The sequence below is a fragment of the Nelumbo nucifera genome, chromosome 1 (genome assembly GCF_055504915.1).
Source record: "Nelumbo nucifera cultivar China Antique chromosome 1, China Antique-T2T, whole genome shotgun sequence".
In the NCBI taxonomy this organism is placed as follows: Eukaryota; Viridiplantae; Streptophyta; class Magnoliopsida; order Proteales; family Nelumbonaceae; genus Nelumbo; species Nelumbo nucifera.
The window spans coordinates 146,513,679-146,657,857 of NC_142649.1; the positions used below are offsets into that span (position 1 = coordinate 146,513,679).

Here is a 144,179-nt window from a genome sequence, read left to right on the forward strand (position 1 = left end):
AGTATATATTTATAATTTAGTATATAATATTTTTTATTCTTTTCTTTATACTCTCTCTCTCTCTATTCACCCGCTAACAATATGGGCTAAATTTTGGCCTCAGGCCCAGGCTCGAGCTTCGGGCTTTTTATGAGAGCCAGGCTTGGGGCCAAGTTGTAGCCCCGATGGTCGGACCGGGATTGTGCTCGGGCCTTAGAAAATTCTGTTAATACAGAATAAAAGCCCGCCCCGAGTTCGGCCTAGCCCGACCCATAAACAGGTCTAATCTAAACTGAGCTTCGAGCCTAAGGCTAAGACTCATCCTGTTCCTACCACACGAAAAAACAAGGAGGACTTATTTTGCATTGCCTTTTTGGTTTCTTAGATATTCTGTTAGTTTCTTAAGCTTGCATGCATATATACATAAGTTCATAGGCATGTTCCTCTAGTTTGCTGAATTTAATGAGTCTAAGTAAGATGCCAAATGCTAGGTGGGATGAATTTGCAAGTCATTGAGATTAGTACAACTCAGCTAGAACCTGGTGGTTTCTATGCAGCTAATGTAACTTGTCCTCTGAAAATAGCCATAATCTGATGTTTTTGGAACATGTTTTGATTTTTAAGTGGCAATTCATTTACATGCAGCACAAATGTTGAATTGAAAAGAAAAATAATATTTCTGCATTTTTGTTCTTACTAGTAGTACTTATGGTTGTCAAGGTGTCTAGGCAACACGGAATAAGGTGTTTTTCTTGGGTTTGTTTTATGCCTAATCATGGTGATTTTAGTCTGTATTATTCAAAGCATATCCTGATATGTCTCTTAGAATTGTCTTTTTGATACATTTTGTGTTTTCGATACTTTAAACCTTGATTCCATGAGAAAAGATAATAAAACTCAGAACATCATTTATTGCACAATACATGTAACATTACTTCAATATCAACCTTTTGGTTCAACCATTGTCTTTCCATGACAAAAATAAAATAGTCAAAATTTGATTGGTCCCATACCTCTTAATTTATAACCTACTTGGATCTCACTCAAGGCTTTTTCCTATATGTATGTTGATGTTGTTCAATCCAAGGTATCCCGAACTAAGGTCACAGTCAAATAATCTTGCCAACTGGTGAGGCCAAGGTGGAAGGACGAAGCCATGCAGTAAGATCTGAAACAAGAAGTGATAAGAGGCCCGACTTTTTATTCCCTGGGTAGACACTTTGATGTTCAAGTCAATAAGAAGAATAGGTGGTCGGGTCGAGCAATTAAGAGAAACTTATTGGTCGGAGCAGAGGCAAAGTAACAGTGTGAAGGCTGGAGAGTCCAAAGTCCCTTACCTTGAGCAGAGGTTACCTACTTATAGCTGAAGATCTGTGTTTGATTCGGATGAGCCTTCTAGGGTTGTCGGGATGAGGTTGCCCGCCGAGGTCTTCGGGATCAGACCTAATCCCCGAAAAAGTTGCCCTCCTTATCTATATGGGGTTCTCCTTTCTTGGTCGCACTTATCCATCTTACGTGGTGTCGACATGGCCAAAGAGATAAGACGGCCGCGGAGGTGACACATGGCACCTAGGGCCAATTCAACCATAACCCAAACACCACTCCCCTAGTTCCGAAGGCAAGGAGTGTGGTGATCGGCCATGGTGTGGCATGGAAGAGCTCTAAAGTCTTTGGCTGAGGAACTCCTTAAGTGTATTTCTCTGATCTGAATGACCCGGGGTGCAATCGGTTTTGGGTGAGTTGGGTAGTGCGGAGCTCGTACCGTTTTTGAGACAAGTCAGTGGAAGCGTCATTTCGTCTCCCAAGAGCATGCGCGTGCGTAGGGCGGTGGAGTCGTTTCGTCTTCCTGAGCTATCAGAGGGCGGCGCCTGATCTACGTTATTGGTTTGCCTTGATCTGGATCACTGGGATCGATTGAGTGCACCTCATAAAGCATCGCAACATGTCCATTAACAGGATGCTACTTCAAGACACAACCTCAACATTGTTTAGGTAACTAAGGATCAAAGTATTGGTATCGAGTATCGTATTGGATAAGTTGGATACGGATATGAATACGGATATGGATATGGATATACGCATAGATACGAACAAAAGATATAAAAATTATTGGATACGCTAGCGAAATGCATACAAATCACATAAATACATTAATCATACTAAACCAAAAGTTGAATTATCTATGAATAAGATATAAACACATGAAAAATGCATACTTTAATAGGTTATATGAAGAGAAATATAAAAATAAACAATACCGGGACTCTAGAACATTCAAACATTGTACAATAATTATCACTCTTTCAATTTTATAATTATAATTTTCAATATTTATTAATTTTTGGGAATATTTATTAATTTAGTATTTTACTTAAATAACAACTATTTTTTAAATAATAAATATGCTTTCATTTTTAAAACAAATTATATTTATTTTTTAGTTTTTATTATTTTTTTTGGAAAAATTAAATCTTAAATTATTCATTTCAGTTTTTATAATTATAATTTTTTGTTTTCCATTATTTATCTAGTATCTTTATATAATAACTCTATTTTTTCAAATAATAACTATGTTCTCATTTTTAACATATAATTATGTGTAAAATAAAATATATAAATCAGCTAAGGTAGATGAAATATATTATTTTTATAATATTTAGTTTTTATTAAATTTTTTGGAAAAATTAAATCTTAAATTATTTATTTCAATTTTCACATTACTATTTTTTAACTTGTATTAAAGATAAAAAACAATCCAAAAGTACTCAATGTATAATTTGACCAAATTAGACACAGATTCACCTCCTATCAGTTGCCAATGTTTTCCTTCATGGGTCCCATTCTTATGGTCTTATCTGTTAGGAATTATTTATTAATTTCTTCACTTGCAAAAGTATCCCCATGGGCATGATTGACGTGGTCGGTTGATCCTTGAAAAGGGGATCAACACTCACCACATAACAGACAAGTCTATGTGAACAGAACCAATTGGTTTTCAAACCCATAACCAAAAACTCACAGATACGAAGAATGTAAATATAGGTGTATATATTGCAAGTATGAAAGTTTATTTAAGATTATGTTTCGTTTGAAGGAAAAGGTAGAAAACCACATTTTTTTTACTTTTTTCTATTTTTTCTTAAAACCAAACACAACCTAAATGAAAAACCGCAATTAATGAAAAGATAAAAAGAGAAAGAAAAGAAGTTTAGGCTCAGTTTGGAAGGAATATATATACGAATATGTAGAACGAAAAACCTTAAATTTCGTATTATTTTATAGATATTTGCACTATACAAAGTTGTATTTATACTCATTCCATATTTGCCTTAAGAATAAAACAACATCTAAGTGCCGCCAGTGTAATAATTCAGAATGATAATTGATGAGGGCGGATTTGGCCCTCCAATGACATTATGACACATGGTACCTCATGACAAATAGGTGCAATCCGGCACATCACAGGCAGTTCGCAACCAAGCAGCCCGATATTTCACAGGCAGCCCGGCACCAAGCAGCTCGGCACCTCACAGGCAGCTCGCCACCAAGCAGCCCAGCACCTCACAGGCAGCTCGCCACCAAGCAGCCCAGCACTTCACAGGCAGCTCGCCACTAGGCAGTTCGCCACCAAGCAGCTCGACACTTCACAGGTAGCTCGCCACCAAGCAGCTCGGCACCTCATAAGTAGCTCGCCACTAGGCAGCTCTCCACCATGCAGCCTAGCACCTTACGGGCATGTCTCCACTAGGCAGCTCGCCACCGTGCAGCCTGGCACCTTATAGACAGCTCGCTTCCCAGTCAGACCGACCGTTGCGTGGTAATTCCAAGGATCTCACCATCGTACCCCGCGTCTTACGGGATCGTACCTTGTAATGGCTATATTAGCTCACCCACTCCCCGATTCAGGCGGAAATGGGAAACCTTACCGGTTGGTGGCATTATCCCCAACTAACACGAAAACAGATCCCGTCACAGCGGGGATCCAGGAACTACTCCACCAAACCCGCGAGGAATCTAGTATATAAAGACCTCACCCCCCCAGGGGCAAAGGTATGCGTGATCTTTGTTCTCTAGCTCTCTCACAATCTATTATCATCTTCAAGCTCGCAAGTAAGTGCTAAATTAAGCATTGGAGCGACCCCACTGAATAAACAACCCTGGGTTCTCTGATTCATCTCTTGCAGGTCCATCTAGCCCGTCGTTACTGAAAGCCAAATCATCTCTTAGAGGGAACAACCGGATTGCATTACATCAATAATCACGCAAGCAGGCCAGTTATTCAACTCCCCACAATACAGTAAGAATTCTTCTCTCCCTCTGTTCCAAAATCTTTTTTTCTTTTATTACATGTTGGACGGAGAAGGAAAATAATCAATTGTAAACTAACAAACAGCAGGAGAAGGCAAAGAAAATCCGGAATTGAAACTAGCTCAAATTTCAATCCACATCAATCAAACTCTCCCACCCGTAAACAGAAAACAACAAATAGAATAGCCCTCCTTCCTTCCCTTTCACCCAACTTATATAGGGGGTAGTTGAGTGCAAATGTGCAATATTTACATAAAAAAAAGTGAAAAAAACTGCTAAACGAGACTCATCTCGAGAGGTGTGGTGAGGATCAACACTCACCACAGAAAAATGAAATTTAGAAAAAAGAAAGAGCAGCAATTGAATTGGCTATGTTAGGAGATAGGACCACCGTTCCAAAGTGTGCTTATTTTGGTTGGTGTAGCTTTCTTGCTCCTTGTGTAACTCAATTAGGGTAAAATGTGCCTATGATGGCAAATTTTCAGGCTTGTTTCTAAAAAAAAAAAATAGGGTAATATGGCTCTCCACGGGATATTTTCATTTTTGGAAACCCAAGTTTGTGTTTGTAGCATGGTTTTCAAAATTGGATTGAACTGGACAGTCGGATCTGAAAAACTGAGAACCGATAAAGTGATCGGTTCCGTTTTTCTCTAAAACTGGATTTTTGTCAAAAATATTGATTTGGTCAACAAATCATTGACCCCGAGCGGTTGAACCGTTTGAATCATTCAATAATTTTGACCATTTTTTATTTTTTATTTTTTTATCAAAACGGATCGACCATTCGACTCATGAACTGGACCCTTGACCGGTTCATTGTCCAAATTGATTTTTAAAACCTTGGTTTGTAGTAAAGTGGTAAGTGTTGCCAACTATTTGGAAGAGATTAGAGAGCACTCGATAGAATTCAGGCAAAAATGTTGAAAATCAATCAGATCTAAAAGCCTAACTAAAGAGTGGGTGAGGGAAAGGAGGAAATCAATAAGCCATGGCTGCTGCAAGAGCAACATCCACGAAGACAACTATATATGTATCAACGTTTATGAAACAGTTCTACTTAATACATTTTTATAAAATAATTAAGATAATATTGTGTGTAATGTAATCTTTGAATCATTATTTCATAATGGAGCATGGATTCTCATGTTTCATACTTCACCTGACGTTATCATGGCAGATGACCATGAATTTAACCTTGGTTTTTATCAACTGTTTCTTGGTATCTTTTTTCTTTTGTTATTTACATATAAATGTTGATTTATTTCTGTTTTTATTTACATTTGTGATGCTTAATTTGCTGTCTCTAGCAACTTATATCTTATACTTTTTGCTACATTTAAGTTTTTAATTAAATACCCATTCATGTACAAATATCTTTGTAGTATCTTTTGGTCAAATAGTGGTATTTTAATAATATTCTATTGCTTTTTTATTCTATATCTCCTTGTAAAATCTGAAGTGTAATTCTTTTTCGTTCCTTATTCAGGTCTTTATACTATACTTGTTGGAGGCATTGAACTCTGAACAATTTATCATCTTGTTATTTGGGTATTGGCAAATGTTTGACTTTTAAATCTTTACCATTTTACTTAAACATGTGCTTTGATAGCTTATTTATGCCCTTTTATTGTTAACTTTGATAGCTTTTTTATGGTTTTCTATGTAAATTTATTTATTATTGTTTTCATCTTTTGTGCAGGTATTCATCTTCCTTGGATTTTGGGAGAAGTTTTTGTAAATCAAGTATTTTGAATTTTGAGAATTGATGATGGAATTTGTATTAAAGGGTTTATCAATTTGAAACTAAGATATATTTGTGATTCAAATGTTTTGAATGTAGAATGAACTTTTAAATTTTATTTCTAATTGATGTTTTAATTTTTGTATTTCATTTCAATTTAGATAAATGTAGAGAAAACAAGTTATTTGAAGCAAATTAGAAATAATTGAAAATAATTATAGGTTATATGAAAAAAATATAGAATTAGCGGCAATCACAGCTACCACTATATATAACCTTTGCAAAAAATCAAAGAGAATTTGTGGTAGTCATGACTGTGGTTAAACAAAATATGCCAAGAAAAGCGCACCAAACTTATATAGCGGCAGTCGATTCATCCCTTTACCGGGACTACTTAAAGATAAAATTGTCACTTGGAAGTTGGTCTTTAGTGGAAGTTTACGACTACCGCTAAATGCCCCCTAATTTTAGCGGCAATTTTTTTTACCGACAATGCAAAAACTGACGTTAGATCTACTAGGGGCACCTGTTTTAACGGCATTTTTTAACTGCCAATAAAGCTTCTAGCGGCAGTTTTGGGGACCTTTAGCCGCAATCTTGACTGCGCTAAAAGTCATTTTTTCCTACGGTACCCATTCAAGTGGCCTTTTTGACAATTTTCAAAGTATTAAACTACTTAGTTAATTAATGATAACATAATTAAGCCTTTAATCACATAATTCTTCAATTAGTTCATTGCAAAAATAATTAAGTTTTAATTCAATTTATTGCATTGACTTGCTAAAAGTCATTACGTCAATTGAATTAAATTAAATTAATTATCTAAGATTAATTAATTTGTTAACTTTATATATGCCTAACGTGTACATGGTTATTTAGTCAATTACTTTTATTTAGTTAACTTATTTTTATTAATTAAAGTAGGAAATTTAAAATTAAGTTTTTTATTTACATTAATTAAATTAACAAATTTAGTTAACTTAGAAAATGATTATATAATTAAAAATATTAATTAAATCATAATAATTATATAATTAATTAACTAATTATAACTTAATTACTAAAGCATATTTAATTTGTTAACTAATTAATTAACATAATAAATTAGTTAACTAATTAATTAACATAATAAATTAGTTAACTAATTAAGTTAATAATGTAATAAAAATTGTAGATAAAAAATAATATAAATTAACAAAAAATATTTTAATAATTTGTTTATCAATACAAGTTTTTGTTTAAAAATAAATTATTACAAATTAATACATGTTTATTAACAAAACAACAAAAAAGTAAGAAAATTTTAGTTTCAAAATTAAATCTTGTAATTTGATATCCATTTGAAATTCATTAAGAATAAAACGATACATGTTTATTAACAAAACAACAAAAAAGTAAGAAAATTTTAGTTTCAAAATTAAATCTTGTAATTTGATATCCATTTGAAATTCATTAAGAATAAAACGATACTAAAAATTTGTTGATAAAATTAAAAAGTTAACAATATTATTAGTTTTAAACTTAATTATTATAAATTTAAAATCCCCTAACCCCTTTAAAAGTAACAAAAATAAATACTAAATTAAAATATAATAAAAACTAAAACAATTTATAAAAAATAAAAACTAATACAATTAAGAATGTTACAATGCTCCTTAGGGATGTATCTTGGGTGGGTTGGGTCAGGTTAAAGATTAACCCAAACCCAACCCTAAGTTTCAAACCTCAAGTTCAGGCTTGGCCTGATTCAAGGTTAGCCCCAAGCTTACCAATTTAGGCCTAACCCGAGCTTAATCCAACATTTCAGGCTAGGCTTGGGCTTGAACGTGTTGATCTGTATAGCCCAATTTCTAGGTAGAATAGATTGATAACATGTAAATATGTATTATATCATAAAATGTTGAACAGGCTCAATCCAAGCCCAACCTTTGTTTAAGTTAAGATTGTTTATTTGACCTAAACCAAACTTGAATTTTAAAAACTCAAGTCCAACCTGTGTAAAAACTTTGGTTGAGCTAGATTGTGATCGGGTTAGGTCCACCCGAGTATTTGGCTACTTTTGCCTAGAGATATAAAACGGGTTGTCCCTCCCCTGGGATATTTTGGAGGGTCAGCCTAGCACGACCAATGGCTTGAACCCGCATGGGCCTGTGCCATGGGCTAGACTAGTATGTGGGTTGAGCCTTGAATTAGGCCTGGGCATGAACCGGGCCAAAGCTATGTATAGAATTATTTATATATACAATAATTAAATAAAATAATATATATAACAAAATTAAAAACAATTATTTATTATATATATATAGGTTCCACCCACTGTATCGTACCATACTAACCCACGGACCTAAAACCCCCAACACAGCATGTCGCACATAATCGTGCCGTACCTGATACGGCCCCCGGCACGCCCCGATTTACACAATTACACCTATTCTTTTAACAAAGCCTCGCGAGGAACCTTCATGGCACGCGGTGGGACCCAGTAGTGATGACGATGCTTTACCAACACAATACATGATGACGGACGTGCGGTCTCAAATCTCAATATCATGGTTTTTCCAAATTTCTGCATACTAACTGGCATTATAAGAGTACCACACACAGAAGCCCAAATAATGAGGTCAGCCAAGAGTTAGCTACTCTCTTTTACGGTCATGGCCAATCCCATCTCTCTTCCCCTCCAACAGAGAATCCCTCGCAAGAACATTCTGCAGAGAGTCAAAGATCTCATCATCTTCTTACTCTTGCTTTCCCTCCTCCTATATCGGTTTCTAACGCTCAGAAACCATGGAGTCCCTTGGCTTCTTGCTTTCCTCTGTGAGTCTTGGTTTACCTTCATCTGGGTCCTTAATATGAACATCAAATGGAATCAATTCGAATACAGAACTTATCCTGAGCGCCTCTTACAAAGGTACTAAGTAATATTTCAATAATTTCATTTATATTTATCATTTCATCATTACTAAAGTGTGCAGGCAGGAGCAGGTTAGTACTTAGAACTTAGTAGTATGTTATGTTTTTGCTTTGGCTGAGACCTGAGAGCTAAAGCTAAGCCACTCTTCTTGCTGCAACGAACTAATATCTATGTCATGCCTCAATAGGGGCGTTGAGCTTCTTCCTCCGGTAGATATTTTTGTTACAACAGCAGATCCTGTGCTCGAACCGCCTATCATCACTGTAAACACTGTACTCTCCTTGTTGGCTCTCGATTACCCAGCTAACAAGCTTGCCTGCTATATCTCGGATGATGGTGCGTCTCCACTCACCTTCTTTGCTCTCGTTGAAGCATCTAAGTTTGCCAAGCTCTGGGTTCCTTTCTGTAAGAAGTATGACATTCGAGTACGAGCCCCTTCTGTATATTTTTCCGGCAAGCCTGAGGCATCACCGGTTGATCTTTCATCAGATTTCGGGGGCGACTGGAAGAGGATGAAGGTATGTGTGTATCACCACTTCACACAGCAGCACCATGAATGTTTCGATTAAGTTTTTTTTTTTTTTTTGTGGATTCTGTTTTTATTTGATTTATTTTATTTTATTTTAAAGGATGATTATTATCCTTTTGAGTCGACTGAGGTTGCGTGATCTTCATGGATACTGCTAAGTGCTAACAGTAATCTTTCAATCAAGGTTCTAATGGAACCATTTTAGGTCGGGTTGGGTTGGGTTTTATACTTTTATCAAAAAAAAAAGTTTGGGTTGGGTCAAAAATCTCTCTCGGGTCAAGAATTATAACCACAAGACATTTCTGCCACACATGGCTGTGGTGCCTAGTGGGCGTAGGTGTGGGTAGAGTTCTTGTGTGCAGGAGATCCATTGCTCCAAAATCTGCAGGTTTATACTTTTCTAACTTTGATCCATTAACCCGATTTTCAATCAAATCCGAAACGCTTTCAGGTTTTTGGCAAACCTGGCTAATGATGTTGCACTTGCATCTTTAATTTCAGCAAACGGTGTATAAAGGGGTCAAATGGGATAAGCAAAAGGAAAAAAAAAGGCTGTCTGTTAAGAGAACAAATTAACGTGGTTTTTATCTTCACATGTGTAGATTGAATATGAACAACTTAAGCAAAGAATTGAAGAGGTAGTTGAAAGCCCCATTCCATGCGATCTAGCAGGGGAATTTGCAGCTTTCTCTAAAATAGATCGCAGAAACCATCCAAGCATAGTGAAGGTAAATCTTTTTATGTATGTTCTCCTGTGGTCATCAAATTCTGTAGTAAATTATATATTCTTGAGATATATATATAGGTGGCCCTTACCTGGTAGATCGTTTATAGGTTATATGGGAGAATAAGGGAAATCTTCCGGATGGGTTACCACATCTCGTTTATGTATCCAGAGAGAAGCGGCCAAAGCATCCTCATCACAACAAAGCAGGAGCTATGAATGTATTGGTAAGATGAAATAAGTTGGATCTCCCTCTCAAGATGAATAGCCAAAGGACCTTGACGCACGTTTAAACATAAAATTAATAAGAAATTTATTCATCTGGTGAATTGTTTTGGTTTTATATTTGTTGCCCAATAATTTGGATTTTAAGAAACAGAGCTTGATTAATCCTTAATTGCTAGAAATCTAGCTAGGATGATCCTGAATTCCTGATCGAGGTGCATAAATAATTCTTTCGGATATGGGTTTCTTTAGCCATCTTACTTACATATATATGAGCAGACTAGAGTATCGGGAGTCATGACGAACTCCCCTTTCATGCTGAACGTCGACTGTGACATGTTCGCCAACGACCCCCAGACTGTTCTTCATGCAGTCTGCCTACTGTTCGGTTTCCAACAAGAAAAAGAAAGTGCATACGTTCAGTTTCCGCAGGCGTTCTATGGTACCTTAAAGGATGACCCATTTGGAAATCAACTCGTAGTCTTACAAGAAGTGAGTAACTAAATTTCAACTTCAACCTTCCTAATTACCTGAACTAACATAACAACAAGCTCAGCTGAAAACGCATTTGTTAATTTCTCATTACTTAATTGATCTATCGCTGGAAATTGCTCTAAATACGTACATTGTTATATATGCTTGTGACATGCATGCATGCATGCATGCAGTTTGCTGGGCGTGGAATAGCAGGAATCCAAGGACCACTCTATGCTGGAACAGGATGCTTTCATAGAAGAAAAGTAATATATGGACTATCACCGGATGAAGCAGACATTAACCTAGGAAGAAAGCTTAGTCGTCTATTATTGAATGGTAGAAAAGAAGCCCTCCCATCCCGTTTTCATCTATGAAAACCATTTTCTTTTGTGTCATTATTTGGACATTTCGATCGTTTTGGTAGAGAAATCACTCAAGGCAAACTTTGGGAATTCAGTGGAATTCATGAAGTCGGCATCTGAGATACTGGCGGGGGTCAAAGAAAAGATGGATGATCCTCCAGCACTCGATGATTCGACCACACTTGAGGCAGCAATTCAAGTTGCTAGTTGCGGCTATGAGCGTGACACCTACTGGGGCACAAAGGTGAACCAACGGCACGCCAAAGACATCCTCACTAGACACTAGACAGTATGAAAATTAATGTGAACGGTGGTAGTCCTCTCTTTTGTTTTGTTTTGTTTTATGCAGGTAGGTTGGGTATACGGTTCCACAACTGAAGACGTCCTCACTGGACTCAAAATCCATTCAAAGGGTTGGAACTCCGTCTACATGACGCCGGACCCACCCGCATTCCTGGGCAGCGCACCTTCCGGTGGGCCCGCATGCATGACTCAGCAGAAGAGATGGGCCACCGGTCTTTTCGAGGTTCTCTTCAACAACTATAGTCCCATTCTCCCCTTCAGAACGACAAGACTCATGTTTCGGCAACGTCTAGCCTATCTCTACTTAAACGTGTGGTCTATTCGCTCTGTCCCTGAGCTATGCTACGCACTTCTGCCCTCCTATGCTATCTTCGCCAACAAACAATTCCTGCCCACGGTATACATATATATAGCTCTTTTACTTACTGTCTCAAATTTATATACTACTCAACCAATCAACCATCTCATTTCAACTTTACACTAATTCTATGTTTGGTTTGAAGGAAAAGGTAGAAAAAAAAAAGGAAAAATAGGGTAATCCTTACAAACCTTGTATAAGTTTCCTGTCTTTCTTCTCCTTTTCCTGTTTTTTCCTTCAAATCAAACATAGCCTAATTTCCTAAGATCTAGATTAAAAAATGGATCGGACTTTGGACTAACCCACTCTGGTACCACCCGTCTCATTCTAACAATAACTTGAAGAGGCCATTTGATACTGGCTGAAATGGCTGGACTGAATGATTTATTGCTTTGCTTTTCAGTGGATTACTTATTAATTAGGTTGTTGCAAGCTACTTAATTAATGGCTTAAAGACTTTAAGCTGAAGTTGGGTTGACTATAATGCCTTACAATATTTTGTTAAATAATTATTTTATTTATTAGGTAATTTACTAAAACACCACTATAGGGATTTACTAAAACCTACCTTGTAGTAGTTTGCAATCAATTTACTTAATCAACCTTCCATTAAGTGATTATAGAAAATGATAATTTGCACCCTCATTTCCAATTAAATAAATTTAATTAAAAGAAAATAAAAATACCATTTTGCCCCTAATAAAACACAAGAAACCACTCTATTTGACTCTCTTTGTTTTTTTTTTTTTGTATGAAGAAGTGTTAAGGGTGATTTTGGAATAAACAATCATAGGCTCATGTACATGAGCATTTTTCACTCAGTTACTATTTCTAGATGGCAAAACAAACACCTCTTAGTATAAAGATTGATTAAGTAAATAGGTTACAAACTATAGGGTGTGTTTTAATAAAAATAAAAACTATAGGATGGGTTTAAGTAAATCTATAAAACTATAGCAGGTGTTCTATTAAATGACCCTTATTTATCAAAAGGAAAAACAATAAAACATTTTCACAACTTCAGCCATCATCAAACAGATTCTAACATCTCCAAGAGTAATTGAAATTCCTATACACGTATCATTGAAAACTATTACATGAATGCAGGTCTCTGAAGCAGCATTTTTTCTCCCTGTTGCTCTTTTTATCACCTTCAACCTCTACACTCTATCCGAGTTCCTCCGCTGTGGCCTGACCATCCGTGCTTGGTGGAACAATCAGAGAATGGCGAGGATAATATCTGCAACTGCATGGCTATTTGGTTTATTAGGTGTCATTTTGAAGCTCTTAGGGTTATCAGAGACCACCTTTGAAATTACACGTAAAGACCAGGATACCCCCAACGATAGTGACACAGAGGTCGATGCCGGTGTTTTTACCTTCGACGAGTCACCGATCTTCGTGCCCGGCACGGCCCTTTTGTTGGTGCACATGACTGCACTTGCAGTTGGTTTGCTAAGGGTGCAGTCATGGCTCAATATTAATGGGTCAGCTGGGTATGGGCTAGGAGAGATCATTTGCAGCATATGGGTGGTGCTTTCTTTCTTGCCATTCTTGAAAGGTCTCTTCAGGAAGGGAATCTATGGAATTCCCACCTCTACCATATACAAATCAGCTGCTCTGGCGTTACTGTTCGTGCACTTATCTTTGGGGGCTTCAAAGAACTGAATATTCATACTTTGTGCAATTGCCTACTATTTCTACCCATTATTGAAGCTCCAAGACAACTCAATATATTTGATAAATTATTCATGTATTTCTCAAGGACAATGAAATCAATTATGATATAGTTTAGGAATTTCACGGCAAGGGACCTATTGATTAATCAGAAAATTAAATCATGATTTTGTTTCTTGTTGATACCTACCCATACAGCTCTCTTTCTCCCCGTGGGTTTTGTCAGCTTTCCCATTTTACATCTGATAGGAAGACAATACTTATATATGAACACTTGTGAGTATCCCAACAATAATGTATATGTTTGGCATAGTTATGGTTTATTAAATAAATGTTTGTACTGGATTTGTCTTAAAAAAAATGGTTGGTAAACGTTTTTTTAAATAATTAAGTATCACATAAGTGGAACAGTGAACAAATGCTTAATCGTTGGGAGAAGCATTAAAATGAAACTTCCTCCAACGGTTGGCGTGCATGCACATAAATAAAGATCAACTTTTATCAAAACATATGCCTATAAATGAACATATATGATAGGATAAATGCTGATTTGATGATAACATGACACCATTTATCAAATGAATGGCCATATCAAAAACCACTAATACTTGTTTACATTAGATTTCTGTTTCGGCTACGATCTATTAAACTTCAGTCGGGAATTTCCATCCCGACGAATTCCTTTCCGATGGGTAAATATAAGTTGGTGGGGCCGTGGGGGGAAGCTGGCAGTTGACCTCAAGGCAACGAGTGAAGACATATAAGCTGTTGGTACATCTGATATCTGCATTTGGTAGCTGATGTGTTTATACTAAGTAGATGAAAACAAAGGGCCATCTTTGGAACCAATGCTGTTTCCTTGGAAGTGTTTATTGAGAAAATGGTACTGTTGCATTGGTATGCCATTTAAATCAGAAATTCGTTTTGGGCCTTTATTGCCACATAGGCATTTTTCAGTGCCACATCAACATCCTATCGCTAGCAACAGTAAAAATTTGAGAAAACACCAAATCAGAATGTCATAACACACCTTTTTTTATTTATAAGGTATGGTTTGAGAAAATGTTTTTCTTAAAAATGTGTAACCAGACTTTCTTAGACACTCCGCATTCCCATCCCCATCCCTCCAAAAACCCCTATCCCCATCTTTGTCACCACCCCCACTGGCAGGGATGGGGACCAGAGGGACAAGGGTATCCCCTTCTTTGTCCCAACGGGGATCCCTAGTCATTGTGATTATTTTATGATGTGTTTGATAATGATTCATGAATGTGTTTGATAATTTTCTTTTCTCTTATAGGTTACCCTTTTGGATTTTTTCATGAATGTGTTTGATAATTTTCTTTTCTCTTATAGGTTACCCTCCCGGATTTTTTCTTGGTTGACTAACTAACCAGCCAGGTCTGATATCTAAAATAGTAGTACTATAGCGACATCTTCTAGTTGGCTGGTTAATTAACGAGTGGTATGTACGTTGTTATGCTTATTTTGATAGGTCCAAGCAACCAAAAGCCTAGAGCTGTACACCTGCTACTATGGCTGGGGAAACTACGAAAAGAGAGAACACAAATGCAACGTCAACGGCGTTTACAACACTTTCTATTTCATTGTGGTCGTAATTCCATACTGGTGCCGCTTCTTTCAGGTAGGTTATTGTTATCCCAATATATATTAGTTGAACTTGCAAAATCATCATCATTAGCTTCCTTATATTTTCCGATCACAATATAATTCCAGCGGGCGACGACACTTGACACTTTAAGCTATATATTTAAATTTAATTAGTGTTCTCAATGCTTTTATGAAGAAAAAGACCGAATGCAAGCATACAATGCGCTCAAGTACTTGCCGATGATTGTGGTCGTCATCATGAGAACGACTTACAACCCACAAAATGTAGAGATTTGGAAAATCCTGGCGGTGACGACTTTAGCCATTTCAACTGCGGGAAGCACATACTAGGACCTTGTCATTTATTGGGGGCTTCTATAGCATCACTCTAAGAACCTCTGGAGACGGAGGTGGAGGTGGGCGAAATGGCGGCGTTGGGCAGAGGTGGAGGTGGAGGTAGCGGCGTTGGGTAGAGGTGGAGGCAGTAGAGGTAGGTAAAGGCATTGCCGGAGTTGAACTTGCAGAATCATCATCAGTAACTTCCTTATATTTTCCGATCACAATATAATGTTGACGGGCGGCAACACTTGACATTCTGAAGCTATATATTTAAATTTAATTAGTGCTCTCAATGCTTTTACGAAGAAAATGACCGAATGCAAGCATACAATGCGCTCAAGTACCTACCGACGATTGTGGCCGTCATCATGAGAACGACTTACAACCTGCAAAAGGTAGAGATTTGGAAAATCTTGGCGGTGATGACTTCAGCCATTTCAGCTGCGGGAAGCACATACTGGGACCTTATCATTGATTGGGGACTTCTACAGCGTCACTCTAAGAACCTCTAGAGGCAGAGGTGGAGGTGGGCGGAGGTGGCAACATTGGGCAGATGTGGCAACATTGGGTAGAGGCGAAGGCGGTAGTGGGCGATGGCGCTGATGAATGATTTGCAAGAGGAAGAAGATGACCAATGTTTTTGCCTTTATTTGATATTACTTTTAAAAAGTTAACCTATTTTTGAAATTTTATTAAAAGTAATACTTTTATTGATATTAGGGCCTATTTGCCCTTATCAGCTATAATCCCTTAAAAAAATCCAAATACATTCAAACATATTCACCCATATTATTAAAACTATTAATATACATACACACATATACATATATAAATACATGCATACATACATATATTAATGTACATATATAGGTAGGGTCCCCCACATGGTGGGGATTGGAAGCCTCATGGGGGGTAGGGAGTGCTCTTCTTGTCCTCACGGGAGGAAAATCATCCCCATTCGGGTAGATCCCTATAGGGATCGAGAAAATGGGAAAAGATGACATCCCTATACAAAGCCTAGCCCACAACACATCCTGATCATGCCTTGGGAACATTTCTTGTACTTGTCATAGGGAGATGTTTGAGATGTGTTATGGGGCACGTGGGGTGTGCTCTGCGGGGAGCCAATTTGAACTCGCTTTTGAGACCCCCAATATTTGGTTGCCTTTGTCAATTTGTCTCTTTTAGATTGTGTTTGGTTGTAGTTAGGGGTGTCAATTGGATTGGATTTGGTCCAATCCGATCCAGTCCAATGTGAGTCTATTATAAACGGACCAGGTTCAATCCAATCCAATGAATGTCTTGGACCAATTTGAACCGGTCCAATTTAATGTTTGGACCATTCAGTTTGTTCAAATTCATTTTGATTTGGATTGGTTTCAACCTAAACCCAATCCATTGACACATATATTCTTATCTTATATCAATGGACCAGATATTGGCTTAATCCAATCCAATCCAATATAAATTTGTTATGGGCGGACCAGGTCTAATCCAATGTCTTGTTGGTCCATCTAATCTGTCCAAATTGATTTTGGACTGGACAGGGTCCAATCCAAAACCGGTCCATTGACACCCTTAGTTTTAGTGCAAATCTGAACTACATATAAAATTTGCATCCAATTCACTTTTGAATATGTTTGTTTGCAATTATGATTTACACTTTTACCTTATATAAAATTTGCACTTTTTTGTCTCATTTGCATAACTAGCGGTGCAAGTTTTGCATCTCAAAAACTGATGTAAGATTTCCTTCCTCCTATCTCAATTCTTTGTATAAAATGGAGACCATATCATATTGTCCCGCGGCCCGCCCCTACTTTCATTCTCTCTTATATAAGGTGGGACGACACCATTTTATTTACTAATTCACTTTCCACAAACAAAATAAGACAAGGTAAAATCTGAATCAAAACTCAAAAGTAAGCTAGAATCTATACAGCCAATTTGCATTCGCAAGCATTTACACCGGTGAGAATAATCCCTATTCAAAATACTTACTCAACTGATAACTGCTAAGTAAAACATGAAAAACATAAAAGAATACATTAAGGAGTCATTTATTAACAACTGAATTATTTACTAGTTATTTTTTAGTGGACAAGCAATTGAGGAGGATAGGAGCTCTATAACTGCTCGATGACATTGTTGGGAAAGCTCATTTGATCATATCTACTACCCACGCCATACCCAGAAGACACTACAGGGAAACATCTCCCTATGAACGACAAATACAGAAGATGTTCCTGATATGCGGTTGTAGAGTCTTGTAGGTAGCCGATCCAACTCTTATCTACCCCAAATATTTCACTGCATGATCACTGTTTCCACTAAAATACAACAAACAATTCAATTCAGCCCAATTCAACAGTTAAGACATGGAGTTCGGACATGATCCCAACAAAACGTCCAACAACAAGAACGTCTCCCTGTCCTTTATGGCGGAATATTCCCGATGTACGACTGCAAATCTGCAATGGGGGAGACATGCTCCCACTTCCCAAAAACATAGAAGGAAAATGAAATGCCGGGCGAGTCATGACTCATGAACCAACTCGTTCAGCACTTCAGTCTTCGGGTGTGTTAAGTGTAACTCGTATACAGTATACTCTCGTAGGACTAGGAGAGAGAGGAAGGTGGCCCCCACACTTATCCAAACTCCAAAGTTTCCTCTGTTATGACAGTAAATGCAGGTCACATCATTTAAACGTTTTAACTGATTCCCCGGTCCTCCCATACGTACTACGTAGGCCCCGCCTCCGCCTCGGCGCCTCCCTTGGAAATAATAAACCGGACTCGGGAAGCGAAGGCGGAAGAGATCCTCGGTACTGGTTTTAGGTTCTAACTAACTCCTCATCTTCAAGAATTTTTTTTTTGTTTTTTGGTATTAACATGAGAGGCATAAGAGGAAAAGGAAAAAGTAATAAAGAGCATCGTCATCTCTCGTCTTTCTCCCTCCTCCGGCTCCGAGAAGAAACACAAGTATCAGAAACGATACACGACCGCTGATGGCGAATCTTCCCCCAGCACTTTCGCTCAACCCTCCTTATGGCGGTCCCAGCGCTTCTTCCGTTAACGCAAACGCTGTTCAGGCCAGCAAAGACCGGAAGATGGCCTCGGCCGAGCAGTTGGTGCTTGAGCTCAGTAACCCTGATCTCAGAGAAAATGCTCTTCTTGATCTCTCCAAGGTAAGCTCCGTTTATTGGGTTTGTTCATTTTTGCATCCACTAGTGTTTGCTCTGTTTTGATATAAGAAGAAAAGGATCAGCCTTTATTTTCGGTTGTCGAAATTCCCTTTTTTTTATCTGCCAAGAATGGGATTTTATTTTGAATTTTTATGATGACCGAGTTGCTTCGAGGGAAATTGAATAAAGGATTTACAAAGCTATATTTTATGGCAATAGAAGGTTTACATTTATATTTCATGTCAATTAGTATATACTTAATGCAAACAAAGTAACAAAATATGTCTACAGATCTTATCTTCTTATTGTTAAATTCACGAGATAAAATTTGTTTATTTTTAACATACAAATTGTCATGAATCGCCATAAGGAAATTTGGTTGGGATAGTTTTTCCGATTGCTTTTAGGTTTTATAGCAATAAAACGACCTTATATTGCCAAAATTGGGTAATGAGATGGTTACTAGGTGAAAAAATTAAAAGAAAATCTGTTGGATAAGATCAATAATAATATCCCCTGAGCCATTAAATCACAAAAAGGATTGGCTTCTATTGGATAAGAGAACTGCACTAGTATCACAAGATGCCAGTGCTTACTGCTAGATGCGTGATATGTCTTATTACAAAATCACGCATGCGGGAAATTCCTTTTACATTGTCATTCAGCACAAAATATTGCATTTAGAGTTTCTCCTTTTGAGAACTAGAGGTGCTGTATTTTTTTAGGGGTGCTATATTTTTTGGTGTCAATTCTGTTAGCATTGTTCTTTCATGTTTTTGTACCATTGGAGATGTTTCAAGTCATAAGATTTAGGGAATGTAAATACCAAAAAAAGTCCTAGGATTTATGTGAAACAACTATGAATGTGTTATCTCTCTCTCTCTCTTGATGAGTAACAAGTTTCCTTTTTCAATTTATAGAAGAGGGAAATATTTCAAGATTTAGCACCATTATTATGGAATTCTTTTGGTACCATTGCTGCACTCTTACAGGTAAATATATATCCTTTCACTAATGCTGGTTGTGCCATAGATATTATGTGGATAGCATTTACCCATTGTATTAAAACAAATCTTGTTGAAGCCAGTTTTTGGAGGTTTTCAAGTATTTTTTCCCTTCTCAGTTTATATTACCTTTTCTTTTCTCTTTCATATTGTTTTGTTTGAACATGCTTGTTTCTCCAAAACTGAAAAGGGAAAACAAAACGTTTTTTTTCCCTTCTCAGTTTTATGCTACATCCAGCTTAACACAACTTTTGAATCCCTTTCTATCACTATCTTCATGATGTTTTTTTGTCAATAACAAGAATTTTCATTAATCAATTAGAAAAAATAAGTACAAAGAGGGGGAGATAAACTATCTTAACTCCCCTAGCAGAGGCTAAAGCCGCAAAAAGAAAAGAAAGCAGAATTACAATTGAGCCCAGAACAGAGATTCCCTAATCACCCCTTGCTTGGCTAATCAATTAGCAAATGATTTAGCAAATCTCTTCACCCAACTGTACTTTACTTCCATATCCTTAAGCCACTTGAATTCTTTTTCTTTTCATTGATGTAGCTCCACAACCAGTCTTATCTTCTTTCAATCACCCTACTACCACCTCCGAATCACCTTCAATTACAAGCGTCCTTATGTTCATTTCTTTTGCCCTTTAGACTCCTTCCAAGGCCGCAAGAATCTCAGCCCTGAGGGAATCACATACACCAATTGGGCCTGAGAACATGACTGAAACAGTCCCATTCTCACCCCTGAATACTCCCCCAATGCCAGATTGCCCTGGGTTCCCATTACTACTGCCATCAAAGTTTAGCTTTACAAAACTAGTGGGGGGAGGGATCCAAGAAGGACTTAGGCCCATTTCTCAGCAAATCATCCTAAGTGAAATTCTGTGAATAATTCCAAGGATTTTAACCAATGTGCCACCCTTATATGGATTAGTTCTATTACATTTTCAATGCTCCTCTCCTTTTCCGAGAAGATTCTTGAGTTTCTTTCTTCCCACAAAGACTAGCATACAACAACCCTAAATCTCCTCATAATCCCACCTCCTTTAAAATGCCACCTAAAGAAGGAGAAAGAAAATAAACTTTGCACATTCAATGGGGGATTCCACCTACACCCAGAAAGGGAGAAGAGCCATTCCCAAATAGTTTTAGCAAAATGGCAAGTAACTAATAGGTGAAAACCAGTCTCCCCATCATCTTTGCAAAGAATGCACCTATGTGTGGCTAACTAATTGGTGCAAAGAATGCACCTATGCGTGAATGCACCTAGGAAAGTTTACCAACAAAACTTCCCAACCTTAGGAGGAATTGGCTTACACTAAATCTCTTTAACATGGAAGGAAAATCCAATGGGACCGGGTGGTTGAGTTAAGATTTTAAAGAATGAGGCACAAGAGAATGAGCCCAAGGGGGAGGGAGTCCAAATTCTGGTATCTTCTTTTGTAGGGTCTAAGAACGCATTATCAAGAATACCTAGTGTTTGCTGGAGAGCAGTTGCAAAAGAGGAGAGAACAGATCTGAGAATGGGCGACAATAATGTCTCAGCCAGCCCTAGAAGCTAATATAAATATTTACAATAAGAAGATACATGAAAGGGCTAGAATGCCCTTGATTAGTGATGGGACACCTAGACATAATAAAGATAAATAAAACATAAAACAGGTTTAGGCCCATTAACAAAGGCCCATAAAAGACTAAGAAACTTAAACATAAGAGTTAAACTAAGCCCATTAACACTTAACCACTCGAACCAACACTCCTCCTCAAGCTAAGCATGGATGTCAGTCATGTTTAGCTTGCCAACTAAGCCTAAGAGCTTCACTGAAGATAGTCCTTTTGTCAAGACATCTGCAACGTGCATCTCTGAAGGAGTATAAGTGCAAAGTTCACCTGAGACAATCCTCTCTCTAACAAAGTGTCGGTCAATCTCAATATGCTTAGTCCTATCATGTTGCACTGGGTTATTTGCAATGTTAATGGCAGTCTTGTTGTCACAATACAGCTTGAGAGGACATTCAACCTTTATCCCGAGCTCACCAAGGAGAGTCCTAAGCCACAATAGTTCAGCATCACCATGAGCCATAGCCCAATATTCAGCTTTTGCACTTGATCTAGCTACTACATTCTGTTTTTTACTTCGCCATGTAACTAAATTCCCTTCAACAACTGTGCAATATCCAAAAATAAACTTCCTATCTCCAACAAAACCAGCCCAATCTGCATTAGTAAATGCCTCAATTTCAATTTTATTGTGCTTTTTGAACAAAATTCCTTTTCCCGGGCATGTTTTCAAATATTTGAGGATCCTTTCCACTCCTTTCATATGAGGAATCTTTGGAGAGTGCATGAACTGGCTGACAAAATGGACCGCATAAGCAATGCCAGGTCGAGTAAGAGATAGATAAATCAATTTCCCCACTAGCTTTTGGTATCTTTCTTTACCAGGGTAGTCCTCTCCAATCGATTCCTGTAGACAATGATTATGCTCTATTGGAGTATCAGCATGTTTACTCCCCATCATACCTGTCTCCTCCAGAAGATCAATGACATACTTCCTTTGACATATATAAATGCCCTCTTGTGACCTTGCAACCTCGATTCTAAGGAAGTATCTCAGATGGCCTAAATCTTTGATATCAAATTCAAATGCCAAGAACTTCTTCAATCTTCTTATCTCTTTTGGATCATTTTCGGTAATCACCATGTCATCCACATAGATTCACTTGGGCTGCTAGAAATGTGAGGATCGGGGGAAGAAGATGGAAGACCCGAGACTGAAAGAGGCACAAAAAAGGAGGGAGAAGAGGAATACTCTTCCATCCCATTAGTCTCCCCCTGAAGAGGATCCCTGGAAGAATGAAAATAGGACTGGGACTCAAAAAGCACCACATACTTGGTGACATATTTTTTCTTGTTAATAGGATCATAGCACTTATAACCTTTTTGTGTGGGAGAGTACCCTAGAAAAACCCTTTTTGCTGCCCTTGGATCCAACTTAGTCTTCTTAGGATCCTTGACATGAATGAAACACACACAACCAAAGACCCTAGCAGGTAGAGCAAAATCTGAAAGGTTCAGACAAAGAACAAAGAAAGGAGTTCTCATACCCAACACCCTAAATGGCATCTGATTTATTATATACGATGCTGTAAGGACTGCTTGAGATCAATAGTACTTGGGAACCTTGTGCTGAAATAGTAAGGCTCGAGCTGTCTCCAATAGATATCAGTTCTTGCGCTCAACAACCCGTTCTTTTGAGGGGTACTAGCGCAAGATGACTGATGCAGCATGCTTGCATCCTCCATGAACAGATTCAAGGAGCTTTCAAAGTATTCAACAGCATTATCCGAACAGAATTGCTTAATTTTCTTGCCAAACTGAGTTTCAATCATTTTACAAAATGCAATGGTTATCCGTGGTACTTCATCACGTCCTTTTAACAAGTAGATCCAGGTGCACCATGAATAATGATCAATGAAACTGATGAAGTAACAAAAGCCATCTATAGAAACAATAGGTGAAGGGCCCCAAACATCAGAATGAACCAAATCAAAAGAAGCTTGAATTTCATTAATTGAAACTGAATAAAGAGTTCTACATTGTTTTGACAACTAACACACTTCGCAAACTAAACTTTGACTCAAAACAAACTTGAACAACTCAGGAAACAATCCTTGCATTGACGAAAAAGGTAAATGACCTAGTCTAGCATGCCACAAATGTAACCTAGCTGTTGACTCCTCATTATCTCGACCACTGACAGTAGATGATTGTAAGGTTGAATTGATATCTGCATCAAAATAATAGAGGCCTTCAGACTCATGACCGCTCTCAATCGTTCTCTTCGTCAATCTGTCCTGAAAGACAAAATGAGTAGGAAAGAAAGTTATGCTACAGTTTAAATTATTGGTAAGCTTAGAAACAGATAAGAAGTTGGAAGCAAGATTGGGAACATGTAGAAGAGATTTAAGAGAGAGATATTTACTTAGGTCAACCTCCCCTTTCCTAGAGATGGTGGAGAGGGAACCATCAGCAACTGTCATCTTATCTTGGCCAGACATCAAGTGATAAGAAGAAAATAAAGAAGACATGTGTGTCTTGTGGTCAATAGCACTGGAATCAATAATCCACGAATTAGACTCTATAGGACTAGTTACACTGTGAGCAATGACAGTACCTGATTTGGCAAGAGAGGTGGAAGCAAGGGTGTTGTTCCTTAGACGAGCCATGGCTCGACTAAGGACTTTTACCTCATCAGCAGTGAAATCAAAGGACCTAGATGTGTGAGAATTAGTAGTCAGTCCCATAGGAGGAGGTGCAACTGTAGATGTGTTCTTTGGGGTCTCACTATTGTTGCTTATGACAACATTCCTGCTTGCTGTTTGACTCCTCCGAGGTTTCTTGTCTTTCCTTAATGCAGCTGGTTTCAGATGAGGATAGAGAATCCAGCAAGTCTCTTTCAAATGTCTATCACCTCCACAATGGGAGCACTTATGATGCTTCTTGTCTGAATGCTTGCTCCCTTTTTGGGTTGAAGTAGTCAAGGCTGAATGCTCAATAGGTTGCACTTGTGTGTCAACTTGCATTTCTTTCCTTCTAACCTCTTCCTTCCTTACAAGACAGTAGACATGATGTAAATATGGAATTTCATCCCTTCCCAAGATTTGGGATCTTATGCTCTTATACATCGGGTCTAGGCCAGCCAAGAACTTAAAAGCTCTATCTTCTTCAATTTGTTTATCATGCCTCTCCTTATCTCTAATGTTTTCCTAATCAAGTATAAGATGATGGTCAAGTTCTTCCCACAGTCCTTCTAGAGTTGCAAAATAAGTTGCAACAGACATATCTCATTGTCTCAATGCAACAATATCTTGGTTTAGCCTATAGATTCATGCATTGTTTTTTCTCTGTCCATAGGTTTTAGACACTTTCTCCCAAATCTTAGAGGTAGTAGGGAAGTGCTGAACAGTCCTAGCCACTCTTGGAGTCATTGGTGCAAGCAGCCAGGACATAACAATAGCATTTTCCTTACACCAAACTGAGTATTCAGCATCATCCTCTTTAGGTTCTTTTTTCTGTCCATCTAAATAACCCATAAGTTCCCGGGAAGTAATGAAAAGATTGGCTGAAACAGACCATTCTCTGAAGTTGTATTCGTCTAACAACACACTGGTTATCTGCAAGCTATGCAGATTTGGGTTTTTTAGGTTTGAAGACCTCCCACTAGTCCTATTGTCTTTAGAAGACCCTTCACCTGATATCGAGGACATATTCCTTCTCTTACAGAAATCACAGCTGAAACCTCAACACAAGAAACTAGATTTCACACATACCGGAGCTGTTGCAAGGCAAAAAACGACCCTCTAAGACTGCACTGAAGCTCTTATGGGCTGAAAAACAACACCACTTATGGCTGAGAGCAGATTCTGGACTGAAGAAACAACACTACTTCTGGAGGTCGAACCTGGACTGTGTCCACCAAGTAGAAAGCAGATTCTGGACTGAAGGAAAAAAAGCACCCTTTCTGGAAGTCGAACATGGACTGTGACCACTCCTACGGTCTGTTTAAGCACCTAGAAACCAACTAGGACTGTCTACTCAGTCCTTCAGGCTAGATCTGTTCTACACAGATCTCTCTAGCAGCCGAATGGCTACTCACTGCTGCAGAACCACTAGTAGGTTATAAGCTTCTGAGAAAAAACTCCTCTTGGGCCCTACATCCAAGAGAAACCCCTTGATACAGACCTTGCTGTTGTCTACAGTCAGTCCTAGGGTTTCTACACAGTATCAGAAAAAGAGAATGAAAAGAGAGTAGAAAAGAAGGAAAAAAAGATGAGAGACGCTAGCTGTAACCAGTCAGGCCGAATGGAGCTCTGATACCATGTTTGCTGGAGAGCAGTTGCAAAAGAGGAAGAAGAGGAGAGAACAGATCTGAGAATGGGCGGCAATAATGTCTCATCCGGCCCTAGAAGCTAATATAAATATTTACAATAAGAAGATACATGAAAGGACTAGAATGCCCCTGATTAGTGATGGGACACCTAGACATAATAAAGATAAATAAAACATAAAACAGGTTTAGGCCCATTAACAAAGGCCCATAAAAGACTAAGAAACTTAAACATAAGAGTTAAACTAAGCCCATTAACACTTAATCACTCGAACCGACACCTAGAAGAGTCAAGGTGCTGCTTAGATCTGTATCCCATTTACCAGCACTGAATAGTGACAATTCCTGACACATCTTGATCCATTTACACCATCTTTCCCCAAACCCAAAATTAACCAATATCTTCATGATGTTTAATGACTTGAATAGCCTCAATCCTTGTAGTGCTGCTGATAACTCAGTTCTTAGGGAGTCTCCTTGATCAATTGAGCTAGTGTAAAATGCTATTATACTAGCACTGCCATTTTTTAATAGATAATATTAATAGAATTGCCATCTCTAAGGACTCCGCCATTATGAAAGCCCTTGGATTATCAATGCATCTTCCATCAATGTTTAACACCATTTAGTCGTTGCTTGGTGATATCCTATGCATTTGAGTTGCAAATGTTGTGGTTGATGAATTATCCACCATTCACCATTCTCTGAAAATGTTATCCATGGAATACAGAACACATATATCCATGTTCTTTATCCAATGCATCACATCACTTTCATTGTTATGCTCTATGACTGCCTCTCCTTCCATAGAATTTGTCTGTTGAAAATCCTTGTATTCCTTTTTTCTAATATAGTCAATGGAACTGCTACCCTAGTGCATTTTCACATAATTCTCTCTTTTCCTCCGCATTGTGAAAGTAACTAGGTTGAATAAACTAGCCATATTTGTTGGTGGTGTCGACCTGCATCAAGAGAGAAAGAAAGAGTAGATAGTGATAGGTAGTCTCCTCTTCCCAAATACTAGAAACAAACAAACAAGAGATTAGTAAATGATAAGTAGTCTCTTCACATGCATTGCAAAAAATGCACATGTGAGGGGATGGGCACCAGTTCAGTCTCCTCTTCTGAAGAGTATCAGAAGTGTTAGTTTTCTCATGAACACCCTTTAAGCAAAAAATCCTTATATCTGGGGGCATAGTTCTCCTCCATATTTTATGTAATTGAAATAGGCTGCAAAGAGATAGGGGATGAGGAAAGAGCATGAAGGGAGGAGGCTCAAGGGGAAAATCCTATCTATATATTCTTTATGCTCTGGGTTGTGGTTGTCATGGGAGTTCCATATGTGCTCTTCTACCTCCTTTAAAGTTTAAATTATGTACATCTTGCCATTTTTTTAAAAGGTGCACCATGGGACTATCTAGGGTTACAAGCAGAGCTTATTTTGTGGGATGAATTCACTTGTTACCATGTTCTGATAAATTAACCTTGAATTTGATGGTGATTAGATACTATAGTGTAGTTTGTACCTGTAACTTTTTAAATCTAAACAGTTTAGCACATGTGGGACTTTGACATACAAGTCTACAACCTTCATTTCAATAACACAATGCTTTAACCAATTGAGCCAGAGAGCTTTTTTGAAATATTTTATTTCTTTTAGAATTCAGATTTGCATATTCTCAAAAGTGGCACCTTACTTTGTTTTGGTGCACATTGCACCATGTGACTTGTACCTCAATTCTAGGAACCCCTTGTGTAATAATTGCACTTCATGCTTTTAAAATACTCTCATAGATGTAATTTATGTATTAGTACAATATAAATCTTTTTCTTATTGTTTGTTGTTATTTTGTGCATTTGTATCTTGTTGTCTTGTGGACCACTCTTTAAATTTTTCACCTAGCTTCCATTAATTTTCCTATTCTTAATGGTTATATTACTAAGCAAGAATTGTATATACTCTAACCTGGTTCAGCGACTGATGATTAGTGCTGGAACTTGTCATTATTTGCAGGAAATAGTGTCCATATATCCTGTTTTATCACCACCAACCCTTACTCCAGTTGCATCAAACCGAGTTTGCAATGCACTTGCTCTTCTTCAGGTCAGTGAAGAGTTTGTTAGTCCCTTTTCTTTTTGCATTTATTTGTTGAGGTATAAGAATATCAGAAGGTGGGATAGGAAAACAAAGACAAAGAGACATTTTAAGAGCTTCCATAGGAAGACAGAAAATTTCACAAGAATAAAAGTTTGAAGGTGTGTTCCATTAACCATCCTATAGCCTTTCTTACAGTGCTCCATTTTTTTGAAAAGTAAAAGAAAAAAATTATTAAAAAGGAAAAAAAGGAGCTAATTACAAACAACAAATAGGGTGCTAAGATAGCACCCACGCCAGCAACCAAATAGAGAAACTTCAAAAACACAAAACACAAAGAAACAGATAAACCTCCCCAGCCAAAAGCAACTTAGTCATCTCCTTCAAACACTTCATCTTTCTTGTCTCATTCCTCACCTCACTCCTGTCCATACTCCCCCTACAGTGGTCTTCTTCAAACTCTCTTCCCTCTTGCTCCTTTCAAATGTTTCAAAAGCCCTTCTAGCAAATTTGTCTCCTTCTGACAAAAACAAGCCTAAGCTCCTGCCAATCCTAACATCTTGTTCAGCCAATCTCCACTTTCTCCCCCTTCTCCACACAGACTGACTAAGCCTCAATCATATTCTTGTCAAAATCTCTACCACTGTCCTTTTTTTCCTCTGGCCCTGACCCTGCCTCCAATCCTTTCTCATTAGAAGACAACTGTTGAGTCTCCCCTGCTTTGAAACTCGGGAATTGACTACCTCAACAACCCTCTTCTTTGAGCCTTTGACCTTTGTTCCTCTCTTCTTATAAACCTTCTTAAATTTATTTGTGGGGCCAACACCAATCAGACCATCTTTTAATCTTGAAAAAAAAACTTTAGAAACATGAACAATATGGAGCTTACTTGAATCTTTGACTTTCTTCAACACCTTTGAAATGTCATCATCCCCTTCTTTGCTCACGGAATTTATCTTTGACCTATCTCAACTCTAAGCCTTCCAATTTTAGAAAATCCTCACAAACTCCTTGAAGACCACTGTCCACATTTTTGTCCGCAGCCTCAACAATAGCTCTCTTCCAAACTCTTGTTTTTGCTCTCTTTTAAGTCCTCTCCCTCCTCTCCTTCCTTCACACTTCCTTCCCCCCTTATAATTTCCTCCTCTCATTCCCCAAGCATGCCTCCTTTCCTTCCCTTTCTCCCCTTAACTGATTAAAACCTTGGTCAGACAAAACCAACCTTCTCTCCTGAGCCGATTCCGAAGGAACCTCGACCACGAAAGAACCAAAACAAATCAACTTACCTGCCTGCCGGTTAAGTAGTGTCCTCTCTCTCTCTCTCCAATCTCCCATCTCTCCTATCCCTTTGATTAGACTTAACCTCGTAGATACCAAAGCATCGATGCACTTCAGAACCAACACCAACTATCTCATCCTTCAGGCACACACTCTTCTTTCCATAGCTGTCATATTTGGCAACCCCAAACCCATTCCTCTTCCTTACCTTTTTGAGAATAGAGTATCTCTTTTTCCTTTATGTTTAAATGGCTTAAGCCTGGAACCTCTACCTTTGAAAACCTTTATCTTATTAAACTGAATACCACTTTTAAACACTCCTAAGCCTCTTTATTGGACCATGGTCCCCACTCACACAGCTAGGCACATCTTTAACCGCTTGCGACCCTTTGGTAGCCTCAACTAATTGCCTGCCCTCTAGGACACAATTTCCAAGTTAACATAAATATCCTCAACGTCCATCAAAATTCTTTTAAAATCTATTTTCTCCCAACTCCTATTCCTATCGTCAACTTTCAGAACCTTTTACCACTAGAATCCATGGTCCCTTTAAAAGAGAATAGGCACTATGCATGCAAAGGGATTCCCAAAACCACAATCCACGTTGCTCTCCTCCTTCGGCCTTCTTGAATAAGACCAGCCACGATATCACCAGCTTTACTGTAAGTCGCATCCCCTACTCATCTTACCTTTGAACTGTAGAACCCATTGTGCCTCCTTTTTACACTGAAACATGAACAAAAACAAGTCCCCATTCAGCCTTTTTATTCTGAAGACTCTTTCACCCCATTCAAATGCCACCTAAGCTGTCATTTTCTCCTCCAAATCCAATCCAAGAAACCTTCCAGCCAAACTTGCATTAAAACCTTCATCTTCTCATCAAATTTCCCCGTTTGCCTGGATTCAATCTGAATCTCACTGCTTCGGGCCATGGTGCATTGGGAGGTGCCTGATAAGCTGAAATTGTCCCATGAACACAGCACAATGAGAGAGGGAGACTTATGTGGAAGTGCATAAGAGTAGCTTTGTTGTGGACAGTTTGGGAAGAAAGGAACACCGGAATCTTTTGTGATAAAGAAAGGAGCTTCTTGGAAGTCAAAGAATGTATTTTGACAAGGGCAATTCAGTGGCTGAAAACTCTAAAGATCTTTGATGCATACTCTTTTGATGACCTATGGAGAAGCTGGTTAGCAGTGGCTAATACTTCTACCAGGAAGGACAGAATGGGGTTGAATGGATGCCACCAGGGGAGGAGTTTATCAAGCTGAACGTCAATGGAAGTAGCCGAGGAAATCCAGGACCTTCAGGCATAGGAGGAGTGCTGAGAAACAAAGATAGTAACGTGTTATCTTTGTACTCAGGTCCAGCAGGTGTAAGAGACTCTTTAAGGACCGAATTACTGGCTGCTGTACAAGGAATCCAGCTTGCAAATCAGCTAGGCATAGAGCATATGATTATTGAAGGGGATTCCCAGGTGATAGTGGGTTGGCTGAAGGATCCAAACACTGTGATTTGGGGTTTTAGAGATCTTCTCAAAAAGGTTAAATGGTTAACAAGGAATATGACAATCAGAGTTCAGTGGGTAGGCAGATCAGCAAACTCATTGGCTGATTCACTTGCAAAACAAGGGGTTTCCCGGGATACTTTATTTTGGGCTTCGTAATTTCTTTTGTACTTATGATTCTGTAATTAGCTTTAAAGGAAAGGTCTCACCTTGTGCCTTTCCACGGGTTGCATGTAACTCTTATTTGCTGGTTTAATAAAATTTCACTCATTTATCAAAAAAAAAAACACAGCACAATGAGAGGATCTTCTTACAGTGCTCCATTATAACCATATTACCATAAAGAGGTTAGATAATGAATGCTTATATATTTTATTGCTTATAAAAATGCTTATATCTTTTATTTTTTTCTTGATAAGTGGTGATGCTTTTACAAGTGAGAAACCATTTGATCAATTGTTTCTTTTTTATGTGATATTTGTGTAACTTTAGTACTAATTCTTTTCCAATTTAAATAAATTCTTAGGATTTTAGAAATGGATTTATGAATTCTGCAAATTCTCTATTGATAAAAAAATTGCTGCTGTTGAGAGATATATTGTATTTGGTTGTATTTGTTATATTGATAAGTTATGAGGACCTATATGTATTTAGGTTAGAAAAAGGGGCTTATGTGTAATTATGATGTATTTCGGTCTGCTTTTTTAAGCAAGTGGTTGTGTGAGATTAGGGGGAGATAGAGAGAAAGAGTTGTATCTTTTGTTCTTGTAGTGGATATGCTTCCTCTCCTCCCGTGGATGTATGCTAGCAAGCCGAACCATGTTAAACTTGTGTTTCTCTATTCCTTCTTCTTGTTTCCTCCTTGAGTTCCTATTCTGTTTTATGTTAGTTGACATGGTGTCAGAGCTATTTTATGTTGTTTAATAGTTGCGAATTCTCTATTTTGCTTGTGTTGCTCATTTTTCCTTTATCTATATTTATTTATTTTTGCAGTGTGTGGCTTCTCATCCAGATACCAGAACTCTATTCTTGAATGGTACTTTTCATAATCACCTTTGACATATAAGGGTGCTCCATTTGGAGTTGGATGGAAAGCTTAGTTTATATTTTTATTCAGATTATAGAAAGGAAGATATTCTTATGTTGTGAATTGATGCATCTTAAATACAATTTATGGATTCAATTGATAAAAAAATCATTAATGGATTCTGAGGTAACGTTTTGGAGCTTCTGTTCTTTGTTGCATATTGTATGTTTTATTTTCCTTGGAGTGATTTAATATTCTCTTACATGTATAATTTTCTGATCAATGTAGTTGAGATATATCATACAAGAAAGTGTAATTTATCCATTTTGTAAAGATTTCTTTTGTCTTTAATGCAAGAATCTTTGAAAACAAAGAACAATAATAAACATGTTTTGATTGAGCTTATCATGGTGACTGATGTGACACTATTAGTAGACAAGAAAAAATGGTGGAATGGGTGGCTCCGGACCAAGGTGGGAGGAAATTAATCTTTGATGGTGCAGCCCAAGTAACCCAATTGCATAATGTTTTTGACGGGTGGTAAGAGATGATAAAGAAAATGTTATTCTTAGCTTTTTTGGGCATGTTGGGATTGGAAGTTCTTTGAAAGCAGAATTTTGGCCCTTTCAAAGTGCTGAAGTTAGTCTGGGCAACTGGTTGAGAGATATACAGGTGGAAATGGACTGCTAAATAGTGATAAACTAGATGACATTGGGGGAAGAAGTGCCTTTATTACTAAGATGTTTTGTTAGAGAAGTGAGAACTCTGGCTACTAACCTGAATTGCTCATTCAGGTGGGGGAAATAAGGCTGGGACAGACCTGGGAATCACCACAACATCTCTCAATTCTAGTTTGGATAAAGCTTCTGGGACAGACCTGGGAATCACATGTATAGAAACAGAGGCAAGAAAGGAATAATAGGGAGATCAAGGTCTGAGAAGGTATCAAAAGTGGTGGAGGAGAGCTAACCTGTTACCTCAGTAGTGATGGGAGGAGCAAGAGGCTCAATTGAAGGTGTGGAAACAAATTGCTCATGCACGTGTCTTTGTCTTTGGCACCACCTTTGGACAATTGGATGGGAAACAAATGTGGGAGATGAGTTGGAGGAGGAAGGGGAGTAGGAACACGTGAAGGAGACCCAATAGAAGACTCGATGAGAGGAGACCCAATAGAAGACTCAAGAGGAACCAGAAGAGGAATAATCGGTGACATAGCAAACAACTCCTCTGAATGCTCCCCCTCATGAGAAGTACTAAAGAAAGGAACAAACTTAGTAAAAAGGAGGCTCCCAACAACCTCAACCACATGTCAGTTCTTCCTTTCCGCCACTCCATTTTTTTGTAGAGTGTAGAAACAAGAGCTCTGATGAATAGCCCCAAAAGTATCAAAGTAGGAGGAAATGCTCTTCTTAAAATATTCCTTAGCATTATCAGATCAAAATGTTTTGATCCACATGTTAAAGTAGGTAAGACTAAGTTCATGAAATTTTTGCACAATTGTTGGCACTTCATCCTTGGACCTCATAAGGTAAATCCAAGTAAAACGAGAGATATCATCAATGAAAAGGATAAAATTCTTGTAACCCCCTATAATAGATAAATGATATGGCCCCCACACATTAGAGTGCACAATATGGAAAGGAGAAAATGATCTTCTTTTACTCACTGAAAAAATAGTCTACAATGTTTTGCAAGTTCACATAGCTCACAATGAAGACTCGATAGAGACATTCCCTTAAACATTTCTGGAAACAAATAACTCAATGCAGAAAAAGACAAATGACCAAATCTTAAATGACATAATATGACTCTATCAACTGACTCTGAAATAGACTCCAAAGCAACTCCACTAGGTGGTCCAAAGCTTCAATAAGTGGTATCCAACAAATATATTCCATTCACCTCATGGCCACTCTCAATCGTTCTTTGAGTTTTTAGGTCCTAAAAAACACAATGAGTAGGAAAGAAGGTTACACTACAATTCATTGATTTAATCAAGCTACTAACAAATAAAAGGTTTGTGTTAAGTTTGGGAACATGAAGGACAACGGACAAAACAAAGGAGTCAGAGGCTCTAATATTCCCTTTTCCAGAGATGGGAGCAAGAAACCCATCGGTCTGATGCACCAGAATGGTTACTGTTAAAGTTCGGTCTACCCTAGAAGTCTGTTTTGTTTGTTAGCTGAAAGGTAAAGTAAACAGCAAGAAGGAAGAGAGAAAAGAAGAAGGAAGAAAGAGGAAGGAGAAGAGAAAAAGTCTGGTTCGAAATTAGGAAAAGTCATCCCTAGTTTTGGCCAGACCTATTATTATATTATTAATGTAATTGGAAAAGACATAAGTGCCCTCATTTAAGTAAGAGGCACTCGAACTAACATAATAGTACACATCAGCACTCTCAATAGGTACAAAGACCAAAATACCCCTTCACTAACTCCCCCTCAAGCTGGTGAGTATATATCATATAATCCCAGCTTGTTACATATGTAGTCTACTCTCCCCCGACTCAAACCTTTTGTAAACAAGTCTGCCCACTGATTTCCTGTATTAACATATGCAGTCTCTATCACTCCATTCAGCACCTTCTCTCTCACAAAATGACAGTCAACTTCGATGTGCTTGGTTCTTTCATGAAACACCGGATTGGAAGAGATATGAACCGCTGCCTGATTGTCACAATAGAGCTTCATTGGAGTACTGATGTCATATCCTATCTCCTATAGAAAGTTCCTTAGACACTAATTCACAAGCAGTATGTGCCATGGCCCTATATTCTGTTTCTGCACTGCTTCTCGCCACAACTGTTTGCTTCTTACTTTTCCACGTTACCAGGTTACCCCCAGGAAGGTGCAATAGCCTGTGGTAGACCGTCTATCAGACATAGAACCTGCTCAATCAGCATCGGTGTATCCTTCTACTTCCAGTTTTCCACCACTTTTGTACAACAAACCACGACCAAGAGCTCCTTTCAAGTACCTCACAATCCTTAGCACTGCATTCCAATGTGGGACCAAAGGTTTCTGCATGAACTAACTCACCACACTAACCGCAAATGAAATATCTAGCCGAGTAATGGTTAGGTAGTTTAGTTTGCCTACAAGACGTCAGTATCTGCCAGGGTCTTCAAATACTTCACCTATATCACTGCTCAGCCTCGTATTTGTTTCCATAGGTGTCTCACTCGGTTTAGTACCCAACAAACCTGTTTGTTCCAGTAAATCAAGCACATATTTCCTCTGACACAAATTAATGCCATCCTTAGATCTTGCTACCTCTATGCCCAAAAATTATTTCAATTTGCCAAGGTCCTTTGTCTGAAAGTGTTCTTGTAGGAATGCCTTCAATCTGTCAATGCCCATTTTATCATTCCCAGTCACAACGATATCATCTACATACACCACCAGTAGTATTTTACTTGCCGGAGAGTCATGAATGAAGACAGAGTGATCAACTTGGCACTGTTTCATACCAAACTTCTTGACCACCTCACTAAACCTACCAAACCATGCTCGAGGGGACTGTTTAAGTCCATATATAGCCTTCTTAAGTCTGCTTACCTTACCATCCTCCCCCTGAGCAACAAACCCTGGTGGTTGCTCCATATAGACCTCCTCGAGCAAATCACCATGCAAAAAAGGCATTTTTGATATCTAGTTGATGTAGAGGCCAATCATACATAGCTGCAAGGGAGATGACAACATGAACTGACCCTATCCTAGCAACCGGGGAGAATGTCTCTGTGTAGTCAATGCCATAGGTTTGGGAGTACCCTTTTGCAACCAGTCGCGCCTTCAGGCGCTCAACACGACCATCTGGCAAGTTACTTAACGGTATACACCCACTTACAACCGACAACCTACTTCCCAGGAGGAAGAGCGGTGAGGTCCCAAGTGTGATTATGATGTAGGGCAGAGATCTCTTCTTCCATAGCACGGCACCACTCTGGAGAGGTAAGGGCTTCCTGGACATCCTTAGGAACAACCACTAAGGATAACAAGGAGATGAACTGGCGATGGGAGATGGAGAGGTGAGTAAGGGAAACAAAATTGGAAATAGGGTGAAGGGTGCAGGTGCGTTTACCTTTCCGTAAGGCAATAGGAAGATCAAAGTCGGAGGCTGGTGTCGGATCTGGAGTCGGATCTTTCGACAGTGATGAAGCCGGAGGAGGCACAGCCGGTACACGTGAGCGATGTGTATAATACACATGACGGATAGGTGGACGGTGGCACCGGAGGCAAGGACGTAGGCACAACTGGAACCAGAGGAGGAGGATCAGCTACAGGAAGGGGAAGAGGAGGAGGTGATGTGGAGGAAGTAGCATCACCGGACCCCACGAAGAACGGAGTAGACTCGAAGAAAGTGACATCAGCACATACCAAAGAACGACGAGAACTGGGATGGTAACACTTGTATCCTTTTTGAGTCCAGGAATAGCCAAGGAAGATACACTTAAGGGATCATGCATCTTACTTGTCAGTCCCGGGACCCATAGTATGGACGAAGCAGACACACCCAAATACCCGAGGAGGAAGCGGAAACAGAGACATGTTGGGGAAAAAGACACTAAAAGGAGAACGACTTTCAAGAATAGACGTGGGCATCCGATTAATTAAGAAACAAGAGGTGAGCATTGCATCACTCCAAAAGGGTTTGGGAACATTCATGTGGTGCATGAGTGAGCGTGCCGTTTCTACAAGATGTCGGTTCTTTCTCTCAGCAACCCCATTTTGTTGTGGGGTGTAGGTACATGAAGTTTGGTGTATAATGCCATGTTGGTCCAAGTATTCTTGAAAGGATGAAGACAAGTATTCACGACCATTATCAGAACGGAAAATTTGGATGTGAACGCCAAATTGATTGTGGATCTCAACATAAATTTTTTGGAAGGTGGCAAATAATTCACTTCTTTCTTTAATTAAATAGAGCCACGTCATTCTTGAAAAGTCATCAACAAAAATAACAAAATATCCGTGTCCATTATATGACATCATTTTATAAGGACCCTAAACATTTGAATGAATTAAAGAAAAAGGACTCGACACACGGTTATCAACCCTAGAACTAAAGGGAACACGATGGTGTTTCCCAAATTGACACGACTCACAATCAAGAACAGACAGTTGACTCAATGAAGGGACCAAGGACTTCAGCACTTTCAACGAGGGATGACCAAATCTACAATGCCACTGGAGAGGAGAAATAGAGGACTGAAGGGCCGTTGACGTTCTTCCACCACCATCAAGATAATACAGTCCACCGGCTTCATGCCCTCCACCAATCTTCATCCCCGTCTTGAGATCCTGAAAAACACACATAGAGGGGTAAAATGTAACGAAGCAATTAAGGGACTTGGTCAGCTTACTAACAGACATAAGATTAAATGAAAGCTTAGGTACATTAAAACAGAGGATAGGGACACAAGGTCTAGGTCAACATTACCAACACCACAAATAGATGATGTGGAGCCATTAGCAAGGGTAACGGATTGTGATGTTGAGTAATGAGTGAGAGATGAAAACACACCTGGAGTTCCCGTCATGTGATTGAAGGCTCCAAAGTCAATAATCCAGGGGTTGGGTGTGGATGCCAAACAAGCCAATCCTGAGTGTGCAAAGGTAGTTGTGTTCTGCTTTGACGTGGATTGAACAAACCTTTCATACTCATCACGAGGAACACTCAGCATCTCCTTTCCTGGACCATCTGGAGAGGTAGAAGGCATCTGGTCAGCTGACCGGTTCTCCTGTCTAAAGCTAGAACTGGTGTCACTAGTCATGGCATGGTTGGCCCAAGTCGAGGGTGGACCATGTAAGCCATAGCAGTAGTTAATATTATGTCCATCCAAACCACAATGAGTACACCTTCGTGGACCCGAGCCACGTCCTCTACCACGAGCTCCCCCTGAATCTCTGCCTCCAGTACGACCACCACCACGGATATGTGTAGATCCACCACTACCACTCTGGCCATACACTGGACCACTACTGCCACCATGACCAGGCTGGGCTCCTCGAGCCCCACTTTGCCACCTCGTCCTCTCGACACTGCAAATGCTGATTTATCTGAGATATTAGAGTTTTCCATAGATCCAATGGAAGTCCTCTGAAGACGAGCAAACACCTCCTCTAAAGATGGAAGGGCAGATCCTCCTAGTATCTGGGCTCGTACTGGTTCATACTCAGACTTCAGCCCCACTAGAAACCGAGTCACATCAAGCTCCTCTCACTGTTGTTGTTGAACCTTGACATCAGAAGTGAGAGGGTGATAGACATTTAGCTCATTACAGATTTTTCTCATACTGGCATATTACTCCTCAAGGCTCTGATTTCCCTGTTGCAGATTGAAGAATTCCTGATACAGTTGATATACCCTAGTTGTATTATCCTGACCAGAATACAATTTCTTAGCATGATCCCACACCTCTTTGGCTGTGTCAAGGAACATGAAGTTCACACTGATTCTGGTTCCATACTGTTCCACAACCATGTGATAGTCTTTGCATCTTCCTGTTCCCAGTCTTCATACTACTGAGAATTAGTGGGGGATTTCTCCTCTCTTATGTGCTTTACCTTCTTCTTCGCCTTCAGATAAACCTCTACAGACTTGGCCCAAGGGACATAATTTTCTCCATTCAGTTTAATGGAGGTCATTTGGACATTCAGGTAGTCAGTAGATATCATCACACTAGGTTTACTATCACTGTTATCTGCCATTGCCGAATTCCCTTATCAGTGAACCCTGAGCACTACACACTGCACATTGCACACAGACACTTCACCGAAATTAGCACACTGATTTCAGCAATAACAAAGGCTGAAAGTCGTACTTGTAACACCACAAACCCTACTCTACAGCTACCAGAAGTTTCACCATTAAGTAAACACTACTTCCCTTTGAATCACACACAAACCAGCATAAACCCTAGCATAAACCCTAGCATACTGCAATCTGAAAACCCATCATACGATCTGTACCACACCTCTCATGTGTTCCATAACAGAAAATATGCATAAAAAAACTCCTTACCTCATCGCCTGAAGGCCAACCACACGAAGGAATGAAACACCACTGTACCACACGCACCACACACACCAGCCCTACATTAACTAGGGGAGGGCTTAGAAACCACAGCAACCAATCACCAACGACACCACCGGAGGCATAGAAACCTCCAAGGGAAGAGGGCGATCACTCCTTTTCAGCCCTTTTCTCAGTCTCCAACGAACGGCCGAGAAATCCAAGAGAAACCCTAGTTCGAATGCGCAAAAAACAGAATTCTAGCAGGTCTGATTTGTTTGATGTTGCTCTGATACCATGTTAAAGTTCAGCCTGCTGTAGAAGTCTATTTTGTTTGTTAGCTGAAAGGTAAAGTAAACAGCAAGACGGAAGAGAGAAAAGAAGAAGGAAGAAAGGGGAAGGAGAAGAGAAAAAGTCTGGTTCGAAATTAGGAAAAGTCATCCCTAGTTTTGGCCAGACCTGTTATTATATTATTAATGTAATTGGAAAAGACATAAGTGCCCTTATTTAAGTAAGAGGCACTCGAACTAACATAATAGTACACATCAGCACTCTCAACAGGTACAAAGACCAAAATACCCTTTCACAAACAGTTACATATGTTGGTTATATGGTCTGATGCACCAGAATCAATAATCCAAGGGATTTTATGATTACCTGAAGTCATAGCATGATTTGTAGAAGCACTAGTACCTGAGTGGGCAAATGCGGATGAAGAGGTGCTGCCTGAGGATGAAGTTGCAACAGTAGTCTCCCAATGATTAATTAACCTCCCATATCTCTCAAATTCTGCCTTCACTATTGCCAGTTGCTCTATAGTAGATTTTTCTTCGCTTTCTCTATTTCCTTCTTTAGATGCTGTAGCAACATTTGCATTCTTGGGCTTTCCAAGCTGACCATTTTTGTTAAAGTTGTTCTGAATCCTTTCTAGAAGAATATCTGGATGAAGTTTCCAATAAGTATCCTTAGTATGTTTCGGTTTCTTGTAGTACTCACATATCACCTCTTTCTTCTCAGTCGACACCTTTGGTTTTATTCTAGCATGTGCAAAATGTTTTGAAGTTGGTCCCTGTACCTGTACTTGCCGCCTACTCTCTTCACTGCTCACCATAGAATATGCTTGAACAAGTGTTACTTCATCCTTGGCCAGAATATTTTGTCTCGTAATATCAAACTTAGATTAAGTCCTATAAAAACTCAAACGCCCTATTTCTTTCCACCAATTTTCTAAATGTCTCTGCATCCTTGGTGCTCTTCCATACAACTGTTTGCATAACATCAATCTCCTGCCATAGTGACTTCAACATTGAGTAGTAGACAACTACACTCTTCTCCCCTGTCTCAGTTTGTTCATATCATTAGCTTATAGGCCCTTGCAACATTCAATTTTTGATAATGCGTTTCTGTAGCACTATCCCAAATCTCCTTGGCTGAAGTCATCAAGAGATAATGTTGGCTTATGCGAGGCTGCATAGGGTTGACTAACCATCCAATCACTGTGTAGTTCTCCTATATCCATTTCTCATATGTAGGATCAGTCTCTGCTGGTTTCTCCTTACTGTTTGTGATAAACCCCAATTTACCTCTTCTACAGACATAAATATTTATAGATTGTGCCCAAGCTAGGTAATTTGTTCCATCCAGTTTGATTGTAGTCATTCCAATCAAAATGGAACCTACTGGACCAACCTCGAACACCAGGATCTGCTTCATCTCACTCCCAGATTGCTTCATTGAACGAAAATAAAAAAACAAGGTTTTCAGTCTTTATAGACCTAACTGAGCTCAGTTCACTGCACCCGACTTTTGGGGAGAAAGAGAGAATAAGTAATCACTCCTACCAATGCTTCCCAAACCTCTTCCAACTACAACCACCCACTTTTGGAGATCAAAAGGAACCCCCAAAGCCTTGAGCGCCACACCCAAATAGTCTCTTTAACCTGTAACTACAAACTCTCTACTTGGATAGGGTTTTGGGCAAAAAACAACAGCCCCACTTTCTTGGCAATCTATCTACTGCCATATTTTGACTCTCCAAACCCTTTACCAACTAGGCATAAAAGTCCTTTGAATAAACACCAACTTATCTCCATGCACTCTTCTAATTGAAGGGTGTATGGGAAAAGAAAGGAAAAACAATAAAGGAAGACCCACTTTGATACTAAGATGTGATTCAGTCCAATAAAAAATTGTAAAACATTTCAGGTTATAGCAAAAGAGAAAGAAGAAGAAGAAGAAACAGCAAGAAGAAGAAGAAGAAGAAGAAGAAACAGCAAGAAGAAGAAGAAGAAGAAGAAGAAGAAGAAAATGGAGAAGAAGTGAGAAAGTAGGAGTTCAATGGTCTCGTCTTCCACTTAAGTCTGCCCTTAAGTGGGCATCCAACTCATCAACATACTTAACGAAAGCATAAAAAGAATTGAAGGTCCACAGAGAAACAAAACGGCAAGGAAGAATTAACAATAAGATAGTAATGGACTAGGGCCCATTCGGCCCAGTCTCTCTACAGCTACAAATATTGGACCTATTCAAATCATTCTCCCTTTGATGATGTTTGGAGGAATTGGAGCTTGGTAGCTTTTAGTGCAGTGTAGAGAATTAAAGCAAGGGTGGTTTGGACACCTCCCATTGAAGATTGGCTGAAACTAAACTTTGATGGGAACAGTCAAGGCAACCCAAGTCCATGTAGCATAGGAGCGTCTGTAAGAGACAATGGGAAATGGAGACTCTTTAAAGACAGAACCATATGCAGTCCAACAAGGCACCCAAATCCCAAAAGTGTTAGGTGTGGAGAAATTAGTGATAGAAGGGGACTCCCATTGAGTGATTTGGTGTTACAGAAATGAAATGAAGAAATTCAAATGGCTAACACAACAGATGATTTTAACTATACAATGGGTTGGAAGGGAGGCCAATGCACTGGCTGATTCTCTAGCTAAGCAAGGGGTAACAAGGGATTAGATGCACTGAGCCCATTTTTAAATCTATTGTATTCCTTTGTTAAAGAGTGAGGCTGCACCTCACGCCTCCCATTGGGATGCTTGTAACAGATATTATCCTTTTGTTCTTGTTGTAAGGCTCAAGTGTTCCTTGTAACTGATGTTAGTGGGACAGTTTCAGCTACTAGTCCTTTCTTTCTTTTTTTTCTTATTGTTCTTATCCTAGGATATGCCGCCAGGGGCATACTTGTAATTTTGTCTTTTTTATAAAGATTAATATAAATAGAAGACTGGCGGGTACCAGTACTGAGTTTGCTTTTCTTTCTATCATCCGAACCTCTCTTTCTTTCTCTCTCTCTCTCTCTCTCAATCACCATAAGCAACAACATGGTATCAGAGCGGGATTTATGGGCTGGAGAAGACCTGTGATCCTAGCATCAGCCTTTCTAAAGAGGATTGGACATGGCTACTTTTCTATCAAAAAAAAAAAACCTAGCGGCGATTGGTCTCAGTTCTCTCTGGCGGCTGCACTTACAGAAACCCTAGCGGCGGCTTGTGTTTTCAATCTTCTCTGGCGGCTGTACTTCTGCTGAAACCCTAGTGGCTCCAAGCGACAGTTACTGAAAAACACCTAGTTGTGTCTGGCCGTGGGATGGTGCTGGTCTGCTGAAACCCTAATCGAAGGAGGGTGTTGATGGTGCAATGAAACCCTAGCAGGTTCTGATCTAGTGCTGAACAGGTGTGGTTTTGTTTTAGTTTATCTCAGTATTCTTTATCCAATGGTGCGTAGGGCTTATGCTTTGATTATATGATTATTAGTTTGAATAATTGGATGGTTAGAGTGGGGGAACCACATTCAGACTGACAGTAATGTCTGTATTGGTGGTGCTGAACCAATGACCGGACTATTTATTGTTCTGTTTGGACGTTGTAGTGACTAATCTCTTATTCTCAGCAATAGTTTTTGTGCTCTCAACAATATTCAATAGCTTGTTGCTCACATTCTAGGAGTAAACCCTGAGTTGCCACATTCTAGTTGTGGCAGCTGTGCTGTTTGGTGGCATTTGGACTGGTTGGTTGTAATATTCAATGGCAAGTCATGAACTGACCTCACGGGGAACACCCCAACCCGCAACACAACAGGTATGGGAGGTGAAACCATGGTTTTTTCCATGCCAATTACCCCCTTGAACGGTCTGAACTACCTGGAGTGGGCTAAGAGTGTAAAACTCTATGTAACGGCAAGGGGTAAGGCTGGTTACATCAATGGAAGGGTGAAAGAACCCAAGGGTGAGACGACTGAACATGATAGGTGGGACCAAGAAAACAGTATGGTGATGTCTTGGCTCCTCGCAGCCATGGAACCTGATGTGAAAAAGAATTTTATGTGGGCAGACACCGCCAGTGAGATCTAGGAACAGACCAGAATTACCTATTCTGAGCAAAGGCATTATGCCAAGATTTACCAACTACAAGCTGAGTCCTCAACATGTAAATATGGAAACCGTAGTTTGTCCTCGTATTATTCAGCTCTTACCTCCATATGGAAGGAGTTGGACCATTATCAGGCCATAGAGTGGAAGCACGATGATGATGCTAAGGCCTACAGGAAGCTGATGTTTGCTTTCTTGTTAGGGCTGAACCCTATATATGAACCATTAAGGGTGCAGATCCTAGGAAGCAAAGAATTGCCTACAGTACACGGAGTATACTCCCTTGTCCAATCTGAAGAAAGCAGGCGAAGTGTGATGGTTATAGCTGAGGGGGAGCAACAAGTTGCCTTGGCTGCGGTGAATAACAGCTCAATAGGGAAGAAAAGTGATCCTAAGAAGGCAGCAAAGAATCAAGAATAGGGTAAATGTCACTTGAAAAGAACGAGTGCAGCACATGTGGCAACCCAAGACACTCAGGTTGCCGGTAGTACCCGGGACCCTCCTAATAAGCCTGACCCCAAGGAGGATATAATGAATTCATTCAGAGAGCATATGGAATCTTATGGTAGGGCATTGCGGCAATTGGACAGCTCAGTCACTGGTACTCCCTCTACCTCTTTTGCATCTACTTCAGGTAATGTGGCCTCTGCATTCCATGTCACTCCCACAGATTCCCCTTGGATTATTGACTCAAGGGCCTCACATCACATGACCGGTAAGCCTAACCTATTCCATTCTTATAGCCTTTTGTTAGGAAGGGATAGAGTGAGACTTGCAGATGGTTCCATTTCTTCCATTCCAGGTCAAGGATCGATATCCCTTCCCCATGGCCTTAACCTGAATTGTGTATGGCATGTCCCACAACTTCCCAAAAAATTGCTTTCAATTAGTAGCATTACAAGTTCTTTAAACTGTAGTGTAACCTTTTTTGCTAACTCATGTGTTTTTCAGGACCTAACTTCTAGGAGGACGATTGGTAGAGGAAGCCTGGTGGACGGTCTCTACATTCTCGACAACAAAGCTGGTCTCTCCGTGTCATCCTCAAAGTCACATAGTCAGTCAAATAAGAGTCAAATTTTGTTGTGGCACAGTCGTTTAGGTCATGTTTCCTTCGAAGTAATAAAATGTTTGTTCCCACTTTTATTTAAGTTGTGTTCAGTGTCAGAGTTCATGTGTCAAATGTGTCAGTTGAGTAAACAATGTAGAACAACCTTTCATTCAAGCAATAAAAGATCAAATGTTTCTTTTCATGTTGTGTATTCTGATGTATGGGGGCCTACAAATGTAATCTTTGAGGGTGGATATAAGTTTTTTATTACATTGATTGATGATTACTCTCGCTATACATGGGTAATCCCTATGCGTAGCAGAGACGAGGTTCCAAAGATAGTGAAAGACTTCCAGAGGATGGTGTTTACACAGTTCCATGTTGAAATATAGATCTTCCAATCCGATAATGTGAATGAATACTTCCATGGGGAGTTAAATGAGTTCTTCGCCTCCCATGGGTCTATTCATAGAAGCTCATGCGCCAGAACACCACAGCAAAATGGGGTTGCAGAAAGAAAAAACAAACACCTCCTTGAGGTAGCCCGCATGATGATATTACACATGAATGTCCCAAAAAGGTTTTGGGGGGATGCTATACTTACAACTGCGTATGTCTTCAACCGCATGCCCTCTAGAGTATTGAATTACATGGCCCCTTGTCAGTTACTGTACCCTCAGTCACCTTTATTTTCCATCCCCATGAGAGTCTTTGGTTGTCGGGCCTTTGTCCATGATTTGTCTCCATCTAGAGGTAAGTTAGACCCTCGGTCCATTCCTTGTGTCTTCCTCGGGTACCCATCCTCTCAAAAGGGGTATCGGTGTTTTGACCCAGTTAGTAGTAAATATTTTGTGTCTATGGATGTGTCCTTCTTTGAGTCCGAGCCGTTCTTCCCTCCTTCTCCTTAGGGGGAGAGTCGTAGTGTGGAAGAGGAGAAGCAGGTTTAGGTGTCTCTTCCTTCTATTCTGGACCTCACTCCCTTCCGTGTCTTCCAACGTACTCGTCGGAGAGATCAGCAGTGTGATAGAAATGTGGAGTAGCCAAACACTGAGCAACTGACATCATCAGAATCCCAGGAGGTAAGTCCAACCCCTAACCCTACTCCCACTGTGGACGACCTAGACATCCCTATTGCTCAACGAAAGGGAGTCAGGTCTTGCACTACCAAACACCCCATTATCCACTTTGTTTCCTATGACCACATCTCTCCCTCGTACCGAGCCGTCCTATCGGCAGTTGACTGCATCCCTGTTCCCAAGAATGTTGCAGAAGCCTTAAAATACCCTGAATGGATAGATGCCATGAAGGAGGTGATTGATGCCCTCCACAAAAATCAGACTTGGGAATTGGTGGATGCTCTAGAGGGGAAAGAACCCGTGGGGTGCAAATGGGTGTTCACAGTTAATCACAAGGCAGATGGAACAGTTGAAAGGTACAAAGCAAGACTAGTAGCCAAAGGGTACACAGGTATATGGAGTTGACTATGATGAGACTTTTGCTAGGGTGGCTAAGATGAACTCGATTAGGGTTCTCCTATCCTTAGCTGCTAACTTTGACTGGGAATTGCATCAACTGGACATAAAGAATGCCTTCCTGAATGGTGACTTAGAAGAAGAGGTATACATGGTTCAACCTCCTAGATTCTCTGCCAAGGGAAGTGAAAACAAGGTGTGCAAGCTACGAAAGTCTCTCTACGGCTTAAAAGTCTCCCAGAGCTTGGTTCAGTAAGTTTCACATGGCAGTTCAAGAGATGGGGTTCCAACAGTGACAGTCTGATCATACACTTTTTGTGAAGAGATGTCAGGAGCAGGTTGCCGTATTGATAGTGTATGTAGACAATATCATCGTTACAGGGAGTTGGAGTTCAGAGATACAAAAATTGAAACAATTCCTTGCATCCAAATTTGAAGTGAAAGATCTAGGACTCCTAAAGTATTTCCTTGGATCGAAGTTGCCCGTTCAAAAAGGGTATCTTTGTCTCTTAAAGGAAATACACCCTTGATCTATTACGAGATACAGGTAAATTAGGTGCAAGGCCGACAGACACTCTTATGGATGCAGACCACAAGCTAGGTGACTGTATTGGTGAACCTCTAAAAGATGTAAAGCAGTTCCAAAGGTTAGTGGGAAAGCTGATTTATTTATCCATGACCCGGCCAAATATTGCCTATTCAGTTGGAGTTCTGAGCCAATTTATGCACTCTCCTAAGAAGCCACACATGGAGGCAGCTGAGAGAGTCCTTAGATACCTGAAGAAACATCTAGGAACAGGCCTACTATTCAGTAAACACAATCACCTAAAGGTGGAAGTCTTTACAGATGCTGATTGGGCAGGAGCTATGGATGATAGAAAGTCCACTAGTGGGTATTGCACATTTGTGGGAGGAAATCTGGTGACCTGGAAGAGCAAGAAGCAAAGTGTGGTAGCAAGATCAAGTGCAGAAGCTGAGTATAGAGCTATGGCACATGGGGTGGTCTTTTTTTCTCTTGGATATATCAAGTGATTTTTCTTATTAACTAAGTTATGTTCTTTCCTCTAAGTAACACTAGAGGAAGAACTTTACATGATATGTTTTATGGTTGGAAATTATCAAATTATCAAATTCATTTACTTTTAACTTTAATGGTTTTTATTTTGTTATTATGGTTAATGATATTATGTTACCTATCAATTATTCTTTGAAGTTTGTTCCATGAAGATACATGTATTATAGCTAGTCAGGCTGGGAGTTTATTAATATAGGAAAATTCCATCCTTTTGCAGCACATATTCCTTTATATCTATATCCTTTCCTTAACACTACAAGCAAAACAAGACCTTTTGAATATTTGAGGCTTACCAGTTTGGGTGTTATTGGTGCACTTGTAAAGGTACAGTTTTGCATTTTAAAGTTTCATGCATAGTTAAGGTTTCTGTACATATCTATGTATTTAAATCACATGTAAGCAACTATTTGCATGGAAAATAGTGGTGGTTTTTGGCACTGTAATGTTGCATGTGTTTCTGGTTAGAATGCTGCCAAGGTGGCACAGCCAAAGGGGATTCAAAACTAGTAATTTGTTGGATGAATGAAAACTCTCCAGGGGTTTGGTTGTACAAGAACGTTTAAAGGGAAATTAATTGCCTAGCTAAGGAAACTAATTTTACATCCAAGTGGGTGAGAAGGACCACATATGGATGCCAGGTTCCTTAACAAAGCAAGAGGTTAATAGGGAGCAACTGTCCTGGGCAGAGTCGTAATCGATCTGTTTTATTTTGGTTGTTGGATTCTTCCCAACTTGTATATATAATTCACATGATTTAAGTTTCATTAATAAAGCTTTCCTTTGCTGATCAAAAAATGCTACCAGGTTGGCACCACATTGGCATTCTGAGTTTAATGTCATTTGAACTAGAGACTTATGACATCTGACATGGCCTTCTCAGGAATCTCACTGTTTGAAAGTTAATGGCTAGTGGTGTTTACATAGCTGTTCAGCCCAATGCTGCTCAACTATGCAGCACTACACTGACAAATACTTCTATTGTGTTTTAAGGATGATATTTATGATCAAAGATTGTAGTCAAAATCATACATCAACTAGGGAAGGGTGGGACTTTACAGTTTATCTGATTTGAGTATAGGTTAATGGGTTATCTTGGGTTAATTTGGCTCAAGCAATTTTATCTATTTAATATGCATCATGTTACCTACTCCGAGCTGCTGTTGTGTGGACAATATGGGAAGAAAGAAATAATAGAATCTTCAATGAAAAGAGCAGAAATAATAGAATCTATTTAATATGCATCATGTTACCTACTCCGAGCTGCACACTGGGTAAAAACTTTGGAGACTTTCAGAATCTTTTCATTCAATGATATTATCAGATCCTGGCCTGAAGTTGCACAAACTGGAAACCACCCTGAAAAGGTAAGACAGGATTGGAAGCCACCAACTGAAAGTAAACTAAAACTGAACTTTGATGGTAGCTCTTTGGCTAACTTAGGAAGAGCTTGTATTGAGGGAGTGATTAGAAACCATCAAGGCTTGGTGGTTGTGATGTATTCAGGCTCAGCAGGTATAGGAGATTCAGTCGTGGCAGAAACAATGGCACTGCTACAAGGGTTGATATTAGCACCAGCATGGTCTCAGAAATTTGGAAATTGAAGGTGATTCACAGCTAGTAATTCATTTGGCAAAGCACCATGGAAATTCAGACATGCATTTAGGGAGATTGATGTGATTGCAAAGAATTTGAATGCAAACTTCAGCTGGGTGAGAAGAACTGCAAACGGGGTAGCAGATGCATTCGCTAAACAAGGAGTAAATAGGCAAAGTATTTTCTGGGCATACTTGTAAACGTGTACTGATGAGTGTGAAAATTTGAGGGAAAAAATGAATTGATTGTATTGTCTTGGAAGGAGCATATACACAACTTTATATAGAATTACAGAGCTAATTTACAGGGTGATAAAATAGGAAACCAACTTTTCCTAAAAAACTAATTTCTATATCAGTGGGATTCTCCAATTAATATCCCATGATTCTAGGATATCCCATGATTCTAGGAAATTAAGTTTCCTAAACTGATGGACCTAAAATTATGGAGAATCAATCAGAGAGTCAATCTTCTACTTTCCAACACTCCCCCTCAAGCTGGTGAATATGCATCTTTCATTCCCAGCTTAGAGATAAGTCCTTGGAATGCCACACTGCAAAGCCCTTTTGTCAGCACATCTGCCAGTTGACCATTCATTGAGACGTATGGAGTGCAAATTAATCTGCTATCCAGCTTTTCCTTTATGAAATGCCTATCTATCTCAATGTGCTTTGTCCTGTCATGTTGGACGGGATTGTGAGCAATGTTAATAGCTGACTTGTTGTCATAGAATAATCTCATTGGACCTTCCCATCTGATCTTTAGGTCTTCCAAAATTATCTTGAGCCATAGTAATTCACATACTCCCTAAGCCATTGCCCTGAATTCTGCCTCCGCACTTGATCTAGCTACCACATTCTACTTCTTTACTCCTCCATGTCACAAGATTTCCTCCAAGGAATGTACAGTAACCTGTAGTGGACCGCCTATCCATGGGAGAGCCTGCATAATCTGCATCGGTTTATGCCTCTAGGGTTAATCCAGTATTTCTTTTAAACAAGATTCCTTTGCCAGGATTAGCCTTTAGGTAATGTAGTATCCTATAGACCGCCTGTAGGTGAACCTCTTTCGGGTTGTGCATAAACTGGCTAGCCACGCTCACGGCATATGCTATGTCTGGCCTTGTGTGGGCAAGATATATAAGTTTTCCTACTAAGCTTTGGTACATTTCCCTATTCACGGCTGGATCTTCATTTGCTTCTCCCAATTTGTGATTTGGCTCAATCGGTGTGGAGGATGGTTTGCATGCTAACTTTCCTGTCTCTCTTAAAAGATCTGTTACATATTTCTGTTGTGAGATAAAGATGCCTTCTCTGGAATGAGCTACTTCAATCCCTAGAAAATACTTCAATCTCTCAAGTTCTTTTATTTCGAATTCTTTGACTAGGCATCTTCTCAAGGCTTCCTTCTCCTTTTCATCATTTCCTGTGACAATTATGTCATCGACATATACCAGAAGAGCCGTGACTCCCCCTACATCCGAATGCTTTATAAAGAGTGTATGATCTCCCTGACTTTGTTTGTATCCAATGGCAAGCATAACTTTAGTAAATCTTCCAAACCACGCCCTAGGTGATTGCTTGAGACCATATAGTGCCTTTTTCAACCTGCAAACTTTATATAGCCCGGAGGAATATCCATGTATATCTCCTCCTCTAAATTACCGTGAAGAAAAAGCATTCTTTACATCAAATTGCTCCAAGTACCAGTCGAAGTTAGCTGCTAGTGACAACAAAATTCTTATCGTATTCATCTTAGCCATTGGAGCGAATGTCTCCTGATAGTCAACACCATAGGTTTGTGTATATCCTTTTGCCACGAGTCTTGCCTTGTATCTTTCTAGAGAGCCGTCTGTCTTGTACTTTACTGTGAAAACCCACTTGCAGCCCACGGGTTTCTTTCCTGGTGGTAGGTCAACAATTTCCCATGTTTGATTCTTATCTAGAGCCTGCATCTCTTCTCTCATAGCATCTTTCCATTTCTCATCAGATAATGCCTCAGATAAAGTATTAGGAATATGAATGGTGTTTAGACTAACTAGGAAACTCCTATGTGATGGTGAGAATTTTTTAAAGGACACAAAATTTGCTAAGGGATATAAGGGATGTTTAGTGCATTCTCTTGTGCCTTTCCTAAGGGCAATAGGAAGATCTTGGTCAGATGCTAATTCAGAAGAAATTTCTGGAACTGTATTTACATCATTCTCAGGATTAGGAGTTGAATCTTGAACCTGCACAAGATTAGGATCCTGGTTTCTTCTTCTTGAATATACCTGCAATCTCATAGAGTCACAAAGTTCATCATTCTCTGTCATGGGTCTGGTATGAATGGGTGAAGAAGTTGGTTTGGTTTGAGGTGGTTCGATAGGTGCAGATACGGATTGAACTGGTATAGATGCTGAGTTTGGGTGTTGAGAAACCGTAGGTAGACCAAGAGGGAACAATTCTCTGTCCTTATCTTCAATGAATGACAAAGACTCCCCCTAAAGATAAGGTTGAGTGAAATATGGTGTTTTTTCTTCAAAAGTGACATCAATAGAGACAGAATTTTTTAGTAGGTGGGTGGTAACACTTATAACCCTTTGGGGTGGACGAATAACCCACAAAATTACACTTGATGGCTCTTGGATCTAACTTCCCTCTATTATGGGTATGAACATGGACAAAAGCAGTGCATCCAAAGATTCTTGGGGTGAGATTATTTGTTGTACGTAGATCGGGATAAAATTGAGAAAGTATTTCCATTGGTGTTTTAAATCCCAAAACCTTGAAGGTAATCGATTTATAATGTATGCGGCTGTAAGCACAGCTTCCCCCCAATAGGTTTTTGGAACATGCTGGTGGAAAAGTAAGGCTCGGGTTGCAGCTAGTAGATGACCATTCTTCCTTTCTGCTACTCCGTTTTGTTGTGGAGTATTAATGCAGGAGGATTCATGGATAATCCCTTCTTTTTGAAAATATGGGGATAAAGTTTGGTTGAAATAATCCCGTGCATTATCCGATCTAAATCTTTTGATTCTGACCCCAAACTGATTTTGGATCATGTTATGGAAATTTGGGAGTACACTACTTACATCTGATTTAGATTTAAGAAGAAAGATCCAAGAGACCCTACTGCAATCATCAATAAAAGAGACGAACCATCGTGAGCCAGACACATTTGGAACTGTGGGGGGTCCCCATATATCACTATGGATCAAAAAGAATGGGACTGAACTTCTCTTGTTACTGATTGGAAAGGGCACACGCTTGTGTTTTGCAAATTCACACACATCACAATGAAAATATTCAACACTCAATCCTTTAAACAAGGAGGGAAACATAGTTTTCAGAATTCCAAAAGATGGATGTCCTAGTCTAAAGTGATGAAGCCAAATGGTGTCTTTGTTGGATGATGAAAGGAATGGCAGAGATAACTTATCCTGGACAATATTTGATTTGCATGATTCTTCAAGATAGTAGAGTCCATTCTTCTCCTTAGCAAGTCCAATCCTCTTCCCCGAATCCTGGTCCTGAAATATACAGTAAGAAGGATAGAAAAGCACATTACAGTTCATGTCATGGGTGAGTTTTTGGATGGATATCAGGTTAGTGGACAATTTTGGAACATGAAGGACACTTTTTAGTGTAAGTGATGGATTAATATGGATATCCTCAAGGCCAGCTATGGTAGTAAGGGAACCGTCTGCAATGGCTATTTTTCGATTGCTTGGGCAGGGGGTGTAAGTGCTAAAATGTAGTGAGGAGTGAGTCACGTGATCTATGGCACCTGAGTCAATCACCCATAAATCCCTAATAGGTTCATCTGAGACATTTAGTCCGTGAGGAATAGAAAACTTACCTGAGATTGCAAGAGAGCCTGTACCACTAGGTTTCTCCAACGATCCCAGAAGCCCCTTTAACTTTTCGATCTCCTCCTTATTGAACTCGGTCTTGTCTGGAGGCTTTTCTTGGCTCGGCTGATTTGTGGTGAAGTTAGCTTGACTTCGACTCTTCTGTTGTCCTCCTCGGTAGCCCCATTCCCTATTCGATGGTTTACCATTCAGCTTCCAACACTTCTCTTTAGTGTGCCTTGGTTTCTTGCAATAGGTACACCAAAGAGACTCCTTGTTGTCCCGTGCAGAGGACAAATCTGTCTTCATTCCTTCCAGTATTTTCGGTTGTTCCATCCTTGTAGTCATGGCTGATTCTTCTAGTACTTGGGGTTCAAGCATAACCCCCCTACGGCTTTCTTCAGCACGAATCAGAGAAATAGTCTCATTTAGAGATGGTACCTCTTCTTTGCCGAGAATCTGGACCCTAACTTGATCAAATTCTGCGTTGAGTCCTGCAAGAAAGTCATAAACGCGATCTTTTTCGATAAAACTCTTTAGGATTGCTGCATCCGCTGCACATTTAGTCTCAATGCACCGATAATGATCGAGTTCTTGCCACAGGTTCTGCAGTAAATTTGCATACTCGGTAACTGTCTTGCTGCCTTGTTTAGTTGCTCCAGTCTTGACTTTGATTTCGTACACTTGTGCTGCATCACGTGCTTTTGAATATGTTTGTTGGACGGCATCCCAGATCTCTTTAGCCATGGATAAAAACATACACGTATCGCTGATTTCAGGATTCATTGAATTCCATAACCATGACATGATCATGGAGTCAGCTTCGTCCCATGCATCAAATCTTGGATCTCCTTCCTTCGGTCCCGTCCCTAAGAGATGGCTAAGCTTTCCTTTTCCCTTTAAATATGTTCGAACAAACTATATGCTGCCTGAATGTTTTGCAGGTCGCCAGATGCTTGATGTGAGGAAACTTCTTCCGATTGTGCAGTAGTATTTGATACGGTGGCTTCTGACATATTGGGTGGGCTTCAAGAAAGAGAGAAAAAAACAGACAATGAAGGTCTGAAAAACTTAGTAAGGATTGGCGATGAAGGCCTAAAGAATCTTTCAGCCAATGTAAAAAAAAAAAGGTAACTGTAATGCTCCACCAAACTGAAGAGTGGATCGAAACCACTCAAAATCAAAACTGATCCAAATGAAACCAAAGGGATTCAGTAAATCTGCTCTGGGCAACACCAGATCTAAAATTTCAGACTGATCTGATGTCTCTACAAAGAGATCAAAGAAAAAAAGGATGAATCCAATGGCGCAACAATCAAGAAGAAGCAAAAATGTAGAATTCAGATCTGTAGCCGATCTCGAAGAAGAATCAAGGACACTCAAGAATCTCCCAAATACTGTTTGAGAGTTCTTGAACGCAGCAGAGATGACCAAAGAGATACTATGAGTGGATGAGGTCGTAACCTGGCTCTGATACCATGTGAAAATTTGAGGGAAAAAATGAATTGATTGTATTGTCTTGGAAGGAGCATATACACAACTTTATATAGAATTACAGAGCTAATTTACAGGGTGATAAAATAGGAAACTAACTTTTCCTAAAAAACTAATTTCTATATCAGTGGGATTCTCCAATTAATATCCCATGATTCTAGGAAATTAAGTTTCCTAAACTGATGGACCTAAAATTATGGAGAATCAATCAGAGAGTCAATCTTCTACTTTCCAACAATGAGTATTGGATTTTGCCAATAGTTGTATTAAGTTTAAATCTTTACTTATTAATGAAATCCTTTTTCTTATAAAAAAACATGCATCATGTTACCTATTGCTCTGCATGCCAGTGTATTCTGCATTTCCTATAATTTCATCATCAACCTATCAAAGCTTATGGCACTCCTTGGTTCAAACTTATCTCATTTTGGTCCTAGAATTCTATTATCTCTCTAAATCTCTTTACTGAGAAAAACCACTCCTAATCCATGGAAAGTGTAATTGTAGAGCAGTAAATGATAGCTACAACAGGCAGCAGATCAAATCACCTCTTTCTTTTTTTTTTTTTTTATCAGTAACGACCAATGTTTTAAAATGCAGAGGTGTGACGCGAGGCGCGCCTCTGGCATACACCTCAGGGCGTTTTGGGAGCACCTCAACTGGAGGCGCGCCTCCAAGTGTATGCTTCCCACGCCTTTTAAAACACTGGTAACGACAAAACTTATTAAGAATAAGAAACTTTAATTACAAGAGAGGGGGATGTAAACTTTCTTAACTCCCCCATTTTAGCAAAACAGAAAATACAAGACTAGAAATGAGCCCAAAAGAAAGATCCCATATTCACCCCTTGCTTGGCTAACCCATCAACAAGTGAGTTAGCAATTCTCGTTATCCAACTGTATTTCACCTCAATGTCCCTAGTCAGCCACTTAATTTTTTTCTTTTCATTGCTGTAGTTCTTGATACCAGAGTTATCTTCCTTTAGCCATCTCGAGCCACCCTCAAAAACCAGTTTTCTTAGTTCATCTCCCTTTCTCTTTAGGTACCTTCCAGAGCCATAAGGATCTCAGCCCTAAAAGAGTCTCCTTCTCCAATAGGGCCTGAGAACATGGCTATAATAAGCCCCTCTTCATTCCTGGACATTCCCCCTATACTAGAGAGCCTTGGGTTCCTTAAACTATTTCCATCAAAATTCAGCTTGCCAGGTGGGGGAGAGGTCCAAGAGGGAGAAGAAACCATATTAACCTGGGCAGAATTAGCTCTCTCTGACCAATTTCTCATCAAGTCATCCAAGGAAAAAACTGTGAATAGGTTCGGAGAATCCAGCCAGTGAGCCACCCTTAAATGTATCAACTCCATTACTTTCTCAATGGTTCTTTCCTTTTTTGAGAACGTACATGGGTTTCTTTCTTCCCAGATAGACCAGCAGACTGCAGCCCTCATACATCTCCACATAACTCTCCCTCTTTTTAAAGGCCAACTAAAGTAAGAAGGAGAGAAGAGGCTTTGCACATTCAAGGGAGGGATCCATCTACACCCAAAAAGGGAGAAAACTCATTCCTAAATAGCCCCCTTTAACTTTGCAAAGAATACACCTATGTAGGAATAGACAGGATTGGGTCTCTTTCTTTGTAGGTCACCTGTGTTAATTCTTTTTAGGAATGCTTCCCAACAAAAACTACCAACCCGAGGAGGAATGGGATCCAAATTCTGATATCTTCCTGAGAGGGATCCAAGAAAACATTCTCAAGAATGGTTAACAAGATTGAAGTACTCCCAAGGTCTATGTCCCTGACTGCCCTTCTCAGTAGGGGTGTAAACGGTATTCGGAAATCCGATTTCGAATTCGATATTCGATATAATCGAAATGAATTCGGATAATTCGAATATCTAATTAGTCGAATTCGGATATCCTATTCATACCGAATAGTTAATCAGATTCGAATTTGGATGACCTGATTCGATTCGATAAATATATGAATTCGACCAACTATTTAATTCTTATATATAACATATAAAATATTTTATAATTTATATATATTATAATTAAGTTATATAAATAATTTATATATTTATATACTTATATTCATAAAATATTTATTTTATATATTTATTAATTATCCAAAATATCTAATTAATCAAATTCGAATCAAATCGAATATTCGAATATTTAATCGGATTCGAATTCGAATATTGCCTGATCCTAATCGAATTCGATCCGTTTACACCCCTACTTCGCAGGCACAGGTTCCACCCATACCTCTTTCTCTTCTCTCTCTTAGACACAAATACATGGAACATTTAATTGCTCCTAGGTTTTCTCTTCCCTTCATCTCTCTCTTTTGCCTCTTTCTCTTCTCTCTCTTAGACACAAATACATAGAACATTTAATTGCTCCTAGGTTTTCTCTTCCCTTTATCTCTCTCTTTTGCCTCTTTTGCTTTTGTGTTCATAGCCCTTTTTTTATCTCTCTGATTCCAAACCACATCCATTTCCTGACCTTAACCTACTTTTTTTTTTCTTCTGTAGATTGGATTGACATGGGCAAATTGTGTCCAGGTTATGCCATAAAACCATTGAGTCATCTGGTTTTATCCTGTTCCCATACCCATCTAAATTTTAATCTTAGATGACCTGGAAGAGTGATCAATCCCTGATTTTTCTGGGTCAAAAGTGTCAAGCCTGTGTCATGTGCAAAATGAGTTCAAAAGAGCTCCCATGCCCTATCATGATGGCAACTGGGCATTATACTCTCATAGTGGCTATGTCTATTAAAAATTCTTTTACTTTTATTATCATATAAAAGCCACCTTTCCTAGGTAACAGCACTTTGAAATGAAAACCTCCTAAATTTTGAACCATGAGGAGGTTGGGTCCTGGATAACCAATGTTTCAAAATTTTTAATCTCCGTTATAATTCTTCCCCCCTCAAAAAAAGGGCAACATTTCCATAATCCACCTGATTTTGGGAGCAAAGGATAAACTTGAGGGCTTATGCTGAGTTGGTAGAGGAATTCAGCAGCCAAGAATAGGTGTGCATGTCAGGCTGGATTTAGGTCCACCCTAACCCAAACTGACTTTTAAAGTCATGATCAGGTTGGGCTAGATTGGGTTTGGGTTGTCCTGGTTTCTTCATTACATTTTGTTAAAATGTTCTTATTTCTTAGACTTAAGATTAATGGAATAAGGTTAACTGGCTTTAGCATTGTTATATGGACAGGAACAAAGTTAAGGTGCTTTTGGAGTACATTTGTTTCAACTAGATTTGTTTTTTTTTTCATTCAAAGTAAAATTGTTTAATATATGTTTATAAACATGTATTCATAGATGCATAGTTACATTTTAATACATACATACAAATTTACACACACACACACACATATATATATATATATATATAATAATTTATACATACAAATATGAATACATGTTGGGTTTGGGTTGCTCAATACCTCAACCCCATCCCAACTCAAAGTTAAATTGGGTTCATACTTTTCAATCCTAACCGTAACTGGAATTTTGATCCAACCAAACCTTTTCAGGTTGTTTCTGGCTAACCCAGCCCAAGTTGCAACCCTATCCAAGAAGCTCCCTTTCCAAGTTTTCCAATTATCCAATTGGCTAGTCTGGTTCAGGTTCCGAACCACCACATTTCTAGAGATTATGTTCAAAGGATCCCTGTTAGTCATTTTCAGTAGTCCTTCAGAAAGTCTTATTGTATCCATAAGTAATTCAAGGGAAAAAGAAATTTTGGATGGTGGAGTCAATTTTTTTTGTCAGTCTTATTTGGTTTCTTTTTTATAACTTTGCCCCAAAAAGTTATTTTTCTTTTTTATAACATTGTGAGGACATATAGATAAAATATATGTAGTTTTGTTCTGGTGAAACTCATTCGCTGTTTTCAATCCAAAAAATATAGCCCATATTCACTGTCTTCTTTGCTTTGTATAGTCTTATGTTTTAGTGCTATCCTTTTTGTTCATTACCAATTAAAGAAAGCCCTTTACCAATAAAAAAATAGACAAAGTTTTTAAATTTGGATATATTGTTTATCAGTATTCATGATGATCAAGATATCATTCAGGAGAAATAATGTTATTTGGGAACAGAAATGTAAGATGTAAAGCTGTAGTTGAGGTGGGGTTCTAATGCGATTTCTCCCACACACTTGATCATTATGTCTGAAAACAATCAATAGCAACTTAACAAGGGCAACCAGGTTTAGGGAAATATCCCTCCCTCTATTCCAGAAACCTTATTTGGGAATATAATCTGGATAAAAATAACTATTAAGGGATTTTTAATTGCAGTTATAGTGCATTGGCTCCTTAAGACTGAAACCAAGTTATGGAGGTAATGGAAGTTTCTGACACTCTATCCATAATCCATCTGATTCAGCAGTTATAACAACTTGCAAGGGAAAATAGGTATTGGGAGATATCCCTCCTGCTGATCAGCAACTGAGTTTGAGAATATGTTATGGACAATAGTTTAACCATTGAAGGATTTGGTATTGCAGTTTTAGTGCATTAGCCCTTTGACTGAAATTAAGTTCTGGAAGTAAAGGAAGTTTTGGACACTATGCATCTGATTTAGAACTTTTCTATTGATAACTTTTTTTGTCCCTTTCATTTCTTGCCTTGGAGCAATTCATCACATACTCTGTACTACAGATCCCATTACATCACAAAAGGACTAAGTGTCAATAGGGGCTTTTGTGTAAACACTTTTGATTACAGGAGCGCTGTTTCTTATCCATTTGTGAATTAAGGCCTCCATGCCCTTGGTACTAATTGCTATCAACTAGGGATGCTGTGACATGGTCAATTTGGGAAGAAAGGAGTGCAAGAATCTTCAAGGAGGTGGATCATTCATAAGAAGCTTTAATTGAAAACATAATATTGAGAGTGGTTCTTTGGGTCAAAGTGAAAATTCTATTTGAGCCTTGGGTAGATGGCATTCTTAGATATTGGCAATAGGTTGCATCGTCATTCTCATTGAGTAGCATAATGCTATGTAACTGGTCTCAACCACCATTAAACTTCATAAAACTAAATTGTGATGGGTAGGGGTGGCAATTTTTCACCCAACCCGCTGAACCCACCCAACCCACGCAGAATCTAACCCGCTCATTTACTTAGCGGGTTGTGTGATCAACCCGCCCATTCAAATGGGTTGGGTTGTGGATAACCGTTGGGTTAACCATTACAAACATTAGTATTAATTCCTTAGCCTTTTTTTTATTTTCTTCATTTGAATTACATAATTTATAATTAATGCATTAATTTTCTATTAATTATTGACTAAATTTAGTTGTCTTGAATCAACACACTTCACCCAACATAAATCCAAATCAATTTGACCCAAGTCCGGACCAATTCAACACAGTCTGACCTGATCCAACCTATACCGATCCGGGTCGACCCGAATTCAAAATAGACCTCGAACGGGATGGCTTGGCACCGCTTGCTTTGCCCGGTTCGAGTCGTCCGGTCCAACCATTATTCACACAGCCCTGCTTGACCCAACACAAGCTGATTCGGGTCGACCCAAATCCGAAACGAGCCGGACCAGGTGGGGTCCAAACCCTAAACCGCTCCACTTGCTTTCCCGGTTTGGATCATATTCGTACTACCCGATCCGAATCTGGCCCGGTCCGATTTACTTCTTTTGGCCCGCTTTGGGCCAATCGGTTCGGCCCCAAACCCGTGCACAAACCTGATATGATCTGACCCAAGTCAATCCACCATCTGGCTGAACTGGTCTGGTCTGGTCCGACCGGATCAAACCGGCCCGGTCGGGGTCTAGTCCGACCGGACTGAACCAGTCCGATCGGGGGGGTTGAGGGATGAGGAGGCTAATCATTTATCAGAGCTTCTCCTTTTCCTTGATAAAGTCTGCTTAGAGCCTTCTAATCCTGATAGAAGACTTTGGTGCCTAAGTCCTAAAGGCCTCTTTTCATGTGCATCCCCCTCCTCTTTGTCCTTTCCTTGGAAAGAAATTTGGGTTCAGCCGATTCCCCCTAAAATTAAGGCTTTTTGTTGGGAAGTGTCTGTTGGGAGAATTAACACTCTTGATTCATTACAAAAGAAAAAACCTCTATGTATTTCCCCAAATTGGTGCTCTCTATGTAAATCCGACAGTGAATCTTGCTTTCATCTACTAATCTCTTGCTCATTTGCTAAGAAATCTGGGATTGGTTTTCTCCTTGTTTTGGGTGTAGGTGGAATATGCCAACAGAGATTAAAATGTTGTTTTGATCCATAAACCTTTGGATTTCTGAAGAGAAGGGGAAGAATATTGTGGAGATGCACTAGAGCAGCAGTGATCTGGACATTATGGGAAGAAAGAAATGCAAGAATCTTCAAAGAGAAGGAAAGAAGTAAACAACAAATTATGGAGTGTGTTATGACCAGGATTTACATTGGTTGCAAACATTGGACCTCTTCAAATATTTCTCCTTTGATGATATCTGGAGGAATTGGAGCTTCATAGCCTTTGGTGCAGTACAAAAAATTAAAGCAGGGTCAGTTTGGAATCTTCCCATTGAAGATTGGCTGAAACTAATCTTTGATGGGAGCAGCCAAGGCAACCCAAGTCCATCTGGCATAGGAGGGGCTGTAAGAGACAAGGAAGGAAATTTAAGAGCCATCTTCTCAGGACCAATGGGACATGGAGACTCTTTAAAGGCAGAACTATATGCAGCCCTACAAGGCATTCAGATTGCAAAAGATGAAATAAAGAAGTTGGCTAAAGAACCTAGATTCAGTGATTTGGTGTTACAGAAATGAAATGAAGAAGTTCAAATGGCCCACACAACAAAGGGAGGCCAATGAATTGGCTGATTCTCTAGATAAGCAGGGGGTAACTAGGGATCAGATGTACTGGGTCCATTTGTAAATCTGCAATATATTTTTGTTGAAGAGTGAGGCTGCAAATCGTGCCTTACACTGGGATGCTTGTAACAGATGTAATCCTTCGATTCTAATGATAAATGAAAGTTAATTATCAAAAAAAACATGAGGTTTACACTTATCTTATGAAAATTATGGATGATTAAGGAAACGTAAGAAATATGTTTTTTGCTTAAAAAAATCCCTTGCCTAGGTGACACCTAGGTGACTAGGTGACAAAGCGCCCCTTGTTTCCTTGGCAATTTGAAAACTATGTCTCCAACTTCCGATGATGTGATTAGTTGTATAGGAAGTGAAAAAGCTCCATGGTTCTGACTCAATGTGCCACCTTGATGGAGATAGCTGCTCTTCTTCCCACACACACCATAAGATAGCCGCTCTTATTTTTTTACTTGTACGGTTCATGCATGCATGCTGGGGACAAACACATCCACCCACATATACTTGGTTCTGTAATGCCCATAAGATTAGTTTTAATTTCTACTAATTATAATTCATTTTTCATTATTTATGGGACTTCTACCCCCAAGATAATCTTTTATTAATGAAGTTAAATTTGAAACATTCTTTTGCAGGTTGATGATACGGAAGTTATCAGTTTTCTTCTCTCAACTGAAATAATTCCCTTGTGTTTGCGCACGATGGAGATGGGTAGTGAACTTTCGAAAACAGTAAGTGATTGACTTTTCCTGTATCACTTTTGTAGTAATGAGAATTCCCAAGTTCATATCATTTGATTCTGTTGTTCTCTCTTTATATATATATATATATATATCTTTGACTTGTATAAAGCTGGTTACAGGAATCCTATCTTGCCATTTTTGTATTGGGAGCCATTTCCTCTGTCAACTACATCAACCATGTCCTTTGTCCTTCCTCTAGCTTTTTCTTGAACCTTCAATGGATTATTTGATTTCGATGAATTCACATGGTTACGACACTTTCTTTTGACCTTTCAATAAGCCATGAACATGCTAATATTCAAATTTAAAACCAAATCACCATGTGAGTGCATGCCTAAGTGATTTGATTGGATTTTTGCTGACACCCTAGAAAAACAAGGGACTGTAAGAGAGAGGCTTTACTGTGCAGTGCTGTAATGTTTGCTGTTTATTGAATCAACCTTTTCTAGTAAGGGATGACTTCTGTATTTCAGTTTTAAATTATCTCTAATGGAAGTTATCGTTTCTGATAAAAAAAAAGTGATTTGATTCGATTAGACCACATGGTCACAACACTTTTTTGCAACCCTCCTATAAAAGAAACATTCTATCAAACAAATGAAAGATAAAATTACCTAGTGAATGCATACCTATTGTTGCTAGCCAAAGTGATACATGAACTACCCGCTATCATATGATAAAATGGAGACTACCTCTAGGATCTACTACATTACTAGGAATATCAAGAAATACTACCTCATCCTTTGAGTTATAGTATGTTTAAGAAGACCTAGACATGCTATAAGTCAAAAGAATAAACCAAATCATCTAGTGAGTGCATGCCTGGGTGATTTGGTTTTCATGAGTTCACATAGTCACAACAATTTCTTGCAACCATCCAATAAAACACAAACATACTAGTATCAATCAAATGAAAAACCAAATAACCCAATGAAGGCATGTTTGCTATTGCTACACCAAATGATAGAAAACAACTTACTATCGTGTAAAATAGAGACTACCTCTAGGATTACTATAGTTAGGTTGGATGGTGCATTACTTAGAATGGTCACGATCTACAAAGATGGCCATTGGTGCTCGTGGGAAATTAGGGTATATCACTAGTGAAGAGGTGAAACCCGAAACTAGCAACTCTCGGTGGGCACAGGAAAATTATATGGTGATGCCTTTGTTGTGTAATTACATGTTGCCCCATATAAGTAAAAAATTTTTATGGGCAAATACAACTAAGGAAATATGAGATGGGGTTGCAGAAACCTATTCACAAAGGGAAAATGTTGCTAGGGCTTATTAGTTGAGAAATCAGATTATTTCTACAAGGCAAGGAGATAGACCTGTTGCAGCCTATTTTTCAGCCCTTAAAACCCTGTGGCAGGAGATTGACCATTTAGAGACATTTGCTTGGGAAACCACTAAGGATGCAGCTACCTATCAGAAACATCTAGAGAAGTATAGGGTGTTTGAATTTCTTGCTGGCCTTAATCCTGAGTATGATATTGCACGACAGCATCTCCTTTCCAGGGACAGTGTTACTCTCTCCCAGGCATATGCCTTTGTGTCAGGGGAGGAGTGCAGGAGAGATGTGATGATGAAAAATCTTATTTCTGATCAGTCTGTCGTGGTAAGTGTTGTGAAACCTGAACAAAGTGGAGATCGGGGTGGCAGTGAAATCAAGAAGGAAGATAAAAGAGATTTGATCTGTGACTATTGTAAGAAGCCTAAACACACAAGAGATACTTGCTGGAAGCTTCACCCACATCTTGTGCTGACTAGATGAAAAATAATAAGGGAAATGCACACATGGCAGTTACTGGTGACATTCCGGCCCCTCCTACTACAGCTGCTCTAGAGTCTGTTGCAACTGCTACAGTAAGGTACAGGTGACACTGGTGGAGTCCACTCTACTTCCTTTGCTCACACAGGTAGTTCACAGGTCACTGCAAATTACGTTTCTACTTCAAGTAAGGAGGGACCTCCTTGGATTATAGATTCTGGAGCCTCAGAGCACATGACCCAGAGCTCTACTATTTTTTCAACTTACCAGCTCTATTTTGGCAGAGATAGGGTCTCCACAACTGATGGATTCCATGTTTCTTATGCTGGGAAGGGATCTGTCAAGATTAGTGATTCTATTTCTCTACCCTCTATCCTTCATGTTCCCAGATTGAGCGCTAATTTGTTATCTGTTAGTAGTTTGATTAAGAACCTAAACTGCTCAGTAATTTTTTATCCTGGTCATTGTATTTTGTAGGATCTAGATTCAAAGATGACGATTGGGAGTGGTCGTGAGTGAATGGAATCTACCTTCTGGATGTACTTCCTCCTCAACAAAGTCATCATGTCAGCTGGGATAGTGAGTCAGGGTCTATGGGTCAAATTATGCTTTGGCATAATCGTTTGGGCCATTTACCTTTTTCTTCTTTGAGTTTTTTGTTTCCAAAACTTTTTAAGTCTGTTAGTTTGTCTAGTCTGGAGTGTGAAGGTTGTCAACTTGGAAAGCATTGTAGACATTCATTTAAACCTAGTAATAAAAGATGTTATTCTTCTTTTGATGTTATTCATTCGGATGTGTGGGGCCCTTACCATGTTCCTTCTATGGGAGGCTATCGATATTTTCTCTTTTTTGTGGACAATTTCTCATGATACTCTTGGATTTACCTGATGAGATCCCACGATGAAGTGCCATCCTTGGTGAGACAATTTCATCAGATGGTGCTAACACAATTTGGAACAAGAATAAAGGTGTTCAGATCCGACAATGCCAGGGAATATTTTGAAAGACACCTTGCCTCATATTTGTTAGAATATGGTGTTGTCCATCATAGTAGTTGTCCCTACAGTCAACAGCAGAATGGTGTTGCAGAAAGGAAGAATAGACACATTGTTGAGATGCAAGAAGCATGATGATCACATCTACAGTTCCAGTTCGGTTTTGGGGTGATGCAATTCTCATAGCAGTATATCTGATTAACAAGGTGCCCTCTCGTATACTTGGATTCAGCACCCCATTCAGTCTCCTTTTTCCTCAGGGGGAGATGTTTCATATTCCTCTCAGAGTGTTTGGGTGTGTCTGCTTTGCACATATCCTTGGTCCTCACCGCTCAAAGCTTGATCCCAAGGCAAAGAAGTGTGTCTTCCTTGGATATGTAGAGAATCAGAAAGAGTACTGCTGCTATGATCCAGTCTCTGGGAGCCGATATTATTACCATGGATGTCACTTTTTTTAATCCACATACTTCTTCTCAAAGAATCCTTCTCAGGGGGAGTGTTTTGGGGAAGTGAGTCAGCAGTCTATTCCTCTCCCAGTTCCAGTCCTTGTGTAATCCTATGCTTGACCACCACCCTGTGTCACCTACCTTGCCATCTCCTTTGCGTTCTGCTTCTCAGCATTACTTACGACAGAGACTTCACAAGGAGGTTGATTCTACTACAGCAGAACTCACATCCTTGGATACTCCAGATTCAGCTGACATGGATTCAGGTATTCCTCTTGGTCCCGCTATTGTTTCAGTTCCCATTGATTCTACTAATCCTGTTACAAATAACCTTGATCTCCCTATTGCTCTCAAAAAAGGGAAGAGAAAGTGTACTGCTCATTGTATTTCACAGTACTTATCCTATAGTGGACTTTCTCCTTCCTATCGTGCTTTTCTTTCCTCTCTTAACTCAATGTCTATACCTAAGTGGAAGACAGCTATGCAGGAAGAGATGGCAACTTTGATTAAGAATCAGACATGGGACATTGTGGATCTACCAGAAGGCAAGGGGACAGTTGGATGCAAATGGGTTTACACAGTAAAATATATGGAAGATGGAAGTATAGAAAGGTACAAGGCAAGACTTGTTGCTAAAGGGTACACAGGCCTATGGCATTGATTACTTATAAACCTTTGCACCAGTTGCAAAGATGACCTTTGTTTGGATACTTCTTTCTCTTGTTGCCTCATACTCTTGGCCCTCGTTTCAACTTGATGTGAAGAATGCTTTCCTAAATGGGGATCTGTAAGAGGAAGTGTATATGGATCTTCCTGCGGGCTTTTACAATGATACTGAAAAGGGAAAGGTATGCAAACTTAAGAAGTCACTTTATGGCTTGAAACAATCTCACAGAGCATGGTTTGACAGATTCAAAAAGGCATTGATTGCTTTTGGCTACACTATCTAAGATTATAACAATGAAACAAACAATATTAAACTAAATTATTCAGTTTGAGTTAAAATATTAGTTTCTTTTAATTATTTTTCTTATTTGTTAGGGACCATTCAAGATGTATACTGCCTTGAACCCTTGAAGGCTTCAAAACCATCTAATGGTTTTAGAAAAGTTGCCTATCAAAATAATTCAACCCCCATTGTGCAGTCTATTTGCCTAGAAAAAATAGTATAATTATTTCTCACAGAAAAAGCTCTTCATGACATACACATACTGCATGTCTCCTAACTCTGTAAATTCTATCTTATACAAAGAGATTTATCGTATTTAATTAATATTCACTGCGAGTGGGAAGGCAGGATTGACCTTTGGAGGGGGGGACATGGTGGGGCAGGGCAGGTAGGGTTTAAAGTTCAATTCATGAGCTTCAGCAAACCATCACCTGTCAGTTGCATCCTCTGTTATCATTTCTTATGTATCATATTCCTTTGGTTTTGTGAGATAGGGCTAGCTTGGATCTATACATGTGCTATTTCCATGGAAGCTTTTGTTAATTTGTTTGCCAAAGCAGGTGGCTACATTTATTGTTCAAAAAATACTGTTGGATGATGTGGGGCTGCGTTATATTTGTGCTACAGCAGAGAGGTTTTTTGCTGTAGGCCGTGTGTTGGGAACCATGGTTAACTCACTTGCTGAACAACCCTCATCTCGGCTACTAAAGCATATCATTCGGTGTTACCTTAGACTATCTGATAATCCAAGGTTTGTTAATCAAATCATTTGAGATACAAATTCTAATTTATCAATGCCAACCTTTCTGGTTTTTCTTTCCTTTCCTTTTCCTCTGCTCCTTGTTAGCACTTTTCCTTTATGTTTATATGTAGCATTTAGTAATGTGATTCTGCTATTGGGTTTTCATGTTACAGAGCTTGTGAAGCATTAAGAAATTGTCTGCCTGAAATGCTAAGAGATGCAACCTTCAGTAGTTGTCTTCGTGTAAGTATTACATGAGAAATATGTAACTGCTTCTTGCTTCTATCATTCTTGGCAATTTTCCAGCTTCCTACCAGGTCTTTTTAAGTCATTTGATCATCTTGTTGGGTATCTTTCTGGTTTGTTCTATCACATATAAAAATCTTGGATTGCAAATGATTTGTCTGTCCTTTCCATTTCCAGGTAGTTGGGCCTAACTGAGATATCATGGCCTAGGCTTGATTTAGGCCTCCAAACTCCTAAATTTATCTCGACGACATTTGGCCAAACCTAGAGTTGCATACTTGAACCAAACTGGGCAAAGCTTACTATCAGTTGATTCCTTGGCAAACTTTAGTCAGAATTTCATTTCTCCAAGGCAATGGGATCCACCTAGAGCCCATAAAATCCCTGTTTGGTTACTTCTAAATTCAGTGATTTAGTATCTTTTGAATTGATCAGTTTATGGGATTTCATCTTATGAAGTTCCTCAGTGTATGTTACCACCCATTACTGTGTCTTCCAGTCCCAGGTTGTTTTGATCCTTTATTGTTCTAGCCAGTCTGTTCTTTCCAGATACATAATTCATATAATTCCTTCAGAGTAATCCTGTATCACAGATATCTTCTATGAAGTGCACTTTTTGTGATCATAAAATTAAAGTCCCCCATGACTTCTAGTCTTCCTGCAGTATTTGGTTCTTGCTACTGTATATAGAAAACTAAATGTGGAGAGGTTGGGGAAAGGACTTAAAAGTATCTAATAACCCTGAGAGAATTGAACAGAATAACCTGGCAACTCTCTAGAGTTGGCACATAAGAACAGAATCTTATATTATCTTCTCAGATCTAATATTATTGTAGTACCAATACTACTAGACAAATTCATAGCCTGCCATGTTTATTTTTGAACTTATTGGTGGAGTTTGTCTGTTGTTATGACATAACCTAGGGTTATGCTATTGTCCGCCCTCTGCCTGATACCATCATGTTTCATGTTCTCTATTTCCATACAGGAAGATCCAACAACAAAGCGTTGGCTGCAACAACTGATTAATAATGTGGCAGGAGGAAACCGGGCTGCAGCATATCAAACTGGCGGAGGACTAGAACATATGCTAGGAAATTAGATAAGTTTAGCAACATTGTTCTAACTGCATTTCTTATTGCTTCTGGCAGACCTCAACTGTGTTGGCTATACAGGTCTGTGACAATTGGCCATACAGGGAAGGCAGAGTACCATATGAAGACTCCAAGTATTTACCTCTTTTTTATTTATAGATCTATCTGTTGTAAGCTTTTGACATATTGGCACAGTTTCCATATTTGTAAGTTTGATCCCCTCATGTAATTCTGTATTTGCTGCTTACAAGTTGTATTGATTGATACTCAAAAAGATGGTTTATGATTATTTATCCCTGCCGTTCCTTGGACAATTCCTATGCGGAATGTATGTTCCATCTATTCTTTGCTGTCTATTTCCATTTACCTCCCTAAACTCTCCTTATTCTAGGTCATTATAGATGGGCTGCTCTTCTTTCGTTTTGAATCTTCTATGCTTTTACCGCCAAGGTGTTGGTAGTTTTCGTGAGCGCTCAGCACTCTGTTACTTAATATTGTGGTGATTGGATGGGAACGCTATCATGATTAGAATTTAGAACCCTTCGTTGTGTTTGTCATTCATTTTCTTGAAAATTCAACATGTCTGTCATCCTCTTATCTTATCGATCTTGAAACCATTTTGAGAAAGATATAGTAGCTGGTTTCTCGGTAGGCGTCTATCTTATCATCACTCTATATACTTTGTCATTGAATCACGTCTCATGGGACGGTTTTTATATACATCCTGCTAAATGGGTAGTTGTAGACCTGTAACTTGGCTACATTACTTATTTCTGTCATTTGGAGAAATTTAGCTCAGGCCTTTCTGGTGATGATTTTTAGGATTATTATCTGTCTTTTCTCAAGCGTTGCTGGCCACTGAAAGTTTGAAGTCATCGTTAGGCTTTAAATATCGGGGTGTTAACAAGAAATCTGTAGTAGGAGCTTCCTCATGCATGAGACCACTTACTAAGTTGGTATAAGTTTGGACATGCTGCTCCCTGATTAGAGCCAGATGTGCCGAGTACGCGTTCTGTGTATGGGTAGGGTTCGGTGGAAGGAGAAGCTCTCCAGGGGAAACAAAATCGAAGAAAGGCCATTTTTGTCTGTGTTCTAGACCGGACACGAACTGGTTCATGGACGCGTGAATCGTCTGATTGAACTGGCCAGACCACGTTAACGATCAGAACGCGCGTTAATGTTGGCCTGGTCGACGTATCGTTTTGCCATTTGTGGGTTCACTCGTCTAATGCACCCATGGGTGCACAGAACGCGGACTCAGATGTGCCATCTCCAATTCCAACTGTTGCCCAGATGAGGACCCTCTGGACTTGCTACTTTATTGATGCCTAGCGCCGGATTCATTTGCCTTGAGTTGTATTGCTTTTTTCCCTCTCTCTCTCTCTCAAACCATTGTACTGGGGTCATTGCTTGTTGAATTAAAGTGGAAGAATGCGGATTTTAGGTGGCGTTGGGTAAATCTAAAGTCTGGGTTTTGAAAAGTAAAAAAAAATCTGAGAAAGCCCTAAAGTTTTTATTTAAATAACAATAAATGAAAATGATTAAGAAATTATTATAAAATAATAAAAAATATAAAGTTTTAAGAAATGACATTAAAATAATTGATAAATAATAATAAATTACTCTTCCCACCACTTCATGATCATGGGGCTTCTCCAAAATTCCCAATGGTTTTCTTACACCAAAGGGAATCGTCTTAAGCTCATTCCACATTACTCTCTGCGTAAGTTTATCCCTCTGTACCAACATCAATGCGTCTTCAATTCTGTTAATTTTATTCAATTTACCCTGAGGCTCAGTTTGAAAAGAATACAAATGTAAATATGTACAGCATAAATACATACAAAATATAAGGTTTTGCATTCTATATATTTGCATTTGTACTCATTTCAAACTGAGCCTTAATGTCCTCATCCAAAGGTAAACACAATCTTACTTTGATCCTTGGAATCCAAACCAAAACTAGAATAAGAATAATCGTCCCACTGTTCAGCAATCGAACACCTATCAAACGCCCACCTCGTCACTCCTTGAACATGATCCCAGTAGTAACCAAACCTCTTGTTTCTATTCCAATCTGCACCCTCAGACTCTGATTCCTTTTAATCCTCTCAGAAATCAGAATCCCCTTCATTCAAAACCTTACACTTCTCACTCTCTTCTTCCATATCATCCAGTTCATAGATCTGATCGTCATTTCTGTTATTAGCACCATTGCCGTCTACATCTTTTGGTAACGGATTGGCAACGAGTTCATCAAGGTTGCTGGAGGAATCTTGTGAAAAAACTAGATTTGGAATAGGAGGAAATCCTAACCCTAGTCTTGAAGAGGAGAACTGAAATCCTAACCATCGATCAAAGCTTTTACTTTAGAGAACTGAGACTGAGAGGAGGAAGAGCGCAACGATGATGGTGCAGAGATGAGTACTGTAATCAGTGTAATGGGGGCGTAAGGTTCTGCCAATTTTGGGGTTTTAAAACTTAAAGAAGGATACAGCCAAAGAAATGAGATTTCGTCCTCTACCTTCGACCTCCATCCATTAAGAAAAGCAACATTTTCAGTGTTCCATCCATTACCCAGAGATTATCTAGGTAATCGGTTCCATTCTACCCTTGACCTGTTTTTGGGCCAAAAATTGTTGATTTGGTCAAAGAACCACTGACCCAGGCAGTCGGACTGTTGACCCATTCGACCCAGACAGCGGTTCTTCATTTAATAACAAAAATAACGTTAAACGATGGAGAGAGACTCTCATATCAGAATTCAGAGATCACCAAGATCCAGAGAGAGAGAAAGACTAGAAAAAAGATTGGAGTGGAGGGATCTCAGATCTCATATCTGAGACGAGAGAGAGAAGAATGGACATCGACTTGTTGCTGCACTTTTATTGTCACCGCCATCTCCGTCATCATCACCATCACCGCTGAACGTCAGATCCTCCTTCTTCCCTCCTCTCCTTCATTTCTTAGTTTAAAATATCGATACATATGCATTTTCTTTTAATTACACGACCCATTAAGTACAATATGGATCAATATGTTGCAATATTTTGAACCTTGCTAATAAATTGGTAAATTCAATTAAAGGTTGGGTATAGATAAGCAACAAATTACAAGGAAAAAAAAGGAGTAATTACCTATAAGTAGGGATGTCTAGCAAAATCTTAGGAAAAATAATTATTCTTTTAATTTGCACAAGGAGAAATTATTCTTTTAATTTTCTATAAATATAAATTTTTGTTTAAATTCTATAATAACATTCTGAAATTGAATATATTGTCTGCCAAGAGGCCCAGGACATACAATGACTAATGAAGAGCAGTCTGGTTAATGAGGTCAGAGACCAGAGGACCTAACAGTTAGTCGACAAAAATTTTCTTGAGATCGAGAGTGGAGAATCAAAATTGGCATATGCTTCTGACAGAGCACTCCTCACACTGACCTTATAGCCATAGTGGGGAACATCTCCCCGTGGGTACAAAGACCCCCTTGTACTATGGGGCCAGATACAAAGTCCCCCCTGTACTTTTTTTGTGACAAAGGCCCCCCCTGAACTTTAGCCATTAGACAAAAACCCCCTCGACCGTTAAGTCAGATGACAGAAGCATTAAATTACCAAATTACCCCACTAAAGCTTCTCTATTTTCTTTTTCTTTCCCTTTTTCTCTTAAAACCTACTAACTTGAAAATACCTCTATGATGGATATTTGGTCTTGTGAAGTGGTTTTGTTTGTTTTGATGGCTGGTTATCTTCCCTTCCATGATAAGAACATCATAGCCACGTACAAGAAGATTTATAAGGGCGAGTTTTGGTGCTCTCGCTGGTTCACCCCTAAGCTTATTCATTTCCTCTCCCGTCTTCTGGACACAAACCCTTTGACCAAAATATCAATTCTGTAAATCATGGAGAATCATTGGCTCAAGAAAGGATTCAAGCACATTAAGCCATGTTTGGTTCACTACTTTGGTCCTCATTCTTTTAATTTTTTTTCTCATACTGAGCAAAAAATGCACAAGAATGAATAACATTAAAGTGTTTGGTTACAAAAGTCTTGCCATGGGCCTCATTCTTTTATAATGAAAAACCAACTTATTGCACAAAAATTGAGCTAGCTTGCAACATGAAAAATAATCATGTCCCATCTTGCTCATTTTCACTCTTTAAATAAACTCTACAAAACTGTGGCTATAAATGTTTGCTGGTGGACTGCCATGGAAACTTATGCCAATGAATATTGACCATCAGCCATCCACCAATAAACATCTATGCTAATGGTTTTGAAGACCTAGGCCAACAATTTATGACTGCCGACACAGAATATTTTTTGTAGAATACAATGAGCAATATATTATATGACACTTGTCAGTTTGAAAAAAAATGTTATTTAAGAAAAAACTTTTGATTCATTCTACCTATTTTTATCCATTCTTATTCATTTTAAAGTTTCTAAATAAAAAATGAGAATTCAAGCAAACATGGGCTTAGATAGGGTTGTTCATAAGAAGACCCAACCCGACCAAACTGACCAACCTGGTCTGACCCAACCCGAGTCGGCCAGGTTTTCTTTAGCACCGGTCGGTTTCGAGTTATAAAAAATCATAAACCGATCACATGAAAACCGAAACCAATCCGACCCGAACCGACTTAGTAGTTAGTTCCTAGTTAGTAGTTACAACCTACTTAGTTCTTCACTACCGAGTTCATCAGGAGGTATGTTGTAAACATTAAAGATGACCCAAGACCCATCACTCCATCAGTGAATAAAAAAAGAGTACATGAATAAATGTTTGCCTTAAATTTCAGTATTTCACCACTACTTATCTATAGTAGCAGAGAGCATCTTCTTAGCTTTTGTTGGATCCGGCCGGCTTTGATAGTTTGATCCATCCATTATATAGTTTCCTACAGATTGAAATCTTACTCCAACAAATAGTACTCTCAAACTTTGGTCCCTCCACAAAATTTGGATCCATAGATGGGCCACAAAACATTAAGGAAATGTTGGTTTCCTTTGGGAATGTAGAGCCAGAAATGAACAGCAACTGAGTCACCACTACGTAGAGCCGAAACCGACCCAAACTGATCAGGTCGGTTTTGCTTAACACAGGATCGGTTTCAGTTTCAATTTCAGGTAACCCGACTAGGTCGGGTCGGTTGGAAAAACATCAGTAAACCAACCCAATCCAACCCGTGAACAGCCATAGGCTTAGATTCTACATTGAAAATGACTAGTTCTACGGTGTCAAGGATAATGACAATGTCGAATACTTGAATCCAATGCATCAATATTGGAAACTAAGTTAGACCTAGAGGAGGTGTAGAGGCAACTAGAATCCGAATTGCCTAGTTATACGGGGGGTTCGACCTCTCTAGTCTGTTCAAAGAGAGATGGAAGGAAACTAAGTTTATATATAGTGCATCGATGTCAAGTATAATATCAAAATTGGAAGATAGGGCTATTCACGGGTTGGGTTGGGTCGATTTACTAGCGTTTTTCCAATCGACCTGACCTGGTTGGTTTACCTAGAAATGAAACTGAAACCAATCCTGTACTAAATAAAACTGACTTGATCGATTTGAGTCGATTTGGGTCGATTTTGTGAATGATTCTTTTCGTGTAAACGGTAAAAGATTCAAGTCTAAGAAGCGATTTGATTTCGGCCGAACCAAACCATCAATTTATGCTCTTTTGTAACCCGAAATCGATTGATACTGAAGAAAATCAGCCAACTCGGATTGGATTGGACCGGGTTGGTCGATTTGGGTCTTAAGAAGAATTGCAGAATAAATCTAAAAGCATGCACTATGAGCTATTTAAGGAAAGGAAAAATATTTCACTTAAATAATTCGATCGTGACAGAATGGAAGACGAATGGCTGGTTTCTTGATTATGTGAACCAGATGTCATATCTCAAAAGAGGGGATACTGCAAGGCAAGAAGTCCATCGATATGACAACTAGTCATTCAGCTCTGGGAATGGTGAGCCCGAAGACATCGTTCATGTCGAGGTCGCTGGGTTTCATCCCACCTGGTAGTTCCACACAAAGCAATGAACTGATGAAGCAAATGAGCCATGGCTAACTCTAACGTGTAGACGGTAGAGTCCCACCCAGTTGCATACCAGGGCAAGAACACTGAACACCGACCCAATCCAAATGGTATGAACTCGAAGTTGCTTACTCTGAAATCTGGTGTTGATGTTTCCGGTTTCCGGTTCGTCCCAGGCTTCTGGGACGCAAGTCTTCTGATTATGGTCTTGATGTTGTCTCTGTTGCGCAAGTCTACCGTATGAAAGTAATACCCATGTTTTTATAATCTGCGGTTCTACCGTATGAAAGCATGTGATCTCTCTGTTAACGAGCAGATCCGGACTCGGAGAATCGTGTCAACGTATACCCATGTTTTTATAGTCGGCGGCTTTACCGTATGAAAATGAAACGAACCAAGCTGGCATTTGTCCATTTGGACATTCCAATGGACTTGGGACACTTGGGTGTCCTCTCTCTGAAGCAGTAGAAGTGTAGAACAAGACAAGCTGAAAGCCCGGAACCAAGTTCTCTGCTTCTTCTGTTGTATGAGATTGATCCGTCGATGAAGATGACGGAGCCTTACGAGATCGTCGATTTGACATGCGCCGTGGGCGACGGCGAGTCCGAAGACGCAGGAGCAGTGGACATGAACATGAGAGCCTCTATTTTGGCCGTGGAAGACCTCCTTGGCTACCGATTCAAGAATAAGGATCTCCTAGAGGAAGCTTTGACTCACTCGTCTTGCAACCGGTCGCCTTCCTATCAACGTCTCGAGTTCGTTGGGGACGCAGCTTTGGGTCTTGCTCTCACCAACTTTTTCTTTATTTCGTACCCGGATCTCGACCCTGGTCAACTCTCTGTCCTCCGCGCTGCCAACATTAGCACGGAGAAGCTCGCCCGCGTCGCTGTTAGGCACGGCCTCTATCGCTATGTCCGACATAATGCTCCTTCTCTTGATGTCAAGGTACTGAGCTTGTTGATCCACTTCGATTATTGTTTCTTTTTTTTTCTTCTTTCTAGTATATCTGTTTAAATTTAAAACTCGAGTTTCTGTTTAAGGTTGAGGAGTTCACTCGTGTGGTTCAAGAAGAAGATGGTGCTGTTCCTTATGGTGGAATGGTAAAAGCGCCTAAGGTTTTAGCAGACATTGTTGAGTCCATCGCTGCAGCTATTTACGTCGATTGTGATTTTGATTTGAAAGCTTTGTGGATGGTACCTTCTTATTTTTTTTTCTCTTATTTTGATCGAAATTCTTTCTTTTTCTTTCTAATTTTGTTCGTTTCTCTGTTTTTTCAGGTCTTTAGGGGTCTTTTGGAGCCCATTATTACGCAAGGGACATTACAGCAGCAACCGCAGCCTGTGACTACGCTTTTCGAGCTCTGCCAGAAGCGGGGGAAGCAAGTTGACATCAAGCATTGGAGGAAGGGATCGAGTAATATCGCTAGTGTTTTTGTGGACGGAAAGCTCATTGCCTCGGGTTCTTCGGATCAGAAGGAGATTGCGAAGCTTAATGCGGCAAAGGTAGCTGTGGAGAAGTTGGTGCGTATGGAGCCAACTAACATGGAAATAGAAGGTCCTGGAGTTGAGGAAATCGAGGGGGCCAAACAGAAGTTGAGTGAGCTCTGTAGCAAGAGGCGGTGGCATCCGCCGAAATACAGGTATTAATTTCCTCGTTGTACAAATCATAATCTTGTTAACTGATACTTGCTTCTAAATTACTTCTTTCTAAAGTGCATTCCATTTTTCATATTGCTGAGAGTCCTCATCTTCATATATATATATGAAATCTACAGCAGAAAATTAGCAGAATACATTGTCTATTATATATTTCCTTGGTTGTTTATACTAGTACTTGGTTTTTTATGTACAATTGCACCTTTACATAGCACATACATTAAAATCCCTAGAGTTGTCAGATGTAGCACTATATGATAGCCTAAGGAATATGCATTTACTATCTCCTTAGGTTCAAGATGGCCCTTCTATAGAGAGGAATTATTGAGTTCCAATCCTGTATGTAGCTATGGTACAAGGGTAACATATGGATACTTAAATTCTTACTGAAAACTCAGGTTTTGATACCTTGTCAAGCTATATCCTTGTCATATCCAAGTGACATACCACCCCGTCGTCTTCCACTTCTGGGATTGGGTGGAACTTGGGTCTAAGAAGGGATTTGAGGGACTCAGACTTCGACAGTATTTTGAGCCTTATTGCACTTCTTGATAACGTTGTCTTAGACCCCACTAGGGCAGATTCTAGAATTTGGACACCTACCCCCAATGGCATCTTTTCTTGTGCTTCTTTCTTCAAAGTCTTAAGTCAGTCCACCAGTCCTACTTTCCCCTCTTTCCCTGTTGATGAGGTTTGGTTTAGAGCAATACCTCCTAAGGTTGATAGCTTTTGTTGGGAAGCCTATTTGGAAAGAATCAACACTGGTGATCTACTCCAAAAGAAGAGACCCAATACTTGCTTGTCACCTCAGTGGTGTGTTCTTTGTAAAGCGGATGGGGAGACTAATTTTCACCTACTGGTGTCTTGCCATTTTGCGAGGTCAATTTGGGATTGGGCTTTCTCCCTATTTGGATGTAGCTGGAATCCTCTATCAGACTTGCAGGGTTTTTTTTCCCCTTCTTTTTTCAGGTGGCGGATAAAAAGGGGAAGGACTATGTGGAGAGGACTAAGGGTTGCAGTATGTTGGACACTTTGGGAAGAAAGAAACTCCAGGATATTCTCAGAAGCTGAGAGAGGAGCAGCAGATTTGAGGGCTATCATACATATTAGGGCAGTACAGTGGCTGAAATTTGTGGAGCTATTCACAGATTACACTGTGGATGACATGTTGAGGAAGTGGGGCGAAATTGCAAATTGCACACAGACTAAGTCAGTAATGTGTGTGGCTTGGACCCCTCCACCTGATGGATTCTTGAAATTAAACTTTGATGGGTGTAGTAGGGGCAATCCGGGACAATCGGGGATTGGGGGTGTTTTTAGGGATGAAAATGGGGTCATTTTTGCCATTTTCTCAGGCCCAATTGGAGTGGGTGACTCCCTTAGAGCTGAGATCTTTGCAGTTATGGAAGGAGTCCGGAAGGCTAAGGAGTTGAACATCAGGAAACTCATAATTAAAGGGGATTCAAAGGTGGTGATAGGGTGACTGATTAAAGATCACAATGGCTTATGGAAGTACAACAATGAGAGGAGGAAATTCAAGTGGCTGGTGCGGGAGATGGAAGTCAAGACATGTTGGGTTAAAAGATCGACTAATTCCCTAGCTGACGGTTTAGCTAAACAAGGGGCAGAAAGGGATTCACTGTTTTGGGCTAAGCTATAACTTTAGTGTTTTTTTTTCTTTTTTTGCTTTTCTTGAGGTTCTTTGTTTCTCTTGGAAGATAAGTGTGTTTGTCTTCCTCTTGTAAATCTTCTATTGATGATTTAATGAAAGTGTTATTGATCCAAAAAAAAAATATCCAAGCGACATAGGCTTGGCTATCACAAAAGCTTCAGTGGAATACCCAAACAAGTGTATTGGATGAAATTCTTACAGAGTAACACTAAGGGGGTGTTTGGTTCAGTATAGATAAGTAGCCTTTCTACTGATATCAACTGACAATCAGAAGAAAAATAAAAGGGTAAGACTTAAACATACCCCGAATTTTCATTAATTGACTTAATATACCTTGGGCTTTTCAAGAGGACTTAAACATACCTTGTTACTCTTTTGTCCTTCATATCCTTTCAAAATTTCAATAAGAACCAAACATAAAACAAACTGATGTGTTCAAAATTCTATTTTGCCTTAAACCAAAAGAGTAAAAACTAGCGATTCCTCCCAAGAGACCAAGCTTGACAAAGGATACTTAAACATGACAATATAGGATTCAGTTAAGATTAACTGTTTTTTGAGTTTTTGTTCCACAAACCAGACTTACTTGTGCTGTCAATGCCCATTTTTGTGCTGTCAATGCTTTGCTGAAGAGCACTAGTGGCCTTATTGTCATGTTTGTGGCTAGGGCTTTAGGTTGTGAGGTAAGTGGTTGGCCTCTGGTATATTTAGGTCTGCCCTTGGGGGGAAATCCTATAACAGAAAATTTTTGGTACCCAGTTTTAGAAAGATCCACTAAGAAGTTAGTAGGGTGTAAGAGAAATTATATCTCACTAGGGGGTAGAATCACTTTAATCAAGTTCACTCTGGCCAACCTTCCGGTGTATTTTTTGTCTACCTTTAAGCTTCCTACCAAGGTTGCTAATAAGTTAGAAAAGCTCGTGAGAGATTTTCTATGGGAACCGGGTGACTCAAAAAAAGGACCATTTAGTGAAGTGGGAAGTAGTTTCTAGGAAAAAGGAAGCGGGAGGTCTAGGCATTGGCAATATCAGATTAAGAAATGTTGCTTCGTTAGGAAAGTAGTTGTGGAAATTTCGTTTGGAGAAGGACAATTTGTGGCACTTGGTGGTGGAAAGTATTCATGGGATGGCAGCTAATGGATGGGATGCTGGCGTTGACCCTAGGGCTTCTCATTTCTCCCCTTAGAAAGCAATTGCTGGAGTCTCGTCTTCCTTTCAGCCTTTCAGCAGATTTGATGTGTGTTCAAGTAATAAAATTTTGTTTTAGGAGGACCTTTGGCTTGGGAACACCCCCCTTAAGGATAGATTCCCAGTAATGTATTCTCTTTCCCTAAATAAATTCAAAACCATCTCCTCACTTCGTGTGTCTGAGGGGACTTAGGATTTGGGTTTGAGAAGAGGGTTGAGGGATTCAGAATTGGCTTCTGCAGATGAGTTATTCACTGTGTTGAATTCAGTTTTCCTAGATCTTTCCTGCCCGGATAGTAGAATTTGGAAAGAGTCCTCTTCAGGGACTTTCTCTTGTTCATCTTTCTTCAATGCCTTAGTTCAGTCTTCTTTTGTGTCTGTCTCTTTTCCTGCTAAAGAAATCTGGTATTCTCCTGTGTCGCCAAAAGTTAGGGCTTTTTGTTGGGAAGTGGCTCTTCAAAAGATCAATACTATTGGAGCCTTTCCCCACATGTCTATTACCTTTGCTTAAGAAATGGTGAGACAACGACTCATCTTTTGATTTCTTGTCCTTTTGCTTATTATTTGTGGAATTGGTTCTCTTTTTTGTTTGGTTACAGATGGAACCCCCCCCCCCCCCCCCCCCCCTCTCAGGTGTGCTGAATCTTTTTGACTCTAGCTTCTTCTGACAGCCAAGGAAAAGGGGCAGGGTAATGTGGAGAATAACAAGAACTGCCATTCTATGGTCAATTTGGGAAGAGAGAAACAATAGGATCTTCCTAGGGCAAGAAAAATCCAAGGAAACACTTGTGGAGGTTGTCACCATCAAGGTTATGCACCGTTTAAAGTACATCATCTCTTCAAGGATTTATAGCTATATCCTCGCCTTCCTTCCCTGTGGTACAAGATTGTTGGGTACCACCGCCTCAGTTCAAGGTGAAGCTAAACTTTGATGGAAGCTCCTTGGGTAATCCAGGTCAGTCGGGAGTTGGGGGTGTGTACAAAAACGAGGAAGGAAAAGTCTTGGCCCTTTACTCGGGCCCAATTGGTGTGGGAGATTCGTTAAGGGCAGAAGTAATGGCCTTACTTCAAGGTTTGAAACTGGCGAAACAATGGGGCATGCAGCAATTAGAAGTGGAAGGAGACTCCAAGCTGGTAATAGGGTGGATGCAAACTGGAAACCTGGGAGTGTGGTCTCTTAGACAGCCTCTAAGAGAGATTATTAGCTTAGCAAGGGAGATTGGGGTGCACTTTAATTGGGTAATATGGTTAGCAAATGGAATGGCCGACACTTTAGCTAAGCAAGGAGTTACTAGGGAGGCTTTGTTTTGGGCCTGTTTGTAAGTTTTTGATTTTCTTTTTCCATCCATTTTGTGGGTGGTAAGCCTGTAATCTTTTCAATTATCTAATGAAAGTTACCGTTTCCTATAAAAAAAGTATCGTCTTTGTTGCTTGTAGATTTACCTATATGTACATGTACATTATGGGAGTTGTAGTTTGCCAATGGATATTTATGAAACTGAAGGACAAAAATGGACTTTTTAATTATGGAATTGACAGATACATTTACTTTTGAATAGCTTAATAGAAATAAAAGCATAGGTCCTGTTAAGTAAATCAACTAAGAAAAAAGGTCTGTTCTCGTTGTGCTTCCATAAATTCTGTCCTTAATTGAAAGCAACATAATGATGACTATTAAATTTCCCTCATGCACCATTTCCTTGAAACTCAATAAATATGGATGCTAGTGTGGGGTACTTTTGAGAATAAATTCTGCACTCCTAACTTTTTGTTATCTTTCATTTAAGGATTTATAATTTCAACCATGAAAACAAAAAAGTTGAAGCTAAAACTTGGTATGATTGTATATGCATAATTTTATCAAGTCTTATCAACCTTGGTGTGTAAGGTTCTGAAATCTGAAGTAATTCCTCAACTTTGTATAGTCAGAGGAATCATTGAAAATTTGGAGTGCCAACTAGATTATTTTGTAGTCCTTTATTTTTTTTTTTGGTTGGGGTGTTTTTTGAACCCTAAACCAAGGTTTAAAATGCCAGTGTTGATGGAAATATCAGTCATCCAAATATATGCAAAATGTTGGAAATGTCATATGGAAACATTATAAAAAGTATAGAATGGTGGAAACATTTTGAAATATGCAAAAATCATATAATGATATATTATGAAATGATAAAAGAAGCAAGGTACACCTTTTTAAATTATTATCTTGTTCCCAGCCATCAAATAAATCTAAGGAATAAGGTTAATAGAGAAAATAATATGCTGTAAAGTTGTGTTATAAACTTAGGAGTCAAACTACATGATTGAGATTTGAGTTGAACAAAACGTAAACTCATAGGAAGTGCAAATGATTCTAATATAGAAACCAAATAATCTATTGCACAAACAAAAACTAAGATTTTAACTTCATATATGAAAAGAATTTTGAGTTGGCTCAAAGTTGTAATCATGTCTATTAGGAATCTATAGACATTTTAAATCATGCCCCAGACATGGGATTAAAAATTTCTGAAGAGCAAGAAAGTCTTAAAAGCAATGTATGTGTGTGTGTGTGTTTCTACTTAAGTTAATAGCAATGTATTTTATATAACTGATTGAAAAAAAAAACAATGCATTTTATCTACAAAGAAGAGAGAGAGTTTTTTTTTTTATCTTTTGATAACAGAGGTACCTGTGGTTTCTGTTAATAGGACTTCACAGTTCACACATGGTATTGGAAAATAGATGTTAGGAGAAAAGATGTTGATTAGTTTAGGTAGTACATATAATAAATAAAAGTTGCAGGGACCCACTTAAAGTTAACTTTGTCACAAGACCAAAATGCCATCGGTTGGAAGAAGAACCAGGAAAAGGCTGCAATTGAACTTTTTTCTCAGCGGCAACATGGTTAGAGCATACTACAAGTTGCAATATAAAACTTAGAAAGTGTACAAAGAAGTTTTTCTCTCTACCTGTAAACCTGTGTCCCAAACACCAATTTGTCATTACCATCTCATGGATTGGGGCACTAAGGTCCCATCTTCAGCATCCTTGGTACTGACCACTAACCACCCATGCTTTTCTGTATAGGATTTGGTTATTGAAAGATTTGGGAGGAAGTTAGTAGTTTGGAAATAAGGAATTCTCTCCAAAGAAAGTAACCTAACACTCATCAGAATTGCATTTTCAAACCTGCCTATTTATTACCTGTCACTGTTTTCCTTACCAGCATCAGTGGCTAAAGTCATAGAAAAGAAAGAAGTACTTTTTTTTGTTGGATGGACTGAATGAGGAGATGAAATTTTATCTAATGGAATGGGGCAAGATTCATATGGTCGGGTTGAAGGCTCCTTAAATTTAGGGTAAATTACAAAGACCCCCCTGTACTATGGGGTCTGTGACAAAGACCCCCCTGTACTTTTGTTAGGTAACTGCCTAACTCAGGGCTTTTCGAGGAAGCCTGCCTCCTGAAACGAGAGAGAGAGAGAGACTGAATTCCCAGAATCAATGTCTTCCCTTCTGGACTTCCTTTCTTTATTTATAACACTCAGTTACAATTCTGTTATCCCAACCTCTCCACTTGTCCAGTTTGTTATGTAGTTTGTTCGAGTGGTTGGCTTTCAGTCACATTACTTAAAGGCTGACGTGGTCTTTTCTTGTACACTTGTCCCATCCTTTTTTTTCACAAGTAATACCGGTGTGGAGAATGGGCTATGGCTGGGTTGTATAATTTTTTTATCAAGCATATCTTGCACTTGTCTCTCAATTTCTAGTTTATGAAAATAGGGGTAACAATAGGGCCTTACATTTGTGGGTGCCGTTTTGGGCAGCAAGGGAATGCAATGATCATGGGCACGTTTCGGTGGTAGTTCCTTAGATTCTTGGAAGATCACTGAAAACTTCTGAAGTAACTGCTATAGTTGTATGTGGGCTTCTTCAAATCTGCTGGAGTTACTTCCTTGGGCTAGAATTGGGCCGTTCTCGTGGGAGTCTATCTATATTAAAATGATGTGGGCTGGGTCTACTGCCTGTTTTCTTAGGGTGGTGAGGCTAATGGGCCTTGGATCCTTGGACATCTGCCCTTGAATATGCACCTGCGATTTGCCCACTTGAAAGTCCATTGTGAGCCGGGCCCAGTCACATATCACCGGCCCCAGTTGCCTTAACCATTGGACTCCGAGAACTACATTTGCTCTGAAAGAATGGTAGGATCCATCCAATGGACGCCATGAAGGTTGCGGAATGGGTGGGCGAATTTCAAAAATTTTCCTACCTTCTCCCAACTGGGAATCATATTCCCTAAATTTAGAATATAATATTCAAGGATCCTACTTGAACCATAATCAAACCAGATCTGTACCAAAAGACAAATGGGAGGAATATACCTGATCCAGAGAAGCACTATCTCCCAAAGTTGGTGTTCACGCCCAAAGAATGCTCCAAGATCCGTTCCTGCTGAAGATGACACAGCTGTCGATGGAACAGAACCAGCAGGGTGCGTCCTACACACTGGATCCTTCACAAGAATCCTTTGGAAGTACTAAACACTGAATCTTTTTCAGTCTTTCTTGCAAGACTGATGTCAAGAACAGATTTCTTGACTTTATTTTCTGCAAAGATCTAATCTTGCAATGGCAGATGGCGGCGGCAGGAGGAGATCTCCAAAACGAAAAGGGCTGAACTGCTTTTCTCTTTTTCTGGAGAGTATGAGATCTGATCTCAATTCGCAGGAACCTTTCTTGCGATTTTTCTTGGTTCGAAATCTGTTGTATTTCTCTCTCAATTGGTTAGGGTTTCTCCTCCTTTCTTCTTGATTAAGAAACCTCCTAAATCAGGAGTCATCCCAATCCAAATCAGTATTTGGATAGGGGATTATCTTAATCCTATCTACAGATAGAGTTAGGTTACTCCTGATCTTATCAGGAGGTTACCAGATTCAAATCTAATTTGAATTTGGTCTCTAAGAGTGGATAAGGCTAAAGGCCCAATCCTTTTACTAACTTCAATCTCAAATTCGCCCCATGGATGGGTGATCATATCAGCCCACCTCGAAATGGGCTTTTGGCCCATTAAGTGTTCAGTGTCTAATTACTTTCCAATCTGCTGCCCAGTTGGGCTTCTTTGTATGGCGTGGGACCCAAGCATTGATCTACACACTAGCCACATGGGTTCGGCCCAGCCTTTAATACAAGGCCCAGCCGAATTCACTGAAAAACTCAATGAACCCCTTGAGTCCATCATATGGACCCTATGGGCCCAACACTTACATTAAGTGGTCCCTGGGCCAAGCCATCTTATAAAAACCCAGGGACTGTGGGCAGGTGCAAGATTAGCCCATCAGGTATTATCCTAAATGGTCTTACACTTAACCTCTCAGCCCTTAATGATCAAGCACTGCCCGACAAGAGAGGACCTCTCCCTCGGCTGCAAGGAACAGTGCCGCACTTCCCTCTCACATGGATCCTGGGAATAAAAACCATTTGCAAACATTTTGAAACCGTACATATAAATATAAGTATGTTAATTTTGCAAAACAAAATTCCAACGATTGAAATCAACTGCCGGCAGTTTGGTTTCCATCAGAGAGAGTGCATTCCCGATCATTACCCTTTGTCCGACAAAGTGGCTGATTCTGTCACTATGATCACCCACTCAGATGAATTCTCAAACTGCCCCAACATACCCAGGTTTTGATCCCCGCTAAGGATTTCACTGATTGGCATATCAAAGGCAGCCTGATCCAGCACCTAGTGAAGTGTCATAATCGAGTCTAGGGGTCAGGTGTAACTTTCCAGTTTTGCCCATCTATCTCCAAGGTCCAGGGCAAGACTGGAAATCTGGTCCGGTTCAAGGATTCAAGTAATCCCATACTGCATGTGCCTCGGGTCTTACACTGGTGGCTGAGACAGGCCATCCCAACACTTGGTGGCACACCAGCATCAGCCTTGGCAGGATAAATCTCCCCAGACTTATCCAACGGCTGTGAACATTTAAAACTAACATGAATCTCTATAAATGTCCAGTTTTAGGGTTTTACACAGAATTAAACCAAACAACATGAATCAAACATGCACTTTATTTATTTCCACTAAATAACAAAAGTACATCAAATTAGATTTAAGCTAAGGGCATACATAAACTGTCTAACATGCTCCACTGATTCTTAGACAGTTTTGTATGCCCTTAGCTCCAATAAGTTTTGATGTACTTTTGACATTTAGTGTAAATGAATAAAGTGCATGTTTGATTCATGTTGTGTGGTATGTTTCTGTGTAAGACCCTTAAACTGGACACTTAATGAGACTCGTGTTAGCCTAGAATGTTCGCAGCCGTTGGATAAGTCTGGGGAGATTTGTCCTGCCAAGGCTGACACTGGTGTGCTGCCAAATGTTGGGGTGGCCTGTCTCAGCCGCCAGGGTGAGACCCAAGGCACATGCAGTGTGGGATTACTTGAATCTTTGAACTGGACCAGATTTCCAGTGTTGCCCTGGACCTTGGAGATTGATGGGCAAAACTGGAAAGTTACACCTGACCCCTAGACTCGATTATGATACTGCACTAGGTGGCAGATTGGGCTATCTTTGATATGCCAGTCAGTGAGATCCTCAGAGGGGGTCAAAACTTGGGTATGTTGGGATGGTTCATGAACCCATCTGAGTGGGTGATCATAGTGACGGGATCAGCCCCTTTGTCGGACAAAGGTAAAGATCGGGGATGCATTCTCTGTGATGGAAACCAAACTGTCGGCAGTTGATTTCAATCGTTGGAATTTTTGTTTTGCAAAATTTATATATAAGATATATAGATATGTACGGTTTCAAAATGTTTGCAAATGGTTTTAATTCCCGGGATCCATGTGAGCAGAGAGTGCAACACTGTTCCTTGCAGTCGAGGGAGAGGTCCTCCCTTGTCGGGCAGTGTTTGATCATTATGGGCTGAGAGGTTGAGTGTAAGGCCATTTAGGGTTATACCTGATGGGCTAATCTTGCATCTGCCCACAGTCCTTGGGTTTTTATAAGATGGCTTGGCCCAAGGACCACTTAGTGTAAGTGTTGGGCCCATAGAGTCCATGTTGAAGGGATGAGAGATCCATCCTATGGACGCCCAAAAGATTGCGGAATAAGGGGCGAATTTCAAAAATTTTTCTCTCCCTTCAACTGGGAATCGCATTCCCCATTTAGAAAATCATATTTTCAAGGACCAATTCTGAACCATGAACTGAACCAGATCTGAACCAAAAAGGAGTGGGAATGATTATACCTGATACGAAGAAATAATATCTCCCAACGAAGGTGTTCACGCCCAAGGAAGGATCCAAAGACTGCTCCCACTGAAGATGGCGCAGTGCAGGTGGAGCAGAATCAGCAGTGTTCTTCTCCAAGAACTCTGTCCTTCGCAAGAATCAGCAAGATGGTACGTGAGCATAGCTTCCTTTCAATCCTTTCTCAAAGGACTGATGTCAAGATCCAATCTTGACTTCTCCCACAAGTGGAGATCGAACTGGCAAACAGGGCGGCAAGAACAGGGAGGCGGCAAGAGAGTATTTGCAGGGAGCAGAATTCTCTCTTCTTGATTTCAGCACTAAAGAAAACCTGATGATCTGTGTGTAGTGTGTCTCTAAAGGCTGCCGCCCCCTTCCTTCTTTTATAATCTTAAAGGGATCAGCTCCTAATCAGATTAGGAGTTGTTAATCCAAATCATATTTGGGTTAGAAGTCCCTTTAAGTGATAAGGGATAATCCTTATCTTATCTGGAGATCAGATCAGCCATCTCCTAATCTGATTAGGAGGTTTCCAAATCTAAATCTTATTTAGATCTTGGACTCTCTAAGTGGATAGGGTCTAAGCCCAATCCTATTAGCTGATCCATTTCAGATTTCGCCCCTTTATTAACTAAATAAACAGCCCAGTTCGAAATGGGCTTTAGGCCCATTAAGCTTATGTGCTCACTTAACCCTCTTAACTGCTGCCCAGTTGGGCTTCCTTGTATGGCGTGGGACCCAAGCATTGATCTACACATCAGCCACATGGGTTCGGCCCAGCCTTTGTTACAAGGCCTGGCCGAATACACTGTTAAAGACAGTGCACCCCCTGAAACCCATCAAATGGGCTCTACGGGCCCAACACTTACCCTAAGAGGTCCCTGGGCCAAGCCACCTTGTAACACCCAGGGACTGTGGGCAGATGCAAGATTAGCCCATCAGGTATTATCCTCAATGGTCTTACACTTAACCTCTCAGCCCATAATGATCATACACTGCCCGACAAGAGAGGACCTCTCCCTTGGCTGCAAGGAACAGTGTTGCACTCTCCACTCACATGGATCCCGGGAATTAAAACCTTCTTGCAAACAATTTAGAAACCATATATATATACTTTTATATCTTATATAAAATATATTTTGCAAAACAAATCTCAACGGTTGAAATCGGCTGCCGGCAGTCTTGGTTTCCATCAGTGAGAGTGCATCCCCGATCATTACCTTTGTCCGACAAAGGGGCTGATCTTGTCACTATGATCACCCACTCAGATGAATTCTCGGACTGTCCCAACATACCCAGGTTTTGACCCCCGGTAAGGATCTCACTGATTGGTACATCAAAGATAGCCCAATCCGACACCTAGTGCAGTATCATAATCGAGTCTAGGGGTCGGGTGTAACATTCCAGTTTTGCCCATCAATCTCCAAGGTCCAGGGCAATACTGGAAATCTGGTCCAGTTCAAAGATTCAATTAATCCTACATTGTATGTGCCTAGGGTCTCACCCTGGCAGCTGAGACAGGCCACCCCAACCGACTTGGTGGCACCACAGTGTCAGCCTTGTCAGGATAGGTCTCCCCAGACCGACCCATTGGCTGTGAACATTCTAAACTAACACGAGTCTCATTAAGTGTCCAGTTTAAGGGTATTACACAGAAACATACCAAGGGAACATGAATCAAATATGCACTTTTATTCATTTACAATAAACTCATAAAGTACATCATTCTGATTGAAGCTAAGGGCATACAAAACTGTCTAACACATGTGATGGGCTCAAGGGGTTCACTGGGCTTTCCAGTGAATTCGGCTAGGCCTTGTAACAGAGGCTGGGCCGAACCCATATGGCTGATGTGTAGATCAATGCTGGGTCCCACGCCATACAAAGAAGTCCAACTGGGCAGCAGTTTGGAAGCCTATTGAGCACTTAAAACATATTGGGCCTAAAGCCCATTTCGAACTGGGCTGATTTGATTAGTCACTTAAAGGGGTGGATCTAAGATTAGGTTAAGCCAAAAAGGATTGGGTCTTGACCCTATCCACTCATGGAGACCAAATTCAAATTAGGATTTGAATCTGTTAATCTCCTGATAAGATCAGGAGTGGGCTGATCTAATCTGCAGATAGGATTAAGGAGACTCTTTATCCAAATAAAGATTTGGATTAGGATAACTCCTAATGAGATTAGGAGGTTTCTTAATCACAAAGGAAAGGGGAGAAACCCTAATTCGAATTACAAGAATTCGAACCCTAAGGATTTCGCAGAACACTCTGCAACTTTGAGATAGGATCTTAGAAACCCTAGAGAAGAAAAAGCAGTTCGCCATCTTCTTCTCTAGCTTTCTCCTCCAGCAGCCGCCGCCATTCTACTACCAGTTCGAGTTCTCTGTGAAGGAAGATCAAGAAAAGTTCTTGATTTTGTGTGGTGCTCTCTGCTTTCATCGAGTTCTTCAGAAGAACCTAGTTCGTGGGACGAACACTGCTGGTTCTGCTCCATCATCGCTGTGTCATCTTCAGTGGGAGCAGTTCTTAGGATTTTCTTTGGGCGTGAACACCAACGTTGGGAGAAACTGCTTCTCCGGATCAGGTATATCCCTTCCCTTCTCTTTTGGTTCAGAATTGGTTCGGTTTTGATTCAAGATAAATCCTGGAAATTCAGGGAATATGATTCCCAGTTGGAAGAATGGCAAGAAATTTTTGAAATTCGCCCACCCATTCCGCAACCTTTTTGGCCTATCTTACCATTCTTTCACTGATTTCCAAGGGATGTAGATCTACCTCGAACTCATGTCCTTGTATCTTCAGTTTTAATCCTGTGCATGTACTGTCACACACCAGATTGCTCCCATTAGCTACGTGCACCTGGAATGCTGTATATGGTTGGACTGGAATCCCTAGTTGTCTGACCAATGTTTACCCAAGATACCAGGTTCTAGATTTGGTATACCTGGTTTGACCGGAGCTCCCAAGGGTCGATTAATCCTTCTTGCCCGATTCAGCTTGTCTTCATGGAGTCAGGCTAAGGTTGCTGCGTCCCGGAGCTCCCAAGGGTCGATTAATCCTTCTTGCCCGATTCAGCTTGTCTTCATGGAGTCAGGCTAAGGCTGCTGCGTCAAGAATGGTGGTGGGTTGCATGGCTTTAACCTCCAGCCGCAGTTCTTCTTTTAGTCCACCAACAAAACTGTCGACCAGTGCGTTTTCTGGCCACCCTTGCACGCGCACAGCTAACCTCTTGAACGCCATCCGATATAATCTTGGACGGAGCCAGTCTATCGTAGCTTGGCGAAGCTTTCATCATAGTTTTCAAAAGCCGAGATTTTAGAAAAATCATATTTTTCAAGGATCAATCTTGAACCATGAATCGAACCAGATCTGAACAAAAGCAGTAGGAGAGGATTATACCTGATACGGAGAAATAATATCTCCTAACGAAGGTGTTCACGCCCAAGGAAGGATCCAAAGACTGCTCCCATTGAAGATGGTGCAGTGTAGGACGGAGCAGAATCAACAGTGTTATCTCCAAGAACCTAATCCTTCGCAAGAATTAGTAGGATGGCACGTGAGCACAACTTCCTATCAGCCCCTTCACAAGGAACTGATGTCAAGATCGAATCTTGATTTCTCCCACTGAACTGGAGATCGAACTGGCAGGTGTGGCGGCGACAAGGAGGCGGCAAGAGAGAATTTTCGCAGATGTGCTGAATTCTCTCTTCTGTGATTTCAGCTCTGAAGACAGGTAAAGAACTTTTGATCTACACATCAGCCACACAGCCCAGCTTTTGTTACAAGGCCTGGCCGAATACACTGTTATGGACAGTGCACCCCCTGAAACCCATCACATGGGCTCTATGGGCCCAACACTTACCCTAAGTGGTCCCTGGGCCAAGCCACCTTGTAACACCCAGGGACTGTGGGCAGATGCAAGATTAACCCATCAGGTATTACCCTTAATGGTCTTACACTTAACCTCTCAGCCCATAATGATCAAACACTGCCCGACAAGAGAGGACCTCTCCCTCGGCTGCAAGGAACAGTGTTGCACTTTCTGCTTATATGGATCCCGGGAATTAAAACCTTTTGCAAACATTTTAGAAACCATAATATATATACTTTTATATCTCATATAAAATATATTTTGCAAAACAAATCTCAACGATTAAAATCGGCTGCCGGCAGTCTTGATTTCCATCAGAGAGAGTGCATCCCCGATCATTACCTTTGTCCGACAAAGGGGCTGATCCTGTCACTATGATCACCCACTCAAATGAATTTTCAGACCGTCCCAACATACCCAGGTTTTGACCCCCGCTAAGGATCTCACTGGTTGGTACATCAAAGTCAGCCTAATCTGACACCTAGTGTAGTATCATAATCGAGTCTAGGGGTCAGGTGTAACTTTCCAGTTTTGCCCATTAATCTCCAAGGTCCAGGGCAATACTGGAAATCTGGTCCGGTTCAAAGATTCAATTAATCCTACACTGCATGTGCCTTGGGTCTCACCCTGGCGGCTGAGACAGGCCACCCCAACCGACTTGGTGGCACATCAGTGTCAGCCTTATCAGGATAGGTCTCCCCAGACCGACCCACCGGCTGTGAACATTCTAAACTAACACGAGTCTCATTAAGTGTCCAGTTTAAGGGTATAACACAGAAACAAACCACAGGAACATGAATCAAATATGTACTTTATTCATTTACAATAAACTCATAATGTACATCATTCTGATTGAAGCTAAGGGCATACAAAAACTGTCTAACACCTCCTGCTTATTTTACATAAAGTGGCTTCTCTAGGTCTTTGGACCTGCATTCTCATACTTCTCCAACACAAGATTTTACCCTCACCAAGCAATGGACCCTTGCTCCCTATACAGAAGGTTTCCAAAAAATCCCAAACCCAGTACATCAAAAGAAATGCTGAATGTGCCAAATAAAAATTACATGAAAAGGGATAAAGAAAGAAACATAAACTAGTGTAGCTGGGATAAGGATGCCAAGATGGGTAAGTTGCAAGATAAAGAATTGACAATATAATGAGAACAAATGCACTCAGAAAACTTGTGGTAACCCCAATGAGATCCATTGAGTGATGACTTCTTGATGTCTGATCTTGTGAAAGTGAAATCAATCCCTTAAATGTGAGGAGTGATATGGTGCAAATTAAAGAACTTGAGAAGGAAAGGAGAAATGACCATAGAACAGGTTAGTAAGAAAAGATTTTATGACTTAGACTTCCAAGTGAGCTATGCCCACATATTAGAATGGCATGGTAGAATTCATTTAGGTGATATCTTGGATAAAAACGAAATGCTTGTATGTTGTTGATGATGATCCTTACATTTGAATAAATGTTGTCTGGTTGAATTCACACCCATATTGTTTGCACAAAGCAATTGCTTTTTCTCTGATAAAATTTACCCCTAGTCTAGTTCTTTATTTTTTGTTCAAGGTTAATTTTTAATTGGATGCTTGCTACAAGTTAGACCTGTTCATGGGTCAGGTCGGACTCGAGCCGAGCTTTCACCTGTTGTGAACATAAAACACTCAGGCCCGAGCCCAACCCAACCCATCGGGCCTAGATCTTAGGCCTGAGCCTGGCCCTCATAAAAGCCTGAGGCCTAGGGGTGAGCAAAAAAAAAACAGAAAAAATGACCGAAACCAAACCAAATCTTATATATTATAAATTAATAAATATGCATTATATATAAATATATATTTATAATTTTTTATTATATATTTATATGTATTTTATAATATATATTGTAAAAATTAAAAAATCGAAAAAACGACGAGTCGAATCGACAGTTAACCGAACCGGTCAACCAGTTAACTGATTGGCTTTGGTTCGGTTTCGGTTACCAGTTTTCCAAAAGTTGGTAGTACCGGTTTGGTTACAAAAAAAAGGCCCACGGTTTGGTTAACCGAACTGTGAGCACCCCTACCGAGGCTTGAGCCCAAGGCCGAAGCCCGAAACACCTGTGTAATCCCAACTCTAAATAGGATTGTTTTGCTGCCGACCACTATTGGGGATGGGGATGCCGCCTCTGACTCTGTTAATGTATATCAGGTTCAAAGAATGGGAGATGGGGCGTCGCCTTACCGAAGAGATGAGTCCGCTGCTTCGCCAGTTGTTGGTCACCGCTAATGCGCTTAGGCCATGTTTGGTTCACTACTTTGGGCCTCATTCTTTTAATTCTTGCTCATTATGGGCAAGAATGGGCAAGAATGAATAACATTAGGGTGTTTGGTTATAAAATTCTTGCCATGGGTCACATTCTTTTTAGAATGAAAAATCATCCCCATAGTACAAAAATTGAGTAGCCTACAGCATGAAAAATAATCATGCCCCATCTTGCTCATTTTCATTCTTTGAGGAAACTTTGCCTACAAAACTCTGCCAAACCTTGTCCAATTTGAAATCGATCAAAACTGAAAACACTTCTATGAAAGTACTTTTATGAAAGCATTTTTATAAAAGCACATTTACAAAAGCACTTTTACATGAAAGCACTTCTATGAAAGCACTTTTACAAAAGTACTTTTGCGAAAGCACATAAAAGTACTTTTGTGAAAGCACATAAAAGCACTTTTAAGAAAGTACTTTTACTAAAGCACTTTTATGAAAGTACTTTTATTAAAGCACTTTTACGAAAGTACTTTCATAAAAGCACTTTTACGGAAGTACCTTTATAAAAGCACTTTTACGAAAGTACTTTTATAAAAGTACTTTCACAAAAGCACTTTTATGAAAGTACTTTTATCAAAGCACATTTAGCAAAGTACTTTTATCAAAGCACATTTAGCAAAGTACTTTTGTCAAAGCACATTTAGCAAAGTACTTTTATCAAAGCACTTTTAGCAAAGTACTTTTATGAAAGCACTTTTACAAAAGTATTTTTATTCATTCAGTTTGGATTGGATTGGACCCAATCCAATCCGTTTGCATTTTAATTGGATTAGATTGGATTGCAGTAGGTGTTGTAGTTTTTTTATATGTTTTCTAGATTTCTCATGTTATTTTGGTGTTTGATTCAATTTGGATTGGATTGGACCCAATTCGGTCCATTTGCATTTTATTTGGATTGGATTGGACTTGGTTTGTATGGATTTGGTCCACTCCATTTGTAAATGGACCAATATTGGATTGGACCAGATTTGGACCAAATCCAATCCAATTGGCAGCCCTATTTAGTAGTGGACTACTGTGGAAACTCACCTTGACAGACATTGAATGTCGGCCATCCACCGATAACCATCTATGCCAACAGTTTTGAAGACATAGGCTAGCGGTTTATGAATACCGCCACAGTTTTTTTTTTTTTTTTTTTTTTTAAGAATGAAAATGAGCAACATAGGACACTTGTTAGTTTGAAAATAATTCATTTTTAGGAAAACATTGTTTGGTTCATAGCAATATTTTCTCATTCAGCCTATTTTTACCCATTCTTGTCCATTTTTAGAATTTCATCTTGGGTAAGAATGAGAATTGAACCAAACATGGCCTTAGTCACTCACTGGTACCTACCGCCGGTTGTGATGTGGAAGGGTTGAGGAGGGAGAGTCTATCGAATGAAACAGGTTGGGGGAGAGTATTGAATGAAAATTAGGGTTAGAATTTAGAAAATATGTATATTATTATATTTTTAATAATATATATATATATATAATATTGTCGGGCCAGGCTTTCATGTAAAATCCCGAGCCCGGCCTGAAACTAAGTTGGGCTTTAGGTCATTGGGCCCAAGCCCGGGCCCATGGGCCTAATAATATGTCCAAGCCCATCCGGAGCTGGGCCGGGCCGTCGGGCCACCCAACCCATGAACAGGTCTACTACAAGTTACTGTTTCCATTTATTCTGGTGCATCTTTGGTTTCATTTTGTGCATATTTTTTTCATATTGCCTTAAATATATTATATTTGGACATTTTCTGTTAACACATGACTGCTGTTTTAATTATGATCCATTAATAAGATAAGCAATTGTTTCCAGCATTCATTTAACTTAATGTCCATGATAATATATGTCCAGTATTTGAGAGGGTGGTGTGTGCATTACTTCATATGTAATGGTAAAATCCCGTGTCTGACAAGTGTGAGAATATGGGGCCATGGGCACTTAAGGTTAGGACCATATCCAACCCACCCCTCCCAAGACCCCAAAGTGCTGGGACCAACATTAGGTAATGGCCTTCTTTACACGCAATACTTCATATGTAACATGGGATTTGGGAGTGGAATTGGTTAGAGAGAGGGAGTGTGTGTGGATGGGGGGACTGCTTCTTGAGTAAGGATAATAAATGAAAAATGTTGGCAAATTGTGTGTACAGACTCACCAAAAGGGGAAAATTGCTTCACTTAAGATAGTAGCATAGGTTGCATATCTCTTTGTTTATTAGCAATTAAAAAAAAACTGTGTTGAATTTATGCTTTCAATCTTATAGATTTTCAATATTTTTGGGGTGCACTAGTATAATGAAATGGATACCATTAAAAAAATAAAATGCTGGATCTAGAAAGAGATATTTATGCATATATGACTCTGTCCTGGATCTGTGCATGTTTGTCAAAAATATTGAAATTTCCAAAAGATATATGTGTGTGAATATGCAAATGGATTCTGCTGGATATTAGTCACCCATTTTGATGGCTTAACATTACCATAATGAAATTTCCTATAATGCTTATTTAATATTTAATATAATCCATTTGGAACTTAGAGATTCACATGCAGATATGGTCAATAATTGGAGTCTGTCTTTTCAAATCCTAATTAAAATATTATGTACTAGTCATTCTATTTATTTGTAGAATTCAATTTTCCCCATGTCTGTTCCAAATGTTTTAGTGAACTGAACATTATTAAAGGTTGAAGCTTGTCTGTCTAATTAAATGATTCCATCTTCGTGCTTTTAATTTATCTCTGTGGTAGCAGTTTTTATTAGCTTTACATGGCATCAAGAATGTTGAAATTCATTAGACACATTGGATAAATGGATAAGCATATTGTAAGATACTGCATTGTCTGTATGTTGACTTGGAGAACTTAAAATATGACATGCTAAGCATTTGTTAATGTCGAAATGCCTTCTTTCTCAACTTGCTGGGACTTCTGATATTCTCAACATACACCTGACTCTGACTTGATGTCTTGATGATGTTTCGCTTTTCCTTCTAAATTTTATAGTATACTGATTCACAGGTGAATCAACTCAACAACTAGAGTTCATTGGTTGAAATAAATGAATCCTTTTTTAAGGATAAATTGCTCAAACCTCCCGTGTTTTCTGACAATTGCTTTAACCTCCTACATTTCACGTGTGTGAATCAACTCAACAACTAGAGTTCATTGGTTGAAATAAATGAATCCTTTTTTAAGGATAAATTGCTCAAACCTCCCGTGTTTTCTGACAATTGCTTTAACCTCCTACATTTCACGTGTGGTAAAAACATGCCCTTCAGTTTTCAACGTTAGTAGCATATATATACCCCTTTGGTGTGATGTTAAGATCTTAGCCAAAATCGATGAAACATTTTGATAAGTTGGGATATGCTGTACAGCCTTCTAAACTTTGATATAAAAAACATACACAGCATCTCTGATGAAATATTTGTAGGGACAACCCATGGGAGTGAAGAGTTTGTAAGCGTAGCTGAGGTTCTTGAGGTGGGGATTATTTGTTCTTAAAATGAGAATGTTTTATCTGCTGCCAAAAAATTGGCAATGTGAGAGCCTGCTTTGTCGAAATACGATGTGAAGAAAGAGTAAAGTGATTTGCGGGGTAACTTTGAAAATTGAAAATGTAACGTACTAAACAAATAATCAAAATTCAAAAGGTATGGATGCTACTTGTAGATACTGAAATCTAGTCGCAGGGCTATTTTTTGTACTTTTTCCTTGGTTGTATAACTATTATTTGTAGTCTCTCTTTTGTACATTAAGGGCAGTTCTGTCCTTTTACCTTTTAATATAAATATATTTTTTAGGGTGTGGACTGAAACAAGGTGTCACACCCACCATTCGGCTGTGTTCTATTCTCTCTCTCTTTCTGACTTTTCGATCCGACTCTGACACTACTGACCCCTGAAAACAGAAGGGAGTTTTTTACCATCCATGAAACACAAGGGAGGTTTAAGCAATTTACCCTTTTGATCCCCATCTTTTTGGGTGTGCGTTTCTTTCGCTAGTTTTTTGCTTGCTTATTTCATCTTCTGGTCATACAAGAAATAACAGTTGGTAGTTGGTTCTTGTTTCTTATTTGGTTGAACTTGCAGCATCGAGAAGGTAGTTGGTCCTGCCCATGATAGGAGATTCATCTGTTCCGTCCAAGTTGAAATTGCCGATGGCATGTTTGTTACATCAGGTGATGAAAAGACAAGAGTAAAGGATGCAGAGAATTCTGCAGCTTCAATGTTGCTCCACGGTTTAGAATATGCCAAACAGGGGGTGGGACAAGTCATCTGAGACCTTCAACCATTTTGCCTGTATGTTTGTGTTTGTCTTGAAATATGAACTGCTAGGTACTTTTGAGGTCTCCCATGATGACTCACCATTGATGCTCTCTGCATTGTAGACATTGATTAGCCTTTTGATGGTAGGACTGTTTTGTGCCTTAGGAGAACTCACCCTTAAAAGCTAACTGTTAGAGGGAGGGAACCCAAGCACATATACCCTACAACAGCATTCCATTCTACCGATGTGGGATACCTCACATTAGCATCCCATACTACCAACATGGGACAAATGGATCGTAACATCCCACTACGCTTTCGCAGTCCCGGCACCCATGCAAGTTGGCTTTGCACTAGTCCACTTAGTCCCGGCCGAGAATTGCAATACCGACGTCACCACCTGTGCCACACGATTGCAACTGGGAGGCATAGTGTAGGCTATGATACCATTTGTTATGTGCCTTAAGAGAACTCACCCCTAAAAGCTAGCTGTTAGAGGGAGGGAACCCAAGTACATGTATACCCCACAACAGCATCTCATTCTACCGATGTGGGATATCTCACATTAGCATCCCATACTACCAACATGGAACAAATGGATTGTAACAAGGAGTTCCAATGGATTGAATTTCGATTACAATTCAACCCAAAGTATGATAGAATCCAATCCATTCCCAGTTTTGTATTGGAAAATCAAATCCTGTTTGTTTTAGTATTGGATTCAATTTAGTATCAAGCTAACATCATTATTATTATTATTGTTAGGTAATGATCCTTAGAGTAGAAAGAAATTCATGGTGGGACCTACCAAATTGAGATCAGCATGGTAGGTAATTATCAGTAGAGTAATTAAGTTTTATACATGACAATTGTATTTGTTATTTTATTAGATAAAGAAAAAACCATACATCAGCTACCAAAACCTTCTCTTTGTTGTATTTGATGGTTATGGGTTATCAAATTCAATCCAACAGTGCGTGTTCTTTTAAATCAAATCATGGTGTCCAAATTCGACCTAATTGAATTTGATCTATTGACAGTCCTACGAATTAGTTCCTTTGCTCAGTTTGGAAAGAGTATAAATATAAATATATACAATACAAATACATACAAAATAATACAACATACAAGACTTTGCTCTCTACATATTTGTATTTGTACTCCTTCCAAACCGAGCCTTAAATAAAATTAAGAAAAAAAAAGCTAACTTAATCTTCCAAGGTTTATTACGTGAATAGCAATGTCAAATAGAAAATGCATTCACATGCTACAGTTGCCATGTAAACGGGTTATTAGGGATGCAAATAGATCATATCAAATTCGAATCAGGGTATATTTGAATATGGTCTGACACTGTTAAATGTAGATCCAATCTGATCTGAAGATCTAATTGAATCTGATAAGCATGGATCTGGATTTGAAATTGATGAGGAAGTTGGATTTATGGATCTGATTCGATTCAATTTGATTTAAAAATAATATAAATTATTAAAAGAAAAATAAAATATAACAATTTAAATAAAGAAAAACAAATAAATAATATAACAAATTTACAAAAATGTATTATAAATAATAATATTTCTATAATTCTATTATTTATCTGATCCAAAGATTTGAGAATCTAGGATCGGACTTTGGTCCATTTTCATCCCTATGGGTTATTAACTAGTTGTTAGGATCAGACTAGTGCTGTCTAAATGAGCTTATTGTCAAATGAACAATCTGTCTAAATGAGCTTATTGTCAAATAAGCAAATCCTTCGCAAACTGTACCTTGCCAATACGAGAGCTTTGCTAATAAAGTCCAATTCTTTAACAAAATGTAAGAGGAAAAAAAAAACAAAAAAAAAGCACACCAAGGAAAAAAAAAGGAAAAGAGAAAACGTTCAAATCTGCTTGGAAGTTATTAATACACAGTGCCAACAACATTCCATTTGCAGCCATACATTGAGAATATCTTCCCGAGAATAACAAAGGAGATGTTACTAACATGCAACTGCAGTCATTTGTTGGGACAGTGTTGAGAACATTTTGTTGGTAGTAGATCTTTATCCAAATCTACTATGATAATGCAGAACCACCACGAAACTGGGACCTACCGGCTACCGTGTCTACAATATGTAGATGCAAATCATGTTGAAATGTGTTGGAGCAGTTTTTTATTGTGAGCAAATATGACCTTGACAATACATTGAAAATAAAATCCCCATTATTTATTTATTTTTTGATAATAGGATCCTCATTTTTGTTTGCAATACTATTATTTGGTTAAAATTGAACTGAAAATTTCAGTTTAGGTTTTTCAGTTCTGTTATTTTGGTATTATGAAATTTCAGTTCAATTAATTCATTTTTTAGATATTTTGGATTTGGTTTTTAGAATTGAAAATTTAATTAATAATCACATGGATTTTCATTCATGGGGAGTTTTTGATTGATAAAAAGCCTATCCGATATCATGCCTTTCTCATCATAGATTTTTCTTATATTCAATATATGCAATGAAACTCAATATTAATAAAAAATTATTCAATTTCAAATTTCAATCAATTATTTCGATTTATTCCACTCAATTTTTAATGAAACTAATAAACGTGCATGTGTTTTGCACGTGGCAATTCTAAATGATGACAATGATATTAATAATATATCCAAAAATTTTTATAAATATGTATTTCAACTTTTTATTTTTTATTATTAATCGGATGCAGGTTGCAAAATCCAAATATTACATAAATACCTCATCCAAATATGTGATAATCAGATCGAGTTGTGAAGTTTCAAATATCATTAACAAGCCTACCTACTTGGCTAGATTCTTCTTTTTGTATGTTTTATCTTTTGAGTGTATCTTTTTTTATTAATTTATCAAAAAATAAATAAAGAATTGAATGAAGTGAAAAGTAGTAGTTCAATTTACAATTTAAACATCATAATTAAATATAGACTAAATTAAAAAATGAGTATTTTAGTCAAAAAAAAGTTCTACAATCTTATTCATATTTTTAATAGTAGTATAAATGTAGAATTATAGATGTGTTCAATTTTTTCAATAATTTTTTTGTATTTCTATGGGTACAAATAATATTGATATGTCACACTTACTTCTTGTTTAATATGATAATTATATGATATTATATATGTGCTTGGATTTTTTTAGAATTTATATATTTTTATTTTTTATTAATTTTTATTATTTATTTATGACATTAAATGTTAACATATTTGTCTCAAAAGTTGAACTATTGATTTTTGCCAAACAGTAAATTGATTTTATTTTTTTGGTTAGTTCTAAATTATGTATTTTATTTTCATTATCAATAAAAATAATTCTTGTTTATTACACTTTTTTTTTCATTTTGATTAATAAAAATATCATAAATGTATATTATTTTTTCTACATTTTTGTAATTTTTTATTTTTATTCATATTTTATAAATTTTATCACCTAACTATGACTTTATAAGCTGATCAATTTGATTTGGATGATGGAATTGCTTAGCCACCACTGAAATAAAAATGATTTTGCTTTTGAGCCAATTTTAAAATATATGAGTTTATATTATTAAAAATATTGACATAAATCTAATTAATAACATCTATTAGTAGAAAATAACTTAAATATAATATTTAATAAGAGAAAATGAGAGTTAATACCTGATGTGGCATAATCTGGCTACTCCCTGGTGGATATGACTTGGCTTCCAGCGATGATATGGGTTCCTGAAAGAGATGAGTCAGAGGTCCCGGGGTGGCTCACCCGGCGTGGACACTCCGATGTCTAAGTTAGTATACAGTGACCGTAGAGAGCTTGAAGATGATAACATCGATTAGTAGAAAATAACTTAAATATAATATTTAATAAGAGAAAATGAGAGTTAATACCTGATGTGGCGTAATCCGGCTACTCCCTGGTGGATATGACTTGGCTTCCAGCAACGATAAGAATGGGTTCCTGAAAGAGATGAGTTAGAGGTCCCGGTGTGGCTCACCCGGCGTGGACACTCCGATGTCTAAGTTAGAATACAGTGACTGTAGAGAGCTTGAAGATGATAATAGTGAGAGAGCTTAGAGAGTGAAGATTACACACACAACAATGATAATCGAACGTACCTTCGCCCCTGGTGAGAGTGGGGTCTTTATACACAAGCTCAGGTGGGTAGGTGGAACGGTCACTGAACCCCTGTTACGATGGGACCTGTCGCGTGTTAGGTGGTTGAAACGCCGCCAAACGGTAACACTGTCATTTCCCATCAAAACGGGGAGTTGGTGAACTAATGTTACCGTTATAAGTACGGTCCTGTGGGGTTCAGGGATGGGGGTGTAATCCTCGAGGTTGCCATGCAGAGATCTGTACGGTAGGCGAGCTACCTGTAGGATATCAGGCTGCTTGGTAGCGAGCTTCTCGAGCTCATGCTTTGGTTTGCCCTTGTCATAAACGCCAAAGTGCCCTCGGGCCGAGGTGATCTCAGTGTAATCTTGTGCTGAGGTGTGCTCGTCCTGAAGTGACTTCAGTTCGGGGTATTGGCGTACCCGAGCTCGCTTTGTACTGAGCTGACTTATGCTGAGTTGTCACTTGTGTCGAGTCACGTCCACGTGCCGATCTGGTTACGTCGAGTTGTCCCTCACGCAGAGTCAAGTCCATGTGTCTCCTTACCAGGAGGTCGGGCCAGATCCTCCATCAATTGCCCCCCACTCCTCAAGCTAGGGGTCTTGACCTGGTTTGAGGAGTTCACGGTGTGCCAAGTGGATTTGGCTCGAAGTCTAGCTGATGTCGGATGGATCACGTGCAATTTACGCGTGGACGTCAAGTGATCTATAGGCTTCGCGGACGCCAAAAAATGCGCTAAATCTAAATTGTTTTTGATCTCGAGGGACGTGCAGCCGGTTTTCTCAGGAGCCGTCAAATCGCTTGAATCTTGACCGTTGCTTCTCTGGCACAATGGCTATAAATAGGAAGACCCGGGACTCATTTTCTTCGCCACAAGCTTGCTAGTCTTCGATCTTAAGTCGCGCTTGGCTTCTTTAGCTCGGGTTCTCTAGTTTGCCATCCTCTCCTAGTTCGGTCATTTCTCTTTGGTGAGTCTCCCTTTGCTTTTCCTTTCAGTTTTGTTCAGTTCCATTTAATTCCATGTCTTCCTTCAGTTTCGATAGCCTTCTTGATGAGGCCGAGGAGGGTACCTCGGCCCAGGTTGGTAGTCGGAACGAGGCTACCTCGGGCTTAGAGGCTATTCGCGGCCCTCCTGAGGTTCAGGCACCTCGGGAGGCGCGAGAGACCTCGGGTAGTCTGGCATCCACTTCTGACCAAGGTCGGGTGTCGGACCACTTTGGCCCTTCGACAATGACTTTGGACTGGCTTCAGGCCTTAGTTCGCCGGTACAACCTCCCGAGGGAGTTCTCCTACAGCCTTCCTTCCGGTAACTTCCCCTGGGAACATGATCATAGTGAGATCGTGATTTTTGAGGAGCAGCTCGTGGCTGGTCTTCGCCTTCCTTTGCATCCTTTGATCATTGAGGTCCTTAAGTCTTTCGACATTACCATAGATCAGTTACACCTGAACTCTATTCGTAACGTGGTAGGGACCATTTCACTTTTTTATGAGTAATGTCTTCCCCTTGACCTCGATACCTTTTCCACCATTTTGTCCATCAAGAGAAACTCTTCTTGCGTTCTCCCCGAGCATAGGAGAACTTATTACTTGTCTCCCCATCTAGGCTACAAGTTATTGCACAAGCTCCCCAATAAGATCCCGACCTGGAAGCGGGATTACTTCGTGATCCATAACCCCGAGGGATGGCCTTTCCCAACCCATTGGAGGCCGGCAATTCAGGTTTCTGGTGTTAGACTAGGCCTGAGAACAAGGGAGACGCTCAAGTCTTGGGTGGAGCTCGGCTTCCTTTGCTCGGGCTATCTTGTCGAAGACAAGCTTGTGCAGGTCGGCTTGAGTCCTGATAGGTCGCCTTGGGCTTTTATCTTCTTAAGATCCTGATTAGTTCGTGGCTAATCTTTTTTTTTTTTTTGCAACTATCATGCTGGTCAACGCCGAAAGCCTTCTGAGGAGCTCCCAGAAGGGGAAGAAGAAGGCCGCGAAGAGACTGCGCTGGAGGCCAGTTATTCACCCGAAGTCTCAATCGTGGAGCCGGTTTCCTATGCACTTCCTCAGGAGGAGGCCCAGCCTACCGTTCCTAAGGCTACTTCAGCTGAGGTCCAGTGTGAGGGGGTTCGCCCTCAAGAGCCAGGGAGTTCGTCCGTACCCATGGATGGACCAGAGGGCTATCTTCCACTTGTGAAAGATAGCATCATGGATCATGTGAAGGCCATGCATAAGAGTCAGGGCGCCATCTTCCAAGATGAAGTCTCGAAGTGGGTCGAGCTGTCTCCGGGCACTCTCTTGGGATTAGTTGCCAGCCACTGTATGGTGGTGAGCTTTCTGCCTCTCTTCCTTTTTTTTTTGACTGATCTCGGCTTTCATGTTGGTAGGCTAACTCTACTGGTCACGCGTTGGCTTGCCAAGCGGCGATTCGTATGAAGGAAGCCATCGATGCTAGGACGAAGATGCAGAAGCTCCACCGGGACCTGGATTTGGCTCGGGGCGAGGTGCTCAGGGCTAAGAAGGGGGCCAAGGCCCAAAAGGAGCTGATCCTGACCCAGGAGGGGCAAATCTCCTTGCTGACCGAGGAGAAGGCGCGTCTTGAGCGGGCGATCGCAGACCTCGAGGCCTCTATCGTGGAAGAGAGGGCCATGGCCGTTGAGAGCTTCAAAGAGTCCCCAGAGTTTGAGGCCCTACAGGTCGAATATGGATCAGACTCCTATCGCGCTGGGTTCAAGCTGTGTCGGTACTTGGTTTGCCAAAAGTTCCCTGACCTTGATCTTGGTGGGATCACGATGACAGGCTTGGATCCCGAAGTGGCCAAGGCAGCGGATGCAGAGCCTGACTCTTCAGGGGAGGAGGGTGATACTGAGGTCGAGGCGGTGGACCCTTCTGCGTGATGGCTCCTTGCTTTCTTTTTCTCTTTTTTGAACTGTGGATGTACTGTCCCGAGCCCTTGAGCTCGGGTAAAAATTCTTGTATCCGAACTTCCTTCTTGTTAATGAAATATAGTCTTTCTTTTGGGTACTCTTGAGTGCAAAAATGCTTCTAAGTGTGAATGGACTCTGAGCTGGGCAATTTAACGTATAGGTTACCTGAACTGTCGAGCTACCGAGCCGGCAATGAGTAAGGATAACTGAAAGCATAAGTTGTCACTTCGGGTTGCGCGGTTACCCCAGACTATCGAGCTACCGAGCTGAGTAAGAGCAACAGGGGTGGAGTAGACACCATAGGGTTCATACCTGAGCTGTCTTTCCCTTAGGGGTTAGAGATAACCAAGTTTCACGTAGCGCCCAGGTCCTTGTCAGTTCGGCATTTTGTGGCCCTTAGGCTTTGGAAGTGATGGAGGCCCATCACAAGAAAGCCCATCTCACCCCTAGGGGTAGCAACTCTAGGATAAGGATAAGGCAAGAAATCAAGATAAAGAAGGAACCAAGAACCCAAGATTATCAAGATTAGTCCAAGAAAGATAAGCAAGAACAACTCAAGACTCCCAAGACTATCAAGATTAGCAAGACTCCAAGCATCATCAAGATTTCCAAAGACTTCCTAGATTTAAGCATAGAGGACTACCAAGGAGATCGAACGGTGGAAGATCAAGCCCAAGAATTCCAAGAGGGTTCGACCTTATCAAGACAGCCCAAGAGATCAAGATCAAGATCAAGATTCATGTTTCTTTTACAATTTCTAAATGTATTATAAATACTGCTATTTCTCAGAATTATTCATCAATTCATACTTCAGATTTTCAGAATTTCTTCAAGTTCTCTTCTTTCTATTTTCGCAACCTTTTCTCTCTCCTAGAGAATTCGGTGCTCTTCGCTAGAAGCTAGCGATCGCCCGATGCTTGCATAGCTAGCTCGGTTTTTCATTGCTTCCACGCTGCGTCAGGTGGTATCAGAGTAGGGAATTCGCCCAGTCATGTCCAACCCAGACGGTAGTAGTCGCAACCCACCCCGTGACGGAGATCAGGGGTTTCTAGCTGCTTGGAGAGCAATCGAAGAACAGCGTATAGCCACACGTAACATCGAGCAGCAGTTGGCAGAGATGGTTGAACAACTGCGAACCTTGCTACGGGAGGTTGCTCCACGGAACCGGGAACATCCATAACAAATCGAGGGAGACGACCACGACAGACCACCCGTCCATACTGCGCTACGACGACCAGTCCTGGATGACGATAGTGATGATGATCTGGAATTTGGTGGTGCTCCAATTCTTCTCGGCAACGACAGAAATGGTAGAAATTGGCACAATCAAGGTGATTTCAATCCTCGTAGGAATAATGATGAATTTAAACTCAAGGTAGATATTCCTACTTTTAGTGGAGATCTTGGTATAGAGGGACTTCTGGATTGGATCACAGAAGTCGATAGGTTCTTTGATTACATGGAAATACCAGAGGAACGAAGGGTAAAACTAGTAGTTTTCCGATTAAAGGGAGGCACATCTGTTTGGTGGGAACGGATGAGAGAAGGAAGGGGTCCTGTTCGAACCTGGAGGCGCATGAAACAATTAATCAGAGGTAGATTTTTACCTCCTAACTACGAACAATATATGTTCGAATCTTATTAGAGGTGTGCGCAGGGTTTTCGCAGTGTTAATGAATATACATCTGAATTTTTGCGATTAGCTGAGAGAAATCAATTATCTGAAAGTGATAACCAGCAGGCAGCCCGTTATCTAAGCGGTTTGAGACTATCCATCAGAGATAAAATTGGTGTACAAATGGTTCTTAGTGTGCAGGAAGCAAGGAACCTAGCCTTGAAAGCAGAATTAATGTTCCAAGATAAGGCACGCAGTGATAATTACCGCCGCTACAGCGGGAGCGACAACAGACTAGCAACTATCGACAGGAACAAATCAGTCCCGGCAGTGCAACCCTCTCACCCGGCAAACACAAGTAACGCTGGTAAGGCTACTACAGGAGGACATACTCGAGGTAATCCTTCCAACCCTCCTAAACCCAGTAACCCTTATGCGAGGTCTGCTCCTATTAAATGTTTTAAATGTAATGAGGTTGGACATATATCCAGTGACTGTCCCAGGAGGAAGACAGTTAATATGGTAGAAAGGGAGGAGGAAGAAGATATTGAGGAGGAAGTATATTGTGGACCTGATGGGGAGGATGAAGAGGGTCCATATGAACATGAGGAGTATACTTGTGTGGTAAGAAAATTAATGTTGTCCCAGAAAAATAAGGATACTTCTCAAAGGCACAGATTATTTCGTACCAGATGTACTATCAAGGGAAAATTATTTAATTTAATTATTGACAGTGGTAGTCAGGAAAATATTATTTGCAGGGATGTCATCCAACAATTACAGCTGATTCCTGAAAAACATCCCAACCCATACACGATTGGGTGGATCAAGGAAGGAGGCGGCGTACGAGTGGAAGAACGCTGCAAGGTACCTTTTTCAATTGGTAAGTACCATGATGAAGCATATTGTGATATTGTAGATATGGATGCTTGCCATATTTTGTCAGGGAGGCCTTGGCAATTTGATACAGATGCAAGGCACATGGGTAGGAAGAATACCTACCAACTTGAAAAAGAAGGTACACGTTATACTTTGTTACCCATAGCAAAAAAAAATATTACAAATGTTCCAAAAACACATGAGAAGAATTTTCTTACCATCACCCATCATCATGCTGAATTTGTTAAAGAATGTAATGATACTCATGAAATACATTTGCTAGTAGTAAAAGGAGAAGATGTTAATGATGAAAGTAAAATCCCAGCAGAAGTACAGGGACTACTGGATGAATTCAATGATGTAGTTCCAGAGGAATTACCAAATGAACTCCCTCCCATGAGAGACATACAACACCATATTGATTTTGTTCCAGGTGCTAGTCTACCTAACCTCCCACATTACAAGATGAGTCCTAAGGAGAATGAAATCTTAAGGGAAAATGTAGAAGAATTATTGAAAAAGGGACACATTCAAATCAGCATGAGTCATTGCGCAGTACCTGCCTTATTAACACCTAAAAAGGATGGCAATTGGAGAATGTGTGTCGACAACAGAGCCATTAACAAGATCACCATTGGGTACAAATTTCTTATTCCCAGGCTGGACGACATGCTGGACCAGCTTAATGGAGCTATAGTTTTCTCAAAGATTGATCTCAGGAGTGGCTATCATCAGATAAGGATCCATCCCAGAGATGAATGGAAGACAGCCTTCGAGACTAGAGATGGTTTGTTCGAGTGGTTGGTCATGCCCTTTGGACTAACCAATGCACCCAGCACATTCATGAGGCTGATGAACCAGGTATTGCGCCCTTCATTGGTAAATTTGTGGTAGTCTATTTTGATGATATTTTGATATACAACAAATCTATCACTGAGCATGTGTGACATATTAGGGAGGTCCTGAAAAACATTGAGGGAAAATAAATTATATGCTAATTTGAAGAAATGCATCTTTATGAATGATAATTTATTATTCATGTGATTTATTATAAGCAAGGATGGTGTGAAAGTAGATGAAGAAAAGGTAAAAGCCATTAGGGAGTGGCCGACCCCATCCACTGTCACAGATGTCAGGCGATTTCATGGGTTGGCAACCTTCTATAGGTGCTTTATGAAGAATTTTAGTAGTATCATGGCTCCCATTACTGAATGTTTGAAAATGGTAAATTTCAATGGGGAGAAGAACAAGAGCAAAGTTTTTCTCTCATAAAAGAAAAATTATGTTCTGCTCCTGTTCTTGCCTTGCCAGATTTTAATAAACTATTTGAAGTTGAATGTGATGCCAGTGGAGTTGGCATAGGGGTTGTATTGTCCCAAGAAAAGAGGCCCATTGCTTTCTTCAGTGAAAAATTATGTGAAGCCAGAAAAAAGTGATCCACCTATGACAAAGAATTTTATGCTGTGATTAGAGCCCTGAAAACTTGGGAACACTATTTAATTGCAAAAGAATTTGTTCTTTACACTGACCACCAGGCCCTAAAATATCTTAGTGGGCAAAAGCAATTAAAAGTGATTTGCATGTTAGATGGTCTGCTTTCCTAGACAAGTTCCCATATAAAATTGTGTACAAGGCAGGACAACAAAATAAAGTAGCTGATGCACTTAGCAGGCGTGTAGCTCTCATCAAGACCCTCAGTGTTGAGATTGTGGGTTTTGAGTGCCTAAAAGACTTATATGCCCAGGATGAAGACTTCCAACAGGTATGGGAGAAATGTGTGAATAAGCAGCCAACAGAGAACTTCTTTATTTATGATGGGTTCCTTATGAAAGGAGAACAACTGTGTATCCCTTGCACCTCCCTCCGTGAAAAGATCATCAGGGATTTGCATGGGGGTGGATTAGCATGACACTTGGGAAGGGACAAAACAGTAGAAGCAGTTAAGGGGCGATATTACTGGCCGAAATTAAGAAGGGACGTTTCTACCATCGTAAGCAGGTGCTATGTTTGTTAGACAGCTAAGGGACAAACCCAGAACACATGTCTCTACATGCCCCTACCCGTTCCTACTGCTATATGGGAAGACTTGTCCATGGATTTTGTGCTAGGCTTGCCAAAGACCCAGAGGAACATGGACTCTGTCTTCATGGTGGTTGATAGATTCTCAAAAATGGCTCACTTCCTCCCATGCAAGAAAATAGCAGATGCATCCGCAACAGCCAAATTATTTTTCAAGGAGATTGTCCGCTTACATGGGGTACCCAAGACCATCACATCAGACCGTGACACATGATTCCTCAGTCACTTTTGGATGACCCTGTGGAGGTTGTTTGATTCATCACTTAATTTCAGCAGTACAGTCCATCCGTAGACAGATGGACAGACAGAAGTAGTAAACCGGACCTTAGGGAATCTAATTTGCAGCATATGCCGGGAGAGGCCAAAACAATGGGATTTCGCCATAGCCCAGGCTGAGTTCGCCTACAACAATGCAGTACACAGTTCTACAGGCAGATCCCCATTCTCCATCGTGTACATGAAGGTCCCTAACCATGCACTGGATTTAGTGAAACTACCCAAAGTACCCAGCGCCAGTATCTCAGCAGAGCAAATGGCAGAACAAATCCAGTCCGTCCAAGAGGCCATGAAGCAAAAGCTAGAGCAATCCAACGCCAAGTACAAGATGGCCGCAGACAAGCACCACCGACCTCAAGTGTTTGATGTAGGTGATGAGGTTATGGTCTTCTTAAGGAAGGAAAGGATTCCCATAGGTACTTACAACAAGTTGAAGCCTCGGAAGTATGGTCCATACAAGATCGTGAAGAGGATTAATGACAATGCCTATGTAGTGGATTACCAGATTAGATGGGTATATCCAAGACCTTCAACGTTGTTGACCTTCATCGGTATTTGCCAGAGATCACACTTGCCTATCCTAATCACGACTCGAGGTCGAGTTCTCTCCAAGTGGGGGAGAATGATGGAGGCCCATCACAAGAAAGCCCATCTCACCCCTAGGGGCGGCAGCTCTAGGATAAGGATAAGGCAAGAAGTCAAGATAAAGAAGGAACCAAGAACCCAAGATTATCAAGATTAGTCCAAGAAAGATAAGCAAGAACAGCTCAAGACTCCCAAGACTATCAAGATTAGCAAGACTCCAAGCATCATCAAGATTTCCAAAGACTTCCTAGATTTAAGCATAGAGGACTACCAAGGAGATCGGATGGTGGAAGATCAAGCCCAAGAATTCCAAGTGGGTTCGACCTTATCAAGACAGCCCAAGAGATCAAGATCAAGATCAAGATTCATGTTTCTTTTACAATTTCTAAATGTATTATAAATACTGCTATTTCTCAGAATTCATCAATTCATACTTCAGATTTTCAGAATTTCTTCAAGTTCTCTTCTTTCTATTTTCGCCACCTTTTCTCTCTCCTAGAGAATTCGGTGCTCTTCGCTAGAAGCTAGCGATCGCCCGGTGCTTGCATAGCCAGCCCGGTTTCTCATTGCTTCCACGCTGCATCAGGAAGGGACCCGTAGTCCGCTCCTGAATTTCACCCATGCCGACGTGGCAACTGTGGTCTTCTTGTGGCCCTTAGGCTTAGGGAGGGACCCGTAGTCTGCTCTTGAATTTCACCCATGCCAAAATGGCAACTGGGGTCTTCTTGTGGCCCTTAGGCTTAGGGAGGGACCCGTAGTCCGCTCTTGAATTTTACCCATGCCGAAGTGGCAATTGGGGTCTTGTTGTGGCCCTTAGGCTTAGGGAGGGACCCGTAGTCCGCTCCTGAATTTAGTTGCTCCTTGGAGACCTGTAAGGAATTAAATGTTAGAGGACCCAGGGTACTAACCCGGTGGGGTCGCTCCGATGGCTAAGTTAGTACTCTCATAGTAGATCGCAGGCTTAGAAATCACAATCTGAGAGTTAGAGCGTGCTTACTTGTTTTTGAGGCTGGTGCCTCTTCAATTCGTAATTAGAGGTAGTATCGCTTTAGGTTGCTGATGTTCCATGCCCGTGGCACTTGCTTTTCTTCTAGGGTTTCGAGTTCGTACGTACCTTCCCCTAGTATCCGCTTTACTCGGTAGGGACCTTCCCAGTTTGGTCCGAGCTTACCTACACCGGGCTCGGGTACCATAACTTTCCGGAGGACTAGGTCTCCAACGTGGAAGTGTCGCTTCCTGACTCAGGCATTATAATACTGGGCTACTTTTTGTTGGTAGGCTGCGGTCCGAATGTATGCGAGATCTTGTACTTCTTCTACTAGGTCGAGGTTGGTGCGGAGCTCGTCATCGTTTCCTTCGTCATAGGCTTCCAGGCGTAGTGTTGGTACCTCGATTTCGGCTGGGATCACTGCTTCCATGCCATAGGTGAGGTTGAAGGGGGTTTCTCCTATGGCGGTCTTGACGGTAGTTCGGTAAGCCCATATTACGCTGGGCAACTCTTCTACCCATAGCCCCTTAGCTTGGGATAAGCGAGCTTTCAGTCCACAGAGTATGGCTCTGTTCGTGACTTCTGTCTGCCCGTTCGCTTGGGGGTGTGCTACCGAAGTGAAGTTATGTTGTATCCCCATCTCGGCACACCAGTTCTGGAACTTGATATCTTCGAACTACTTACCATTGTCGAAAATGATCACTCGGGGCAGTCCGAAGCGGCACACTATGTTATTCCAAAAAAAAGTTATGCACGGTTCGAGCTGTGATTGTTGCTAAGGGTTATGCTTCTACCCATTTGGTGAAATAATCCACCGCGACGATTAAGAATTTTCTCTGTCCTGTCACTGGTGGGATTGGTCCAAGGAGGTCAATCCCCCACTGTGCGAAAGACCACGGGCTGGTGAGGTACTTCAAATCAGCAGTAGGCTGGTGATGGATGTTTATTTTCTTTTTTGGATAGGCCCAGTTATATCACATTCGTGAGTTTCAAACATAACTTAAAGTGTACTATAAGTTTTCATTTAAACCTTTAGTTGGGTCACTACGTCTCTGTGAAAGTGCTCTGCTTGCAACAACGCCCCCCCAAGCCTGCAATGACAACCACCACAAAGAACATAATGATTCTATTCTTCACAAAGCTTAACCCTTGTACACATCAAGAATGAGAAAAGAATAACATATACCTATAGGTATGACTGCTGCATCAGAGCCACCACAAAGTATCATGTCCTGCATGCTAATAGCAAATAATAAAATTATTCAAGTTTTATAAGGTAAACTCTTTCTAGATGCAACTGAAAATATAATTTTATTAATAATAAGAATAATGCTGAATCTGTATAGTGATCCCCCTGCTCCTGGCTTACCCCAACAAAAATACTTCCAAGACACCCGCCCTAGCTAATGAGTCATCCATACTATTTGTTGATCTAGGAACCCAAATGAATGAGCAGTTCAGGTTAGATCCCAAAGATCTAGCATGTCTAATCAGAAAAATGCAGTATCCATGGCACATCATCCCCAATTTTCAACCAGTTAACGACGACTTAACATTCTCCCTCAACTTGCATTCCTATATAGACAGCAGTCAAATTTTAGCCCTTATAGAGTTGCTAAAATTTCTCTCTTAAAGAATTTCTAACCCCGATGGTCTTGAAAAGCTCAAAACAATGTTTCCCCTCTCATCTCTAATTATACCCTCAATAACTAACATCAGTTGCCCAAACTGTAACCATCAGAATTTTACTATCATATTTACTTTAAATGAACACAAGAAAATGAAAAAATAAAGAGGCATTTCCAGCATAAGACCTCCAGTGAATAAAGTCTGTGAAATGAAATGGGCCACTTATAGCTTCACCTCTGGTAATATGGTTTGTAGCATTAAGTATACAAAAGTTGCTTGATGCACAAGCAGTTGAGATTGAATAATTTGGACACATCAATCCCTACAGTAATGTAATTAAAGAAACAATTAAAAGGTCGGATTCAAAATTTAGTAACCCCTCAATATTTCTATAGTATCAACTTCAAGAATTGTAAAGAGAGGCTACTTAGTGGTGGCATGTTTGCAAATAATGGGCATTTTAGCAACAATTGAAAAGAGAGGTTACTGAGTGATTCCATTTATCGCACACTCAGGCCTTGACTGTACAACATTTCCTTTTAGTATAGATAGTAACTTTTCGTTTTTAACTCATAAAATGATGAAAAAAAAAATTAGGATAAGATTATATTAAATGGTTTATTGGTTAGTGGTTAGTTACAATGAAATTGAGGTTACCCCAAAGAAAACTGAGTGCTACTCTCAGTCAGAGTTGATATAGTGCCAAAATCACCCAAATGGTGTTAAATTCGAGGCAACTGTAAATTTGATAATAGATTATGAGAAGAACAGTCCAACATTTATACTGTTTTAGAGCAAAACTAAACCTATAGAATTCAGTGGGGTTACTTTCCTTGCTGACAGAATAGGTAGGTCCTCCACACTTGGTATTCTTGATGGATTTACAAGCCATAAAAAGAAGAAAAGTGCTTACTACTTTGAATTTTTCTGATTTGAGATTTCATTCAAATTATTCAATTCTATTTACTATCCTGTAGAAAAGCATCCTCTCTCTCTATCTCTCTCTATCTCATTTCAGAAATATCCCCTTTCATTGTTTCTAAACACTAATAACACTAAAAAAGAAAGCAAGGAAATAAAAACATGCAACTCTTAACCACTTAACGGTCCCATGAAAATGTTACTACAAGAAAAAAAAAAAAAACAGGGGCAAAGCAAAGTTTTAACCCCATAATTGCAACTGCCATGACAACCACACCAACGCCAATAGCAAGTATCTTGACTTGGTTTTTTGTATCTCCCAACATCAACCGGTTCTCTGTTAGAGTTTGCAGAGCTGTTCTCGTCTTTTGAAACTGTTGCTGTTGCTACTCTTGTTCCTGCAATTACCAAACAAATATGTGAGCCAATTATGCATATCAAGATTAAAACCAAAACAAAGCCAATGTGAACCACTCCCCGACCACTAATAGATGTCTTCTGACCTTATCATTGTTGTTCTGCAATTTCTTTTTATGAGACTTCCTCAGCTTTCCTAGACCCGTGCTACTGAATCCCTTCTATGCAGTTAATAACTTGGCATTGTTCTCCTTCTCTTCTGCAATGACAGTTAATAACTTGGCATTTTTCAGTCCACTACCCGACTCCAGTTTCTTGGTGCTGTTGTTATTTGTCAATGTTCTCCTTGTCATCCTTCAAAATCTTGATTGCCTTTCGAATTGGTGTTTGCTTCTTGTTCGATGACTTCCTCAATGTCATTTGAATCTGAAGTGGTAAATGATGCCTGGAATCTGATCCAGGTGCTCCAAGGCTTAAGCCTGCTAGAACATTGGCGAGAGTTTGATCAGTAGCTGAAATCTCAAGGGACGTTGGAGCCTCAACCAAACATGGGATGCATTCCTTGGTTGCTGAAATTTCACCAATAATAGCAGTAGACTCCTCAGCCACTGTATCCGAAGCTGGCCAATACTTCTCTTTCTCTGCCTCCGGACTACACATTCAAGGAATACAAATAGGGTCTCATGTCACGAGTAGAGAAGAAAGAGGTAGTGAAGCCAGGAACGCATAATAAAAGAAACCAAGCTGAAGAAGAAATGCTTGCTTAATGAGTACAGTACTAAATGACAACAAACATTCTATAGACAGACATCTAGTGCGGTCAATGCAGGAAACAGCCCGGGAAATAAAACCCGGTTGTCATAGCAAATGACCAATGAAAAAGAGTGGTTGGTTTAGAACCAGATGAAGGAAAGAAATATGAGTAAATTTGAAATAGGTACCCCGAGAATCCACAGAGGTATCGTCAGAGGAGCGATCCAAATCGGCCAGGCTCCCTGAAAATTAAGCAACATTACATTCCGATGGCAAGCAGCATACTTGCCGATACGTTCGAAAGAAAAGAAATTAAGCAACATACCTCTGTCTTCCTAGACTTCATCTTTTACACCACTGAAGCAGCATACATCTGTCTTCCTGGACTTCATCTTTTACATTACTGATCGATTTGGGCGGTTCATTGAGCGAAAGACAGTTTAAAAAATAACAGATGATTCTTCGCATGCCTTGTTTTCCTTCTTCTTCAAACCTTCAGTCTCTTCCTCAGATAGACAACTCGGCAATCTTAATATTGCAGGGTACTCAGATGTTCCAGGGAACACGTTCACTTTGCGGGAGACAAACCGTTGGTGGACAGTTGCAATCGGAGTGGGAATTCAATTGCATGAAACAGTTTGTGGAGATAAAATTGCTGGATCGTGGCTCGTGGGAGATACAACCGTTTTTTTCCTATTTCTATTACACTATTACAGTGAGAGTAAATGAAAATGTGAGAATGACATATTTACCATTTATGCTTTTCCTATTCAAAGTTTAGAATGAGGGTATTCTCTGTCCAATGAAAATTCCAAAAGCCAGTATACGCTGTTCGCACTTTAATATATTATAGATAGTATAATAGATAAATGGGAATGCTCTCACTATCCGTCTGAATCCCCATGCCATTGGGTGAGTCAAGTAACTTTATTAGGCATTCACCTCTACACCAGTCGACGATATCCCAAAATTTCCTCCAATCTGGGTCCCATCTACAGATTTATTTATGCGTGGATTGTGGAGTGTGGATGCATTATGGCAATTGGCTTTTCTTCAACCTAATGGGTTTAAGCGAGACGGGATCAACTCTTCACATAGGGCGCATTACACCGATCTTATACATCCCACCATATTTATACAATATTATTCATTCATGGGAGATGTTATCAATGCATAATGAGATGAACATGTAAAGTCGGTGTGAGGCGCCCTATGTGAGGAGCAGATCCCAATTCGCTTTATGCGCATTAATTGGTTGGGCTCGGCCCTGATCCTGAACTAATTATCGCTGAAGTGGATATATATATAATATCCAAACAATCACGTAATTTGGTTTCTCAAAATTTCCCACCATTACCAGGACGCTTTTACGGCAGTGAAGTCGACTGCCAAGAAGGGCCGTCGGTGATCGCTATACATTGGCTTTCGCAGTCTTTAGATCTGTGGCACTACTCTCAATACGCCATTGAAACTGAAATTTCCGGTCAATATCCTCTTCGCTTACCAGATTACAGAGAGAGAGAGAATGGCTGTGAATCGGACTGGTTTATGTAGCCCCGGCGTGTTGAAGGTGGCTTTAGCTGTGATGGCTATGTGCTTGGCCGGATACATAGTGGGTCCGCCACTGTACTGGCACGTCACCGAAGGTTTGGCTGCAGTTCGCCACGCCTCTTCTTCTTCTTCCGCTTCTTGCCCTCCTTGCAATTGTGATTGCAATTCTCAGCCCCTTCTCTCCTTGCCCGAAGGTGATCTTCCCTAACCCAGTAGATCTGTTTATAATAGTTCTTATTTGTTTAATCTCTAAAACCATTTAGGTTCCTTCCATAATTTTTTTTTAATTCGATGTCTAATCGAGTATAAGTCAGTCTTTTCCAATCTAAAATCGAGAGCCGATGGTATTAGTAAATTTCGATTTGGTAATAATTTATTTTAATTCGTACCCCATAGTCTGCGAGAAGCCTCATTGCTATAATCGAGAGCCTTGACCTCAATATCGTTGTTGTAAACTGAAACTTATTTTGGAACCATTTTGAGGGCAACTATGCATTTACCATTTTGATTTGCACGGCCCCTTATTTATGAAAATAGTAGAGCTAAGCTATTCTTTCAGATGACGGGTTTTCTTCATATGTAGTTATTCCGGCTAGTTATTTTCTGAGGCATGGGAGCGCATGCTCGTGCTAAAGATTTATGACTCTGGATTTTGTTTTCTTACTTTTTTATAACATCTCTTTTTTGTCCAAACATGAACAAAACAATTACATGTCATGGATGAAGTAAGTGCTGTTAAACATGGAGTGTGTTAGGTCTTGGTATGGAATCAATTTTGACATATCTCGGAATATAATCTCAAAACATGCACAAAATGCATGGAAATTGTGTTTTCATTTCTTTGCTGATTGATGTAAAAATTATATATTCTTAATGTACTTGGTTAACATCATCAAAGATATTATTTTGTACGTTGGGCTTCTTTATATAAACCACCAATGCAAAGCCTATCCAAGGCTTCCTTTTTGTATTTTTGAGAATTGCATTTCTCCACTTATTGTTTTTTTTTTTGTATTTTAATTGCTTCTCACTTGGTCAGCATGTGCTCATTTTATTTTATGTTTTGTGTTTGTACTTTCCATGCAGGGTTAAGCAACTTCTCCTTTACAGGTTAGTGTTCCTTGTACAAACCTGGGGAGGTAAAATGGATTGATTTGATATACGAAACCAGATTTTCTATTAGTTCTTGGCTGATATTTATTAATCTCATATGCACCATTGCAAATGCAAGTAATGTCAGATATATTATCAGCATTATCATGTAGTTAGTTTTTCTTTTTTTAGTTATTGTGTATTTAATTTGGAACTTTCACAATTATAAGCATTAGGTAATAAGATACATGTCCGCCATTATGTACATTTTCTTTTAAAGTGGAAAGCCTTTTCCCCTTCTATTTGGGGGTTAAATTTGCTTAACATTGAGGTTTCTAAATTATTATGTATAAACTAGAGCCAATGTGGTCACTTTCAGCCTTGTTTGGATTATATGTTATGCATTTAGGCATCACCCATTCCTTTCAGCCTCTAAGCATAGCTTGCATGTATGATCATTGAAGGTCATACTTCATCCAGTCAACCTGTCAACAGTGAGGTATTCAGAAAAAAACAGTTGCCTTTATGATTTATGAATGGAATTTTGGAGAGGACTGATGGTACACAAAATTTGGTAATAATGGAAGTTCCCATGGTGCAGTGTAGCTACCTAGAAAAGAGTGAGTGACCTGTAAACATGCCTGAAGGATAAAGGATGATCCATCCAGCTTCTAGCATCAAGCTGGTTCACATCTAGGGGATGGTTTTGATATCCCTTATTTTTGATGCCCCAGTTGTTAAAGTCTTGGAGGAACCTTAAGTTCAATACAATCCCTTGATTAGGACTTAGGATCTCTTGTAAGACTCATGACTACGGCATCTTTGTTGTCTGTAGCCAAATGAGGATGGAAAACCACCATGCAAGGACCTATTAGACAATTTTGCTGATAAATCATATAATTATTCTCATCATCCCTTTAACTCATATCACCATATCCCTCCAACTTAACCCTACATTGAATTTCCACCAGAGATAGGAATTTTGACAGAGAATTGCTTCATCTAGTCTCGTGAGACATGGGGAGATTGTATTGGAATGCAGAAGGAAGGCATACTAGCTAAGAATCTTCAGTTTACCTCTTTATCTCTGGATTACTAAGGTGGTGGAGAAGACTGGGGATCACTATGGAGGCTATCTAGAGACTGACAACTCAGATTCAGCTAAAGAAACATCTTAATGGATCAAAATTAGAGCAAAATGCAAGGCTATCCCCCAACTTCGATAAAGGTGTTAGACAGGGACACGATGGTAGAAGTAACCATATGGCCTAAGATACTCCCAGAGCGAAGGGCAAAACCAACTAGTTGCATTGACTCCATGCCTGTATTGCAGGAGTGGATTTGAAAGTCACTGGCAGGCTTAGACATCTCAGTGGATGTGGGGAGAAGATTAAAGGGAAAGGAAGTGCTTAGAGAGGAAAAGTTGGGATGGGTGGTCAAGGTCGGGAAAGGTGGTAGAGACATGGTGAAGCAGGTGGTGGAGGTGAATGAAGGGACCCACTAGGCCAAGCTCAGGGGTGATGTTGTGGGTTCTAAGAGCTTTGACTCTGTAAAAGAAAGGATGACCATCGAACCGGCCTGTGGAGAGGACACTTAACTGATGCTTGGAAATACTTGGTGAAATGGGGATAGGGAATTGGAGCCGATCTGAACACGTGGCAAGAAGGGAGCTTAACCCTAGACTAGATCTTGCCCCTGGCCTTAACCCTATTTGTGCATCAGATATGGGATGGGCATAAGAAATTGGGGACGTGTGCTCATGAGACCGAACCACTCTTTGTTGAGGGGGAACACCTTGTTCTAATGACCAAGTTGGGGTCAACCCAAGAGCTCGGTGGTCCAACCAGCTCAGGTCTCAGTCCAATCCACAACCAGCCCAACCCACAACCTCGTAACTCTATTAATCAAAAAGAGGGTCTTTCATCCCGATTTCAACCTTCGCCTCCCCTAGTTGAAGAAGCTATGACAAATGCCAGCCTTTTGATGACTGAACAAATTGCTTGAGGTTTTCAAAGGGAGCTACCATTGAGAGCCACCATTATGGAAAAGAATGCTACTCAGGGCACCCAACAATTAGAGGCTTCCTCTTTGATAGATGGAGAACTGATGGGTCCCAATGAGTAATAAAGCAGATTTGGCCTTAGTACTTCATGGAGATGATACGAAGGATTTGGAAGACAACATTGAAATGATAGAGGTGAGTCCCCTTGTCATTAGTTTCAGCCAACTGGCTCATGGTGGGAGAGGCTTCAAATAGTTCACAGAAAGGAAGATCAAAGAATGGATAGGAGAACTTGGCTCTAACAGGAGGTGGATCTATTGCTGAGCCTTCTTCTTGGGTTTTTTCTAAGTTCATGGAATTTGGTGTGTTTCTGGGGTTGTCAATCAGGGGTATGGAGGAAGAAACTTTAGCCTTCCTAATGGATGTGGAAAGAATGTTGGAACAAAAAGGCAGGAAGGGCAGGAAAACACAAAGAGAACTTTTTAGGCTTGTGTGGGGGTTAAATGATATCGCAAGAGCAGTGGCAAGAGTTGGAAAGGAGGGTAGGAGGGGGGAGGACCGCCCCTTAAAGAAGTCGATCTCTTCTCCCTTAGACAAAATCCGGGAGTCAGCCATGAAGATAGTCTCTTGGAATATACGGGGCCTGAATTCTGGTCGCAGAAGAATGGTGGCAAGCTCTTATGTGAAACCTTGGGAGGCAGCTATTCTTTGTTTGCAAGAAACTAAGATGGAACTTGTGGAAGACCACATTATCAGAAGTATTTGGTGCGACTGTAGCTGTGACTGGGTATCTCTACCGAGCTGTAGGGACTTAAGGGAGTTTGGTAGTCATCTGGGATAGATCTGATTGGAGTGAAGGACACAGAAGTGGGGAAATTCTCCATCTCTCTATGGTGCTACTTATTAAAGGATGGCTGGGAGTTCTTTCTCACCTCTATCTATGGCCAAATGATTGATAGATTGAGGGAAAGTTTCTGGGCAGAGCTTGATGGAGTTAGATAAAGAAAGGGGGGGGGGGAGTCCAGAGTGAATAGGGGAATGATTGGTTTTGCTGATTTCATGACTAGATGGGATCATGGGAACTGGTGGATTTGCCTTTAATAGGAGTCGAGTTCGTGTGGACAAATAACCAAAAACAAGCAACTTTAGTAAAACTGGATTGTTTTGTGATCTCTTCAGAGTGGGAGGAAAAGTTTCCAAACCTCTCTCTTGAGGCTCTTCCAAGACCCTTATCGGATCATACACCAATTTGTCTGGACTGTTTAGGAATTCAAGCAAAAGCATCTCCTTTTAGGTTTGAAAACCTATGACTACAAGAAGAAGGCTTTGTGGACCAGTTGACAAAGTGGTGGGGGGGAAACACAAGTGGAAGGTTCGGCTAGCCACATTTTCAGCAAAAAACTGAAAGCTCTAAAAGGAAAAATATAAGTGTAGAAATTTGAAGTCTTCAAGGGGCTGGAGAAGAAAAAAGCAAGTTTTTGGAAGCAATACAAGAAGTAGAAAGGGTAGAGGAGGAAGGTCAGATATCAGAAGAGCAGAAGAGCACAAGACTATTTGCTAAGTTAGAATTTGATATGGTGGCCTTCCAAGAAGAAACTAAATGGAGACAAAGAGACAAATGTCTTTGGCTCAGAGAAGAAACTAAAACATGTGCAGTAGAGTTTTTCTGAAAATCTCTATAAAGTAAATTGGAAAATTAGACATAATATTGATGACCTGGATTTTGAGGGGATTTCAGAGGAGCAGGCAAGGGAGTTGGAAAAGGAGTTTAAAGAAGAGCAAGTGAGAGAAGCAATCATGGAAATGAAAGGGGAAAAGGCTGTGGGACTAGACGGTTTCACCATGGCTTTTTACAAGTGCTGTTAGGATTTCTTGAAGACGGATATAATGATGGTACTAAAGGAATTTCACACTTCTGCAGCTTTGGAAAGGAACTTAAACCCAACTTTTATTTCTCCTATTCCAAAGAAAAAGGAGCAGAAGAGCTTAAGGATTTCAGGCCAATCAGTTTAATAGGGAGTATGTCCAAAATCATAGCCAAAGTGTTATCAAAGAGGCTGAAATTCATTCTGAACTGCATCATTTCTGAGAGTCAGGGTGCTTTTGTGGAAGGAGATTGATGGTGAATGGGGTCCTGATTGCAAATGAACTTTTAGACTAAGGCTGAGAAGTGGTAGGGCTGGACTACTTTACAAAGTGGACTGGGAAAAGGCGTTTGATTATGTGAACTGGAACTTTTTAGATTATATCCTTGGAAGAATGAACCTTGGACCTAAATGGAGAAATTGGATGAAAGTGTGTTAACACATCCCCTTTCCTCTTCATTTGCATTATGGAGGCTCTCAGTAGAATGGTGAAAAGGGCTGCTACAGGTGGTTTTATAGAAGGTTTTGAACAATGTTTAAAAGGTGGAGGCGTGATGTGAGGCATTCCACTACCTAGAGGCGTGATGCGAGGCGTTCCACTACCTAGAGGCATGAGGCGTAGTTTAGAATGTAAGAGGCGTAAGCCTCCTTAAGAGGGGGGGGGGGATGAGGAGGAAGGGGGCGTTAGTTCACCTTTTCTTTCCCACTTTCTTTCCCCTTAAGAGGTGTAGGAACTATCCCAATGGGCAGATGAATTGGGATGTAAGATGGGAAAGTTATTTATCAAAAACAAAAAAGATGGGAAAGTTACCTCTAAAATACTTAGGATGCCTTTGGGTGCAAGGTGCAACTCCAAATCTATTTGGGAGCCAATTATTGAAAGAGTTGAGAAAAAACTCGCCTCCTGGAAAGCAAAATGCATCTCCTATGGAGGTAACATTACTTTGGTGAAAAGTGTGCTGTCCTCCCTTTGTATTTACTCTCAATGTACCTGATATCCTCAGGAATGGCCAATCCTAGAAAAGAAAATGAGGGATTTCCTTCGGAGAGGTTGGGAAGAAGAAAAGATGTTTCATCTAGTTAATTAGAGCAAAGTATGCAGACTGAAAACCCAGGGTGGTTTAGGGGTGAGAAGAGTCAAGGATTTCAATACTTCCCTTCTAGGAAAATGGTTTTGTTGTTTTGGGGAAAATCAAGGGGGTTCGTGGAGAAGAGTGATCCTTGCCAAGTATGGCGACAGAAATCTAGGGTGGCACCCAGGAGCTGCTAGCCAGTCCTATGGATGCTCTGAAAAGGTTTTTGGTGCTTTTGCAAAAGGGGTGAAGTTTTGGAGGATGTTTGATGTGGAGAAAGGCCATTGGCAGAAGCTTTCCCTAATCTCTTTGAGGTGGCAGTGGATAAAGAATCCAAAGTAGCCAACTGTATGTAGCTGCAAGATGGAAGTGTGGTGTGGCTTCCTCATTTCAGAAGAAATTTAAATGACTGGGAAGTGGACGCATTGATGGAAATGTTGCATCTGCTATACAACACAAGTAGAAATTGGGAGGGCTGACTATAGAGTTTGGAAATGGGACAAGGCAGGAAAGTTCACAGTCAAATCTTTTCACAATGCTTTAACCTTCAGAGAAGAGCAGTTAGTTCCTGCGAACATCATTTGGTGCAAGAATTTTCCCTCAAAAATTGCTTTCTTTGTCTTGACTGCTTAATTAAACAAAATCCTAACCAGAGGTAATCTCCTGCAGAAGGGAATGCTTTTGGACTCATCAGATTGTGTTCTTTGTGAAGGCCACTCAGAATCTCTGGACCACCTGCTGTTACATTGCCATTTTTCTGCTGTGATATATGGTGGTCCAGAGTAGCTCAACCTTTTGAGGTGCAAAGCTGTTGCCCAGGATCAGTAGCGGGGTTTTTAAAAGGATGGAGGGTGGAAGGTCTGAGAAAAAGAGGAAAACTCATCTGGAACATAATCCCAGTGGTGGTGTTTCGGTGCTTATGGCAGGAGAGAAATGCAAGAATCTTCAAAAATAAGATTTGCTCTTCAGATTTTGTTTTTCAGAAAGTTTTGGGGAAAATACACTCCTGGCTAATGGCACATTCGTTTTTTAAGAATATATGTTTCAATTCCCTTTTTATATATGAAAATCTGTTTGTAAAGCAGGTTGGGGGCTGCCAGGGCAGTTTTTTTATTAGTCCCTGTGTACATCATCTTGTTGTACATGTTTGTTTTTCTTAATATATTCTTACCATAGTTGTCAAGGTGATGCCTAGGCGACAAGGTGCCCTTTTTTATTTTTTTGATCAATAACATCAACTTCATTAAATTAAGAGAATAGAGGGAAAAGAATAGAAAGGGAGATAAAATAACTTATCTCCCCAAAAACAGAAAACACAGGGAATGCAAAGAAAATTAAAAACTAGCCCAAAAAACAGCCTCCCTATTCACTCCTTGCTTGGCCAACCCATCCGCAAATGAGTTGGCACTCCTCTTCACCCAGCTGTACTGAATCTCAATGTCCCTACCCAGCCATAAGAACTGTTTTTTCTCATTGTTAAAGTTCCACAAACCACTGTCCTCTGTCTTCAACCAATTAACCACCACCTTCGAGGCGCCCTTTTGAGGCTCGCCTCGTCTAATCGCCAAGCAGTTTTGTACTATGGTCTATGTATTGTAAAATACTTTTTTATACTTTATTTTTTGACATTATAATTATAAAATAGGCACTATTAAACTAAAATATTCATTTTGTGTGTTTATATACTAATTTCTTTTTATTATTTTCTCATTTGTTAAGATTTAATCAATACAAACATTGCTAAATGCTGTATTGAACCCTCAAAGACTTTAAAACCTGAACCAATAAGGAAGAACTTAAAATTTTGTCTAATCAACACATTTTCTACTACTACTATTACTACTACTATGACCTTTTCTTTTCATCTTTTCCTATAACAAAAATAAGGGTTCAGCCCCCCTATATTTTTTGAATTTTCTTTTCCTTCGTTTTTTTTTTCTTTTCATGAATATGTTGATTTACTATACTTTAACATCAACTCTATACTTTTCTTATGAAAATTATGAATAATTATTAAGGAAATATTGCTATGGTGCCTAGGGAACTACCCTAGGATTTATGTTTTCTATATAAAAAAATCCATCACCTAGGCGACAAGGCGCCCCCCTGACGCCCAGCCTCACCTTGGTGTCTTGAAAACTATGATTCTTACTTTACCTCCTCTCTCTTTTTTCTTTCTTTTCTTTTTTGGAGGGGGGTATGGGTAAAATTGTATGTTCTCAGGTCTTTTTGATCGCTCTCTAGCATTTTTGCAAACCTTCAACTTGCATTAGATTACTCCTTACTGTGCAGTAGGTGATTTTCCTGCACTTTAGACGTTACACTGTTATACCTCTAGGTGGCTTCTAGTTCTATGATTCTAGTATTGCCTCTCATTTATCTTGACACTCTTATCACTACTATATTATTCTATAAATTTTGTGCTTTTTGATTGCCCTATGCTCTGCCCCTATAACATTGTTGGTCTTACAGGTCTCATGCATAATTTTGCTTTTGATCTGATTAGTTTCCCTATTACACCACTCTAGACATGGCTGACATGCCTTGGCACTAATTTCATCCCAATCAAACTATATGAACAACCTCCTCTTCAATCTCTCCCTATAAATTATCAAACTAATATAATACAAATAGATGCTTTGAGGTATCTTTTACTCCTGTTATTCTAAATTTGCATAGTGTCGCGTCAGATAGACTTTTTTCTTTATTGAAACGTATCTGGAGAAAAGACAGGAAATATTTAATTACCTTTGACTTCTTGATTCTTCTTTAGGCCTTTTTTCCCTCTGACATAAAGGGTTCTATTAAGATGGGGGAGACTGGGAGAGTAGTCTTTCTATGCTATTGCTATAATTCCTTTAGTTCCATATTTATAGCAACATTTCTTATTTGATATAGTAGGATATTTTTCCAAGCACCGATGTAGCTGGGAATGACATTGGGTAATGACCTTTTTTGTGTTAGTATATTTCACCATATGTGTAGGTAGGCGTGATTGAAGAATATGGACAGACAGTTTTTTCTTGTATGTATGCCTCTGTATATACATGTCCAATGTGTAAAACTTCATCTTTTTGACAGGGTACACATGCTTAAAAATATTAATGACGCATTTGTGGGAGTTATTAAGTATAGGTTACTGAGATATCCTCTTAATATTTATCAGTAATGGTAAGCTCAATCTGTTACTTTATTAATTAGATAAAGCTTTAGGAATTTATTTATGATGGACTGTCCATGGTATGACCATCCTATAAGCTCAATCTGATGAAGTGCTTGACTAGGAACATACAAATCAAGGTTCAATGAGTTGGTAGTAGAATGGCAAATGGTATGGTTGATATCTTAGCCAAGCAAAGGGCAAATAGAAACCTGGTTTTCGGGGCTGAACTCTAAAATGTGCAATGGGGGAGAGAGCTGGCACTATGCTCCAATGGGTTGTCTCTTGTATAGTTTATCTCCAAAGTGGTATATTTTTGTAAATTACAATTAATGAAATGTTGTTATTACTGATAAAATAAAAGGGGTGTAATACACAAAATTATACCTAAAGTCTAAAGCACTGTTCACCAATGGATTGATATCTCATTATTGTGGGTTTGTCAAGAGGACCAGACCGGACGGTTGGACCAGTTGACCCAGGAACCAGTCATGAGTCCAGGTCTGGTTTTTGACCCCAAAACCATCCAACCTGGGTTTGGACCAGATGGTCAGACTGTTTGACCTGGGAACCGGTAGCCAAAACAGTTCCATTTCCGGTCCGGTTTTCAAAACCATGAACAGAACTATCCATGAGATGAAAGAGAACTCTCTCTCTTTCTCATTCACACACATACACACACTCTTTGTTTATTTATTTACATACAAATGCAAACAGAGATAAGAAGATTCGAAGAAAATGCAAAAGCAAGAGAAGGGAGGTGGTAAATGCTCATGGAATTAAACTTCAGGTAGATAACATTTTTGAAGAAAAGAAAAAGTATAATTTACAAATATGGTATAAGAGTGGTAATTACACAGGAAACCCATATGGTCTATATCCTTGAGAAGAATAGAAGAGACCAACAAAATTGCCCAAATTTATCTCCATATAATCTTCCCTTAGTTGAAGAAATGTCCCAGATAGAGTGGGAACCAATGTTTTGAAATCCAGACTGGGCTGACTGGATGTACTGGGAACACACCCCATTATGGTTCAATGATAACTGGCCGGTTTTGGAGGTTCTGAAGTTAAAAACCCAGCTAAATCAGGAAAACCTGGTAAATTCCTTTCTGTTTGATATCTGATAATAGTTTCCAAAACATTGGTGGAAAGCTGTCATATATAGGAAACTTCTACTCATAAATTTCTAGTGATTACTCCACAAACTCGATGGACTAACTCATGCTTGTTATAAAACTTTTTACCTAGTGGAATTTGGCTGTGATGTGAGTGAATATATAACCATAAACTTGTTGATTTTATTAAATTATTTGGATGTTTCTGATAAAAAAAACTTTGGATGTTGCAATCAGTTCTTTGACTGTAGCATCTCTCATTTTGTGCAGACTGTGCAAAGCATGATCAGGAGGTAAACGAAGACATGGAGAAGAACTTTACAGATCTATTGTCAGAGGAATTGAAGTTACGGGAAGCTGAATCATTGGAAAACCAACAACGTGCAGACATGGCATTACTTGAGGCTAAGAAAATGGCATCTCAGTATCAAAAGGAAGCAGACAAGTGCAATTCAGGGATGGAAACCTGTGAAGAGGCGAGGGAGAAAGCTGAAGCTGCATTAGTAGCACAGAAGAAATTGACTATAATGTGGGAGCTTAGGGCACGGCAGAGAGGTTGGAAGGAAGGAAGCACACAGTCTCATGCTCAGTCTTGAATGGATGTCCAGGTGATGTATAGGCTATTCAAGGGAAATATATTAGGATGATCTCAAGGGCCTCTTTCGTCAACATTACCTACTCTTATTGATGAATGACAACATTCTCAATAGCACACCAAAGATGATAATTTGGTGGGGGCTAACATGGAAGAGGTTGTAGGCTATATTGTGATTAGTGAATCTCACAAATCACAATTGGTTCACTCAATCCGAATTATTGGTTATTATCTTTTTTCTGGTTGGCATAGTAATATCTCCTAGTCAGTTTGGCTTCTAGAAGCTTGTTATATGTAAAAGAGCCAAGGCTCCAAAAGTGTTCAGCACGTTTCTTACTTTTAAGTTTACAAAGAGCAAGGGTCATCTGTCTTCTTTTAATGTTTTTATATAAAGCCTTGGTAAGGAAGTTTCATGAATCAGCAAAAGAAGGAAAAACGCAAACAAAGCGAGACAAGAAAACTAACAAAAACAACAAAATACAAACAAAGACCAATCAAGGAGGATGTGACTGACTTGTGAGCCTCTAGAGTCTGAAGCCATCCTAAGGTCCTCATCCAAAAGATCAACAAGCCATCTGGGAGTTGATTTTACATCCAATAATAATATGTAATTGGCACAGGGAATTTAGAATTTACCTTTTATGAAAATTTCCGCAAATTTTGTTCTAGTTGATTTTACATTACAAAATGATACAGTATGACTGAATCAGGATTAGCCTGTACATGATTTGCATCAGGACCAATGATATTTTGCCCCCCTATTGTAGCTAACTTAATAAAGAAGCAATATGCCTGACAAGTGACAACAACACTCTCTCCAGGACCAGGACCAATCACTATGTTCAAAGAAAACATAATTATAAAAGGTTGTACTTGGTTTTGATGGGCCTTGTGGGCCGAAAACCAAGGCTAGGCCTGGACTTTTAGTATGAATAATGTCGCAATTCACAAATGATGCTTGACCCATCTAGCACTAGCACTCTATCAGAACTTTAATTAGGTGATAAGCGTCCCAGAAGATAAAGTGCGTGTTCAAGGGTCTCTTTAAATCTATCAATTTTGAGCCTAAGATCCTGGCCGTATAGAGACGCTGAATCGGTGATTACGGGGTGATCTCGACCGTATATTTCCACGAGTGTGCTCTCGTCCGGACTGATCCGGTACTCTATGTAATGTAGACCCATCTGGCGGACCGGCCCACCAAAGTGAGCGTTGGAAGGGCGGTCCAGACCCCATGGCACCACCTGCACCAGCACGGCTCCTGCAGGCAAGAACACGGCGTTTGTGAGTCCCGTCCCATGAGCCCCCACCAGAACGCTACATGAATTCACCAACTCAGACATCTTCTGTAAGTTGGACTTCCGGCCAGGCGAAATCACGGTGACTCGGAATCCTAGTTCCTTCGCCACCCTCACCATATCACCTTCATTCAAGAACTTCATTGAATTCCTGCGTGAAATTATGATGAGATTGAGCTTTTCTATCTCGAATTCATGCTTTGTTTTCAGGTTGAATGACTCTCGAAGGAACCTCTTGAAGTCTAGCATGGAGTATCCACCCGGAATACTACTAGTGTTGCAAGAGAGGTTGTCGTGGTACTTGAGCCCAATCACAGCTCCGGGAAAGCAATGCACCCTGTCGTCTTTGCCTGAATTGATGATCCCATACCGCGATAATTTGGAAAGATAGGGACCGAATTTTCTGACCCACCAAGGCTTGAAATCAGTGATGATGAACCTGATACGGGACCGGAAATGGCGGCATGTGATGAATAGGGGGATGATGATTTCGTTGAATTCATGGAAGAGGTTGCCGGTGAGACCGCCGGAGGAGAATATAGCAGCAGGGACCTCGTGGGTGATATCACACCGCGGAGGGCTATAGCTGTTCGGTGTTCTGATCTCCACTGGAGTTACTTGTTTCATGCTGTTCTCGTCTCCCTTCTTCGCGTATGGTCGAACAGTATGACGCAAATTAGGAAGAATCTGATTGGATGACTCCAGATGAACTGTTATGGTACGCAGGTCAATCTTCACAGGCTGGTTGGCAACGCAGACATCAGAATGTAGATCAGAGTCGCATGAGAATCCGATGGTATCGAGCTCCACTCGATTTCTTCCTGTTTGCAACTATATATAGTTTCATTTTCCGTTCGTATAGAAACTAAACACACACACACACACACAGAGAACCTCGTACTAATCTTCTCAGATAGAACTTCAGAGGATCCTCCTCTTCGATGATTCCTGTGTCTCCGTCGACGTCTCTGCTACTGACGACGAATCTCTCACCCCAACCTGCTAGCCGGTGCTCCCCTTCATATCAAAACAACAAGAATTAGAAATGGGGTACCCGTTTCTAGTTTTCATCAATCAACTTGAAGTACTGAACACTATTACTTATAACAAAGTAAGCTCTATTTTAGTACTAACCAACGCTTAACAACCAAGTTATTTCTCTGAACAATATCCTCCTGTAATTAATTTGATTAATCCATATTTTATTTAATCATCGTAATCGATCAAGAAGATCAGAAAATTAGAAATGGGGGGTACCCATAATAAACCACATCAGAAACAAAGGAAAGAGGAAAAAAAGAGTCAGGTGAATTACATAAATCGACGGAGGAGATATCAGATTGGAAGAGCACGGCGTAGAGCAGAGGAAGGAGAAGTAAGGCTAAGCAAGATACAGTACAGAAGGCCAGCCTTGGTGATTCATTCGCCATTCTCCACTGACCCGGAGAACATGGTGATCATCTCAGCTGTTAAAAGAAGAGGAAGTTGCAGATGTGGAAGAATCTCCTAATACAACTACGTACAGGAAGTACAGCAATAAATAAATCATAAAAACAAAGAACATGGTGGGAAGTCCACGCTCCCTGCTACCCTGTTTCTGCTGGTTCTCTTTTATTAGATCATTTACTTGGTCTTTGTTTAGTGTTGCAGAAACTGCCTGCTAACGTGCTAATGAGGTTTTTGAATTCGTTTCTTCTTCAAGACTTGGGATTGAATCCAACCTTCACCAGGAGCAATCTGGAGTTGCAGTTGGTGGCTCCTTACCAGCTTATTCGGTTCATCAAGCAAAAAAGGAATAAAATTTTGGTAAATTGTAGATAGGTACCCTCAAAGTTTTAGGGGTATCCTGGATTTCCTGCCTGAATTTTTAAATGTGTCAATTTATTACCTAAACTTTCATAAATATATATTTAAGTCCAACTCGTGTTAATGGGAAAGGCAAAATTATAAAAATATCCATATTCTGATTTTCTATTTTCAATATTAGGCTGCATTTGGCATTTCTTATTTTAAGGACTTATCTCCTATTTATTGTTAAAATGGTCCTATGAACACTGAGATAAAGTTCTTAAAATAAAGAACGCCAAATGCATCTTATGCCTATGGACTTCAGATACAAACCAGTGGCAGCAAAGCAAGCTCACCCAGACTATTCATTGGGGATAGTCTCACTTTTGGACACTTACTTTGCCATTGTGGTTTGTGTTCAAAGTCTATAGGTAAAAGAAAGATGAACGGTAAAAAAGTAGAATCAAAATATGGGTATTTTTGTAATTTTACCCTCACCTTAATGTTAGTTTAATGGAATTGGATTTAAAGGCTCAGTTTGGAAGCAGTATAAATATAAATATGTATATAGGTTAAGAAATGTAAAATAAAATGTACATATTTTTATTTGCACTCTTTCCAAACTAAGCCTAAATGTATATTTTTTTTGGAAATTCAAATACTAAAGTGGCACATTTGAAAGCTCAGGAATTAAGAATAGAATTTTTTCTAAAATATAGGGTACCTATCTGCAATTATCTATAAATTTTTGCATCAGTTTTTGTGATAGATGAAAAGGTTAAAAAAATGACAAGCCAGGTGATCCCTTCTTTCTTCTTTCTTGACAATGAATCAGTCTTTGCTCAATGTTTTCCAACAATCATTTTACCTGAAACCAAACACTATAAGAAATAAAAAATTTCAGACAATCATTCCTTTTTTTTTTCTTAATTTTACAAGCAACTCAATTGAGCCTACACGCCATTCTTTTTCAATCCCCAAAAGTGATGAAATAGGTCAATAACCATGGGTCAATCCTTGTAGAAAAATTTATACCAAGGAGAATTAATAGAACACAACACAAGCTTACCATTTAGGCTTAGGATTTTGGAATTTCGAATTTGACTTCTTATTTGGGGCCCACAACCTGATATGTTTGTATTTATTTCGTATTTTCCAACTATATAATTGTCATCCTCAATATTTTAAATTTTAGGCATAAATAATAATTTTTTATTGGCCTTAACTAAGTGATATCATCATAATTAAACCTTGAAAAATGATGGGTATCATATTTATTTCCAAATTAGGTAGAAGTGACAGAGATTATTTTGTTAAATATTGGTGAGACAGCAGAAATAAATCAATAATGAAAAGGGAAAAGAACAAAACGATTAGAAATACGATTTGATATTACATACATATTCATCAAACGTGAAGGGTGACTGGTAAACAGCTTGGGGCTTTTTAATTCTACAACTAATTTTTATATTTATCTAAAGAATACGATATTACAACTAGGAAAAGGTAGTCTCATGACTCATCAGGTCGACAAGGCCTCTTAGCTGGATGGCCCTACATGTTTAATTTCTTCAGGTGAACTAACCAGGTGGCTAATCTGGATGGTTCATCAGATAACGGATTGGCCATGCATTCAATTTTAATTAAGGGCATCTTTGGAACTGATGCCGTTTCCTCGGAAAATGGAGTCATATCGGTGCCAATACAGGAGATTCGGTGCTGGGGAAAATGATGTCTGTTTGGGTGGGCGTTTTTTCAAAAAGGAAAAAAAAAAAACTTTCTTAGAAAATGACACTGGTTTTACCAAAGAAAAAGAAAATAGCTCTAAAAAAACAGAATCAGTTCTAAAATTATCTAAGGCTCAGTTTGGAAGGAGTATAAATATAAATATATACAGTATAAATCTATACAAAATATAAGGTTTTACATTTTACATATTTGTATTTGTACTCCTTCCCAACGGAGCCTAAGGTGTAGTAGAAGTGATTGCAATTAGGGCTGTAAACGGATTAAGGGGAATTTGGTAAAGGGTATATCTGATCCAATCTGATAAAAAATCCAACTGATCTGAATCTGATAAAAATCGGTTGAGTTTTCAAGTGTATGATTTGAATTCAAATTCAAATATCTTATCAGATATCTGATTCGAATTTGATTGAATTGGAATTGTAATAAAAAATTATGATATAAATTTGTATACTATAATAATATATAATTATATAAATAATGTAATATTTTATAATTAATGGATCGGATCAGATTGGAGCATATCTGAATTCGATCTGTTAACTAAACGATTCAACTTTTCTGATCCGATCCGATTTGTTAGGATCAAGGAAGATATCCGAATCCAGTTCTTATCGGATCAAATTCAGATTCGAATAAGATCTGATCCGATTTATTTGCAGCCCTAATTACAATTGGGATGTGCCATGGGGGTGTGTTCTGTGGGATGTCCTGTGGGTATGCTAGGTGGGAGCAAACATGATTATAAGTTGAAATTGACTCCCCCACAAAATGCACCCCACAAAATATCTCAAACGTGGGGAACATCTCTCCATGACAAACTTTGCTATTTTATTTTTTTAAGGTAAAATTACAGGGTGTTTTATTTTGGAAGTAACGATATATATATATATATATATTTTTTTTAAGATATTTGTATTGATACTTAAGGGCTTCAACTTTCATTTGTGACAACAAGATACCTTGTACTTTCAGATCCTTGATCCTTCTTCTAATTGAAAGAGTCTCAATGTTATTGTGCCTTTCCGGTGATAGACGGCTTAGTATTTAGATGCTCCAAATCTGCATACAAGAAAAGTGAGAGCAGCAATACAATAAAGGACCCAAGACACTGAATCCACTTGAGCAATGCATAGAATGGAATGGCTAAATCCGATTGAACTGAATAAAATGGGGGTTATTAATCCTGTGTCAAGGTCTCTTTTCTCTTATACGATTTCCCTAAGATGAGATGCCATTAAATAGAGGTTAGTCCAATGCTTCTTTCCCTACTTTTGAGGCGAAAACATAATAAATTTATACATCGGAAACAAGACCAATTCAAGCTCCTTCGAATTGAGACAAGTGTTTCATTGAGGAGGGATCTCATTACTTGATCATCCGGTCCCTACACCAAGTCAAATGGCCTTTTCATTGACCATTGACCTAATAAGAGTTGGAAATAGAATCCAATGTAATCCAATAATAGTGGCATCAAAATTCATATTTCAAGTAATTGACCAAGTGAATTCGAAGGGTAAATTCTGATTTATTTTTGTTTGCAGTGATATCTCATTTGCCCTGATGCAAACGTAGGCCGGTGTAAATTCTGATTTATTTTTGTTACCTATTTTTATTTTATTTATTTACATTGGAGATAAAGTAAAATAAAACCTGAACCAAAGTAAATATTATCTAAAACAGATGTAAACCAGAATTTGCATTCTTCTTATTTGCACTCTAATGCATTTGTATTAATACAAATGAAATTTCATCACGTTGGGATCTGCTCCTCACAGAGAGCATCTCACACTGATTTCACAGACACATTCCACCGTGTATCGAGAACATCTCCCATGAATAATAATACATAAATACAGGCTGAGTTGGGTCAGGTTGAGGGTCAACCAAAGCCCAACCTCAAGTTTAGGCTTAGTCTGATTCAAGATTAAGTGCAAGTTTATCAACCTAAGCCCAACCTGAGCTTAACTCAACATCTCAAGCTAGGTTTGGGTTTGGGTGTGTTGAACTTTGTAGCCCAATTTTCAAAGCTCAGATCCGCTCCTTGTAGAGCGCACCTTACCAGGATGTCACAGCCCCATCCCACCGTGTAATGGGAACATTTCCCCATGAATAACGACACAAATGATGATATGTTCCCAATACACAGTGGGATAGGTCTGTGAGGTCCTTGTGAGGAGCAGATCCCGATTAAGTAGAATATATTAGGGGTGCTCATGGTTCAGTTTTTTGAACCAAACCAACCTGATCAATTTTTTAAATATCTGAACTGAAACCGAACCAATGCACTCAAAATTAAAAAAAAAAGGGAAAAAGCCTTCCCTCTTGCAGTCTTGCATCCCTAGTTAGTTCAATTTTGAATACCCAATCCACCTCGTTCATTTTATTTCTTTTTTCTTTTGTATCCTCAAAACAAATGATTTCTATCTATATAGAAACATGTCAATAAAGCCCAACAGCCCTAGTGAAGATGTGGATGATTTTACTTATTTATCAGCAAAAGAAGCATACAGACAACCAAAACCATTTCATGCATGGGAGAATAAAAATGCTAATGAGTAGCGTGCTCTGCAAATGTCACCTATATGAATCATAGTAGGGTTCACCGGTTCAGGTTGTTTTGTTTACAAAATTTCCAATGCCTTGATCCCATGATTAAGCAGAAGTCCTTGAAAAGCACAGCCACTTGGCTGCATCTTTGACATGGCAGTGTGCTGCAAAATTGGGTATCTGTGATGGGAGGAAGACATCTCGAGTCTCTTCCAAAGGGATGGATTTCAGACCTTCAGGTCCTTAGACATGACCTTCCACAGCTGAAATTATCAAAAAAAAGTCAGCACTTAAATTTTCTCGAAGACAATAATTTGTTCAAGACAAACAAAGGAAGATAGGAATGCCATAATCATACTAAACCTTTGTTCAAAAGAAAAAAAGAAATAGGAGATGGATAATTTCACAACCTGTTGAATAGATGTTCCCTGTGGGTGATTGATTATAGGACAGATCGATATCGATATGGCAGCAGAGCGAAGCTTTAAACCATCTTCTTCCCATTTAGACATGGATTTCAGACCTTCAGGTCCTTAGACTTGACCTTCCACAGCTGAAATTATCAAAAATAGTCAGCACTTAAATTTTCTCGAAGACAATAATTTGTTCAAGACAAACAAAGGAAGATAGGAATGCCATAATCATACTAAACCTTTGTTCAAAAGAAAAAAAGAAATAGGAGATGGATAATTTCACAACCTGTTGAATAGATGTTCCCTATGGGTGATTGATTATAGGACAGATCGATATCGATATGGCAGCAGAGCGAAGCTTTAAACCATCTTCTTCCCATTTAGACTGTGGAGCAGTAGCTCCAGCAATAAATGCCTGCACAGTGCATATTTATAGTATAATACACAAGTATGATTTTACAATATTGGCACAACGAGTGTACCTGAGACCTTCATCTTCCTTGATTTTGATCGTGCAAGTAGAGTATAAGGTTGCCCCATCTATACAATAAAAAACCAGATAGAGCAGAATTTGATAACTGAAGATGGTCCTTGTTCTCATATAAAGTAGATATATCCAGATGAACGCTTAAAATAGCTACTAAAAGAAATTACCCACCAACAACATTAAATCAAAATTTTGTCATCTACTACTATAACCTTGATCAAAACATCATTAGGTCAGTCCCATGGTCTATAAAAGAATTTATAGTCATGTTCTTAGTAATTAAAAGCAAAAAGCAACTTAAATGACAATGTGCTTCACCTTAGATATCCAAGCCAAAATATGAAATAAAATTGTCACCACTTAATCATTCCATGGAGCAGCATAGTAATAACTTTGAAGCCTACTATTCCAAGCCCTTCCCTCTCCATCTCCCATCAAAATTTCTTCTCTAATGGTTCAAACTTTGGAGGGGAAAAACTTAATTAATAGAGTTAGAACCAAACACAAGTATGATTGTCAAAGAATTAAAATAAATAAACAAACTTGTATGACTGTCAAAGAATTAACCAAGACAAAATCAGTCCTATAGTAAATATATTCTCTTTCTCTTGCATCCCTAGTTCAAACCACAACCACAACCATGCAATTTGCATCATAAAAACCACAACCACAAGTTCATAACTATAAAAAAATTAAGAACATAAGGTTCACAACCACAAGTCTACAAGGACCACAACTATAAAAAAACAGGTTCATAGTTTCACACTTCACACTTCACAATTACAAACACAAGTTCCATAACCACTCAACCACTTAATCATCAATGTTGACAAGAAGATGCTCCTCGATCAAAGATAACATTTCTTCAATAGAAAGACAAATGCAAATTATAATTACTATAGCAAAATAAACATGAACAAGAAAAACAAAATTGAAAAACACAAACTTTACCTGATTCCATATTTTCAAGCTCATCTAAGCTCTCCTCTATATAAAGATAACCACGTGACATTCACAACCAATCTTGTCCACAAACGATAGCTTCTACCATTCTTGGAGTTAGAGAACTATGAAATGAATCAAGCACATGACCTCCAATACTAAAAACTTACTTAGATGCAACTGTTGACACATGAATAGTTAATAAATCTTGAGCCGTCAAAGAAAGCACTTGATATTTAGAGAAATTAGTTTTCCACCAAGCAAATATGTCAAATGATTTACTTTTTGGATCTTCACATTCCTCCCCTAAATATTTACCCAATTCTGTTTTGTTCTTTACATCTCCTTGGCCTGCTTTTTGCTTGCTAATAATGAATTCATGAAATCAACAACATCCTCCACATTCTCAACTTCCATATCATTTGGATCCTTAAATTGATTACTTGAGTGAATATTAGAAAATGACTGGGCTAAATTATAAAACTCATGCATAGAAATCAAAACTTGTTTCACCTTCTCATTGCTAAATTATAAAACTCATGCATAGAAATCAAAACTTGTTTCACCTTCTCATTTAGCACTTTAGCAGTATTAACATCATATGACTCACTAATAACCTAATCCACATTTTCCAATTTACATAGGGGATCAAGAATAATAGTAATGAATAACATGGTGTTGATATTATTGACATTTCCCCAATACTTGTCATACTTCCTCTTCATCTTGGAAGTCATAAAACTAATAGAGAAATCATCACTCTTATACTTTTGAAAAAGAACAATTTCAATACCATAAATTTCTTTCATGTATTCATTTCTAGTTACATAAAGTGAGCTAGTTTCATAGAAAATTTTAAGAATAGGTAGCAAATCACGAGCATATTCCCAATTTTCATCAGTAGACAAATCCTTGCTTTTAACATGAGTAAGATAATCTAAATACCTACTATCAACACTTTCTAATAAATCAAACACCTTTTGAAGTTTCAAAGCAAATTCCAGCATTAAGTAAGTAGAGCTCCACCTAGTTTCAACATCTAGGCAAACAAGATCCCTACTCACTATCTTTTCTTTCTCCATACAATCCTTAGATCTTTGCAACCTTACTGGTGAAGATCTTACATATTTCATTGTAAAATGAATCTTGCAAATAAAATCATCTACCTATGACAACCCTTCTTTGACAATTAAGTTCAAAATATGTGCACCACATCTCATGTGTAAGAACTTACTTTTTAAGACACTTCACTTCCAATTATTAAGTCTTTTCTTCGGATATTGAATCCCTACATCATTAACTTGCATTGTCCATCATTACAGTGAACACTCTTTCAATGCCCCAATCAAATAAGCACCTCTCAGTGGCCTTACCAATTATCTCTCCTGAATGACTAGAAATTGGACAAAATTTTAAATTTTTTTGTGCAATTTCCATTCATCGTCAATGAAATGAGCAGTGGCATACATGTAACTAAGGTTTTGAGATGATGTTTGTGTGTCTGTAGTGAGGCAAACCCTTGATGATAGTTTTTTAAAAAATCATTTTAACATTTTCTTTTCTTCTACATAAAGACTATAACAATCTCTAGCTACTATGTGGCGTGAAGGAACTACAAATCTTGCTTAAAAGGTAATTCATCTACAATAAGCATCATAACAAGTTTCTTTCTACATTCATCTTCATCAAACTTGTAAGACATAAGTGATGGTGTGCTGCTCCCCTCTTTAGAACTTTGAAATAAAGCTTCCAAAATCTTGTCGCTTATCTATATTATTAAGGGGATACTGTTTACATCTAGACAGTGATTACTTAAGAAACTAGTATCATTTGTAGATGGACAAGTTAGGTCTTTACCACAATAATTACACTCTGCCCTTTGTTCACTTTTGTTCTTACAGTTAAGTTTAGTAAAATGATCCCACACCCAAGATTTTTTTTCTAGAAGTGGTATAAACTTTTGAATCAATCTCTGAACTAGATAGAAAAGATGAATTGCCTGCATTACTTGAAAGTGCAGGAGATGGGTTTATGCTTGTGGTTTTAATTAGATGATTGGCACTTTGACTCTATGTCATTGTATTGTTATCACCCATACTTGACATATCTGATAAATAAAAAAAGCATATGTTTAATTAGAAAAAATAGACATTATTTAAGCCAAAAATCCAAATTCTCCATAAAATCAGAAAAAATACACATACGATTTATGTCTATTTAAGCCTAAAATAAACATAAAATCAGGAATCATCTCATCTCTAATTTTCCATGTTAAATCAAGAATCATCTTTGTTATTTATGCAAATAGAAAATCCAAAACTAGACTACTATTTATTCCAAAAAAAAAAAGCATTTAATCATTCATTTATTCTATGTCTTAACAATCCGAAAAAATGAAAAATATACTACTGTTTAGGAAAGAAATATAAACATTCATTCATAATATATAATATAATATATATTAGTATATATATACTGATCGGTTCGGTTAACAGAAACCAAACCGGAACTATCCGTTTTTTAAATATATCAAACCAAAATCGAACTGACCAAATTTTCGATTTGGTTTCAGTTGGTTTTTTCAAAATTGCAATGTTAAGGTTCGGGCTACCCAAGGTCTCAACCCCATGCCTAACCTAAGTTTGGGTTAGGCCTGAGTTTTATGGGCCAGCTGGTAGGGCTTGAATTGGGCCTATCAAAATTGCAATGTTGGCTCCTTTTGTGTCAAAATCTTTTAACATTACCCATACGGATCTCCACTTACAAGCTTCTTTCCGCTTTTAATTCTCTTAACAATGCCCATGCATCACACACGAGTGCTGACTAGTAAAACATTCCACGTGTTACCCACCTTCCGTTTCATCCATCCTCATTTTCTTTCAAGATCCCCATTCTAACTTTCTCGATTTCTTTTATAATTTTTTGGGTAAAATACAAAAACTTTCCCTGAGTTTTTTTTGACAATCATAAAATCCTCGTATTTTCATTTTAATAGAAACCTCCCCTATACTTTTTAGAAAACATGCAACTACCTCCCTTCCTTGGTTGAAAAGCCGATTTAATGTGCATGCTTTTTTAAATGCCTATTTTGCCCTTATGTGTATCTATTTAGATATAAATTTATTAAAATACCCACCAAAACACTGTTCATTTTCTTAGAACCAAATCCGCCAGCCTTCTCTCTCTCAAGTTTGTTTCACTGTCTTTTGTTTGCCATATCCATCGCATACCCCTGGCCTTAATCAATTCTAGAGTCTCCTTAGCGTGTCTTGAAAATGTTTTAGTGGATTGGCAACGGTACGAAACCCACCATTATAGTAAACGGAAGCATTTTAGTAGAATTTTTGGAGATCAAGTGCTCTGTAATTAAGTATCTTCTGTGCTTCTAGTAGGCAGTAATGAAGATCTAAATCTCCTCTGTGCTTCGAGCATCTTTTCTACTTTTCAAGCAAGATCTAAATCCCTTCTGTGCTCTGTAATCAATGTTTCGTCAAAATTTAGAACACCATAATCAAATTAACACATATAGGTGAAATTAAAAAATTTTGAATTACCCGTGTAATTGAGAGTATAAGACAAACCATTGCAACCACAAGCCTTGACACCAAACTTGAGAAACTAGCTTTGTCATTTCTCTAATAGATGGCGTAGTCTAACGACTACAACGTCTATTAGACCATTAGCATAAGTATTTGTTACAGCTCTGGACCAACTTGTAAATATTATTTCTAGCTGTTTTTACCCTTGCTTTGATCTGCTCCAATTATGCTCATTTTTTTAGTCTTATCACCAGTTCCTACATTCCAAGAGAAAATACATTTTGCTGTTAAAAACACTCAAAACCAACCAAAGTCTAACTGTTTAGAAGATGATTCTCACCTTTGCTCGGTTGATGGGTCGAAGAAGAAGAACCTTTGTCGCTGAAGTCGAAGCCCATGAGATTGGAGATGGTGTCGAATTCCGATTAGAGGTCTTGCAATGCCAAATTATGACTATGCTTCACATCAATGAAATCGGAGATGATAGCTTCTCTGCACATATTTGGTTCAGATAGAGAAACAAATATCAAAATCAAATAAACCCAGAGTGATTCCACCACACACGCCTTTCATTTATAATGCATTCGTTATACTTACATCCCTGAACCATCCATCCAATAATACTAAAAACGAACAAAATCGTAACTTTGCTTTTTCTTTATGGTGCAAACATCTCTAATGGAGGGCAAATGAAAGGACGAAGAAGAAGAATACATAATGTATGATGGAGATCATGGGTGATGAAGAGGGGCATGTTTTGAAAATTTAATCAATAAGTAAGGACATTTTAGTCTTTTACATGAGAGAAGACTGGCGACTCTGGTCCTGGGTTCTCGAGAAAAAATAAAGTGTTTTGAAGGATATTTTAATAAATCTAGCGTAAGGGCAAAATAGGCATTTAGAAAAAGCAAGCACATTAAATCGGCTTTTCAACTAAGAAAGGGAGATAGTTGCATATTTTGTAAAAAGTACAGGGGAGGTTTTTGTTAAAATGAAAATACAGGGGAAGTTTTTATAATTGTAAGAAAACTCAGGGGAGGTTTTTGTATTTTACCCTAATTTTTTCACACCAATGAGTAATGAACGTAACGTAATACACCTAAACGTCTTCTTTGTTGCTTTGTTTTCTCTAATGAACCAACCCTTAAAAGGAGTTGTTCTAATAATAAAACAGATTTGACTTTTTTTTTTTTTAGGCTAAAGAGATATTATTTTGGATTCTTAGCCACTTAGCCGAAATTATAGGAAATGATTTTGGATTCTCCCAATAAAAAGAAGTTTAGATTGGATAGATGGAAACTAAAAATAGGAACTATAGTGCTTTTCTGTTTTCTTCTTCTTCTCCCCCTCCTTCCAATTCCCTTTTCATCATCTTCCTTTCAAATTAAATTTGTCTTGGGTTTTGGATATTTCTTCACAGACGTCTATTCAAGGATGTTAACTTCTCTCTTCCACCCTATTTGCTTTTTTAGAACAATTAACAATCTTAGTAGCCCAAAAAAGGGAAAAATTCCCAATTAGTACTAGTGCCATTTTCGTCTCTGAACTTTAAAATCTGACAATTCAATACCTGAACTTTTAAAACCTACCAATAGGGGTGTCAATGGTATTCGAAAATCCGATTTCGAATTGGTTAGCCACGAGTATAGGGTTCCATACCCACACTCAAGCTCTAGTGTGTGTGGTTTCATACCCACACCTAGTTGTTTCTAATTTCTATTATTAGTAGTTTCTAATTTCTTTTATTAGAAGTTTCTAATTTCTTTTAAGTGGGCCAACTGACCTTATTGTTTCTAATTTTTTTTTATTTCCTATGAACCTAAAGCTATAAATAAATGTGTATGGGGCGGCAGATCATTAATCACTGAACCCCTTCTTTCTTTTCTCCTCTCTTCACTCTTCTTCTTCTTCTTCTTCTTCTTCTTCTTCTCCTCTCTCTCTCTCTCTCTCTCTCTCTCTCTCTCTCTCTCTCTTCTTCTTCTTCTTCTTTTTCTCTTCAAACCTGTATTACTTCTCTAATACAGTAAACAATTCTTCTTCTTCTTCTTTCAAGTTGGTATCAAAGCCTTTGATCTAGGGTTTCTCATGTGGATTTAATTCAGCCGACCACATGAGAATTGTTTAGGGTTGAAAATTCAGAAAGATCCATACTTTGGCTGATTCTTGGAGGTTGCAAGAAGGCTTTAGTAGCTGTCCTAAGATTGGAGAGAGCTTCTTGTAATCAGGAAGAATCAGGCAAGAATTGAGTGATCAAAATCGATTCTTGATCAAGATTAGAGGTGTCGATAAGCTTTTTCTTGGTTCTTTGATCAAGATTCAAGGTGTTGACAGTAATCGATTAATCAAGTTTGAAGACTGAACGTAGCAATTAGTTTTTTGGGCATTTTTCTTCATAAAGTAAGTACCTTTTCTTGAGATTGATACTCAAAAGGACTTTGTTATTCAGAGGTACGGATAGAAAACCTCAAGACTAATATCAATTAGTACAAGACTGATATCAATCGCAGGACAGTAGTTGACTATTATCTAACTACAAAATCATTGTCCTAGGTCGGATGTTATCAGCCTTGAAATACAGTTTTTTCTTGTCACAATAGTTTAAAGCCTCTTCTTAACTTAGAGTGGAGTACAAGAACCAGGGGGAAGGTGCTTTTGGGACTGGTGGTTCAGGTAATATCATTGAAAACACCTTTCAGATTACAACTGTTAAGTTTGATGGATCAAACTACTTAGAATGGGCCCAATCAGCCATGATGGCTCTTGAGATAGAGGAAAATTGAACTTCTTTCTAGAGGATGTGAAGGAACCCTCCAAGGAGGACCCTACTTATGCTAGGTGGATCCATGAAAACTTTTTGGTGATGACATGGCTATGCAACTCTATGCAACTACACATCAACCGAAACTACTTGTGGGCCAAAATAGCTAAGGGAATATGGGATGTTATGAAGGAAACCTACTCTAAGCCCCTTAATGTTGCTAGGGCTTATGAGCTAAAATGTGAGGTTAAAAATCTGAGGTAAGGAAAGAAACAAGCCTTTGTTTACTTTTCAACCTTAAAATCCCTGTGGCATAAAATTGATCATCTTGAAACAACTGAGTGGGAGATTCAGAAAGATGCACAAACATATAGAAAGCAGGTTGAAACTAACAGAGTTTTTGAGTTCCTAGCTGGTCTGAATTCTGAATATGACATTGTGAGACAGTAGTTGTTGACAAGAGATAGCGTGACTTTATCACAAGCCTATTCCATAGTGCACAATGAAGAAACTAGGAGAAAGGTTATGTTGCAGCAATAGGCCTCCAAATCAGCCTTGGCAGCAGTTGTACCTAAACCTAGGGGGATAAGGAGAAGAAAAAAGCTAAGAAGGACTTAGTATATGAACACTACAAGAAACCTAAACATGCTAAGGACACCTGTTGGAAGTTTCACCCTCATCTAGTTCCAGCAAAGCTTAGAAATAAGAAAGGGAAATGCTAATATGGTTGTCAACACTGATAGTACAACTTCATCAGGCACAAGAGGCACTCCTCTAGATACCCTAGTTGTAGTCCGAGCTGCTCTAACTCAAATAGAAAATGAATTTAGTAATTCAGCTTAACCTACATCAGCTCAACAGCCTACTTTATCCCTTGCTCATATTGGTACAAGAGCTTCTACTTGCCATGCTTCTATCCCAAGTAATACTAGACCTTCCTAGGTAATAGATTCAGGTGCTTCAGATCATATGACCAGCATATCTACTTTATTTAGCACCTATTGTTTATCCTCTAGGAGAAAACAAAGTTTCTATTGTTGATGGCTCTCTTGTACCAATTTCTAGCAAGGGAGACATCAGATTATCAGATACCATCACCCTATCCTTAGTTTTGCATGTTCCCAATCTTAGTGCTTACTTACTTTCAATTAGTAGTATTACTAAAAATCAAAACTGTTTGGTAACTTTTATCCTTAATCGGTGTATTTTTAAGATTTGGAAATGAAGAAGGTGATTAGTGTTAGACAGTTTTGTGTGCCCTTAGCTTCAATCAGAATGATGTACTTTATGAGTTTATTGTAAATGAATAAAGATACATATTTGATTCATGTTCCCTTGGTATGTTTCTATGTAATACCCTTAAACTGGACACTTAATGAGACTCGTGTTAGTTTAGAATGTTCACAGCCAGTGGGTCGGTCTGGGGAGACCTATCCTGACAAGGCTGACACTGTGGTGCCACCAAGTCGGTTGGGGTGGCCTGTCTCAGCTGCCAGGGTGAGACCCTAGGCACATACAGTGTAGGATTAATTGAATCTTTGAACTGGACCAAATTTCCAGTATTGCCATGGACCTTGGAGATTGATGGGCAAAACTGGAAAGTTACACCCGACCCCTAGACTCGATTATGATACTACACTAGGTGTCGGATTGGGCTGTCTTTGATGTACCAATCAGTGAGATCCTTAGCGGGGGTCAAAACCTGGGTATGTTGGGACAGTCCGAGAATTCATCTGAGTGGGTGATCATAGTGACAGGATCAGCCCCTTTGTCGGACAAAGGTAATGATCGGGGATGCACTCTCACTGATGGAAACCAAGACTGCCGGCAGCCGATTTCAACCGTTGAGATTTGTTTTGCAAAATATATTTTATATAAGATATAAAAGTATATATGTATGGTTTCTAAATTGTTTGCAAGAAGGTTTTAATTCCCGGGATCCATATAAGTGGAGAGTGCAACACTGTTCCTTGCAGCCGAGGGAGAGGTCCTCTCTTGTCGAGCAGTGTATGATCATTATGGGCTGAGAGGTTAAGTGTAAGACCATTGAGGATAACACCTAATGGGCTAATCTTGCATCTGCCCACAGTCCCTGGGTGTTACAAGGTGGCTTGGCCCAGGGAGCACTTAGTGTAAGTGTTGGGCCCATAGAGCTCATTTGATGGGTTTCAGGGGGTACACTGTCTTCAACAGTGCATTCGGCCAGGCCTTGTAACAAAGGCTAGGCTGAACCCATGTGGCTGATGTGTAGATCAATGCTTGGGTCCCACGCCATACAAGGAAGCCCAACTGGGCAGCAATTTGGAAGGTTTTTTGAGTACATAACCTTAATGGGCCTTAAGCCCATTTCGAACTGGGCTGATTTGATCAGTCATTTAAAGGGGGCGAATTCTGAAGTGGGTCAGCTAAAAGGATTGGGCTTAGACCCTATCCACTCAGAGAGTCCAAGATCTAAATAAGATTTAGATTTGGAAACCTCCTAATTAGATTATGAGACAACTGATTTGATTTGCAGATAAGATAAGGATTATCCCTTATCACTAAGGGACTTCTAACCCAAATATGATTTGGATTAGCAACTCCTAATCTGATTAGGAGCTGATCCCTTTGAGATTATAAAAGGGGAAGGGGGCGGCAGCCTTTTACATCATCAATAGCATTCTTCTCTTAAAGAAAGAGAGATTGAGAGATTTCCTGCATACTGCGAATTCTCTCCTGCCGCCACCTTCCTGCCATTGCCATTCCTTCAGTTCGATCTCCAATTCTTGGGAGCAATCAAGATTTGATCTTGATCTCAATCTTTTGGGAAAAGATTGGTTGGAGCTGTACTCACAAGCCGTCCAGTTGATTCTTGCGAAGGGTCAAGTTCTTTTGAAGAACATTGCTGATTCTGCTCCATCCTTCACTGCGCCATCTTCAGTGGGAGCAGATTTTGGATCCTTCCTTGGGCGTGAACACCTCCATTGGGAGATAGTATTTCTCCGTATCAGGTATAATCCTCTCCCACTCCTTTTGGTTCAGATCTGGTTCAGTTTATAGTTCAAGATTGATCATTGAAAATATGATTTTCTAAATAGGGAATACAATTCCCAGTTGAAGGGAGAGATAAAATTTTTGAAATTCGCCCCTTATTCCGCAATCTTTGGGCGTCCATAGGATGGATCTCTCATCCCTTCAATTAGGATTAGCCATGAGATGAATGGAGTCTACCTACTGGAACATTCATAGGGGGAGCAAAGTGAAGCAGGGAAATTGTTTGTTTCTCAGTCTTGTAGTAAGATTATACTTTGGCATAATCGCTTAGGCCATTTATCTTTTGGCTCTTTAAAGAGTCTTTTTCCAAACTTGTTTGAGTTAGTAGAAATGTCTAAGTTAAAATGTGAAAGTTGTGAACTTGCAAAACATAGTAGATCATCTTATCATTTAAGTAATAAAAGAAGCAACCTTTTGAGATTGCGTATACCGATGTTTTGGGGCCCTACCATACTCCCACCATGGGGGGTACAGATATTTCTTATTATTTGTTGATGACTATACCCATTTTTCATGTGTCTATCTTATGCATTCTCAAGATGAGGTTCCC

At 39.4% G+C, this 144,179-nt stretch overlaps 5 protein-coding genes and 1 long non-coding RNA gene across 10 annotated transcripts; 5 read left to right on the top strand and 1 right to left on the bottom strand.

Moving 5' to 3' along the window:
• Positions 1–2,394: 2,394 nt before the first annotated feature.
• On the top strand, positions 2,395–6,178 carry LOC148803959 (uncharacterized). The gene is made up of 4 exons (XR_016080344.1): positions 2,395–4,029; positions 4,164–4,276; positions 5,774–5,835; positions 5,987–6,178. It is a non-coding gene; the product is annotated as an uncharacterized LOC148803959 (long non-coding RNA).
• A 2,437-nt stretch (positions 6,179–8,615) lies between these two features.
• Positions 8,616–13,958, top strand: LOC104588296 (cellulose synthase-like protein H1). Of its 2 annotated transcripts, none has more exons than XM_010246165.3 (9): positions 8,616–8,939; positions 9,130–9,460; positions 10,074–10,199; positions 10,306–10,422; positions 10,700–10,912; positions 11,089–11,233; positions 11,355–11,503; positions 11,609–11,959; positions 13,028–13,958. In XM_010246165.3, exons 1-9 carry the CDS (start codon positions 8,683–8,685, stop codon positions 13,586–13,588), a joined length of 2,250 nt encoding a protein of 749 aa, XP_010244467.1. In that variant the 5' UTR covers positions 8,616–8,682; the 3' UTR covers positions 13,589–13,958. The 2 variants fall into 2 exon arrangements, with proteins under 2 accessions (XP_010244467.1, XP_010244466.1); XM_010246164.3 differs by having other exon boundaries at positions 8,617–8,939; positions 11,322–11,503.
• A 4,324-nt stretch (positions 13,959–18,282) lies between these two features.
• On the top strand, positions 18,283–67,581 carry LOC104588295 (uncharacterized). 2 transcript variants are annotated; one of them, XM_010246163.3, is made up of 9 exons: positions 18,284–18,735; positions 19,653–19,724; positions 27,641–27,730; positions 31,497–31,539; positions 46,723–46,829; positions 60,914–61,009; positions 65,746–65,936; positions 66,101–66,170; positions 67,162–67,581. In XM_010246163.3, the coding sequence occupies exons 1-9, from the start codon at positions 18,556–18,558 to the stop codon at positions 67,273–67,275; spliced, it is 963 nt and encodes a 320-aa protein (XP_010244465.1). In that variant the 5' UTR covers positions 18,284–18,555; the 3' UTR covers positions 67,276–67,581. The 2 variants fall into 2 exon arrangements, with proteins under 2 accessions (XP_088750736.1, XP_010244465.1); XM_088894610.1 differs by lacking the exons at positions 31,497–31,539; positions 46,723–46,829 and having other exon boundaries at positions 18,283–18,735.
• Positions 67,582–73,162: 5,581 nt separating this feature from the next.
• LOC104588293 (ribonuclease 3-like protein 2) lies at positions 73,163–96,509 on the top strand. Of its 3 annotated transcripts, none has more exons than XM_088894611.1 (4): positions 73,163–74,262; positions 74,358–74,510; positions 74,595–74,956; positions 91,138–94,678. In XM_088894611.1, exons 1-4 carry the CDS (start codon positions 73,861–73,863, stop codon positions 91,301–91,303), a joined length of 1,083 nt encoding a protein of 360 aa, XP_088750737.1. In that variant the 5' UTR covers positions 73,163–73,860; the 3' UTR covers positions 91,304–94,678. The 3 variants fall into 3 exon arrangements, with proteins under 3 accessions (XP_088750737.1, XP_010244464.1, XP_010244463.1); XM_010246162.3 differs by lacking the exon at positions 91,138–94,678 and adding an exon at positions 94,685–95,087 and having other exon boundaries at positions 73,169–74,262; XM_010246161.3 differs by lacking the exon at positions 91,138–94,678 and adding an exon at positions 95,343–96,509 and having other exon boundaries at positions 73,174–74,262.
• Positions 96,510–113,779: 17,270 nt separating this feature from the next.
• On the top strand, positions 113,780–125,468 carry LOC104588292 (uncharacterized). The gene is made up of 3 exons (XM_010246160.3): positions 113,780–114,364; positions 115,257–115,280; positions 124,751–125,468. Exons 1-3 carry the CDS (start codon positions 114,145–114,147, stop codon positions 125,074–125,076), a joined length of 570 nt encoding a protein of 189 aa, XP_010244462.1. The 5' UTR covers positions 113,780–114,144; the 3' UTR covers positions 125,077–125,468.
• A 231-nt stretch (positions 125,469–125,699) lies between these two features.
• On the bottom strand, positions 125,700–133,941 carry LOC104588320 (alpha-1,3-arabinosyltransferase XAT3-like). The gene is made up of 9 exons (XM_088894612.1): positions 133,676–133,941; positions 133,353–133,410; positions 133,157–133,285; positions 132,868–133,010; positions 132,489–132,720; positions 130,870–130,969; positions 127,689–127,839; positions 127,268–127,390; positions 125,700–127,194 (listed from the first exon to the last, which is right to left on the bottom strand). The coding sequence occupies exons 7-9, from the start codon at positions 127,801–127,803 to the stop codon at positions 126,068–126,070; spliced, it is 1,365 nt and encodes a 454-aa protein (XP_088750738.1). The 5' UTR covers positions 127,804–127,839; positions 130,870–130,969; positions 132,489–132,720; positions 132,868–133,010; positions 133,157–133,285; positions 133,353–133,410; positions 133,676–133,941; the 3' UTR covers positions 125,700–126,067.
• Between the last annotated feature and the right edge of the window lie 10,238 nt (positions 133,942–144,179).

Excerpts from the sequence above, each read along its gene's own strand:
- LOC104588293 (XM_010246161.3), top strand. The coding sequence starts at position 73,861 with ATGAAGATGACGGAGCCTTACGAGATCGTCGATTTGACATGCGCCGTG. Across the intron at positions 74,263-74,357 it reads CTCCTTCTCTTGATGTCAAG|GTTGAGGAGTTCACTCGTGT; the intron begins GTACTGAGCTTG and ends TTTCTGTTTAAG. Across the intron at positions 74,957-95,342 it reads TGGCATCCGCCGAAATACAG|CATCGAGAAGGTAGTTGGTC; the intron begins GTATTAATTTCC and ends TTGAACTTGCAG.
- LOC104588320 (XM_088894612.1), bottom strand. The coding sequence starts at position 127,803 with ATGGCGAATGAATCACCAAGGCTGGCCTTCTGTACTGTATCTTGCTTA. Across the intron at positions 127,391-127,688 it reads TATCTCCTCCGTCGATTTAT|GGGAGCACCGGCTAGCAGGT; the intron begins GTAATTCACCTG and ends TTTGATATGAAG. Across the intron at positions 127,195-127,267 it reads TCTGAGAAGATTAGTACGAG|GAAGAAATCGAGTGGAGCTC; the intron begins GTTCTCTGTGTG and ends AGTTGCAAACAG.
- LOC104588292 (XM_010246160.3), top strand. The coding sequence starts at position 114,145 with ATGGCTGTGAATCGGACTGGTTTATGTAGCCCCGGCGTGTTGAAGGTG. Across the intron at positions 114,365-115,256 it reads CCTTCTCTCCTTGCCCGAAG|GGTTAAGCAACTTCTCCTTT; the intron begins GTGATCTTCCCT and ends CTTTCCATGCAG. Across the intron at positions 115,281-124,750 it reads AAGCAACTTCTCCTTTACAG|ACTGTGCAAAGCATGATCAG; the intron begins GTTAGTGTTCCT and ends CATTTTGTGCAG.
- LOC104588296 (XM_010246164.3), top strand. The coding sequence starts at position 8,683 with ATGGCCAATCCCATCTCTCTTCCCCTCCAACAGAGAATCCCTCGCAAG. Across the intron at positions 9,461-10,073 it reads GCGACTGGAAGAGGATGAAG|ATTGAATATGAACAACTTAA; the intron begins GTATGTGTGTAT and ends TCACATGTGTAG. Across the intron at positions 10,913-11,088 it reads AACTCGTAGTCTTACAAGAA|TTTGCTGGGCGTGGAATAGC; the intron begins GTGAGTAACTAA and ends GCATGCATGCAG.
- LOC104588295 (XM_010246163.3), top strand. The coding sequence starts at position 18,556 with ATGGCGAATCTTCCCCCAGCACTTTCGCTCAACCCTCCTTATGGCGGT. Across the intron at positions 18,736-19,652 it reads CTCTTCTTGATCTCTCCAAG|AAGAGGGAAATATTTCAAGA; the intron begins GTAAGCTCCGTT and ends TTCAATTTATAG. Across the intron at positions 46,830-60,913 it reads TTATTGGTGCACTTGTAAAG|GTTGATGATACGGAAGTTAT; the intron begins GTACAGTTTTGC and ends ATTCTTTTGCAG.